The sequence below is a fragment of the Toxorhynchites rutilus genome, chromosome 1, assembly GCF_029784135.1.
Source record: "Toxorhynchites rutilus septentrionalis strain SRP chromosome 1, ASM2978413v1, whole genome shotgun sequence".
Taxonomy (NCBI): Eukaryota; Metazoa; Arthropoda; class Insecta; order Diptera; family Culicidae; genus Toxorhynchites; species Toxorhynchites rutilus.
This window is the reverse complement of record NC_073744.1, coordinates 74,751,609-74,873,504: the sequence shown is the minus strand read 5'-3', so window position 1 is coordinate 74,873,504 and position 121,896 is coordinate 74,751,609. Positions and strand designations below refer to the sequence as shown.

General features: G+C 41.6%; 2 protein-coding genes and 1 long non-coding RNA gene across 5 annotated transcripts; all 3 read right to left on the bottom strand.

The window, feature by feature from the left end:
• Positions 1 to 8,568: 8,568 nt before the first annotated feature.
• On the bottom strand, positions 8,569 to 11,041 carry LOC129775031 (inorganic pyrophosphatase). Of its 2 annotated transcripts, none has more exons than XM_055779207.1 (4): positions 10,748 to 11,027; positions 9,364 to 10,030; positions 9,195 to 9,304; positions 8,569 to 8,721 (listed from the first exon to the last, which is right to left on the bottom strand). In XM_055779207.1, the coding sequence occupies exons 1-4, from the start codon at positions 10,818 to 10,820 to the stop codon at positions 8,690 to 8,692; spliced, it is 882 nt and encodes a 293-aa protein (XP_055635182.1). In that variant the 5' UTR covers positions 10,821 to 11,027; the 3' UTR covers positions 8,569 to 8,689. The 2 variants fall into 2 exon arrangements, with proteins under 2 accessions (XP_055635182.1, XP_055635173.1); XM_055779198.1 differs by lacking the exon at positions 8,569 to 8,721 and adding an exon at positions 8,815 to 9,067 and having other exon boundaries at positions 10,748 to 11,041.
• An 11,843-nt stretch (positions 11,042 to 22,884) lies between these two features.
• On the bottom strand, positions 22,885 to 115,202 carry LOC129761717 (xaa-Pro aminopeptidase ApepP). Of its 2 annotated transcripts, XM_055759454.1 has the most exons (9): positions 114,752 to 115,199; positions 49,422 to 49,513; positions 49,016 to 49,345; positions 48,493 to 48,956; positions 48,168 to 48,435; positions 47,661 to 48,108; positions 47,532 to 47,600; positions 23,455 to 23,627; positions 22,885 to 23,398 (listed from the first exon to the last, which is right to left on the bottom strand). In XM_055759454.1, the coding sequence occupies exons 1-9, from the start codon at positions 114,789 to 114,791 to the stop codon at positions 23,162 to 23,164; spliced, it is 2,121 nt and encodes a 706-aa protein (XP_055615429.1). In that variant the 5' UTR covers positions 114,792 to 115,199; the 3' UTR covers positions 22,885 to 23,161. The 2 variants fall into 2 exon arrangements, with proteins under 2 accessions (XP_055615429.1, XP_055615430.1); XM_055759455.1 differs by lacking the exons at positions 22,885 to 23,398; positions 23,455 to 23,627 and adding an exon at positions 41,009 to 41,136 and having other exon boundaries at positions 114,752 to 115,202.
• On the bottom strand, positions 53,380 to 54,036 carry LOC129761718 (uncharacterized). The gene is made up of 3 exons (XR_008740459.1): positions 53,911 to 54,036; positions 53,774 to 53,847; positions 53,380 to 53,719 (listed from the first exon to the last, which is right to left on the bottom strand). It is a non-coding gene; the product is annotated as an uncharacterized LOC129761718 (long non-coding RNA).
• Positions 115,203 to 121,896: the final 6,694 nt, after the last annotated feature.

Genomic DNA, 121,896 nt, shown 5'->3' with positions numbered 1-121,896 from the left:
AGAGAACGACTGGAACAATTCTTGGGACCTCCCTTAGCCCCCACAGTTCCTTGAGCTCCACGGCCAATGGTCGGTACTTGCAGATTTTGCGACCGTGGGTCTCCTCCAGATTCTGGTTCAGTGGAATAGCGACATCGATGATGGTGACTTTGCGGTCGCTCTTGTCGTAAACCATTATATCTGGGCGGTTGTGGTGGATCGAGAGGTCGGTCAGAACAGTGCGATCCCAGTACAGCTTGAAACGGTCATTTTCCAGGACAGGTGCAGGCAGGTACCGGTAGTTTGGTACGTTGTCTTCCAGTAGAGCACATTGGAGCGCCAGTTGTCGATGAACAATACGGGCCACGTTGTTGTGGCGCTCGGTGTAGGCTGCGTTGGCCAAAACGGGACAGCCTCCCATAATGTGCTCTATGTTTTCACCTGGTTGATGGCACATCCGGCAAATGTCATCAACGTCTTGATGCCAGACGTACCGCCTGCAGTTTCTCGTCGGCATTATCCTGTCCTGGATGGCTATCATGTCGGCTTCTACTACTGAAGAGAGTTCACCACGCGTTAGCCACAGATTAGATGCGGCCTTGTCGACGTGTGGCCGGTCCAGTTGATGGGGGTGGGCACCATGCACTGCCTTCTGCTTCCAAGCTGCAATCTTCTCCTCCACTGTCTGCAGATTGCAGTTGAGTTGGTACTCCGCTTGCGCCAAGTGCAGAGCGCTGTATCCTCTGTCGGCGGCGCAGACAGCCCGGTATAGCGCGTTTTGGTTGGCGCGTTCTGCGAAGTACTCGCGCAGTTGTCGTACCTGGGCAACACACAGTGCAGATATGTCGACTATTCCAAGTCCCCCTTCTTTGCGTGGCAGTGAAACTCTCTCCAGTGCCGATTGAGGATGGTGCATTCCGGCCTCTTTGAATGCTTTCCTCATCCTCCTCTCAAGGTCCTCTAGGTTAGTTTTGCTCCATTTGACTACACCAAAACTGAAGGTCAGTAGGGGAACCGCGAATGTGTTGATCGCGCGTACCTTGTTCCCCGCATTGAGGAAAGTCCTCAGGACACAGTTCACTCGACTCAAGAACTTGTCTCGCAGCTCCGTCTTGATGTCGGAGTGGCGAATCCCGGTGAGCTGTCGGAATCCAAGATATTTATAGGATTCGCCACGAACCATGTCTCTTATGAACTCGCCGTCATAGACCTCGTAACCTCCGGATTCGGTAAGCTGCCCTTTCAGCAGATGGACACAGCGGCACTTGTCGAGGCCGAACTCCATGCAGATGTCCCTGCTTATGTCTTCGACAACCCGGATAGCTACACCTAGACGCTGACGTGAATCAGCGTAGACCTTGAGATCATCCATGTAGAAGGTATGGGTCACTTCTTCGTGGGCGCCGTCGCCATACCTTATTTTATAGCCATGACCGTTTCTATTGAGCGTCCTACTGAGGGGGTTCAGTGCCAGACAAAACCAAGGCGGGCTGAAAGAGTCGCCTTGGAATATCCCCCTCTTTATCTGCAGCGTTCTAGACTGCAACACATTTTCCCCATCACTAAGGTGCAGAGACGTGCTCCACTGCCTCATCGCATGCTGCAGGAACCTAACGACGACGGGATCAATCTTGTATAGCTCCAATACCCGGACGAGAAACGAGTGAGGTATGGAGTCATAAGCCTTCCTGTAATCGATGTAGGCCATACTTAGGTTCCGCTGGTTATATACCGCCTGGCCGACTATGGCTGCGTCGATGATGGCCTGGTCTTTGCAGCCATGCGTATTTTTCCTGCATCCTTTCTGCTCTTCTGCGATGATATGGTGTTGTTCGCAGTGGGCAGAAACTTTGGCGGTTATGATGCTGCTTAATATCTTGTACAGACTCGATAGGCACGTTATCGGCCTGTACTTTGATGGGTTCAATGTGTTGCTGTCTTTCGGGAGGAGGAATGTGACGCCACGGGTGGCGAATTCAGGGAGGTTGTGTGGGTCACGTAGCACCTTGTTGAAGCACTCAGCTATCTTTTGATGTGCGACGGTCAGCTTCTTGTGCCAGAAGTGCTGAACACCATCGGGGCCCGGTGCTGCCCAGTTCCTCAGGTACCGCGAGGCTTCGCGGACATCGTTCTCTTCGACGATGATAGCTGGCATCTCTCCAATTTCACCACAACTCTCCTCCTCCCGTCTTAACCACATTTGCCCGTCACGATGTTGTACTGGGGTCTCCCAAATACCAGCCCAGAAGTTCGTCACATCGCTAATATCTGGCAAACCTTCGCGGTAGTCGGGCTTCTCGTCGCTAATGTGGTCGTAGAACGCTTTTTCGTTATCTCTGAACATCCGATTTTGTTCCTGGCGCTTTGCAGAGTCAGAGTAACGTTTCAGCCGTTTAGTTAGGACGCTCAATTGCTGTACCAGTGTGTCGAGTTTTTCCGTCAGCTGGTGAGCTCCCAGCTGGCGAGGTTCAGTAGGCCGCACGATCACAGCAACTTGGCGACATAATTTCGCCGATCTGTTGCCTCTTTTGTACGCCATCAGTCTTCCAATTGCGGCGCGCTTGTTTAGGATCCGTTGCTCCAATCTCCTTCGCCATGGAGGCTCACGCCTTTCACGGAGATGTTGGAGCAGTCCGCCTCTTGGCCTAATACGGTATCCTAAACTTTTGGCGGTCGCCACAGCAGCACAGTAAACTTTCAGTTGCAGCTCCTCCATGTTCTCAGCATCAACCAAGTGCAGCGGAAGAACGTGCTCGTTCATGAGCTTTACTGCACTTGTCAGCCTGCGGGAATGCTGCAACTTCGGGATCCTGGGGCGCGACAATGGGTCTGTGTCGCGGAACTGTGAGATCGCCTCGTCGTAGTGGAAGACCAGATCGCGTAGTAGTTGTTGATCTGGCTGTGGGTCTTCCGGCTCAGGGGGTTGTAGTACTGTGGCCTCCACTGGTGCTGATTCGCGTGCCCCACTCGCGAATGAATTGCTCAGCCGTACTGAACTTCGTCTCGACACATCGCTTGCTCTGTTGTTCCTGGAGCTTATTTCTCTCTGCACCTGCTGCTTGATCTCGTCGATTTGCGTTTGGGAGAGCATGTTGTTGCGTACTATCGCTCTACGCCTCGCGTTCATCGCGTTCTGATCAAGCCTCCCGACGAACTCTGGATACGCTTCCTCGAACATTGTTAGTATTCGAGGGCGACCGCTCATGTCCGTCTCCAAAGCAGTGCAGATGTAATAGGCGCGGATCACGAATTCATTCATTTCGTGTGTCCACATGATCCGGCGCCTAGTGGTACCCACAAGTGTGGACGACTGTCGTCTGGCAGTCGCAACACGTCTCGTAGGCGCAGCGTTTCTTGGGTGATGTCGATGGCTGCTGTTTCCGTGTGGCGGTAGCTCTTCGGGTTGAACCCGGCTGGTGGCCCGCTCTTGCACATCGCCCTCCAGCCGCTGGCCGCTCGCTCTTACGCCCGTTCCAGGACCAGCTCCAGTTCGGGGACCCTCCTCGGGTGATCGCATTCTAATTACTCTTCGTGAACGTAGCTCCATTTTCTGGGTGTATCTCCTTTGCCCGGGAGACAGCGGGTTGGCAAGGCCTCCATGACCCGGGAGGCCTTCCCCGGGAGAGATATAGCGCTCTGACTCGCTCGCACCCCCTCACTTAGCCACTTTCGACACCCGTTCTCGGAGCCAAGACCAGGTGTGTGTTTCCAGTTCACGCCCGATCTAAAAATGTCGTCATATGATCTTCGTGGAGGCGTGAGATAGGAACATTTGAGACCAACAGGCAGGCTCCTACCCTATGTTGATCCCCATTTGAGAACCTTTTTTTTTTTGGCAGACTTATCTCACTTCTTAACTAGGCGAATCTAGCCAGAATTTTCACCTGCCCCCGGGCTTCTGAATGCCAAAGGGGGACTAGGCTCTGCGGAATGCACGTATCTGCATGCTCGTGCTGTTTCAGTCCTGACCGAGAAATTGTCGGACAATCGCGCAGGTGCTAAGGATGACCGACTTTTGGATGCCGGCCAATTCCTTCTCCATATTCAACACCTTTAGCGCTTCCAGAAGTGTCTTCGGGACAATTCCAGTTCCAGAGAGAACGACTGGAACAATTCTTGGGACCTCCCTTAGCCCCCACAGTTCCTTGAGCTCCACGGCCAATGGTCGGTACTTGCAGATTTTGCGACCGTGGGTCTCCTCCAGATTCTGGTTCAGTGGAATAGCGACATCGATGATGGTGACTTTGCGGTCGCTCTTGTCGTAAACCATTATATCTGGCCGGTTGTGGTGGATCGAGAGGTCGGTCAGAACAGTGCGATCCCAGTACAGCTTGAAACGGTCATTTTCCAGGACAGGTGCAGGCAGGTACCGGTAGTTTGGTACGTTGTCTTCCAGTAGAGCACATTGGAGCGCCAGTTGTCGATGAACAATACGGGCCACGTTGTTGTGGCGCTCGGTGTAGGCTGCGTTGGCCAAAACGGGACAGCCTCCCATAATGTGTTCTATGTTTTCACCTGGTTGATGGCACATCCGGCAAATGTCATCAACGTCTTGATGCCAGACGTACCGCCTGCAGTTTCTCGTCGGCATTATCCTGTCCTGGATGGCTATCATGTCGGCTTCTACTACTGAAGAGAGTTCACCACGCGTTAGCCACAGATTAGATGCGGCCTTGTCGACGTGTGGCCGATCCAGTTGATGGGGGTGGGCACCATGCACTGCCTTCTGCTTCCAAGCTGCAATCTTCTCCTCCACTGTCTGCAGATTGCAGTTGAGTTGGTACTCCGCTTGCGCCAAGTGCAGAGCGCTGTATCCTCTGTCGGCGGCGCAGACAGCCCGGTATAGCGCGTTTTGGTTGGCGCGTTCTGCGAAGTACTCGCGCAGTTGTCGTACCTGGGCAACACACAGTGCAGAAATGTCGACGATTCCAAGTCCCCCTTCTTTGCGTGGTAGTGAAACTCTCTCCAGTGCCGATTGAGGATGGTGCATTCCGGCCTCTTTGAATGCTTTCCTCATCCTCCTCTCAAGGTCCTCTAGGTCAGTTTTGCTCCATTTGACTACACCAAAACTGAAGGTCAGCAGGGGAACCGCGAATGTGTTGATCGCGCGTACCTTGTTCCCCGCGTTGAGGAAAGTCCTCAGGACACAGTTCACTCGACTCAAGAACTTGTCTCGCAGCTCCGTCTTGATGTCGGAGTGGCGAATCCCGGTGAGCTGTCGGAATCCAAGATATTTATAGGATTCGCCACGAACCATGTCTCTTATAAACTCGCCGTCATAGACCTCGTAGCCTCCGGATTCGGTAAGTTGTCCTTTCAGCAGGTGGACACAGCGACACTTGTCGAGGCCGAACTCCATACAGATGTCCCTGCTTATGTCTTCGACAACCCGGATAGCTACACCTAGACGCTGACGTGAATCAGCGTAGACCTTGAGATCGTCCATGTAAAAGGTATGGGTCACTTCTTCGTGGGCGCCGTCGCCATACCTTATTTTATAGCCATGACCGTTTCTATTGAGCGTCCTACTGAGGGGGTTCAGTGCCAGACAAAACCAAAGCGGGCTGAAAGAGTCGCCTTGGAATATCCCCCTCTTTATCTGCAGCGTTCTAGACTGCAACACATTTTCCCCATCACTAAGGTGCAGAGACGTGCTCCACTGCCTCATCGCATGCTGCAGGAACCTAACGACGACGGGATCAATTTTGTAGAGCTCCAATACCCGGACGAGAAACGAGTGAGGTATGGAGTCATAAGCCTTCCTGTAATCGATATAGGCCATGCTTAGGTTCCGCTGATTATAAACCGCCTGGCCGACTATGGTTGCGTCGATGATGGCCTGGTCTTTGCAGCCATGCGTATTTTTTCTGCATCCTTTCTGCTCTTCTGCGATGATATGGTGTTGTTCGCAGTGGGCAGAAACTTTGGCGGTTATGATGCTGCTTAATATCTTGTACAGACTCGATAGGCACGTTATCGGCCTGTACTTTGATGGGTTCAATGTGTTGCTGTCTTTCGGGAGGAGGAATGTGACGCCACGGGTGGCGAATTCAGGGAGGTTGTGTGGGTCACGTAGCACCTTGTTGAAGCACTCAGCTATCTTTTGATGTGCGACGGTCAGCTTCTTGTGCCAGAAGTTCTGAACACCATCGGGGCCCGGTGCTGCCTAGTTCCTCAGGTACCGCGAGGCTTCGCGGACATCGTTCTCTTCGACGATGATAGCTGGCATCTCTCCAATTTCACCACAACTCTCCTCCTCCCGTCTTAACCACATTTGCCCGTCGCGATGTTGTACTGGGGTCTCCCAAATACCAGCCCAGAAGTTCGTCACATCGCTAATATCTGGCAAACCTTCGCGGTAGTCGGGCTTCTCGTCGCTAATGTGGTCGTAGAACGCTTTTTCGTTATCTCTGAACATCCGATTTTGTTCCTGGCGCTTTGCAGAGTCAGAGTAACGTTTCAGCCGTTTAGTTAGGACGCTCAATTGCTGTACCAGTGTGTCGAGTTTTTCCGTCAGCTGGTGAGCTCCCAGCTGGCGAAGTTCAGTAGGCCGCACGATCACAGCAACTTGGCGACATAATTTCGCCGATCTGCTGCCTCTTTTGTACGCCATCAGTCTTCCAATTGCGGCGCGCTTGTTTAGGATCCGTTGCTCCAATCTCCTTCGCCATGGAGGCTCACGCCTTTCACGGAGATGTTGGAGCAGTCCGCCTCTTGGCCTAATACGGTATCCTAAACTTTTGGCGGTCGCCACAGCAGCACAGTAAACTTTCAGTTGCAGCTCCTCCATGTTCTCAGCATCAACCAAGTGCAGCGGAAGAACGTGCTCGTTCATGAGCTTTACTGCACTTGTCAGCCTGCGGGAATGCTGCAACTTCGGGATCCTGGGGCGCGACAATGGGTCTGTGTCGCGGAACTGTGAGATCGCCTCGTCGTAGTGGAAGACCAGATCGCGTAGTAGTTGTTGATCTGGCTGTGGGTCTTCCGGCTCAGGGGGTTGTAGTACTGTGGCCTCCACTGGTGCTGATTCGCGTGCCCCACTCGCGAATGAATTGCTCAGCCGTACTGAACTTCGTCTCGACACATCGCTTGCTCTGTTGTTCCTGGAGCTTATTTCTCTCTGCACCTGCTGCTTGATCTCGTCGATTTGCGTTTGGGAGAGCATGTTGTTGCGTACTATCGCTCTACGCCTCGCGTTCATCGCGTTCTGATCAAGCCTCCCGACGAACTCTGGATACGCTTCCTCGAACATTGTTAGTATTCGAGGGCGACCGCTCATGTCCGTCTCCAAAGCAGTGCAGATGTAATAGGCGCGGATCACGAATTCATTCATTTCGTGTGTCCACATGATCCGGCGCCTAGTGGTACCCACAAGTGTGGACGACTGTCGTCTGGCAGTCGCAACACGTCTCGTAGGCGCAGCGTTTCTTGGGTGATGTCGATGGCTGCTGTTTCCGTGTGGCGGTAGCTCTTCGGGTTGAACCCGGCTGGTGGCCCGCTCTTGCACATCGCCCTCCAGCCGCTGGCCGCTCGCTCTTACGCCCGTTCCAGGACCAGCTCCAGTTCGGGGACCCTCCTCGGGTGATCGCATTCTAATTATTCTTCGTGATCGTAGCTCCATTTTATTGGGTGTATCTCCTTTGCCCGGGAGACAGCGGGTTGGCAAGGCCTCCATGACCCGGGAGGCCTTCCCCGGGAGAGATATAGCGCTCTGACTCGCTCGCACCCCCTCACTTAGCCACTTTCGACACCCGTTCTCGGAGCCAAGACCAGGTGTGTGTTTCCAGTTCACGCCCGATCTAAAAATGTCGTCATATGATCTTCGTGGAGGCGTGAGATAGGAACATTTGAGACCAACAGGCAGGCTCCTACCCTATGTTGATCCCCATTTGAGAACCAAATTTTTTTTTTTTTTTTTTTTTTTTTTTTTTTTTTTCGATCTAGGCAAGCCTTCTTTTTTTTTTTTTTTTTTTTCACTCATTGGTTTTCCATGCTCTTGGCAACAGATTTTGTTTTTCGTTTTTCCTTGCTACTAGCAACGGAGTGTCCTGCATGATGCAGTGGATCTTTTTTTTTTTTTTTTTAACTCAGGCTTTTACGCCTTTCCCTGCTTTTAGCAGCGGAGTGTCCTGCTTAACGCAGTGGATCCTGATCGTATCAGATAATCTTTTCGATTTCTTATGACTTACCAACTTTTCAATCAAGTCCGATTAATCCTCGTCGCCAGATGTGGTACCTCGGTATTCGGATTCTATTTGCTGACCACTGATTAAACACGTGTTGTTCGTTCGATAGTCCAGTATATTCTGATTCTCTATTATTATACATAGCAAGGCCTACTCATATTAGATTGCACAGAAAGTAAAGACTGTATTCATCGAGTTATGAAATTCCCTGAGTATTTCCGGTTTTCCAGGCTTTCATGTGTAGTTGACACCATGGCGAGTAGTCCTAATCGTTTAGTCAACTCAAATGGTTACGCTGGCGCAATATTGGTAAAGTTTATTTTTTGAAAAAATCGGCTTTCTGTTAAAAGACATTTGAAACCCCTACCTTACATTTAAGAAATATTTTAATAAAAAACATGGATTCAATTTTCATCCGAAATTTATTTTTATTTTTTGTTCACAATCGGCTTCTCTATTACTTGCTTGTGTAGACATTAACATTTAGGTGATTGATATTGGATCATACATTGAAACAATAGTCTTTACTTCAACGTAATATAGTGCCATTTGTCAACTGGAAAGAGAAGTGGATCAACGCATCAAAAAAATGTGTGTGAGAAGATGGATTTAGGTTCGGATAGCTAGCGAAGCAACGAAAGAAAAAGTGTACCTAAAGGTTAACAGCATTCCATAGCCTTTTTTTTACTTTCAACACCAGAATACATGCTATTACTATACAAAAAGTTAAGGAATAAATATAATCTACTGCATAGCGCAAAACATAATTGTTATTGGATTTCCCTCGAACGTCATTACTGGACTACGAATTCAGAGCAGTATCGCAGGAAGCGGAAGTTGACGGTATGCTATTGGCTACAGTTTGGAATAGGAATTCTCTTCACGGAAGTGCCATTTGTCAACTAAAGTGAGGATGGTTAAAATTAATAAATTAAAATGTGATTCTAATAACGTAATGGTGAAAACTGAAACAAGTCTATACTGAATCTAACACCTAGAGCAAATATGAAATATTGATTAAGTACTCACTTGCTTCGCTCTGGGGTTCCGATTCACCACCATTAGAACTCTTAGCGAGAATCTCTTCAGCAGCATCCGGTGCCACGAGATAAGGAGATCCCTCAACCGTAGTGTTGATACTACAACATATAGAGTAAATGAATCAAATTCTAAAGCGTCTCATATTACTCCCACTTACCAAGCGATGCCCGTATCGTCTACTTCCTTATTGATCAACGTTTGCCAGAATCTGTGTGTCTCCTCAACAACCTTGGTCGCGAACGCGGCGTCCTTCGCTTCTCCGTTAAAGGCAAATTGGTTCTCCGGCTTTCCATCGGGTATTTTGTAGATTTTGAACCATTCAATGGTAGCCTTCAACAGCCCCGGGAACACCTTCTCCACGTCGTTAACATCATTTACTTGATTAGCCAATGGATCGTTTACATTAATAGAGAGAATCTTCCAGTCGGTTTCACCCTCATCGATCAGCGCGACGGTGCCAAGGATCTTTACCTGCAAAACATCGCCTCGTTTCGCAATGCGAGAACCGATTTCGAGCACATCGATTGGATCGTTGTCACCCTTGCAACCGGTGTTTGGATCCAGATGGTCCGGATTTTCCCACGTCTGAGGGAATGCACCATAATTCCAGATGTAACCATGATGGGGGAAACAGTTGGCAACGAATCGTAACTTTCCCTTCTTAACATCCTGCTTGATCGGATTGAGTCCTTCGCCGAGGCTTATCTCCATTTTAGCGTTGGTCCAACGTGGAACTTCCACAACCATGTTGAGTACCGTCTTCGCATTGTTCGCGTAAAGTGGAATGTCATGGAGTGGCGAGACGGATTGGCCATCAATGGTTTCTGCGGAATATTATGGAAAAGTGAAAAATTCAATAGATTATAATGGATTTTGTTTTCGGTACAGTGTAAAGCAAATTCAACAAATTACACTTGCTCTCATTTATTACACAATATTCGTTGTCAAGTGCATTATTGACATCAATTATCATTTTTCATCATTATTTTATTAGGGACGAAAAAAATGTGACGAAATCGATCACAATCATTCATCAATTTCTCCAGGCATGTAAGTTAACCGCCAATTACAAAAAATGAGACCTATGTTATCTTTCACGTGCAATGATCGGAGATCAACCGGAGGTGATAACAGTGCTTGTAAAGGAAAATAAATGACTCGTGCCGCAACTGATAAGACGAGACTTGTGTAGGACTCTTTTCATAGAAATTTAGATGTTTATCGCTCGGAGAAACACGCAACTAATAATCTGAAATGTGAAAAGTGTCATTTGGAAGTTCAACATAATCAATATCAATGTGACATGAAAACTATTTGGAACAAGCAGAAAGTCAGAAAGTGAAATGAGAAATAGGATACCTAATCAATCATTCCCGTGATAAAATAAAATGAGGTTATGCAACCAACAAAATTGCTATTTCTACACACGTAAACTGGTTTTATCTAATCTACTGGCACTCTCGGATAAACCTTTCACCCAGTTTACCCAAATCAGATCCATCCCCCTCATAGACTAAATTAGCTGGCACAGTGTTACTCACTGAAAAACACTCGGTAATCGGTGGAATTTGGTGCGCCGCGCTCGACAATTTGATACTTCTTGACTCCGGTCATCCTGCTACACGTAGGTCCCGTCGTTTTAGACTGTTCGTAGTTACGGTTGCTTCCAGTACTGTTATGTACGAATCTAAACCACGGTGCTTGCGCTGCGGTGACAAAGATGCAAGAGAAACGTGCTGCCACTGGCTCAACCGTAACAGACCGATGTTGATGAAAACAACGCGTCAAAAGGACTGCCGTCCGACGGCCAACACACGACGAGAGCATTTTTTGCACTGTTTGGTAGTGGTAGTACGCGCGCATCGCGCAGCCTCAGTGCCACTGTGTGGGTGAATGATTGCCGGGTCGATTTGACAGGTGAAGTGTAAACTGAGTAGAAGGTACGCTCACAATGAGCAGCGTAAAAGGGAAATGATAACCCGTTAAAAAATTTTGAAATATAAATCTGGAGCGAAACTGCAATTTCATCGTTCCAACTTATTTCGAACAGTATTGGCGATCTAACGTACAAATCTACACCTAGGCGGCGCTGCGGTGAAAGTGATGATGGTTTTAAATTTTGCCATGTGAGCTTATGGAAGGTTTGTAGTTCTTTCCATAAATTACAATGTTATAATCATAAAAGATTATTTGATTGCGATGAGTTTATAAGAAATTTAATTCTGCGCAATTTTATATATAACATGTTATTTATTTACCTCTTTCAGTAGTGAAAACTATAAAAATGTTGACAATGGTTGAATTAAAGAAGGAAATTCAAGAGCACAATCAAACACAAGTAGAAAAATGCACGATTCCTGCATGTGAGAACTACCTTGGAAAGCCCGGAAGTAAAATATACGTGATTTGTTTTCGAGTTTTAGGTTACCTTTGCATCATTTTATTAGTTCAAAAACAAAATCCAGATGTCTCACCGATCGTTTACGTTGTGCGTTAGATCGCCAATATTCCTAACATGTCCCAATAAAAATAATTTGGGCTCGTAAAATTGTATTTGTATTTGCGAAGTCACAATAATAGATTTTGTCATATTAAATCCCTCAAATTACAAATGGGAAAATGGAAAATGGTGAAAGCAAAGTTATACATCCCTATGCCGGAGATCGATCTGATTAAACATTAGCATAATGTTCCATTCTGTAATCTGATCGGGTTGTGCAATTGTTCCTAGCCACACAATTCGACATTAAATTGTGTGTTGTGTTTATTGAAGCGAAAATGTCAATGGATTTTCGAGTTTGACATCAGGCGAAAAAGACATCTGTCAGGATTGACAGATGTTTTTCCAGGAGGAAATGGAAAAAGGAAATGGAGGAGGAAAGGGGCTGGAGGACAGGGAAGAAGGTGGCTTAGAGGAATAGATTGGGTTGACTCGGCCACTTAGTCCGAAACCAGGGAACAACAAGAACGTTAAAAAGTTGTAAGAAAAATTTATTGATAATTGACCGACAGTGAGTTGAAAAGATAGATAGTAAATAAAAGTAAAAAAAGTCACAGGAGGGTTGTGTCCGAGACACGACCACATAATTGACGTAGGATTCCGTTAGGTTATCTGTTGATTTTGGATAATTACATCGTTAAACTCTTTGATAATGATTAGGTGGACCTGAATAGGGCCGTTTTGTTTGGTTGTTGAGTATTGTTTGTTCATTCCACCAGTGTTTAACGGGTGATGATGACAGAAGGATGATAAACAGTCGTTGGATGGTGCGTATCAGATAAAGGATACCGAAGTGGAATGAGATATGATGAGAACCGCCCTCTATGATCCTAGACGAGATGCCTCTTGTGATATGTATTGATGAAATAAAGAAAAAATATCACCAATGTAATATAAGATCATTATTAATACCGAACACAATTATCAATTTTTCTTATCAGTAAAAACATGTTACTTTAATATAGCGAAAATATATTTGAAATGGGAAAGGTAATTTTTTTTTATAATTTTTACTTTCTGATTGTTTATTCAACCCAATCCGTATTTTGATTGGACTAACGATACCTAATACTATATGTACACCTAATACTATATGTACTATATGTAGTGAGACTCTATGTTGTACGGGAAAGGATTAACACAACGGCTATCGTATACAATTTTACACCTAACCTTGTGCTATATTTTCACAATACACGATCGGACATTGATATAGAATTTCACGAAGCAACCAACATTAAAGTTCCAAATTTAAATTTTATTTGCTAGAATTATTCGTATCACTCTTCTTACTTGCAATATAAAAATGCCCCCGACTTTCATTTGATTTTGATGTCTCTGTTTTGGAACACATCTCGGCGGGAGCAAAAGCTCCCCCTACTTTCATGTATTTGCAATGCTGATTTCCCCTAGGCAGCTTGGTTTTGATGTCTCTGTTAGGGAACCGCCGCATGTGTCGTCAATTTCGACCAATCAGAAGTGGGTATTTCCGTTAGGATAGGGGTTGAGAATTTTCAATTGTTTGATAGTTAGTTTAATGATATATATTATTTTATTCAATGGACTGCCGAAATCGATTGACGCAAAAATTTCATCGATCCATCATGAAATGACTGAGCAATAAGCGTTTGAAATTGGACAATTTTCGCGATGTGCTCGATTCTCGATTTTCAATTTGTACCCCAATATGTTCCCGAAAGACGTAATCCTACGTCAAAAGTGAGTGGTAGAGTGCAGTGCCAGAGATAGAGCGAGAGGATCTCCTGCTAGTCCCATCATTAGGACCCTAAACCACGCTACACCATCCTCGGGCGTCCTGCAGAGCAACTCCGGCCACCTACCACCACGTTTCCAAGCGACGGCATTTTACTATACGGTCCAGAGCATCCCGGACAGAACGCCTTCTTCCTCCCATCAGCAACGATGAACCGCAGCGCGACGACGGTGACCACAAAGGACAGCATAGGGCCCCAACGATTACGGTACCATACTAACCCCATAAACCGAAAAAATACAATTTTAAAGAAAAATCAAATCTAACTACTCTCTATTTTCCTCTATCATCAAAGCTAGTCCATTTGTCCAGACCAAGGCGCCTAGAAGTATATCCTAAGATGGGCCAACTTGCTAAAACCACTCTTCAGCCATCTTGGAAGTCTACTGTGTTTTGTTTGTAAACAAAACACAATACGCTAGTGACCAAGCTCGCTCGTGATCAGTCTGTCTCTTTCATGCTTCAAGCAAATAATTCCCCTTCTGCTTTCTTTCGTACTGTTTTCATATACCGCTCCCCTAACCAACTTAGTGACGAAACGGCCTCACCTAGTACCCAAGACGGGTCTATGGTACTAGGTGAGGCCGTTTCGTCACTAAGTTGATTAGGGGAGCGGTATATGAAAACAGCACGGAAGAAAGTAGAAGGGGAATTATTTGCTTGTAGCGTGAAAGAGACAGACTGATCACGAGCGAGCTTCGGCAATAGCGTATTGTGTTTTGTTTACAAACAAAACACAGTAGACTTCCAAGATGGCTGAAGAGTGGTTTTAGCAAGTTGGCCCACCTTAGTATATACTTCTAGGCGCCTTGCCTAGTACCATAGACCCGTCTTGGTTATATCCAAGGCGCCTAGAAGTATATCCTAAGGTCGCTGACCGCTGTAAGACGCTTCCGGAAACTGCTGCAAGCTTGTTTTGCCATGTCGCGATTTAATGACGTCATTACTTTCATGATTATTGACTTTAGAGTCCAAACATGTCTGTCACGATAGTGTCTTAATACTTAGTGTTTCCTAATAGATGAATATAAGAAACCATTGAAACGCTGCTCATAGAATTACTATTTTCTGTGCACGATGAAGAAGCAATTGTGCTTTTTAATGTCATAATTATCTAAATTTCTGCATTTGAATCTTCAAGTAGATAATGAAACAATCAGATCAGTGGTAACATTAAAATAATATCGGTTCTTAGCATTATAACTCCTCGGATTCAACATTGAATTATTCCACATTCCACAGGAAAACTGGATTAGTGGAATGGTTTCTAAAGTACCAAGCTCTAGAAGCCAAACTAAAAGGTTTGATTAAAGCAAAAAAGCGTGGATATTGGCGGAAGTTCGTCAATGGTTTGTCAAGGGAGACCGCTATGAGCACTCTTTGGAATACGGCTAGGAAATTGCGTGGCTGGAACCATACAAACGAAAGTGAGGAATACTCTGACCGTTGGATTTTTAACTTTGCAAGGAAGGTTTGCCCCGACACCGTTCCTGCACAAAACGTCGTACGCGACATTCCACTTCAAAGCGATTATGAGAATTTTTCGATGGTGGAATTCTCAATTGCCCTTCTCTCATGTAACAATTCACCTCCGGGGTCGGACAAGATTAAATTCAACTTGTTGAAGAATCTTCCCGACTTGGCAAAACAGCGTTTGCTGAACTTGTTCAACAAGTTTCTGGAGCTGAATATTGTCCCGCATGACTGGAGACAAGTGAGAGTGATAGCCATACGGAAACCCAACAAGCCGGCTAGCGATCACAACTCGTATAGGCCGATTTCAATGTTATCCTGTATTCGTAAATTGTTAGAGAAAATGATTCTACTTCGTTTGGACAAGTGGGTCGAAACGAACAATTTGCTGTCAAATACGCAGTTTGGCTTCCGCCGAGGTAAAGGGACAAATGATTGTCTCGCGCTGCTATCTTCTGAAATCCAAATCGCATTTGCTCGCAAAGAACAAATGGCTTCCGTTTTTCTCGATATCAAAGGGGCATTTGATTCAGTTTCCATGGAAATTCTCTCAGAGAAGCTTCATAATCGTGGACTTTCACCAATTCTCAATAATTTCCTGTACAATTTACTGTCAGAAAAGCACATGATTTTCTCTCATGGCAGCTCGAAATCTTCTCGTTACAGTTTTATGGGCCTACCACAAGGCTCCTGCCTAAGCCCCCTCTTGTACAGTTTTTACGTCAATGATATGGATGATTGTCTAACTAGAGACTGCACGTTGAGACAACTTGCAGGCGATGGAGTTATTTCCATCACGGGTACTAATCCCGTCGTTCTGCAAAAGTCGTTGCAAGATACCCTGAACAATCTGTTCACGTGGGCCCTCAAGCTGGGTATCGAATTCTCTACGGAGAAAACTGAAATGGTCGTATTTTCTAGGAAGCACGAACCCGCCCAATTCCAGCTTCACCTATCCGGCAAAACGATCCAACACTCTATGTTTTTCAAATACCTGGTTGTATATTTTGATTCTAAGTGTACCTGGGGGAGACACATTGCGTATTTGAAACAGAAATGCCAGCAAAGAATCAATTTTCTCCAAACAATTACCGGAACATGGTGGGGTGCCCATCCAGGAGACCTCATTCAGTTGTACAAAACAACGATATTATCAGTGTTAGAATATGGCAGTTTTTGCTTCCGATCAGCTGCCAGGATTCATATTCTCAAGCTGGAGAGAATACAATATCGTTGCTTGCGTATAGCCATGGGGTGTTTGCATTCGACACATACGACGAGTCTCGAAGTTTTGGCAGGAGTACCCCCGCTTACTCTTCGGTTCACAAAATTATCCTACAGATTTCTCATCCGTTGCAAGATCATGAATCCATTGGTGATTGATAACTTCGAAAATCTACTCCAACTGAATCCTCAGTCAAGTTTTATGTCTTTATACCATGAGTACCTTACCCACGACGTGCACCCTTCACCAGGCATCTCCAACCAAGTTTGCTTCCCATACTTCTGCAATTCCTCTGTCATTTTTGATCTGTCCATGCGACAAAAAATCCATGGAATACCAGATCACCTACGCTCCGATTCTATTCCGCCGATATTTTCGGCAGAATATGGGAAAGTTAGATCTGATAAAATGTTCTTTACTGACGGTTCATTCATAAACGGGTCCACTGGCTTCGGCATCTTCAATGAAAATTCCAGTGCCTCTTTCAAACTCAAAGATCCTTGTTCCGTGTATGTCGCTGAACTGGGTGCGATATATTACGCATTAGGGATCATTGAAACATTGCCCATCGACCACTATTTTATTTTTTCAGACAGTCTCAGCTCAATAGAGGCAATCCGCTCAATGAAAGTTGATAAATGCTCATCTTATTTCCTAACAAGAATAAGACAACTATTGAGTGTTTTGGTCGAAAAATTATTCAAGATTACCTTAGCATGGGTTCCCTCTCATTGCTCGATACCGGGGAATGAGAAAGCGGACTCGCTAGCTAAGGTGGGCGCTTCAGAAAGCACACTTTTTGAAAGGCAAATTGCTTATAATGAATTTTTCCACATTCCTCGTCAGAATACGCTCGTAAGTTGGCAGCGCATGTGGAGTGAAGATGAGTTCGATCGTTGGTTACACACGATTATCCCTAAGGTCTCGACGAGTGCATGGTTCAAGGGATTGAATGTAGGTCGTGATTTCATTCGCGTGATATCTCGGCTTATGTCCAATCACTACAACCTAAACGCGCATCTCTATCGCATTGGGCTCGCAGCAAACAATCTTTGTGATTGTGGCGATGGCTACCACGACATCGAGCATGTTGTCTGGTCGTGTATCCGGTTCCATGCTGCTCGCTCTCAGCTCTCTAGAGTACTGAGAGCACAAGGCAGACAATCGGATATCCCCGTCCGGGATATCTTAGGTAGCCGTGATCCTGATCTTCTGCTTCATCTATACCTGTTCCTCAGAAACGCCGATGTCAACGTTTAATGATGTTTACTTCGTTGTGTCCCCGTTTCATATCCCTCCTATCCAAACGATAAACTTTTACTTAGTCGCGGCAATACATACACACACTCTTTACAGATACACGGGCCAAAGGTTGTGCAGTCCACTGATCATTCAACAAGAGCCAAAGGTTGTACCGCTTATGACAACTCTACACGAGCTGATGATTGCGCCGGCTAGTGACCATTCTATCCTGGATTCCTCGAGTCGAGAAAGACGCACCACGCTAGATATGGGGTACAGACTAGGGGGGCGTTGCTGATTAATGGTCAGCTGCATCCCAATAGCAGGTATCCCGTGTCGGGCACACGTACAGAGCATCGAAGACTGCAACATACCAATTATGAGAACACTTGTAATACTAACCTCGAGCCAACCGCGAGTAATCGGTTACATATTACTAACATAGTTGTAAGCAAACATTGTAGAAAAATTGAACTCCCGGCCCCGTTAGGCTGACGCCATATGAGCCTTAATAAAAATATATATTTTGGATAAAAAAAAGAGCACCTTTTCCAGACATTTCACTAAATTTCTTCCAAACCTTTTTGATTTTATCCGATAACAACTGAAACTACCGACGGAGATGTTTTGACTATTATCGGAATTTTAAATACTAACGCTACAAACAGAGCAACCTGGTGATTACGTCTAGCTATGCGGACAAATGTTCATTGAAACGATTGATTGTCCGCATAAATAGACGCAAGCGTTTTCCAAATGGAAAACATATTGTAAGTTGCGGCTACCTCAGTGGTACTGGTTTGTATAATTACCTCAGGGTCGGCTCTTACCTAGGAACGTGGTGGACTCACGAATACAACGGAAGCTGTTGGTGATGGATATGATGAGAATATAATCGTAATAAGAACAGAATGGTAAGTATATTTTATTAAATTTATTATATATTTTTTTCCTCTCTTTTCAGGTTAGTAGGTTAGAAAATCGTTGCGGCCGAACAGGAACAGGTTGAATCCAGGTAAGTATGTTGGTTGATAATAGAGAGAGAGGGTTTCTCTGGGTTTTCTAATTCTACTCACGGTGCCCGCACACGGGGATCGGTCTCATCGGTCCAAGTAACGATGAGCGGGGGCTAGGCTCGACCAGACCTCACCGCACTGCAACCTCCGAAACGTTCGACCGACTCACCCGTATACGTGTGGAGCAGCGATAACGTTGGGGGCTCGCTGACCACCGGCGTTTTCTCCGAGGTACCTCTTCCGTCGTTTGAATCCAGCGAGGAGGGTGAATGTCGCCCGGCTTGTGCGGTTCCTAGGACGTGCAACTCCTTCTTCTCTTATTGTCACTCGCACTTCACTCAAAAAGTACAACTTTAATTTTGACGATTTTTCGGTATAATTTCTTCGACGGTCCGTGAGTTAAGACCGATTCGAGCCATTCGAATCTTCCTTTACGGCTCGAATCTCTCTTCTACCTCTCTCTCTCTCTTCTATCCCATCTCTCTATCCCCTTTCTCTCTCTCCTCCTATTAATCTTCTGCTCCTTTTTTTCGTTCTTTAGGACTAAAGATTCCTCATAGGTTGTAAGGAATCATTGTTAAACATTGTTAGTTTTTTTTATAAAGATTCTTTTTTTTTGAATTCGCGTGGCAGCATGCAATGTCTTACAGGTAGGTAGGTGATGATGGGATTTGGGCATGTATTAGTAGGGTGTGTAATTATGGGAGGTACACTCACTCTTCGGTCCGTATTACCATATGGTTTATGGTTATATTTTGTTGCGGTTTTTCTAACCGTAACAATATGTTATAATCCACAAAATCACCTAGGCCCTCTTTTTGTCGATAATATCCTTCAACTGGACAGATCATTTCATCGGAAATTTGCATGGTTATGCTTGTAGGCCTAAAAAAACAAAAATGCGTTTTCCCAACACTAATGGTGTTGTCGATTACGTCTCCTATGCAATCATGGGCATTGTATTTATACCATGATTTTTATGTTGTCCTAATATTGATCATCGTAGGAAAATCCATTCGACTGATGCAAACACAAAATATAATCAAAAAATGATAAGCTCAGCGAGCTCACCTGTTTTTTTTTCTCAGGGTTGGCTCCCGATCTCGGGTGGATTGATACAAAGTCTGGTATGATAGAAAATAGAACATTGATTGAACTAAATAGATTTCTTTTTATTAACTTTTCTTGTCAGTACGCTCAATGTACTCTTCCGTCGTACCCCGTTGATCGTTTATAACTATTTTTGCTGTCAACGGATGTTGCCGTATGAAGAGACACTGTTTTGCATACAAATGGAATTGAAAATTCTCTGAGAATTGGTTTTCAGTAACAAAAAATGGAAACATACCCATTTTCTACACATTTGTTCTGTGAATTACCTGTGCTTTCTATACCGAGGAACGAGTGAAGTCGTGAGGTATAATTTTTGTATACCACTACGAAAAAGGCGTGCGTAAAGCGTTCGCCCGAACTGCAAATGCAGCGTTCGTTCATACAGACACAGTGAAAAGAGAAGGTATTGCAAATTAACCCTGCCCATTTATAATCAATTGGTATAAATAAACTATTCACGATTTCTAATATTCATTCTCGCTTCTACGAGCAAGCAGTCAGCAGTTTCTCTGATGTCACATACATCGGTTTTTCTCGATACAAATTTTGAAAAAAAAAAATCATTTCAGAGGATCGAAAAAAATATTTATTTTGGTTAGCGCTTACGACAAAAAAGCCTATTACAGTAATGATACTATTACAGTAATGATACAATTTTTATTGCATTTACAGCAGAATCTTGATTATCAGTGAAAGCGAGTTTTATAGCAATTCTATAGGCCTTCCTGAAATCAGTGATTGATAGGTCCTTGCTTTTTTGTTTTGTTCGTGGCTTCCACATTATCTGACCACTGGTGTACACAACCTTACATATGGGTAGCTCCTGTTTAAGGATCGTCATTTATCGATTCACGGGTCTCTCTGGACGGCTTGCTATCACCAAATATTGAACAACAACACGTTGCATGTAAAACGACTGTTTTTGCATCTTCTTCAAGTTCCGCTTGGCCCAACATCTCTCTTGGAGGCGAAGCTCTAAGGTGTTGGTAGGGTTGTGATCCTTGGGTATGCCGAGAATAAAGTGATGATGTTATTCTCGGCATATCATTCCATGGCATTGTTTCCATAATGGCAGGTTGCCAGATACAGCCAAAACGCGTTGTTGGGGAAGGCAGCGGACGTTTTCCCAGGCGTTCTTTGTCCTAGTTGATGGTCCCGGTGGCGATGAAAATATCATTTCTCCAGCCATAGGTTGAGGTGGCATACCAAACCAAATATTTTTGGGGAACTTGAATAGTTTTATGGTATTGAAGATGTCTGCCACCATTCCTCATTTCAGTTGCCGCGTGAAACTTCTGTCCCGATTTTACGTACGTTTCATCATCTAGAACGGCACATTCGAACTTCGGGAGCAACTTCATTCAAAACTTCATCCAAAATTGTCACGACTTTCGAATTTACACGGGTTACGTATATTCGATTTTTTTTTGTAACATTATGTTGGTACTCATGTCTCTTACTTATGTTGGCAAGTACGGCTTTAAATATTCAGTTAATTTTTGACAACTGCTTTTCTTACACGTGTTTTGGTTCATCTTCGATTTTTGTCTATTGCCTATCTCTAGAGAAATCCCTTCGTAGTGCTGAAGTAAAATCGGCAATGGCTATGGAAATGCTTAATGAAGTGGACCACTCTATCAACAAGAGCTGTTCTAAAAGTATCGCGATTTTTGTATACCAACTTATATTACTTATATTCGATTTCAGTTGTTGACGTGCTCGGGCTTCCGGCACGCTTTGCGTCGTTTACATCTTTTCGACCCTCCGAGAACATTTTTTCGAACTCCGATAAACGTTGTTTCGCTTCAAGATAAGATGTCACAATCAACATTCGGAATTTGTTCGCGCTAGGATTGGGCGTTCTTTATGGAAAGGTCGATCTTGTCGAATCGATTTTCTGAACGGCGTAGAGATCTATCCACTGGTTATATCGGTACTAAAGAATCGATCTTTGCCGAATCGATCTTAGAAAAATCGAAAATATTTTTTCCAATCTATCTGCTTATTCTATAGGAGTGTCGTCTTTTCTTCAATTCGCCTGGAATGGAACATCTAGTTCAGTGATCCTATGAGCCACTGGTTACAGTACATCCCCTCAGTAACTGCCGCTAGTTCTGTCTTCTGTCAGCATTTGCAAGGAAGTAAATCGTAGAAGATGCGATCCAAATGTTAACATTATGGTTAAAAAAATACGCTAGGTGGTCTTTGGTGAGATTTCAATCGTTGTATACTGAAAAACAAATCTACAAAAAGATCGCAAAAATCGAAAGCAAAAAAATCGATTTTCTCGATTTTCCCGAAGCGATCCAAAAATCGGAAATCGGAATGAAAAAGATCGATCCTTTGAAAATCGATCCGAGATCGCCCAATTCTAGTTCGCGCACTTCATTTTGTTTTTCACACAAAATTGGATACAGATTCTTTGATCCATTTTTGCCATAGGCAAACATCGAAGATGAACCAAAACACGTGTAATAAAAACAGTCTTTTTTGAAACGCGCCTCTTTTCTGAACCGTGGTTCTTTTGTGAACGGTAAATGAACCGTTCGAGCCGCGGCTCATTTTTGAGGATCAAATGAACAATTTAAGAGAAATAATATTTTAAGTGCACTGTTAAAAAATCCTACTCAAAAATCAGAACAACATGACAAAAAACATTAAACGGCTCAGCCCTCCGCGGATTATCTTCTGGGTTTTTCATCAAATTATGGTATTAATTAACGCATCATGGTATGTTTGTTTTGATGGGTTTTACAGGGTCTTTCAGATTAAACACTCACGCAAAAAAAATCCAATAGCTCCTTATACAATTTTTTTTCTCGCTCCGTCGATGGTAACACTACTCTTCGGGACGATAATATTTGGCTACTCGTTCAGTCTGATCGGATAGTTTTAGTGTCAAGATGTACAATTTACAAGAACGTGTGTTTTTAGTGAAATCGTATTACTCGAGCAACCGAAGCCTTAATGAACCTTTGTCCTCTTATGGTATGAATTTCAACATTTCTCGTCGTCGATTACTTCCTCTGGGGGTACGTGAAGGACCGTTGCTATGTTAATAAGCCACAACATTTGGAGGAACTTAAAGACGAAATAACTCGGATTTTCAACAGCATCGAAGTCGTAATGTTAGAGTTGTGCATGAAGAATTTTGTTCACCGTTTGAAACGCGTGATCGAAAAAAGAGGTGGTCACATCGAAAATGTCCTAAAATAAACTTTATTTTGGTTTTTTTTAAATGAAAGTCGGTTCACTTTTGTAGAAGTTATTAAAATTTGTTGCGTGAGCGTTTAATCTGAAAGACCCTGTACATTCACGGAACAATCAGGGTTTTCTAAATGATGAATACTCTTCAATTTTTGGTTTCAGACTAGTATATGTTTAATCTCCAACGAATACATTTTTTAAAATATCACTTGTTTCGCTCTGGTAACTATCAACATCAACATAAATTATTAATAAATAAGTTATATGAACATCTACCGTCTTATTCGCTAGCCTTATTCTACTGAATCTAGAGTTGAATTAGGTGGACTGTGTTCGAGTTATCTGGGGTTAAGACACGAGAAAAATGTAGACAGAGAGACTTCGTCCTTTGGATCAATGTCTAAGTTATCCTAAGATTAACAAATTATTTGCAACGACGGCAGTAAATACAAAACTCAACAGTCGACAGGTCCATGCAGTCGTCCGCGTGGCAGAACCTTGGTAATCCGCATCGGACTTGTACTCGGGAATGTTTCTCGTTTTGTTCATCATCCAGTAGAAGGCGTCCATTTTTTGCTTCCGCTTGAGCTCGTCACCGACCAGCTGACGGATGCGGGCGTTATAGTCGTTGATCCATTTTATCTTAAAATATAATATTTCTTAATTGGAAATTTTGGTTTCTTAAATGAGTAACGTACTTCTGGGCCACTCAGCAGAGAGCGATCAATCATTTTGGGTTCGAACGGAACCAGCGTGATATCTTGGAAGGAGAGGAACTTGAAGCCGGACGGGTGCACTTTGCCAGTGTCCTGGACTTCCAGAACATTCTCAAGCCGAATCCCGTAGTTTCCTTTTTTGTAGTATCCGGGTTCTGGAAAACATATAACAAAACTTTTATTAGCTTTATTAAATCATTTTTACAAGAGTTTCGTAAAATTTACAGTGAAATAAAATATAATTATTGTCAGACACAGTTTTTGATCAATATTGTTTCACCACTTGTATGAAACTGCTTATTTGATGCGGAAAAAAATAATTTCTATTTCAGAAACGTGTTTGTTCTTCTCATACCGTTTTGTCCCATATTCCGAACAGTCTCAAATTCCGAACACTTCAATTTTATATGTAGATTTACATATAAAATTTTACTAAACTTTTATGTTATAATTAATTGAAGAATGAAAACACAGTCATTCTTTGAGGTATAGGCTTCATTTTGACATCATTTACAGGTATCGATACAGCCTATAATTTATAATATTAGATATTTGCAAAAAAGTGACAGTCAAAACCAAGGATAAAATGTTTGCGTTAGAAAATTCCGTAAAAAACAAGCATCGTTCATTTATCAGTTTTTGTAGTGTGGTGGATACCCGCCTGATCGATACATTGTATGCGCGCTATCAGCATAAAGCGCAATCCGATACTCGAAGAATGAGCGATTGTTGCTTATGCTGACGGCAGCGTAAAGGATCGCGTAGCCATCCACTGCGAGCATAGAATAATCACATGAATGTAAAATATGAGTTTGAATAAAAAAGTCTAATCGCGACCGTGCTGGAAGCAAGACGTGCGTTCTCAACTTAGAACAACGGTATCACATCATAACCCCCCAAGTCCCCCAGGGACTTGTCAGTAGTTTATTTCAACTATTTTGTTTGTTGTTTTCATGTTAGAGAATGTATGAACCTACGATGAATGGGTGAAAAAAATATATATAATGCGGAAATCTTCATTAAAATGTATATTGAAGTAGTGTTCGGAATATGAATCAAGTTTCTACGCATGATTCAAATTCCGAACACCTAATTTTCAAATGGGAATTCACTGAACTTGAATGTAAAAATTAATTGAATAATCAAAACACTGAAATTCTTTGGATTATAGCCTGCATTTTAACATCATTTACAGGTATCGATACAGCCAATAATTTATAATATTAATCATTTGCCAAAAAAAAAGGCAGTCAAAACCGATGATAAAATGTTTGCGTTAGCAAATTCTGTAAAAAAAAGCATCGTTAATTTTTCAGATTTCGTAGTTTTTCAACTATTTTGTTTGTTTTAATGTTAAGTGCTAGAAATGGTAAGAATCTACAATAAATGGATGAAATAAAATTATATTTTATGCAGAAATCTACATTAAAATTAGTGTTCGGAATATAAATCAAATTTCTACGCATGATTTAAATTGCGAACACTTCATTTTTAAATGTAAATTTACTGAACTTTAATATTATACATAATTTAATATTCAAAACCCTGACATTCTCTGGGTTATATACTTCATTTGTACATCATTTACAGGAATCGATACTGATATAGCGCCCTTGGTCCCGAAACCATGTAAACTATAAGAAACAAATACAGGTAAACTTCGATATAACGTACATTTCACTTTCAAAATTGTGCGTTGTATCGAATTGCACGTAATATCGAAGCATAATAAAGTACTCACAAACGTAGTCTATAACACATTATTGTGTTGCTGTTTTAGTAAAGTTAATGAACAACTTCAATCAGAAGACGAAGCCAGCCTTTCTCATGATGTTTCCCTTCGTACTATTGATTGAAGCTTGATTCATTTAGAATCCGGAATTACAAAATCAGCTGTATTTCGGGATTTATTGAAGGTACAAAACTTGTTTTAGCATCACAATGCTGATAATTCATTGTTCTATCAGGAAAAAAAATTGATTTTTTTTCCTTTACACTTTAGAAATGTGTACGTTATATCGAGGTAAAATGTACGTTATATCGAGTGACGTTATATCGAGGGTACGTTATATCGAAGTTTCCCTGTACAATCAATAATTACAAAAGCAAAATCCATTTTTTGACGTAGGACTACGTCTTCATTTCTATACCGGGGTGTAAAATCAATGTTTCGAAACCGAAAGCGTTACGCCGGAGACCGAGATTTCGAGCGTTAATAGCTCCTGAACAACTGAACGAATTGGTATGATAAACACTTCATTCGAAAGATAAAATGTCTACGCGTTATATACTTGTTACTTTTTGATCCAAAAACTTGTTTCAATAGCCTTAAAATTGTTCTCGAAACAGGCTATTGAAATCACCAATCGGTATATATGCGAGCGCCGCTCGGAAATCCACTCAAATTTGAACAGAGTTGCGCTCTCTCAACACACAGAATAATACAAAATCTGTATGAGTATGCTACCTGACTTCATAGTCGTTACCTTTCAAGGTAACGGCTTTGGGTTTGGGTAGATATATTTATTTCCAGTTAGATAAGTAGTGTAAGTTGGGATAATGTAAATAATTTGGGGAGGGTTATAAGTTAGATTTAGGTAAAAAAGGTAACAAAAAACTAGAAAAGTTTAGGCATGATTTTACAATTGGAATATGAAACAATCGAATAATGTGTATAATACAAATCATTACAAAACTTGACATTGCAACTTAAAGATGAAGAACCCTAGGTTGATCACTTGATATGTAGTACTTTATTATAATGTAAATCAAATTAAGAAATAAAAAGAATTTAAGTGAAAAAAAAGAAATCCACTCAGTTCTAATTGAACAGCGATTAGAGCATGTTGTCGCTTTTGTGGTGAAGCTCTTCGTTTATCATGAAAGCGCGGATGAACGGTGTCACCAAGAGCCTGTTTGTGCACCTTAGGCCAGAAGGGAATCCATCAGGAGGAGAGTGATGCCACAAACGGTTCCCCGGGAAGACATCGCTACACACACACATACATGCGCAGAATTCTTTCCGTTTGGATGCCATTCAGCATCGAGAAAGTTCCAGAAAGATCTAATCATTTCATGAAAATAATCTGCCAGTTCCTCTGGGAATTTAAAAATACATTCATGTCAAAGAGTTTATTTTAATGTTTTCTAACCATGTAACACAGCGATCAAATTCATTTGACTTTGTAATTTTTCAACCAAGTGTAATTTGCAGGAAAGCTTCTGAAGATTATTCTTCCCCATCAGTAGGAAATTTCCGTATCCAATATTGTATGCGCACGCAATCGATTATTGCTCAGTCGCCGAAAGATTCGAGCTCAGAGAGTTCATTCCCCTCTAGTTTGCCGTCACCCTTGCGGTTATACCATAGATATAACCCACTTCCTGTTTTTTTACGAGCATAACATTTTTCCAAAGAAGACAAGCTTATTGACTTTAATTATCTTTAATATTGACTTTAATTATCTTTAATATAATTAAATACTTTAATATCGATCATATGAATCGGTCCAGTGGTTTAAAAGTTATTTTTTTTAAATTGCATTTGTGCTGTTCGGAATTTGAGACAAAAGTGATTAAACATATTTTTAGTTTTTCATCATGAATATGTGTTTGTAAATCAATTTTATTGTAGTCAAATGAAAAAGAAGGCTCTATTGTATCCAAAAACCAAATTAATTTTGCGAAACAGTACCATTTTGAGTAATGAGACACTGTGTAATAGCCATCAAAGCTTAAGTGTTCGGAATATGAGACAAATGGTACATTAAATATTCCATTGACGCGAATGCTTGGTTATTATGAGCTTCTAAATGGTATTGGTATTGACTACTTCATAAATATGTGACATGTTCTGATCAATCACAGTTCAAAATTGCTTAATTGAACGAAATTTCGTGCAAACGAGTGGGTTGAATTTTTTCGAGCCGTTTGAGCATTGAGACATAAAACTTTGGCCGAGAAGTTGCCCAAAATACATCCTGATATACGATTCGTCCTCCACACGCAAGAATTCTTGTTACTGCGATAGAACCATGCTGTACAACTTCCGACTGTGTGATGTGGTCACAATGTTCTGTTCCGCGTCCGATTTGGTTGCTTATTGGCACGAAAACAAAGATTACCTTCTTGTAGACGGACCATTCGACTTTAGACGGGATTTTTTGGAAATATCGCCCCTTAATCGCAGCAAGCCACGTCCGATGGTTGACGTGGTTTTTTTTCTGCCGGAAAAAATGTCAAGCTCTAAAAAGGAATTTTGAAGAAAATTAAAGTTGGTAATTCAGTGCATTTCTCAGACGATCTCTCGACCTGATCGAGATAATATTGTGAGAAAAATAGTGCATGACAATAGTCTCATTGGCACCTATTGTGCTAAACAAACAATAAGTGAAATCTTTTGAAAACAAAAGAATAGAAATGGAAACCAAAGTTCGAAAGAACACGGTTAAACTGGTGTGCTCATCTGGAAGCAAGACCCCCACGCATCTGGAAGTACTGAAGTTCACGTTACAGCACCTGAAAGTTCCCCCAGCAGACCTTCATTCCATATACCGGGATGAAAATGAAAACAGATTTTATATGAAGTTTATCGATGAAATAAAGTTTTCGGATTTTATGAGAAATATCGAAGAGACATACATGTTCCACTACGACGATGGTACCATAACACGCGTGCACCTGGAAATGGCTAGTAAAATTTTCAGGTATGTTCGAATTTTTAGTCTTCCGCCTGAAATCGAAGACAAAGATATCGCGCATGTTTTGGGCCAGTTCGGCTCAATAAGACAGCACATAAAAGAACGGTATGCAGCAGCACATGGCGTCAACATCTACACGGGAATCCGTGGGGTTTACATGGAAGTGGCTAAGGAAATACCTCCACACATATACATTGGCCATTTTCGGGCCAGAATATTTTATGATGGTCTCAAAAATCGATGTTTCCTTTGTAATGGCGAGGGACACATGAAGGCGGATTGTTCGCAAATGGTTTCTCGCAATGGTGGCAGTGGTAGCAGCAGCGGTAATCACAATGCTAGCAGTGGTTCGTCGTACGCCAATGTGACTGCGTTGGGAGAAGGCGCAAAAAGCTATATTTCTACTGGTTCAGAGCAACAAACTAAGAGCGCAGCAACATATGAACTAGCAGCATCATCCTTCGAATCGACAACGAAGTCATCGAGCATCGAAACAGAATCACCCGATAAAGACACAGTCAATCCAAATCAACGAGGAATCGAATCATCTCAACTGGTAGAACCGGGACAAACCGACGACATGCAAGTCGATGATGAGAAGAAAGCTCAGAAGCGAGCTCTAACCAGTTCATCCGACGACGACATAGGTAAGGAAGCTGCTTTTACTGTAGTACAGCAAAGAAAAATTAAGGCTGACACCAAAAAGAAATAAACTATAGAAGCTCTGCCAACATCAGTTTTGGAAAAAAGATCAGCATCGAAGAGCCAATTACTACCAATCGGAGCTAAAGTTACAGTAAACACAACAAAACGATCAAAGTGAATTTCATAAGAAGAATTGCTACATTGAATATCAATGCAATGAGCATCTCAGCTAAAAAATCATTACTTAAAGATTTCATATGGGACAATGACTTGGATGTTATATTTCTCCAGGAAGTGTCATTTGAATGTTTCGGTTTCATTTCGACGCACCAAGCTTTTGTTAACATTAGTTCGACAAACAAAGGCACAGCCATTCTTCTACGTAAGAATATTGATCCCCGGAACATTCTTCTTAATCCTAATGGGAGAATATCATCTATTATTTTTGATAACGTGAATTTTATAAACATTTACGCGCACTCAGGTTCCCAGCACAAGAAACAAAGAGATATTTTGTTCAATGAAGACATAATACCCCATTTATCTAATGAACATCCAAATATTTTATTAGGAGATTTCAATTGTATTCTAGATTCAAACGATTCTAATTCAGCCGTGGAAAATTTCTGTGCAGGATTGAACAACCTTGTATTGTCAATGGATATGAAAGATATTGAGAAATCAATTAATAATTCAACATCATACACCTTTTTTAGAGCAAATTCGAAGTCTAGACTAGACAGAATGTATTGCCCGAAAGAATTTTTGGAACAAGTAATATCGATAGACATTCTACCAACAGCATTTTCTGATCACCATTCAGTGATCATGAAATATAAATATCTGATTCAAGCTGCATGACTTTTTCCGGAAGGGGATATTGGAAAATTAATTCAACTATAATGGATATTCCAGAAGTCACTAGCCGATATATTCAAATATATGATAGTTTGAAGCATCAACACAGCTTTACTGAAAATTTCAATGTATGGTGGAATGTGAATTTTAAGAATAAAACTAAATATTTTTTCAAATCAGAGACGTTTAAAATGAATGAAGAAATACGAATGGAAAAATCGTTTTTGTACACATGCCTAAAACAAATTTCTGCATCTATGATGAACGGACAATCTCACCCAGATGAAATGATATATGTGAAATCCAAACTAATAGAAATAGAAAACAGACGCATTCAAAGTTACCGTCAAAAATACCAACCAAACACTCTGCTTGAGGATGAAAAGCTAGGGTTTTTTCAAATTTCATCTAGAATAAACCGAGATAGCAAATCCAATTTGTTAAAACTGGAAGTAAATGGTGCAGTAACCACCAACAATGCAATCTTGAAAACTTTTTTAGAAAATCATTTCCAAGAACTGTTTGACAGAAAAGAATTTGATGCAACAGGTGTTGAACAAGTTTTAAGTCACGTTAATAGATCTCTGAATATGGCTGATCAAAATAGATTATCATCCCCAATTTCAGACGACGAGTTTGAAATAGCTCTAAGGCAGGTGACAAAAAAAAGAAGCCCTGGTCCAGACGGGCTAACGTACGAGTTTTACAACACTTACAAAGAACATCTGAAACATGACATGGTAAAAATATTCAACATGTATCTCGTTGAAAGTGTAACACCACCTGCGTCTTTTGCAGAAGGAATAATTACACTTATTCCGAAGAAAGGTGACATACACGATATTTCAAACCGACGTCCAATCTCAATGTTGAATTGTGACTACAAAATATTTACTAAAATATTGACGAACCGTCTACAGCCGTTAATGGGAAAACTGGTTGGTCCAGGCCAAGCAGCTGCTGACCCAAACAAATCTTGTGTTCATAATCTGAAGCTTCTACGTAATATTGTAATACGATCCCAACAAACGAAACGTTTAAAAGGTATGTTAATTTCTATAGACTTAGAAAAAGCCTTTGATCAGGTGAATCACGAATTTCTGTGGATCCTGCTAGAGAAATACAACCTTCCCATACAATTCATAAATTGTATCAAAAACCTCTACCGGGCCGCTTCATCAAAAATCCTATTTAATGGATTCCTCACAAGATCTATAAAAGTCGCTTCATCCGTTCGACAGGGATGCCCATTGAGCATGATTTTATTTGTCCTATATATTGAACCTTTGATTCGCATGATATATGAAAACATTAATGGATGCTTCATAGACAACAATTTCATCAAAATAGTTGCTTTTGCTGACGATATCAATATATTTGTTCTCAATGATATGGAATTTGATACTGTTCTTACTCTCATCAACTATTTCAGTATTTATTCAAAGATTAAATTGAACATGCAAAAATCAAACTTTTTGAGATTTAACAACTGTTTTTCTGGTCCACATCAGTTAAACGAAGTTAACAAAATGAAAATTTTAGGTGTTTCATTCACTTCGAGCTTCAAAACTATGATAACAGAAAATTATGATGACATTATTAATAAACTGAAATACGCCATAAAAATTCACTCTAGAAGAAATTTGAATTTGTTTCAAAAAGTTCATATTCTTAATTGCTATATTTTATCTAAAATTTGGTATGTTGCTCAAATATTCCCGGCTGATAATAAACAAATTGCACAAATTCGAAGAATTTGCCAGAAATTCATTTTCAATACAATGATTTTCAAGGTTCAATTGCAGCAACTATATCTAGATGTAGAAAATGGAGGCTTATCCTTGATCGATGTGGAAAATAAAATGAAAGCTTTGTTCATGCATGTTCATGTTCAGTTTTCATGCAAAATGATCAGCAAGTTGACAAGTACATGATGGCACAAAAATCTAACCAACTACTAACACGCAACACTCGTGAATGGATAAAATTGGCAGAGGAAAAAAGGAAATATACAAGATCTAACACATGTAGTCTTATATATAAAAGCTTGATATATGAACTGAAAATCGTTCCGAGGATAGAATTAGAATTGCCAAGCCTTGAATGGGAGGTTATTTGGAAGAATATGCACCAGAGTTTCTTATCCACAAGTGGAAAAAATGCCCTATTTATAGTTCTTAATGACATTGTACCATGTAAAAATAAATTGTTTCGTCATTCTATACGTGGGACAGTCTCTCAACTTTGTGATATCTGTGGAACCGTAGATTCATCCATGCATCGCATAAAAAAGTGTACAATATCCAAAATTATTTGGAACTGGGTATTATATATAATCAATGAAAAAATGAGGATAAGAATTTGTGACCCAGAAGAAATGATTGTTAAAAAAATTAATGGCAAATCAACTAGCGAAAAGGCAGCTCTATGGCTATGCACAGAAGCTATTGCTTATAATTTGATATATTTTGAATCTGGTTCAATGTACCATTTCCGCAAAACCATAAGAGAAAAAAGATGGAACAGCCAATTATTGTTTAGAAAGCACTTCGAAAATGACTTGAATGTTTGTTAATTTAGTATAAGATAGGTTAAGTTAGTATAATCCCGAGTAGGCCGCGGGTAAACGGCCTCCCATTAAATTTTAAGTTAGGTTAAGATTGTCAGTCCAATAAAGAAATGTGTAAAGGATTTGTGGGTGGTTGTGTGAATAGTAAAGGTGTGAATGGTAAATGTTCGAATGGTTAATGTGTGAATGTTTTGCGAGAACGTGAACTGACCCCCAGTAGGCCACGACTAAACGGTCCCACAGACAAATTTTGAATTAAAATTGATGGAAGCAAAACGAAAATGTAATAGTTATATTGGACACTTGGTATAAAAAAAATAAAAAATACTCATAGGCAAAAAAAAAAAAAAAGTGTACAATATCCACCGAGCGCCACAACAACGTGGCCCGTATTGTTCATCGACAACTGGCGCTCCAATGTGCTCTACTGGAAGACAACGTACCAAACTACCGGTACCTGCCTGCACCTGTCCTGGAAAATGACCGTTTCAAGCTGTACTGGGATCGCACTGTTCTGACCGACCTCTCGATCCACCACAACCGCCCAGATATAATGGTTTACGACAAGAGCGACCGCAAAGTCACCATCATCGATGTCGCTATTCCACTGAACCAGAATCTGGAGGAGACCCACGGTCGCAAAATCTGCAAGTACCGACCATTGGCCGTGGAGCTCAAGGAACTGTGGGGGCTAAGGGAGGTCCCAAGAATTGTTCCAGTCGTTCTCTCTGGAACTGGAATTATCCCGAAGACACTTCTGGAAGCGCTAAAGGTGTTGAACATCGAGAAGGAATTGGCCGGCATCCAAAAGTCGGTCATCCTTAGCACCTGCGCGATTGTCCGACAATTCCTCGGTCAGGACTAAAACAGCACGAGCATGCAGATACGTGCATTCCGCAGAGCCTAGTCCCCCTTTGGCATTCAGAAGCCCGGGGGCAGGTGAAAATTCTGGCTAGGTTCGCCTAGTTAAGAAGTGAGATAAGTCTGCAAAAAAAATAATTAATAATTGGTTCTCAAATGGGGATCAACACTAGGGTAGGAGCCTACCTGTTGGTCTCAAATGTTCCTATCTCACGCCTCCACGAAGATCATATGACGACATTTTTAGATCGTGCGTGAACTGGAAACACACACCTGGTCTTGGCTCCGAGAACGGGTGTCGAAAGTGGCTAAGTGAGGGGGTGCGAGCGAGTCAGAGCGCTATATCTCTCCCGGGGAAGGCCTCCCGGGTCATGGAGGCCTTGCCAACCCGCTGTCTCCCGGGCAAAGGAGATACACCCAGAAAATGGAGCTACGTTCACGAAGAATACTCAGAATGCGATCGCCCGAGGAGGGTCCCCGAACTGGAGCTGGTCCTGGAACGGGCGTAAGAGCGAGCGGCCAGCGGCTGGAGGGCGATGTGCAAGAGCGGGCCACCAGCCGGGTTCAACCCGAAGAGCTACCGCCACACGGAAACAGCAGCCATCGACATCACCAACGAAACGCTGCGCCTACGAGGCGTGTTGCGACTGTCAGACGACAGTCGTCCACACTTGTGGGTACTACTAGGCGACGGATCATGTGGACACATGAAATGAATGAATTCGTGATCCGCGCCTATTACATCTGCACTGCTTTGGAGACGGACATGAGCGGTCGCCCTCGAATACTCGCAATGTTCGAGGAAGCGTATCCAGAGTTCGTCGGGAGGCTTGACCAAAACGCGATGAACGCGAGGCGTAGAGCGATTGTACGCAACAATATGCTCTCCCAAACGCAAGTCGACGAGATCAAGCAGCAGGTGCAGAGAGAACTAAGCTCCAGAACAAGCAGAGCAAGCGATGTGTCGAGACGAAGTTCAGTACGGCTGAGCAATTCATTCGCGAGTGGGGCACGCGAATCAGCACCAGTGGAGGCCACAGTACAACAACCCCCTGAGCCGGAAGATCCACAGCCAGATCAACAACTACTACGCGATCTGGTCTTCCATTACGACGAGGCGATCTCACAGTTCCGCGACACGGACCCTTTGTCGCGCCCCAGGATCCCGAAGTTGCAGCATTCCCGCAGGCTGACAAGTGCAGTAAAGCTCATGAACGAGCACGTTCTTCCGCTGCACTTGGTTGATGCTGAGAACATGGAGGAGCTGTAACTGAAAGTTTACTGTGCTGCTGTGGCGACCGCCAAAAGTTTAGGATACCGTATTAGGCCAAGAGGCGGACTGCTCCAACATCTCCGTGAAAGGCGTGAGCCTCCATGGCGAAGGAGATTGGAGCAACGGATCCTAAACAAGCGCGCCGCAATTGGAAGACTGATGGCGTACAAAAGAGGCAGCAGATCGGCGAAATTATGTCGCCAAGTTGCTGTGATCGTGCGGCCTACTGAACTTCGCCAGCTGGGAGCTCACCAGCTGACGGAAAAACTCGACACACTGGTACAGCAATTGAGCGTCCTAACTAAACGGCTGAAACGTTACTCTGACTCTGCAAAGCGCCAGGAACAAAATCGGATTTTACGAGATAACGAAAAAGCGTTCTACGACCACATTAGCGACGAGAAGCCCGACTACCGCGAAGGTTTGCCAGATATTAGCGATGTGACGAACTTCTGGGCTGGTATTTGGGAGACCCCAGTAGAACATCGCGACGGGCAAATGTGGTTAAGACGGGAGGAGGAGAGTTGTGGTGAAATTGGAGAGATGCCAGCTATCATCGTCGGAGAGAACGATGTCCGCGAAGCCTCGCGGTACCTGAGGAACTGGGCAGCACCGGGCCCCGATGGTGTCCAGAACTTTTGGCACAAGAAGCTGACCGTCGCACATCCAAAGATAGCTGAGTGCTTCAACAAGGTGCTACGTGACCCACACAACCTTCCTGAATTCGCCACCCGTGGCGTCACCTTCCTCCTCCCGAAAGACAGCAACACATTGAACCCATCAAAGTACAGACCGATAACGTGCCTATCGAGTCTGTACAAAATACTGAGCAGCATAATTACCGCCAAAGTTTCTGCTCACTGCGAACAGCATCACATCATCGCAGAAGAGCAGAAAGGATGCAGGAAAAATACGCATGGCTGCAAAGACCAGGCCATCATCGACGCAGCCATAGTCGGCCAGGCGGTATATAACCAGCGGAACCTAAGTATGGCCTACATCGATTACAGGAAGGCTTATGACTTCATACCTCACTCGTTTCTCGTCCGGGTATTGGAGCTCTACAAAATTGATCCCGTCGTCGTTAGGTTCCTGCAGCATGCGATGAGGCAGTGGAGTACGTCTCTGCACCTCAGTGATGGGGAAAATGTGTTGCAGTCTAGAACGCTGCAGATAAAGAGGGGGATATTCCAAGGCGACTCTTTCAGCCCGCTTTGGTTTTGTCTGGCACTGAACCCCCTCAGTAGGACGCTCAATAGAAACGGTCATGGCTATAAAATAAGGTATGGCGACGGCGCCCACGAAGAAGTGACCCATACCTTTTACATGGACGATCTCAAGGTCTACGCTGATTCACGTCAGCGTCTAGGTGTAGCTATCCGGGTTGTCGAAGACATAAGCAGGGACATCTGTATGGAGTTCGGCCTCGACAAGTGTCGCTGTGTCCACCTGCTGAAAGGACAACTTACCGAATCCGGAGGCTACGAGGTCTATGACGGCGAGTTTATAAGAGACATGGTTCGTGGCGAATCCTATAAATATCTTGGATTCCGACAGCTCACCGGGATTCGCCACTCCGACATCAAGACGGAGCTGCGAGACAAGTTCTTGAGTCGAGTGAACTGTGTCCTGAGGACTTTCCTCAACGCGGGGAACAAGGTACGCGCGATCAACACATTCGCGGTTCCCCTGCTGACCTTCAGTTTTGGTGTAGTCAAATGGAGCAAAACTAACCTAGAGGACCTTGAGAGGAGGATGAGGAAAGCATTCAAAGAGGCCGGAATGCACCATCCTCAATCGGCACTGGAGAGAGTTTCACTACCACGCAAAGAAGGGGGACTTGGAATCGTCGACATTTCTGCACTGTGTGTTGCCCAGGTACGACAACTGCGCGAGTACTTCGCAGAACGCGCCAACCAAAACGCGCTATACCGGGCTGTCTGCGCCGCCGACAGAGGATACAGCGCTCTGCACTTGGCGCAAGCGGAGTACCAACTCAACTGCAATCTGCAGACAGTGGAGGAGAAGATTGCAGCTTGGAAGCAGAAGGCAGTGCATGGTGCCCACCCCCATCAACTGGACCGGCCACACGTCGACAAGGCCGCATCTAATCTGTGGCTAACGCGTGGTGAACTCTCTTCAGTAGTAGAAGCCGACATGATAGCCATCCAGGACAGGATAATGCCGACGAGAAACTGCAGGCGGTACGTCTGGCATCAAGACGTTGATGACATTTGCCGGATGTGCCATCAACCAGGTGAAAACATAGAGCACATTATGGGAGGCTGTCCCGTTTTGGCCAACGCAGCCTACACCGAGCGCCACAACAACGTGGCCCGTATTGTTCATCGACAACTGGCGCTCCAATGTGCTCTACTGGAAGACAACGTACCAAACTACCGGTACCTGCCTGCACCTGTCCTGGAAAATGACCGTTTCAAGCTGTACTGGGATCGCACTGTTCTGACCGACCTCTCGATCCACCACAACCGCCCAGATATAATGGTTTACGACAAGAGCGACCGCAAAGTCACCATCATCGATGTCGCTATTCCACTGAACCAGAATCTGGAGGAGACCCACGGTCGCAAAATCTGCAAGTACCGACCATTGGCCGTGGAGCTCAAGGAACTGTGGGGGCTAAGGGAGGTCCCAAGAATTGTTCCAGTCGTTCTCTCTGGAACTGGAATTATCCCGAAGACACTTCTGGAAGCGCTAAAGGTGTTGAACATCGAGAAGGAATTGGCCGGCATCCAAAAGTCGGTCATCCTTAGCACCTGCGCGATTGTCCGACAATTCCTCGGTCAGGACTAAAACAGCACGAGCATGCAGATACGTGCATTCCGCAGAGCCTAGTCCCCCTTTGGCATTCAGAAGCCCGGGGGCAGGTGAAAATTCTGGCTAGGTTCGCCTAGTTAAGAAGTGAGATAAGTCTGCCAAAAAAAAAAAAAAAAAAAGTCCTGGATTGTCACAATTTATAGATTTGTTTATTTGTTTATTTGAAAATGTCTTATCATTACAATGAACCTTCGTTACTTTGAAACGAAGTTACTTGAACAGCCGCTGTAGGTCTTGAACGGCTGAGTTACATCCATAGCTAGTACGACGGAAAGATACTCGAAGGAAGATACACCACGCAAATGTAGAGTACTCTCGCTGCTAGTTTCATCGAGACCCACACTTGTTCGACACTCGACCATGCGTTTTCAACAATCAGCTGTGCTTTAAAATGTCGATGGACAGTTATCAGAACACCACCTCTGGATAACTTATTACTGTTGAATTCTTCCCGGCAGTGCAAGCTTTCATTTTGCTACCATGTTCGTTCAACATGGTAGCAAAATGAAAACTGAGATTCGCCAGGGTGATGTATATGCAATCTTGACTTCGATAGACTTCCAAGCATACTTTAGATTTTTGTGATGGTTAACATTTCTAGATTTTTATTGTTGAACTACAAACGATTTGCATGTTCCACCAGATGGCATGCAAATCGACGCGGTGCCTCCAACGAACAAATTTGCACCACTGTGTCCGACATCTATCTTCCATTCTTCCGTTGTATCGAGCAAATCAGCAGTAGTTGATATCAGCATTCAGAAAGACTGCTGTCTGCTAGTTGGAGTTGGATCAAGGCTTGAATTATAGAGGCGTTAGAACTTTTTTTAAAAGTTCGTTCGCCTTGCCTTGAAAAAGGCCAATTCTGAAAACTTCACTTAACTCTCGGCCTTGAGGAAGCCCATTTGGAAACCTCTCTGCCGTCTGGCCGATAGCTGGATGACTGATGAATCGTGAATACTGTGAATGCTTAGTTCTCTTCATTCATTCTGTACGTACATGTATTCTATACTTATGTAATGAACTACTAAAACTGAACGCAAAAAATACAATTCTGTAACATTGAGTAGAAAAAATCATATACCAAATATTTTAATACATCTTGGAAATCGAAATGTAGAAAAATGTGAAATAGAACACATTCATAGAACGCTACAACTCTGTCATAAATCAGGTAAATAGTTTGTTAAGTTTAGTCAAACGCTTCTTTCAATATTTGCTCTATCTTCATTTTCCGTAGAACGATCGCTGCAATTGATGTTTCTATTTGATAGAAACGTGACATGTTTTCTGATTTGTCACTTACATTGTTTACATACATTTCTAACTGATTTATTAGGTTTTTGTTATTGTTACCAAAAAGACGGGTGGGTAATGTCGGGGACATAACCGGAGTGACGTAGGACTATACAAAGGGGACAGCTTTTGTTAAATATATATTTTAAATATATTGTTTTATTTTCTTCTCCTACCTATCTACCTGAAAAATGGATTAGTTTACTGTTTACTCTTTATAAACATGTTGTGGTTCTGAAAAGAACCTTTGGTGTTGTGTTTTTGTTATCACTCGATATTCCCATCTTGTTCGGTTAAACCTTACTATTTAGCTATTGCGTTTGCCACTCGCCACAGCTTTCACAGTTGGAAAATTTCTTCCCATCCAGCTTGTGACATGTTGTTCAGTAAATTACATTTAATGCGACGTGCCGGAGAAACACTTTGCCACTCACTGAAACTAATTGTTGCCTTGATGAGCGCCGAACCGAAGCTGCTCTGTTCTTGATGCGGGTTTTCTGATTGTCATGAGCAGCTTTGCAAGCCAACTCGAGCACTCCGACGGCCGAAACTCTATAACCGCTGTTAGGTATACTGGTGCTCCGGCACCAATCCGTTCGGCCAAGTTACCCTTGCGAAGCAATCAGTGAATGCGACCAACAGTGAACTGGAGACCTGCACGGTTCGAGTGAGACTTTGCCTTTCCCTTAACTTGTCCTCCTTTGTTACGTCCACGATGCCGATGCCGTACAACCACACGAGTTTACGGTTTGAAAGAAAATAAGATATTTTTTTGGGGTCCGCGTGTTTTATACTCTAGCGGTACACACTCACAGGATAGAGACAAATCGGCAGACTCAGCCAGAGGGGCGAGTCCAACGAGACGAACGAATGAGCGTTAAAAGGGAGCGATGGCAAAAAAATACATTCATTACGATTTGTTCGCTCGTTGGATTCACATGCAGGCTAAAAAGGGTCCTTTTCAGGATCACAAAATTATCTTCAATCAAAAGAGTTTCTTTTGTTATCACTCGATATCCCCATCTTGTTCGGCTAAACCTTCCTGTTTAGCGATTTGTTGCCACTCGCCACAGCTTTCACAGTTGGAAAATTCCAACAAGATGTCTCATCCAGCTTTGTGACATGTTGTACAGTAAATTACATTCAATGCGACGTGCCGAAGCACCACTCAGTGTCGCATTGGAGGCGATTTTAACCTGTAATTGAACATTTGCGATGACAGTGGTACAGTGTCGACTTTAAACTTTCAATCTGGAAACAATTTAAGAATTGGTGAAAATTTAATAATCAGGAAAGTCCCCAACTATCAATAAGCTCAGAACAACTGCCAAATTCACATACTCATCAGACCCTGGCAAACAAATTATGAAAAAATCAATTTGTGTTTTATTATTATTTTGGATAATGTTTTAGAAAGCATTGAACTGTATTTCCTAAACTCTTTTTTGGAAGGTCTAATGGCCCTGAAAAGCGCCTTGTGTTATGGAATGGTTCCAATTTAGAAAACTTAGTACTCGTGGTTTTGAAAAAAACCATTTCGAACGCCCTCGATGCCGCCTTGTTCTGGATTTGCCACCAAAGCAGTTTGTATAAAGAACAAACTTTTTTCTACTGCTACCTGATGCCGTTTTGCGATTGCGTTTGCCACTCGCCACTCTCTGCAACTGCCTGTTGTCTTGATGTCCACCGAACCGAATGTGTTCTGTTCTGAATGCGGGTTTTCTTATCGTCGCGAGCAGCTTTACCAGCCAACTCGATCACTTCGGCGGCCGAAAGTATATAACGCCGGCTAGGTGGACTGGTGCACTGGTACTAACGCGCTCGGCCTAGCGGGGAACTCCAGATCAACACGGTTCGAGCGGGATTTTGCCTTTCCCTTCACTTTTCCTCCTTTACCATGTCCAGACATGGCTGCTTGGGTTGGTTTGTTGATGTGTTGTGATGCGAACCGATGTGGTGTACGGTTTGAATGAGAATGATCGTTACGGCAGCGGAGCGGGGATTTTTAAGCTGACTGGCTGGCTCGAGAATTACGCATGTGTGAGACTGCGACCAATGTTTCGTTCATTTTTTTCTTTTTCCTTTCCAATCGTGCTTCATTCTATTTCGCTGCTGATCTGGTTGCCCGTTTTGATCGGTACGATTTGAGGAGCACAAAATGGACCAATCAAAAATGGGCACATAGAGCATTTTGACAATGCTTGATATTTCACAATTATTCAATTATTTATCTCAAGAAAAATGAAATGTTATTCGTTATGATAGATGCGTAGATATATTTCCCATCAATTGATGCAAAAACCTTTGCGATCTATTGAGAAATGCTCGAGTTATAAGCGTTCCAAATCTTGCATTTTTTCCTACTTGTTCAGTGCCTAGATTTCCATTTCACCCCCTATATATTCCGGTTAGACGTAGTCCTACGTCAAAAAAATTGTTTAAAATGGCAAGATATGCCAAACAAAAGAGCCCGCCGGCCCACATGCGGCCCGTGAGCCGAAGTTTGGGTATGGCTGGTCTAGCTTGATATTCCCAAAATAATTATGTGTCGCACGATTATAACGCCTTCTACGCCATAGTTTCAGTTCTATGCATTGATCAATATTGAAGGCACCAACGCAGCCCTTAGGATAACGGAAAACAAGCGATTTTCACTTTTTGACGTAGAACTACGTCTTTCAGGAAGGGTGCCAAATCAGAAAACAGGTCACGTTTTTGAGAAATAAAGTTAACGTGAATAACTATTTTCACAGCGAACAAATTCTGATAATTTGCAAACCAATGGAATTGGAAATTCTCTAAGATTTGTTTGATATACTATACAGTACAACCCACTAATGCCTAAACAGTTTAAATTAATGAAAACTGGAAGCATTCTCATTTTCCCATACATTTGTTCTGCCGATTTGTGTGCATTCCCGAACAGAGCTATCAATAACGAGCAACCGATACATTCGTTTCTGCCCGTTTTCAACATATTTGGTTTAAATAAGCCATCCGCCATTTGAAGCCACACATTCAAACCATTCTTTGTGAGCCATAGCTAAGTGGTGCGGACTCAACTCACTTCATTTTCAAGCAAATTCATGCATGTTTTCAAGCGATTTCTTGCAATAATATCTCAAACCACCAGGGATGCCAGATTTACAAATATGTTTGTAAATTTACAGACATATCTGTAAAACACTTTTCATTTTTGTTGTAGACTTTTTGGATATAACAATATTTCACAGGTTTTTGAAAAATAAGAGGCTTTATTCATCACATCAAAGATATTCGACTCACCATATGACATTTTTTCATAGTTTTAATACAGAAAAGTTATTATATTTAGTTTATATCAATACACATGACGTTAGACCAGCGATACTCAACCTGCGGCCCAGCAGTCTTTCTGGTTAGCCCATCTGGTGTGTATGAAGTTTGGAACTCGTACTTTTGCCATGACATCATTGCAGACGAAAGAGAGGATACGGTTATTCACAATTAATGAAAAATTGCATTCTATGCATGTAAGGAAAAATCTTGAACGAAAATTGTCTCTGATAATTATTTTCTGTTCTAGATAAGATTGTTTTGCTGAAATGCAAGGAGATTTATTGAAAAATAGTTAAGTTAAGTCAGGACTATGTCTTCTAAGTATTTAAACAACATCGAATAAAAAATTTCATTCTATTTTCAACAACTTACATTCGCTCTCGGGTCTGCTTATGACGAAATATGGGTTACAGTTCGATATTTTTTTTTTCCAAAATATATTTTTTTATTAAGGCACATGTGGCGTTTGCCTGACGGGGCCGGGAGTCCAATATTTTGACATTTTTTGTCTTACAACTATGTTAGTAATATGTAACCGATTACTCGCGGTTGGCTCGAGGTTAGTATTACAAGTGTTCTCATAATTGGTATGTTGCAGTCTTCGATGCTCTATACGTGTGCCCGACACGGGCTACTTCCTATTGGGATGCAGCTGACCATTAATCAGCAACGCTCCCTAGCCTGTACCCCATATCTAGCGTGGTGCGTCTTTCTCGACTCGAGGAATCCAGGATAGAATGGTCACTAGCCGACGCAATCATCAGTTCGTGTAGAGTTGTCATGAGCGGTACAACCTTTGGCTCTTGTTGAATGATCAGTGGACTGCACAACCTTTGGCCCGTGCATCTGTGAAGAGTGTGTGTATGTATTGCCGCGACTAAGTAAAAGTTTATCGATCGGATAGGAGGAATATGAAACGGGGACACAACGAAGGAAACATCATTAAACGTTGACATCGGCGTTTCTGAGAAACAGTTATAGATGAAGCAGAAGATCAGGATCCCGGCTACCTAAGATATCCCGGACGGGGATATCCGATTGTCTGCCTTTTGCTCTCAGTGCTCTAGAGAGCTGAGAGCGAGCAGCATGGAACCGGATACACGACCAGACAACATGCTCGATGTCGTGGTAGCCATCGCCACAATCACAAAGATTGTTTGCTGCGAGTCCAATGCGATAGAGATGCGCGTTTAGGTTGTAGTGATTGGACATAAGCCGAGATATCACGCGAATGAAATCACGACCTACATTCAATCCCTTGAACCATGCACTCGTCGAGACCTTAGGGATAATCGTGTGTAACCAACGACCGAACTCATCTTCACTCCACATGCGCTGCCAACTAACGAGTGTGTCCTGACGAGGAATGTGAAAAAATTCATTATAGGCAATTTGCCTTTCAAAAAGTGTGCCTTCTGAAGCGCCCACCTTAGCTAGCGAGTCCGCTTTCTCATTCCCCGGAATCGAGCAATGAGAGGGAACCCATGCTAAGGTAATCTTGAATAATTTTTCGACCAAAACACTCAATAGATGTCTTATTCTTGTTAGGAAATAAGATGAGCGTTTATCAACTTTCATTGAGCGGATTGCCTCTATTGAGCTGAGACTGTCTGAAAAAATAAAATAATGGTCGATGGACAGTGTTTCAATGATCCCTAGAGCATAGTATATCGCACCCATTTCTGCGACATACACGGAACAAGGAACGATATTGTTACCACAGACATGGTTCATGGCCGTGTAGTGATTTAAAAGTTGTATAGCCTTGCATGGCGGATGGAAAATATACACTGCATTTTCTTATAAATTTCATGAACGACAAGATCGCAAGCCTTATTGGATGTCCAATATATCAACGAAGAAATACTGATTTTTATAAAAATTAACAACGCGTATGTATGTGTATGTATATATGTGTAGATTATTGAAACATTTAAACACACTTACAACACATAAGTTATTAGGTGGCCCGAAAAATCAATTTTTTCCACTTAGTCCCAAAAATGACAAATGAAAATTAATAACTTTTGAATCACTGAACTGATTTAGAAGATCGACATATAAAATTGAAACTAATGACCTAGCCTTTTAGTAAAAAATATTTAACTTGCGAAAAAAATAATTATATTTTAGTAATTTTTGATTGTAGTCGTATTTTTATTTTTTTATGACTTTGGACTAGAGGGCGCTATATTTTTTTAATTTTTTCTTGAAAGCTGAGGTTTTTTAAATAACATATATCGATATCAGAGATGCTATTTTTTCGTTTTTTAGATATGATTTTTCAAAGTTAACCGGTGGTTCGAAAGATCATTTTTCCCCCTTTGTCCAAAAATAACATTCTGCAAAAAATCATAACATTTTAACTACTGAACCGATTTAGATGATCGATATATTAAATGGAAGCCAATAAGCAAAATTTGAAAAAATATCACACTTGCGGGAAGTTTGGATTCTTGTAGCATAGGTCTAGTTTAGTCACATATGAATATTGATCGAAGACTTAAAACATGTTAAATATACAAAGTTATAACTTAAAAACGATAATTATAGCATCTCTGATATCGAGATATGTTAGGTAAATAATCCTCAGCTTTCCATGAAAAATCTAAAAAAATATAGCGCTCCTATCTTTAACCGAGAAAACTATGAAAAACTAACTGAATCAATAATTACAAAAATTAAAATTTAAATTTTTTCGCAAAAGTAAAATTTTTTCATAGAAAAATAACTCGTAAGCTTCAATTTGATATGTCGATGATAGGAATTGGTCCAATAGTTCAAAAGTTATGACTTTTTGTAGTGGGAAAAATGGGGAAAAATTGTTTTCGAACCATCGATTAGTTCTGAAAAATCATATTTCAAAAATAGCATCTCTGAAACGAAAAAAATAGCATCTCTGATATCGAGATATTTTATGTAAAAAATCTCAGCTTTCAAGAAAAAATATAGAAAAAAAGCGCCCCCTAGTCCAAAGCCATGAATACATTAAAAAACGACTACAATCAATAATTGCGAAAATAGGATCCATATTATTTGCAAGTTCAATATTTCTCAATTAAAGCTCATTGGCTTGAATTTGATATGTCGATCATCTAAATCGATTAAGTGGTTCGAAAGTTATAAATTTTTGAAAAAAGTCATTTTGTGAAAAAGTGGAAAAAAATGATTTTTTGGATCACCCTAAAATGGAAATGGGCACCCTAATGAAAAAATAAAAAAAATACGAGTTTAATGTTTTGCGATAAAGAACAAAATTACCACTTTTGGCGAAGATCTGAGAACCACTATATTGGTTTGGCATGGAATGGCTGTATATATATATACAAAATACAATCTTACGTGCATCGCGATGTACAAAGTATTAATGAATATGTGAAAAAGACATTTCTATAGATCTGCACACTTTTACAGACTTTTCCACATTTTTAACAGACATTCACATGTTTTTACAGACTTTTTTCAAAAATCATCTGGCATCTCTTCCTTCCACTTTTTATCGAATATTTTCAAATCGCAGGAGTAAACATTTACGTGACTCTGACTTCGTTTGTTTTTATTTCGTTCGGAAAAACGTTATGTCAAAGAGAGGGGAGATTAAAAATGCGTTGCTCAGTGAAAGGCTGAGATGCTCTTTCAGAGATGCAATGGTTAATTAAACAATTGACGGAAAAATGTAGCTCGTTCATTTGATAATTTTAATTATTTTTGTCCTTGACAACAATACCTCTTTTATAGTGTTGATTATCATAAGATCCTGATCGTTGGATCTCTTTTGTCATTTCAATTGGATCTTTTTTGACAGCCGTTTTGATTCAGTCCGCACTACCTAGAGCCATACCACCTCTCGTTTGGTGGGCATCGAAGCAACATGGTTGCCGCAGAGCGTCGAGAAGTAGAGGATTATTTTCTTGACAGGTGAAGGAAGAATATGAAGTAGAGTTTCTTTCCACAAGGGCCCTTCTCAGGGCTAGAGGCGGAAACCAAAAATAGAATAGAATGAAAACACAGATGCGAGTAAGCTAGTATAACACAACGAGCGGATATTATTCATGCCTAATGTTGATTTCACACACATACATACACCGCTCGATACAAGGAGAGCAAGTCCTCTGTATCGAGGTGTGCTTCGACAAAGTAGAGCAGCATACGAGAATTGTTTGTGCTAGTGCGGATATGGAAGAGTATCCAGAATTATGGAATATAGTTATACACTGCATTTATTTAGATGAACGTATATTTCATGAAAGTATGCTTTCAAATTCCAGCAGGGTAAGCTTACTGGTGGGGTTCGATCACATCTCAAGCGAAATATAGGAGCAAAAGGGTTCATAGTTTGCGATCGATATCTGAGTGGGAAGGAGAAAGTCTGATGCGAGTTGAACCAAATAAACGATAAGTGCTGATAGCTTCCGACTCTACTCGACTCTTTCAAGTTTACTGAAGTAATAAAAAATTAAATAGCTAAAAAGTTATTTCAAAAATTTCGATGCATTCTAAAATAATATTCGAAGTGATAAACAAGTGAATTGAATAATATAATTCCGTAGTTCTACGTCGAAAACTGCGGTCGTGTCCTAGATACAACCCATTACAATTTTTCGAACATAGAAAACGACTAAATATTTGCCTGAGCAGAGATCCATCGCTAAGCACGAGCAATGCAGTCCGAACGCCGAAATAGGAACAGAGGACCAGCGGTGGTTATGAATGTTAATAAAAGCGTCGCATGATATGAGATTCAAGTAGTTGTGGTATCCCTTGTATATCAAATAGTGGTGTTACTCACACTAGTTTACCGTCTGCGTCACTTAAGTATATCGAGTTCAGTTCGGTTCACACTTCTTTTAATGAAAATAAGCTCATTTCACACTTCCTTCATGACGATATTCCGTTTCCGCTAGCTTGCCTCCTTGTTTATAATTTTACGGCGGAATAATTTGCACCACCAAGAAAATGTTCATCAACTGCTCTTGCTCTTCTTAACAGAAGCCTTTTCTTTTAATATTGCAGGTCTCGATCAACGTAACAATCATCCTTGGTGGAGAGAGTTCACTACTGGCATGCGTTTCACACACAAATTCTCAGAACAATAATTTTTTTGGTGAGCCGACGATAGCCTAGCTTGATGTTTCCCTACACAATTGTGTAGTTCAGAACCCTCATGTCATCAGTGAGTGAGTAATTTGATCGCGTCCACAGCTCAAGCTGAAACGAAGACATATGATGACTTAAAACAAGGAAAAAACAGGCGAAGTTCATTGTTCGAGTAATGAACGAGACTGGATGTTTGCCTCAGTAGAGTTTCAATGTTTATACTCCAGAAAATATTCCCCATCGTCGATAAGTTGCTCGTTATTGACGGCACGGGTAGGTAACCACACGAATGAGCATAACAAATGTAAGGGAGAATGGAAATGCTTCTAGTTTTCATCAATTTAAACCATTTACACACCCGGCGATTGTAATATATAGCTTAACAAACTTAGGAAATATTACTATATTAATTGTCAAAATCCGTTCGGGTCAAAAATAGTTATCAACGTCAACTTTATTTCACGCTTTTGACTTCTTTTCTAATTTGGCGTCCTTAATGAAAGACGTAATCCTACGTCAAAAATTTTCTAAGATATCAATATATCGCTTCTAGATTATGTATTTAATATGAAAATTTATTGTGAATAAGTTACTGATGTCTTACCATTTGAGAAGAAATACCCTTCCTTGAAACCATAACGTTGCTTCGTCGTATACGCAACATTGATCGGAGCTGAAATATGAATTGAGTACTTAGTTAATATCAAGATAACATGAAGTTGGTCAAACTCACATTCATGTACGGAAAGATATGAACCAATTCCGTGACCCGTACCGTGTGGATAATCATTCATTTCTCCCCAAACTGGTCCCCTAGCCAGGGCATCCAACTCGGCAGGTTGCAAGTTTTCCGGGAAGATCAGCACCGAGAGTCGAATCATCCCAATCAGAACGTTTGTGTACGCTCGGATCTGCTCTGGTGATGGTTCGCCCAAATGAATCGTCCTGCTCACGTCGGTAGTTCCATCCTGATATTGACCACCGGAATCGATTAGCAGCGTGTTGTGCTCGGTTATTTCGAAGTCGGTTAAATTACTCGGCGTGTAGTGTGGAATTGCGCTATGGGAACCAAAAGCCACGATAGTCTCGAAGGATGTTCCCTCGGAAAGGTTTTGGATTTTTCGACTGCGATCAATTTCACGAGCGAGCAAAAGCTCGGTGAAGGTATCGCCTGCGAGAAACTGAAATAGTGATAATATTTATTGGAGAAGTTCATTGATTTGAAAAACTTGGATTGTACCCGACTTTCCAGAAAACTCAACACTTCACACATCGCGACTCCATCGCGGATGTGTGCCTTCTTCATACCCTCCTTCTCGATCTCATTCTTCTGGGCACGGAGGAAAATAATCGGCGAAGGTTTATCCAAAACAAGGCCCCGTGGAAGAGCGGAATGAATTGCTTCCGACGCTCCCAGGTCAAAAACAACTGCCGATGGAACGAGAATTCGTTTCCAGTGTTGAGACAGCGTTTGAAGGTCTCGCCGCACATCTTCATACTCTTTGATTCTGAAAGAATAAGATACCCATAAATTGAAGATCCACCAAACATTCAAAACCACTCACGAAACACAATATTCGTTATGGCAGTTGTGGGACTTCAAATGGTTAATCAGACCCATACTAATTCGGGTTTTGTTGGTGTAGAGGATGATTTCTCGATTGCTAACTAGCAGATATGCTTTAAACACCGGTGTGTATGGAATGTCGCTACCACGTAGATTCAGAATGTACGCAATTTCAGTCAAGGAGGTTACAATCATGGCATCGCAACGATGTGATGTGAAGTTCGAGCGGAGTTTGTTCACTTTGCTCTCCCATCGTTCTCCAGCGAACCGTAACGGATGAACCTTCAGCGAATTGAGCTTTGGTGCGGGGCGATTCGGGCCCCACACTAAATCGATCAGATTCCTGTTTATTTTAACCAGTTTGATGAACTCCGAGTTGAGCTGACGTTCCAGGGTGATCCAGAAAGAATGTGGAACTAATTGAGGATCGGCACCCACCTTAGACTCTGGTTTCAATTCTCCCTTAAATTAGTTACATTTATTAGTTAGGATACTTTTCATATTAGTAGTTATCTGCGAACCGATATCCACTCCGCCAGATTCGGTCGATCATCGTTACGGAAGATTCTCCAATCGCAGTTAAGTTCATATTCTGCCTGATCGTAGTATCGGGGATCGACCCACAGTGCAGCTGATTTGAGTGTAACGACAGCTTGCGCATTTTTCCCTGTGAAACCACTGATGAACTGTAACCGCTGATCCGACTCCATTAGGTGATCGGACATATGCTCATCGTAGGGAGTCACCAAGTAGGCATCCACCTCTACACTCTGGGTCGATGGCCTTGTACGCATCTCATTGCGCAGCGTCGTTAGCCTCTGATGCAGCATGCTATCATGACCGTCGTAAACCTTTTCAAAAAAAGAACAACAAGTAGTTTATCGAACTTCAAACAAAAACTAATCAACGATTGATCACAATATGCACCTGTATACGATCTCGATTTACACATTTGGCTCTCCTAGCTGGTCTCGGCGAATTGGCAACCGTCCCTGGAATCGCTGCCAAGAGCGTTGAGGCTAAAAATTAGAAAACAGAGGGGGTGGTATTCATCGTTAGTCATCGGAAGATCAGCTGGGTGATAGGAGCTCTGCACAGTATGAACGTGCGCCGCGCCTCATATGCGCTGGCGTTTACCGACAATGTTTACAAACAGCGACTATATTTGATTCGCCGATCCGATCCGCGTTTTGGCATCGCGGGGCTGTCCATGTTAGCCGGGATTGGTGGCAACGCATTCGGAGATCGCACAGCACGTGTCTCGCATCAAAACGATGTACACATACTGCTCTGCCGGCATTTGTGGTGTGAAGTTGACATGGTGCGGCGGAGGTTGGTTGGGAATTTAAAATTAAAGCGCGCACGAGGGGTCCTATTTGTCTGAATGCTTTAAGAACTACATATTTCATTATTGAATATGACATCTTTGTTTTTTATTAACAACATATTTGGTTCTACTAATCTTCTATTCAGAAATGGTACAGATTCAAATGTGTCTATTTCGTTCATGATTCGATGATAGCTGATAAAAAGCAGACCAATTATCAATCGTTATTTCGGAGAAATTGCCTAACTTTTCCGTTAATGTGACTCATAAGCTAGTGCACGCTACTTTGGGTACGGGGAAAGTTCTTACGATAGTTCGAGACCCCTGCCCTCTCTGGAAACACAATTAATCACATATTTTTGCATAAATCAAGAACTAATCAAGCAAATAGAACCAAAATTGGCATGTGGAGGTTTCAGGGGGCATGAAATATTTCTATGGTGGTTCGACACTCCTTCCCCTTCTCTAGGGGGGAGCTGTCATACAAATGAAAAACCAATTTCTGCGTAACTCGAGAACTATTCAAGCAAATGGAACAAAATTTGGCATGTGAGGATTTTTGGGTACGAAAAGTGTTTCTATGATGGTTTGACATATCTCTTTCCTTTGAAAACAAAACACGAATTTTTGCATAACCCGAGAATTAGTAGAGCAAATGGAATCAAAATTAGAATGTAAAAATCCAATTCTTCCGCAAGTGTAATGGGCACCTTACACGATCAACCGGATTGACAGTAAGTGTCTTCAATATCATGACAGCTAGGCTTTCAACATCTGATCTAACCTCAATCAATATTTTTCCACCTTACACGGTCAATATCGCCCTCAACCCGAGACAACGAAAATATCCGCGATGGCTAGTGGCGACATTTGAGTTTGGGATCCAAACTATTCTCTATCAGATTAGAAGGCTAAAAGGCAATTTTCAATTGGTAAAATTTGAATGAATATATCTACTTGGTATTATTTAATTAGTTGAAGCGCGTAGTCCTAACCTTAACTTAACCTATTTCCCCTGAATTTTCAGATATTCCTACTAAAATGTATTATTATAATGTAACGTCAATTTCAGACATAATTTTTGTATGGGATTTTCTCACCACTTGCAGAAAAAAAGTGATTTGCATTCACATAGAATACTAATTTGATTCGTAAAAGTTAATTTTCATTCATAATTTACACTTTAGAATTCGGTTTTTCTTCTCAAAAATACAAGCGATTTTCGTTAATCGCGGTGAGTTTGCCCGACTATTCCGGGGATAATCGGGATTCTACTGTAGCTTGAATTAACACATGATGTTTTTTCATCTGTGATTTTCCCAGATCTTCTCATTCTCCAAATTTTATAGCGGAGCTCACTAGCGCAAAGAATGACCGAGTTCAACATTAAAAAATTCCTAAAACGTTGTTAAGTTTCATCCACTCTCTCACCATCACATTGTCAGTTTACTTTGAAGTTTTGATTTGTATCGTGAAAAGTACCGTATTTTGCTATTCAAAGTATCGGTTTTCCAAACCAAAAGCTTCCATTTATGATTTCTACAATTTCAGTAGTTTATAAATTTTAATTGCAATCGCAAAAAAGACTAACAAAAATTAAATGTAAAATTAAAATCAGAAAATCCGGATTTCTGCGTCGTCGGCCATGTTCAGCTGTCATTATGCTCTCAAATGTCATTATATTGTCAATAAAGTTGACCGTGTAAGGTCCGCTTAATATTTTTTTCATAGATGACTAGCTCATTGGCATTTGACATTTGATATGTCGATTACAGCCGTATGGCACCCGCCATGTTTTTGGTGCCAACATCTCAAACGTCAGAAGTATTTGTTTTCTTCAAAACAGCGATCCGCGTTGACGGTAGTGAACTTCGTTTACTAGTTTAGGGTAGCGTCAAAGAATAGATGATTTTCAGTCGGAATGAACGTTTTCAAAATTAAAATTATGAATGAAAATTATCTTTTCCATATCAAATTAGTATTCTGTTTAAATAAAAACATTTTTGTTTGCAGGTGGGGAAAATGTCTAATACGAAAATTGTTTATGAAGACAATTTTATATTATAAAGAAAAAAATCAGCAACCAATGTTGGAATTGTATGACCATATGGTTGAATGAAAGCCAGAAATACGTGTTTCTAATAATTAAACAACATAATGTGAAAATTTTCATTCAAATTTTAAAATTTGAAAACCGGCTCCGTGTCTTCTAATCTGGTAGAGATTACACTAACGATTTTGGGACCCAAATTATGACTCTAGCTTGAAGTCGCCACCAGACGTCGACGTCATCGCGAATTACCAATTTACCACCATCTGACATATCGTGATGTCGATGATGAACTTTTACAGCAGAGGGATAGTGAGATAGGCGGTGACGGTAGGTAGAGTGAGATAGCGATAATCGTGTCATACACCTGGTCGATTACTTGAATCGGTTCAATGGTACAAAAGTCATGAATTTTTGAAAACAGTAATTTTTGTGAAAAAGGGAAAAAATTCCCCTTCGGACCACTCTGTTCGCTGGACTATGAGGGACTTGACGAAGGGTAAAATCTGTTATTTAAAATTCCCGTTCTGTATGATTCCAAATTTACGGTTCGACACAAAAACTCCGTTTTGCTTGCCGCAACTACCGATAACATGCCAAACCATTTTTTTCGTTACGAGCCCCGACGCAGGCTGTCGACAAACGTAACCCGAACACTTTCATTAAGTTGGTAACAGTTGATTTGATCACTTTTAACTATTTTGTTTGGTTTTTATCGATGAGTGATCAAAATGAACTGAAGAGAAAATTTCAAAATCAAAATAGAGGCATCGTTCTGCACAAGGCGCCTCTATATATACCAGTTGAAACAATCATATGGAATGCACTTTCAGCCATATTGGAATTGCTGTCGGTATTGTTTACAAACAGCATCAGAACGCTGCCGGCGGCTCTCTACAAACTGCTACGACGCTTATTCGAACGATGCCTACTATGTTCGGCTTTTGCGAATTTATGTGAAAAAGAAGGGATGATTTTGTAGAATTTCCTTCCCATCCAGTTCATCCACTACTCTCGCATGTGAAAATGCAAAAATGGCGTATCCTAGCAATAACAAAACAAACAACCCCCGCTCCACAAACCGTAATCCCCTTCTCTTTAAAGTGATGATGTTGCTTCACCTGTTATACATTTATACAAGCGCCTTGGTTCTGCATGCACACATCTAAAAATTTGATGTGTTAAGGGTTTTCAGATGCACATGCGTCAAGTTAGTTCGATTAAATTTTGATCGTAACATAATGTTTGATCTGCACTGAGAGGAATATTTAGTAAATATAACCAATTTTTTAGTACATGTTACCAATTCTCTAGTCATTTTCTACCCTACTAATCATTGGTACATTCTACGAAAAAAAATAGTAGGCGCAAATGTCTCGCTGAACTACGGTTTGTTGGTCCAATGTTGGATCAATATTGACTCAAAAAATCCGATTAATCGGTTCAATAATGCCAGATTTTTTTGCCCCCCGTTGGTACAATATCAGTAAAAATTTTGTTTGGGACACATCAGGGATATGGATTTATTTTTTTATTTTTATTCTATTATATTTTATTATATATGGTATTATTCTACATAATTAGTACATATTACTTATAACTTATTCTACATACAGTAAACGTTGATTTGCATGAGTTAGATAGACTTGAATCCTCTTGTTGCAGCAACAGGAGACGCTTTCGTCGCTGCAGAAGAACAACTTACTCTTTTTCCGCCTGTAGCGACATATACCATTTCACCTTTCGCAACCACGTATATTCCTTTCAGCGATTTTAAATCCATGATCTCCTGGCCTGCCTTGAAAGCAACGTTAAATTTCTCCACAGAACTGATTGGAATTACAACATCTATGGAGAAAATAATTGTTATTCTTGCAATAATATATTTTGAAATATATTTACCGATTGGTAATGCCTTTTATTGTACCATTATTCGTTGTCGTTGCCACTTCGGCTGATTTTTGTAGGGTAAGAAGCTAAAACAGAACCAGAAAAGAGATTATTTACAGGTAAACTTAAAACGAGAGCAAAATACTTACCTCCGTTTCTAAAAAGGAAATGGCGATTGCAAAGTGCGCACATCACAGATGCTAGGTATGACAAAAAACAAGGATACTAATGGAATGAAGTAAAATGTACGAAGCTGTAGTAGTGATGTTCATTACATCTGACATTGATTTTACAAGATTTTGGTAATATATACAAAAACAGGAAGTGGGTTATATCTATGGTATAACCGCAAGGGTGACGTAGGACTATCGTTGATTTAGAGATCATTTGTTTGAAGTTGAATCTAAATCCATCCTGAATGAATGAATAAATAAATATTTGGGTGACTTCAAAAACGAGAGTGTTACGTTGGAGCATCAAGGTTTTAAGCATCCAATATTGGATACAAAAAACCTTGTTCTGAAGAATAATCTTCAGAAGCTTTCCTGCTAACTGCACATGATTGACAAATCACAAAACCAAATGTATGTGGTCGCAGTATTATATGGATAGAAAACATTAAAATAAATTCGCTTGAATGTAATTTTCAATTCCAAGGGGAACTGGCAGATTATTTTTCAGCAACGATCATTTCTTTCCAGGTTTCCTCTCGATAACCAGCAAACGAAAAGAGTTGCGCACGTGTATGTGTGTGTGTGTGGCGGCTGCTTCTATGTCTTCCCGAGGAACCGTATTTCGATGCTGATACTCTCTTGGTCACGAGAGTATCAGCATCGGCTTTTCTGCGCTCCCTCACAGTTAAAACAAACTGATTGCATTTCAGGTTTGGTCAGGCCAGGTAATGAATCCCTCGATCCCTCGCCGTTCAGCTCGTTCAGTAACGATGTTGTCTTGTCGATGTCCTCAGGCGTCGTACACAAATTACGTAACGCTAAAAATCCGAATTTTGAACCACCTCTCCCCGCCCCCCCCTTTCGTAACGCAATTTCCTATCTCTAATAAACAGAAAGTAACGCAACATCTACCCCCTCCCCCCTTATCGCGTTACGTAATTTGTGCACGACGCCTCACGAAGAATGAATCGGTTTCACCACCACAATATCATTTCAGTATGCTTTTCGTGCGTGATTGAATCGAGAGAAGGTGTGGTTTACGATGGCAATTTGGAAGGCAAACTAGAGGAGAATGAACTCTCTGAGTATGAAAATTTCGGCGACTGAGCAATAATCGATTGAAAATTATATAATTTTCGCGATACGAAACATTTTCCGTTTTTCATGTTATGCATCCAATATTGGATACGAAAATATCCTACTGATGGGAAAGAATAATCTTCAGAAGCTTTCCAGCTAATTACACTTGATTGAAAAATTACGAAATCAAATGTATTTGGTCGCTGTGTTCGCCATATAATTAGAAAACATTAAAATAAACTCTTTCGCATGGATGTATTCTTCAATTCCCAGGGAACTGGCAGATTATTTTTCAGCAACGATTAGATCTTTCCGAAATTTTCTCGATGCTGTATGGCATCCACACGAAAATTCTCGTTTCAGTTTGGCCTGTAAAAACTTTTCTAAACTCTAATCCATCAAATTTGGAGCCCTGAAAAGGGCCGTTGATTATATGCTAAGCTAATATAGCACCCTCTCCTTGGATTCGATGGGCCAGCTGAATGTCCTTGGGCATGATGTGACGCGTTTTGCGTGGATAGCACACAAATTGGTATCTTCGAATAAGCCTCCTGCAGCGTCATAACAGCGGAACTTTGGGAGCGCAAGTCGGTTTTGAAGTCCTGAGCAATTCCACGATCCAAAAGCTGCAAAGGTAGCTTGCGGATTAGCAATTCGGTCGACTTCCGAAAGCGATGAATTTCACGCAAAGTTCCCGGTCGATAGCGATGTGGCTTCTTCACGCTTCCTGCGGCTGATGCGCTTATCCGAGCTGCTTTCGTGGTGCCTTACCACCGAAAGACTAACGAGCTGTCTGCTTAGTCCCGATGAAACGAGTCCTCACGGTGCGAGAGTAGAGTAAGAAATGAACGAAAGCAAAGGAAGCGTCATTTTATAAACCATAAAAGTATAGAATCTAAATCCCACCCTTATTATATTCGTGAGTATACAGTAAGCTTATACAATAAAGAGGGTGGGGTTTACATTCGATTCTTTTATGTTTTATAAAATGACACTTCCCTTGCTTTCGTTCATTTCTTACTCTACTCTCGCACCGTGAGGACTCGTTTCATCGGGACTAAGCAGACAGCTCGTCAGTCTTTCGGTGGTAAGGCACCACGAAAGCAGCTCGGATAAGCGCATCAGCCGCAGGAAGCGTGAAGAAGCCACATCGCTATCGACCGTGAACTTCGCATGAAATTCGTCGCTATCAGATATCGACCGAATTGCTGATCCGCAAGCTACCTTTGCAGCATTTGGTTCGTGGAATTGCTCAGGACTTCAAAACCGACTTGCGCTTCCAAAGTTCCGCGGTTATGACGCTGCAGGAGGCTTATTAGAAGATACCAATTTGTGTGCTATCCATGCAAAACGCGTCACATCATGCCCAAGGACACCCAGCTGGCCCATCGTATCCGAGGAGAGCGTGCTATATGCTATATTAGCTTAGCATATAATCAACGGCCCTTTTCAGGGCTCCAAATTTGATGGATTAGAGTACAGAAAAGTTTTTTACAGGCCGAACTGAAAGGAGCATTTAGCGAAAATCGTGGTTTCGATAATAATTCGTTACCGATAGGTGCCATGGATATGGATTTCCTTATGAAGAATATGAAATACATGACATGATGTAGTGAATATATCCGAAGAAATCACTTTGGTGAAACTGCATTATAAAATTATTTGTGTACGAATGCCGCAATCGATAGTCGACTCTAATTTGCGCTGGGTAATTTCCTCGGAGGACTCGATTCCTCCTTTGAGCATTAATAATCTCTTTCTGGCAAAACGATGTGATATGAATCACATTATTTGAATGATAGAATGAAGAAGTTTTCTGCCAATTTCCTTCAACCTCCAAACGTATCTTTCTCCCGTTTGTCGTTTTCGCGTTCGCTAATCCTCTCTCACAACACCCATTTCTAGTTTGAGAAATTGTTGAGTAAACATTGTTTGCCAGTGCGCGTAGAGCGGGAATTCCTAAAGATTCATTGCACCTCTAATAAATTGCTGAAAGACGTGGTCTTACGTTGATCGCACTTGATTGAAAAAATCCAAAACGAAATGTATTTGTTCGCAGCATTATATGAGTAGAAAGCAAATAATCGCTCGAAAATGACTTGATTTTCGCGATGTGAAACATTTTCCGTTTTTCATGTTATGCATCCAATATTGGATACGAAAATTTCCACTGATGGGGAAAAAAATATTCAGAAGCTTTCCTGTTAATTGCGATTGATTGAAAAATAACAAAACCAAATGTATTTGGTTGCAGTGTTATATGGATAGAAAACATTAAAATAAACTATTTCGCATGAATGTATTTTTCAATTCCCAGGGGAACTGGCAGATTATTTTTCAGTAACGATGATAGCAACGAGAATTCCGCGCGTGTATGTGTGTGTGTGTGTGTGTGGCGGCTGCTCCGATGTTTCAAGCGGAACCGTGGCATCACTCTCCTCCTGATGGATTCCCTTTTGGCCTTAGGTGCACAAACAGGCTCTTGGTGACACCGTTCATCAGCGCATTCATGATAAACGAAATTAGTTTCACAACAACAGCGACAACATGCTCCAATCGCTGTTCAATCATAACTGAGTGGGTTTACGAGCGCCGCTCGCTTATATACCGATTTTTGATTTCAATAGCCTGTTTTGAAAACAATTTTAAGACTATTGAAACAAGTTTTTGGATGAAAAAGTAACAAGTATATGACGCGTAGACATTTTATCTTTCAAATGAAGTGTTTATCATACCATTTCGTTCAGTTGTTTAAGAGCTATTAACGCTCAAAATCTCGGTCTCCAGCGTAACGCTTTCGTTCTCGAAACTTTGGTTTTACACCCCGGTATAGAAATGAAAGACGTAGTCCTACGTCAAAAATTTGTATATTTTACCAATATTTTGACTACTAAAGATTTGGTAGCTGCCTTTACTAAACTTTTTCTCCAGTGTGGACAACACCACCTGTGCACATTCATCATAAAACCGGGTGAATGACAAAGATTACAAAACAATGTCTACCTCTTTTTCTTTTCTACTGCAATTGTAATCCATTGATTCTGGAAATACCGTATCTAAATAGGGTAGGTGATGAGATAATTGAGCAAGACCGTCCTGCAGGTGACTGATTCTGTTATTTTGATAGAGGGGTTTGGAAGTTCTCATTATGATAAATGGGGAAGTCTCGCGTAACTTTTGAAAATGTCCTATGTAACAAATGTAAACAAATCGAGGTAATAGATGCACGTTATTAGTCTTCAATCATTGAATGCATTACAAAAACAATCGTTCACGTATCTATTTCCTTCATCTTTTTATCGCCGATACAAAAAATATCCAATGTACAGATTCGGATTTTAAGCACCCGGCTGTTACTTCGGACGCCACTTTCCTCCGATGCCCGAAACGTCCGAAGTAACAAAGCAGTCAAAACAACACGAAGTCGTACTTCGGTCGTTTTGAGTTTTTGTTTCTTACAGTAGTTGTTATCGATTTCAGTTCAATTCAACGGGTGATAACAATAATAATCTGTCTTTAGAACGAAATGCTGATTTTTGGATTGTTGTTTAGTAGTTATTTTCAAATTCTTATCGTGCAACGTAATATGTCCAATGTGCAAACGCGGGCAGTCAAAACGTCCAATGTAACATTTTTCGCTCCTTGGCTTCAACTTTAAACTCAAATCACGGAACAACAGCTACGATTGGTTTTGGAGAGCTATTCTTGATCGCTAGTGGCGAGAGGAGCAATAAAGATCGATAACTTTTAAGACAATTCGCGGAATAATGTTCGGGTCTTCAACTTCGTTTTTCTCGAGTTGACGAAAATGTTACATTGGACCTTTTCAAAAGTTACGCGAGAAGTGTACTTATAATCAGGGCCCGAAATCTTCGAAGGTGATAAATGAAGACCGCTTCTACTCCCAGTAGCTTCGCTTCGACTAGAACTGCTTCGGCAGTCGTCGTCAACAAAAAGTGAATTGACTAGAAAATGAATTGACTAGCGTTGAGAGCTAGGATGTCTGATGAACTAGTCCAGTCAGTGGTTATTCTAACTGACGCGACTAATGAATACAAATCTGCCTCTTCATCCAACTGACTTCAATCCACATTTCTACCCCCCTAGAAATGAAATTGATACCCGCGTACGCAATCTCATTTTTACGTCCATATAAAGAGGAACGAAAACTTGACTTCTGATGCAACAAAGTAGTTACCCCATCAATGGACGGTTTATTGTCTACCCATCGTGAACTCAAACTAACGAACTTAGACAGTTATTAGGCATGCTAGAAAGGTCCTCACGTTAGGATTAGTAAATAGCGTGCAAGATAGCGCACACACACTGCACGCTATTTTATACGTGTGAGTAATTTTCGTATAAAATAAAAAAAATCTAGCTCACCTGTAGCGTATGTCAAACCACGTTGAACTCAAACATCGATGTATGCATACGTGATACATGAGAGAGAGGAACGAATTCGTTTTGGGGGAAGTTTATGCAATGTTGGTCCAGAGTATCATGATATCGAGTATTTGTTTGGTGATGTAAAAATGCAAATAAAGAATTTAACTGGCTGCAGATTTAGATGCATTTCAGATTGTGATAGTTTGAGTAGTCGCGATATTAATATATGTATGTCTTCTTTAGGAGCCCACTTCACTTCCTCGGATGCACTAGCCCATTCTCCTTTCTCTTTCCCATACAAAAGCAGAAATTATCACCAAATGATATCAGTTCACTACAGCAGCTACACGAACTTCCCAAGAGAGCACTAATGACCATAGGATACTTAATATACATCACCTGGCTATAAAGTTATTACAACCCCCTAAAAACAATGTTCCGGACAACGTGGCAACGAAGAAGAAATGGTATTTGTATCTATAATATATTTTTGTAGTCATAGATTTATTTGACTTAAGCTTATATTTATGTAGATCATAACTGTTGAGACTTGTGTTTAAAAATGATAAATGATAACTCCTTGTCTTTCTCTGTATAATTGAATAAACAGAAGAAAAGGGTAGTATTGGCTTTAATGGTATTTTTGTGCACCTTTTTTGAACACAATGTGATTCCGGATTCTATAAGTTCATATAGGAAACAGTTTTTTAGGGCTTCCATGTATTCCATGTAACAAAAGAAATAAAATAAGTAAAAAAAAACTTTTTAAGTTAAACGGTTAAATTGTGATTAAACTTGATAACGTACTGAAAGCTAGAAAATAATTAGGCACGTAGCAGTTAGCAGTTATCACATCTCTCGTTCATTAGTCTAGGGCATTGATAAGACTAAAATCGTAGGACATATGATGAAGTCGCTAATTGTGGATAATGGAAATCCAACGTGCCCCAATATTTCGGTTTGGTATGGAATGGAGGTATATTGGTTCTCAGATTTCGTTGAAATTTTTTAGAATAGTAGAATACTAGAATATTATTTTTGGAAAAAGGGGAGAAAATTGATTTTTCGGACAGACCCTAATGAAAAAAGTGAAAAAATACGGGTCTTATATTTTGGGATAAAGAAGAACACAACTAATTTTCACGAAAATCTGAGAACTACCATATCGCTTTGGTCTGAAATGACTTCATTCATTCAATAAAATTCTCTAAAAAAGGTTTGTTTTGCTAACGTGTCCTGTTTGTAGTCCGGAACGATTTAAGTATGTTTGTATAAACAATATTCATAAATTTAACCGTCATTTGTTTTTCAAACGGAACGAATGAATCCGCTTCATCGAACTTTCATCCACGCATGCGCAAGTAACCTAATGCCAGGTGCATCGCCGGAGGGCTGAAAGCCAAATCGCGCTTACTCGGATTACAAAATAACAATGACGATATTGTCATCAATTCTGATAAAACACCAGCTGCAAAGCATGTGTTTAGATTCAATTCTCAAGCGATACTGGAATCATTTCAGACGATTGCACAATGGCGCGTGAAATTGTGATTCGTAGAAGAAAAATAATCTGGAATTCATGGTTGATACGACTCTCTTCGCGTTCTCCTTCAATGGCACTAACGTTTCTAAAGTTCGCATTCTCAACGTAGTAATTCTTGCGTCATTTTTATTAATACTAAGTTGCGATTTCTATGCTTGAATACAGTCATGCTCTAGAATAAGAGACAAGACGATTATTGCATAAACATTAAACAACGAAACTCCGCCACAGGTACATCATTCATTATCAACATCATTTTTCATTTTAAATTAAATTTATGAACGACAGTTAGGGAAGGCGAAACAAACAAGAAGATGCGCTCCATGCATTTTTATGATGTTAGCTGTGTCAACAATTATTTAACAACATGTACGCGAAGGTAGAAAGCGAATGACTGCGGTTCCTACGACACAATCAACAAAAGCGGTATGAGAAAGAATACATTCCCTTGCGAGACGCTATCATGAACGAAGTCGACACAGCCTTTGCTATTGCCAGGTCAAAAACAATACATTATCATGCATTACAGCGCGTGTGTTCAATCGATATGAAGTTCAATAATGAAGTTCTTAATGAGCTTCATCACAACAATTCACGTCTTCGGACCCACAACGTTGCTGGTTGTATTCCGTTGAGTGACGGAAGCGATTCAATTCATCCTTTTTTACCTTGGTTAGTCAACAAAATACGCCCGAGGAAATAGTTTTCCTCGGAAATTCCAAATATGCCTACTGACCTACTGCTCACCCGTATTCTAAAATCCGATAGAGTCAGAATTACCTGAACGGATCGCAATCTTTCATTCTGTAATCCGCTCAACTCAAGTCCAATCGAGTTGTGCAAATGTGGCAACCTTGCCAGGCAATTTAGCATAGACAACATTGAGCTTCGGGTTCTGTAAAGTGAAAAATTTAATGGATTTTCGGGTGGAATCAGCACGCTTCGAAAACAAAAGTTATCTCTATCATTAGCTCTTAGATCTTCTATGTATAGATCGTTAAAACATCCAAACACGTTTACAATAAATTAATTATTTTCTATATTCAGTAGGAATAATGTATATGGCAGAGCAACGTTTGCCGGGTTAGCCAGTTTCTCTTATAAAGGGCGAACACGAAATTATTGCGACACCGAAAATGTCATGCCAATTTTCTTATGATGTTTAGAATCAAACCAAAATTTTAGGGTAGTTTTATACATATATTTACTTCAAAAATCAAAAGAAAAGTTAATCGATGGAACTTTGAGTGTAAAATTGAACGCATTTTCGCTTGATGCCCTCCATCAAAGTCTTTACAGTGTCATCCGGTACCAGTTTCTCAGTTTTTTTCCATTTTCTTAACATGTCCTTCTCGTCTTTGACTGTCTTCTTGCTCTTCCGAAGTTCCCGCTTCATTATTGCCCAGTACTGCTCCACCGGGCGCAGCTCCGGACAGTTTGGTGGGTTCATGTCCTTTGGAACAAAATGGACAGAATTGGCCTCATACCACTCCAGAACACTTTTAGAATAGTGGTATGATGCCAAATGTGGCCAAAATAGCGGAGCGTCGTCGTGCTGCTGCAAGAACGGCAAAAGGCGGTAGATGCGTTAAGATCGCACTATATCGGTTATTTTTAAAGATTGAAAAAAAAAATTTTTCTGCAAAGATGTCTCAAATAACTGGGACTAAGAATATTGTCGAACTATGTTTATCTGTATCTATAAAGAAAAGAAAGTTATATTTTTTTATTTCATCGAAAATTTTGGTCGCCTTATTTTTGACAACATAAAAATAAGCGCTCTATCATATTTAACAACTTTTTGTCTAGAGAATAACTGTCGAGTTCTGAATGCTAATTTCCACTTAAATGCACCTCCTGGACCATTGTGCAATTAATTCAAATCAGATGCAGGCCATGCAGACGTGCTGATGATACATGTCCAATTTTCCACGTCCAACACTATTTCTGTACCATCCATGCCGTATGCGACTTGCTTTAAGTGCGTTTGGCGTAGAACTACGTCTTTCATTTCTGTATCGGTGTGTATGTTCAAAGTCTCGAAAACGAGAGCATTACACTTGGAGTGCAAGATTTTGAACCTTAATAACTCTTTGCCGGCTGAACGAAGTGGTATGATAATCACTTCATTCGGATGTCCAAGAGTTATCGTTAAATATTGACCCGAAAACTTGTCTCAATAGCTTTAAATTTGCTTTGAAAACAGGTTATTGAAATCACACTAATCTGTATATAAGCTGATGCCGTTAGAAATTCCATCAACAGATCTTCGTGGACACGGTTTGCTGAGGAGCTTCGAACGATAATGAAGTGTCTTTGTCAAGGCAATTGTAGAAGGTGTTTGGTTTGAAGTTGTCCACATTGGCCCTTTTCAGGGCTAGAGATGTATGAATTCTCAGATATAGATTTAGAAAGGGCGCCATTGCACAATGGTCCAAGAGATGCATTTAAGTGGAAATTAGCATTTAGAGTTCGACAGTTATTCTCTAGACAAAAACTGTCTTCGACAAAGTTGTTACACATAATAGTGCGCTCATTTTCATTTTCAAAAATAGGGTGACCATAATTGTCGATGAAATAAAAAACCTAACTTTCTTATCTTTATAGATAGAGTTAAATATAGTTCGACAATATTGTAGTCCCAATTATTAAAAACATCTTTGTAGAACAAAGTTTTTTTTTCTATCTCTTGAAATAACCGATATAGCGCCTTTCTTCTAAGTTGCGTTAGGGTCACCATGAAAAAAACTGTTTTTTGCTCTAACTTTTATATTTCAAATTCTACATACAAACTGTCTTCGAAAGACTTTTAGAACATACTAATACAAATATTTTGCGATGCAAAATTTGTCAATATCTCAACTTCACTTATAGTTTTTGATATTTCTTCCCCAAAAATACGCTCTTTTCAATTGCTCGCCATTCTTTATGGGGTAAACATTAAAATATAACAGTTAGAGTAAAAAACCGGTTTTATCATGGTTATCCTCATACAACTTAGTTAAAAAACAACTATGTGGTAGATATTTATTCTTTAGATAAAAAATGTCGCCAACAAAGTTGTTACATATATAAGAGCGCTCATTTTTATGTTATCAAAAATAGGGTGACCAAAATTGTCCATGAAATAAAAAATGAAACTTTCTTATCTTTATAGACAGAGATGAACATAGTTCGACAATGTTATAGCCCCAATTATTTTAAATAACTTTGTCTAACAAAGCATTTTTCTATCTTTTAATATAATCGATTTAGCGCTTTTTTTCTAACTTGTATTAGGGTGACCATGAAAAAGCGAGGTTTGTTGCTCTAACTTTTATATTTCAAATTCTACTTCGAAACTGTCTTCGCAAGACTTTTAGAACTTATAAAGATCAACAATTTGCGATGCAGAACTTGTCAATATCTTAAACATACTCAAAGCTATTGATGGTTTTTTACCCAAAAACTCATGATTTCAATTTTAATTTACTCAAACACGAAAAATAACATAGTTTTGAAAATCACACATAAGGTAGAGTGAACTATACTCTTCCAAATGCCGCCAATAAACTTTGTTTATGTTTGCCCCAGAAAGAATGAGAAACAATTGCAGAGAGTGTATTTTTTTGGGAAGAAATATCAATAACTTTGAGTGAAATTGCGATATTGACAAGTTCTGCATCGCAAAATGGTTGTATTTGTAAGCTCTAAAAGTTTTTCGAAGACAGTTTTTATGTAGAATTTGAAATAGAAATGTTAGAGCAAAAAAACAGTTTTTTTCTGGGTGACCCTAACGCAACTTAGAAGAAAGGCGCTATATCGGTTATTTCAAGAGATAGAAAAAAACTTTGTTCTACAAAGATGTTCTTAATAACTGGGACTACAATATTGTCGAACTATATTTAACACTATCTATAAAGATAAGAAAGTTTGATTTTTTATTTCATCGATACTTATGGTCGCCCTATTTTTGATAACATAAAAATGAGTACTCTATTACTTGTAACAACTTTGTCGAAGACAGTTTTTGTCTAGAGAATAACTGTCGAACTCTAAATGCTAATTTCCACTCAAATGCATCTCCTGGACCATTGTGCATTGACTATGAATTCAATAGCAGGGAATACGAAATGTACCATATGGAGTAGAGAATATATTTAACCACATCAAGCGGTCTCAATATAATTATAACTAATAATGTACACGAATGCCGCAATCGATCGATGATTCAAATTGTATAGGAGAGGGAAGGATGGGGGCCTTGGTATTTCCGAGGAGGAATCGATTCCTCTTTTGAGCGTTAATAATTCTTTCCCGGCTTATTGAAGTTGCACGATAATCACTTTATTCGAAAGATAAAATATGTAAGATTTATATGTTTGTTACTTATTGATTGCTAAGTCAACGTTAGTCCTACGTCCACCTTGCGGTTATATCCCAGATATAAACTGTATCTAATTTTTTCTTCAAATGAAAAAAAACAAAAGTACCGAATGCCGCAAATGTTCAATTTGTGTGACGTGATATAGCCTGAAAATATCAGTTTTTCAGTGCTTGTTTCTTTCAGAATGTTACATGGTGTTGAGATATTTGAAACAATTTGCATGTTATAACTAGCGATAAATCAGAAAACGTTATACATTTTCCCAAAAAACTTGATTTGAAATTTGATATGGTAGTATACAACCTAATGGAATGAGTTCGAGTTGGGAATACAATATCATACGTGTATTATATGTTACGGAATCAGATAGCTTTGATAAGTTCTACAGCTATTTTTAATTGTCAATCTCATTTTCAGAGTATAGTGCTTTCACAGCAATAACCACATAACATAAATAAGCGACCCACAACACATCTTCACCATTTTCCCCTATTCGTTGCATAACCGATCTCTTTCAAACGTAATTGAGCGCGCGTCATTCTGTTTACGCTTCAACAATCCGTTCGAACAAATCGCGAGCCCCTCGTCATTTACGTATAAATAAATCACGCCGACCGCAAAGCGTCGAAGATGGCAGGAAACCCGATTGCAACCGCGAGAAGTTGTGCACGATCAATGTCAATGTGCAACGTTGGAATGTCGCGTATTTCTGGATATAAATATGTATTCAGCGCGTTATGACTGTTTCCCTCTGATCGACTGCCCCCTTTTGGTCGCTTGCGTTCCTTTTTGCTCCACAACATCTGAACGGTGTGAGAGATTGCACCATGTGGGTGGAGGCGGCTCGGTATTCCCATCGGAACGAAGCATCAGAAGGTGAAAGTCATCTCAACACTGCGAAAATGATCGACTATGTCCTGTCAAAGGAGCAAAAATCGTTAAAGGTGACAACATGCAAACCAGCCATTAGCGTAACAACATAATCACAACCGCTGACAGCCTGGTAATGTGATGAGTGTCAAGTGAAGCTTAGAGGCGAATGAACTGCAAAGTTTAAAGCCTCTTAAAAACAAAGAAAGAAGAAGTGAAGCTCCTCGCAAATGGAATGTACCAAGTCATTCATAGTAAATCGTTGGTTGTTGGTTGGGGCCAAAATGGAAAAAAATATTCTAGGGAGAGCGTCATTCCACCGCCAAATGCCCGAACGGAACGGTTTTTCCGGCGAAAGTAAACAAAAAGCATGATTGTAATCGCTAGTAGATCAAACGGTCTATCTGGCTGGCAAGAACAGCTGTCGAATAGAAATGATGCCCTACTGACACAGATTACTGTTTGTGGCTTTCCCAAAGCATAATCCGCCGACAGTGCAAACAGACGCTATTACTGTTTATATGTATTTGGACGCAGTTGAAGAGCATCTTTCTAGTGGATTCGAATCCATCGCCTGGAACAGGTCCTTGATGGACTTTCGCTTGATGGGATTTGATTGATGAACGATTTCTACTCATCATGGACAGCGAGGGTAATTGGCTCTAAAAAGGAAGGAATCATTTCCAACGGAATGCAGATTTAATAACGGTAATGGATTTTTGGTGGGCGTGCCGAAATGGCATTATTCAATCAAAAATATTCGGTAAGATCCGATACAAGTTCGGAAGTGGGTTAGTCGATAAACGCGTTGGGCGCTAATTTTAGCATATATATGTTTAGCTCTGAAAACAAACTTATAACATTATAAGAATTCGATTGTCCACATGAATCTATTTTCGGTCTGGATTCCAACAGGTGTGTCTCTGATTTGGGATAGGAATTCTTCCAGCGCGCTGAGCAATCCGTTTTCGTTTTGTGTATATTGCATTTCATTCAGCCAGACAGTCGAATTCATGGTTTTTGGCGCCAGTGATTCTCGTCTCGTGAACCGTTTTAGTTTTTGTGTCTGTTCCATCAGTTCCGATTCGCCCACAAGCACCATGACCACGAACGAAACAGTCTTTCTTCTTGGGGTGTTTGCTGATCTAGAAGGGAATGGTTCCGCTCTTCATGTTTGCTACCAACTCTGTAGATATGTCTTTCCACATTGGACGGTTTATTGATTTCATTCCAAATGTGTGACAGGGCTAATTTGGAGTGGATATGGATGTAATTTTCGTGGGAAGATCCATTGACAGAGTTTGCTTGCGTTGGCGGGATATATATATATATATATATATATATATATATATATATATATATATATATATATATATATATATATATACCAACACACAGTCTGCAATGGAGCGGTCCCGAAATTGTCATTGGTAATCATTTTGTTTTATTACGCTGCACTATTGGCTAGGTTGACATAAAACAAATCAGAACAAATAGAAATTGGGTTAAACAAATGTTATATTGCAACGTAAATTTGCACGACAAATATTGCAAATACAATATTCGTTCGATTCGTTCGACACTAAAGTATTTGCAATTGAACAATTCCCAATTGAACTTAGTTTATGTACCTTTTATCTATTACTAGCTGACCCGGCAAATGTTCCTCTGCCATATCAATTATTTCTAGTGATTATTTTGGGTGTCGAATAAAACATAACTAATGTAACACTTACAATACATTAGTTAGGGGAAATGGGGGCATAGTGGTTACCCTAAAGAATATGTCCATTTCAAGCGCCCACATACCGATTTGAATTCAGTTTTTCGTAGAATATTATACTCATTGTTCTCATTGTTCTTCAAGATAGCAAACGACTTTTACTATAAAAATTCAAAATAGTACACTTTTCATCATCATTCATCAAAAAAAGGTGAAAAATCGAACCATTTTTTTTTGCTTGGAAGTTTTTATCGTCCAAATTTGTTTAAATCATATTCGTTACAGTAGGTACATGTATGAAATAAGCCTGGCCTATTCACCTAGAGTCTCGATTGAAATTTTCTCTTGCACACAAAAACGTAGTAAGAAACACATAACGTTCCGCATAATGAGACTTGGTTTAGTTTTTTGACGTAGGACTACGTCTAACCGGAAGATATAGGGGGTGGAATGGAAATCTAGGCACTGAACAAGTAGGAAAAAATGCAAGATTTGGAACGCTTATAACTCGAGCATTTCTCAATAGATCGCAAAGGTTTTTGCATCAATTGATAGAAAATATATCTACGCATCTATCATAACGAATAACATTTCATTTTTCTTGAGATAAATAATTGAATAATTGTGAAATATCAAGCATTGTCAAAATGCACTATGTGCCCATTTTTGATTGGTCCATTTTGTGTTCCTCAAATCGTACCGACCAAAACGGGCAACCAGAGCAGCAGCGAAATAGAATGAAGCACGATTGGAAAGGAAAAAGAAAAAAATGAACGAAACATTGGTCGCAGTCTCACACATGCGTAATTCTCGAGCCAGCCAGTCAGCTTAAAAATCCCCGCTCCGCTGCCGTAACGATCATTCTCATTCAAACCGTACACCACATCGGTTCGCATCACAACACATCAACAAACCAACCCAAGCAGCCATGTCTGGACATGGTAAAGGAGGAAAAGTGAAGGGAAAATCCCGCTCGAACCGTGTTGATCTGGAGTTCCCCGCAAGGGTAGCTAGGCCGAGCGCGTTAGTACCAGGGCACCAGTCCACCTAGCCGGCGTTATATAGTTTCGGCCGCCGAAGTGATCGAGTTAGCTGGCAAAGTTGCTCGCGACGATAAGAAAACCCGCGTTCGGAACAGAACACATTCGGTTCGGTGGACATCAAGACAACAGGCAGTTGCAGCGAGTGGCGAGTGGCAAACGCAATCGCAAAACGGCATCAGGTAGCAGAAGAAAAAAGTTTGTTCTTTATACAAACTGCTTTGGTGGCAAATCCAGAACAAGGCGGCATCGAGGGCGTTCGAAATGGTTTTTTTCAAAACCACGAGTACTAAGTTTTCTAAATTGGAACCATTCCATAAAACAAGGTGCTTTTCAGGGCCATTAAACCTTCCAAAAAAGAGTTTAGGAAATACAGTTCAATGCTTTCTATAACATTATCCAAAATAATAATAAAACACAAATTGATTTTTTCATAATTTGTTTGCCAGGATCTGATGAGTATGTGAATTTGGCAGTTGTTCTGAGCTTAATGATAGTTGGGGACTTTCCTGATTATTCAATTTTCACCAATTCTTAAATTGTTTCCAGATTGAAAGTACAGTAATTTACAATTAGTTCGACATTTAGCTAATTGGACGGACATGTAATGCGACTTATTTAGTTGGACATTTTTATAAACATAGAGATCCAAATTATGACCCCACATTGAAAGTCGACACTGTACCACTGTCATCGCAAATCTTCAATTACAGGTTAAAATCGCCTCCAATGCAACACTGAGTGGCGCTTCGGCACGTCGTATTGAATGTAATTTACTGTACAACATGTCACAAAGCTGGATGGGAAGAAATTTTCCAACTGTGAAAGCTGTGGCGAGTGGCAACAAATCGCTAAACAGGAAGGTTTAGCCGAACAAGATGGGGATATCGAGTGATAACAAAACAATAAACTCTTTAGATTGAAGATAATTTTGTGATCCTGAAAAGGACCCTTTTTAGCCTGCATGTGAATCCAACGAGCGAACAAATCGTAATGAATGTATTTTTTTGCCATCGCTCCGTTTTAACGCTCATTCGTTCGTCTCGTTGGACTCGCCCCTCTGGCTGAGTCTGCCGATTTGTCTCTATCCTGTGAGTGTGTACCGCTAGAGTATGAAACACGCGGACCCCAAAAAAATATCTTATTTTACGGCATCGGCATCGTGGACGTAACAAAGGAGGACAAGTTAAGGTGAAGGTGGAAGCTAGCCACAAATGGCTGCCACAATGGCGCTCATTTCTTTCATCTCCCTCCCTTACCCCTCGCCCGAAAATCAATAATTTTGCGAAACAGTGTGACGAAAATGATCGTTCGCACACACTTCCCACCAAGTAATATTAATCAAAATCTTATCGATTACTCACCAAATATAAAATTTTCATCTGCCGTCGCAATGTATAGTGGAAAACGTCGTAAAACTCGAGCTAGTGCTCTGAAAGTTAACTTTTTATTTGTCAATTTTCCGCAATGGTTTTGTTTGTATTGGTGAAAACATCATTATTTTTTCGACACTGATGCCAGGCAACATCATTTGAAAACCACTCAATAAAATGTTATACCTGAGTCATAGCGTTTCATGTCCTGGAAATCAATGAAATATAATTGTGTTAATATCAATACAATTATTATTTTTACGTTTAATGGGTCTATAATGTAAATTTTGGCAACTTGAACATTGGTTGAGAAAATTGTATTGCAGAGCTCGGAACACTGCCACGGCTGCCTATGCTTCCAAAAATAGTAAACGGAAAAGTATTACATTCAATCAAAATGTCTCGACCAACGAAGAGAAGGGTTAAGGCTCTCCAACGTGAATATGTGAAAACAATACGACCAACGAAGGAAAATATTAAGGAATTACCAGTATAGAGTTACTATGCGGAAGAACTTGTTAATATCAAAAGAACCCCAATTCGCATGTGTTATAAATTTGCTCATGTTACGCTCGCGTTTAATCAGAATTTTACTCCATATGCAAATTCACCTTCACCAATTCACCATATATTTATGTTTGCAATTGTTCATCGGAACATTTTGTTCATACATCTAACTTCAGTATTGAATTATTTTTTTTTTCAAATGTATTCAAAGACTCATGTCAATGAAGCGCCACACAGTCTGATAAGTGAATTGATCTATTTACATGTGCTTTGCTCTTCTCTCACAAACACTATTACCCCATTTTTACACGTGGGTTTACCTATACTACTACAATGGCTAGCTTCCACCTTCACCTTAAGGGAAAGGCAAAGTCTCACTCGAACCGTGCAGGTCTCCAGTTCCCTGTTGGTCGCATTCACTGATTGCTCCGCAAGGGTAACTAGGCCGAACGGATTGGTGCCGAAGCACCAGTATACCTAACAGCGATTATAGAGTTTCGGCCGTCGGAGTGTTCGAGTTGGCTTGCAAAGCTGCTCACGACAATCAGAAAACCCGCATCAAGAACAGAGCAGCTTCGGTTCGGCGCTCATCAAGGTAACAATTAGTTTCAGTGAGTGGCAAAGTGTTTCTCCGGCACGTCGCATTAAATGTAATTTACTGATCAACATGTCACAAGCTGGATGGGAAGAAATTTACCAACTGTGAAAGCTGTGGCGAGTGGCAAACGCAATAGCTAAACAGGAAGGTTTAACCGAACAAGATGGGAATATCGAGTGATAACAAAAACACAACACCAAAGGTTCTTTTCAGAACCATCAACATATTCATAAAGAGTAAACAGTAAACTAATCCATTTTTCAGGTAGATAGGTAGGTATTCACGTAGGAGAAGAAAATAAAACAATATATTTAAAATATATATTTAACAAAAGCTGTCCCCTTTGTATAGTCCTACGTCACTCCGGTTATGTCCCCGACATTACCCACCCGTCTTTTTATTTTATTATTAAAAGATAGATGAACATATAAAGATATAATTGATAGTATAAATACTCTTTGTTTCATTTTTACGGAGCTCAAAAAAATGTCAGAGATTCATGTCTCTACACTAGAATACCTCCTTAATCGCTTAAAACTTAACATCAAAGAGAAAAAGACGGGTGGGTAATGTCAGGGACATAACCGGAGTGACGTAGGACTATACAAAGGGGACAGCTTTTGTTAAATATATATTTTAAATATATTGTTTTATTTTCTTCTACTACGTGAATACCTACCTATCTACCTGAAAAATGGGTTAGTTCACTGTTTACTCTTTATGGATATGTTGATGGTTCTGAAAAGAAACTTTGGTGTTGTGTTTTTGTTATCACTCGATATTCCCATCTTGTTCGGTTAAAACTTCCTGTTTAGCTATTGCGTTTGCCACTCGCCACAGCTTTTACAGTTGGAAAATTTCTTCCCATCCAGCTTGTGACATGTTGTTCAGTAAATTACAATTTAATGCGACGTGCCGGAGAAACACTTTGCCACTCAACTAATTGAAACTAATTGTTGCCTTGATGAGCGCCGAACCGAAGCTGCTCTGTTCTTGATGCGGGTTTTCTGATTGTCGTGAGCAGCTTTGCAAGCCAACTCGAGCACTCCGACGGCCGAAACTCTATAATCACTGTTAGGTATACTGGTGCTCCGGCACCAATCCGTTCGGCCTAGTTACCCTTGCGGAGCAATCAGTGAATGCGACCAACAGTGAACTGGAGACCTGCACGGTTCGAGTGAGACTTTGCCTTTCCCTTGACTTGTCCTCCTTTGTTACGTCCACGATGCCGATGCCGTACAACCACACGGGTTTACGGTTTGAAAGAAAATAAGATATTTTTTGGGTTCCGCGTGTTTTATACTCTAGCGGTACACACTCACAGGATAGAGACAAATCGGCAGACTCAGCCAGAGGGGCGAGTCCAACGAGACGAACGAATGAGCGTTAAAAGGGAGCGATGGCAAAAAACGAACGCCCTCGATGCCGCCTTGTTCTGGATTTGCCGTTGAAGCAGTTTGTATAAAGAACAAACTTTTTTCTTCTGCTACCTGCTGCCGTTTTGCGATTGCGTTTGCGTCTGCCTGTTGTTGTCTTGATGTCCACCGAACAGTTTTGCGAGCAGTTTTGCCAGCCAACTCGATCACTTCGGCAGCCGAAGCTCTATAACGGCGGCTAGGTGGACTGGTGCACTAGTACTAACGCGCTCGGCCTAGCTACCCTTGCGGGGAACTCCAGATCAACACGGTTCGAGCGGGATTTTGCCTTTCCCTTCACTTTTCCTCCTTTACCATGTCCAGACATGGCTGCTTGGGTTGGTTTGTTGATGTGTTGTGATGCGAACCGATGTGGTGTACGGTTTGAATGAGAATGATCTTTACGGCAGCGGAGCGGGGATTTTTAAGCTGACTGGTTGGCTCGAGAATTACGCATGTGTGAGACTGCGACCAATATTTCGTTCATTTTTTTCTTTTTCCTTTCCAATCGTGCTTCATTCTATTTCGCTGCTGCTCTGGTTGCCCGTTTTGGTCGGTACGATTTGAGGAGCACAAAATGGACCAATCAAAAATGGGCACATAGTGCATTTTGACAATGCTTGATATTTCACAATTATTCAATTATTTATCTCAAGAAAAATGAAATGTTATTCGTTTTCAAGATGGACGGCTAAATTTATAACTGCTGGGTCCCGTTCATAAATTGAGAAACCAACAATACGCCAGACAACTTCAATGGAGCTGATGTATCGGCCTATTTGGAACCGCATTATTATGTCTATGTCATTCAATCGAGGAGTATTCACATCGGAATTCTAAATTTGAAACACAGCCATACTGCTTCGTTTATCAACGGACTTACAAATGCATTAATTGCTCTTCACGGATTTGCAGAACTCAACATAATTATGAGCATTGAATGTTTCGCTCAGCTGAGGCGAATATGGCACAACTCAACGATTTCCAATGTCAATGTTTGCGTTGTTAATATTTGTGAATGATTGTTCGCCATTATCAGTATTTCTTCAGAGAAACAAAAAAAATCGGTGAAATCTGTAGGAAACCGCTTTGTACATATTCCATCTGCCATGAAAGGCGATAAAAGATTCAGATCACCGCATGAGCCATCAACCATGCTAGTGGTTAAAGTATCGAACAGTCACTCATATTCCGGAATCTGATTGTTTTGAAACTCGATCGAATTTCACGATTCGATCGAAATTGACTTTTGCATTCTTGAATCCGATCGACTCAATTTACTGTCTGTCATGTCTGACAAGACCCCAAAGCAGTTTTAAATTATTAAAATATAAATGAAAATTGTTACTCGATGTCATTGAACACTTAGAAGCACCAAAGCTTTATCCATAATATAAAATCATCTTGAGGAGTAATTTTCGTTCAAAATTTTTTTAAATAGAACAGTTTTTTAAATAGAACACAAATTTTATACATTAGAGCTAATTTTATGTTTATACCACCCGAAAACAACGCAACTCGATTGGAATTCATTCAAAATATTACAGAATGCAAAATTGACCAGTGGGCGTATTTCGTTCAATAACAAAGGCTGTGTCGGCGTTGTTCATGACAGCGGTCGCAAGTGAATGTATTCTTCCTCACGCCGCTTTTATCGTTTGCGTCGTACGAATCGCAGTCGTTCGCTCCCTACTCTACGTTCGCGATGTCTTGTTTGTTTCGTCTCCTCTAATCACATGTTCATAAATAATAATTCAAAGAGAGAAATGGTGTTTCTAATGAATGAAATATATGTGGCGGGTACTCGTTGTTTAATGTTTATGCAATAGGTTGTCGTCTTGTCCCTTTAAACCGACAGGGAGATTTCTCGTCAAAGAAACCCTTCTAACTTGCCCATCGTAAATAAATTCGTTCCGAAATACGATCGACGGTTAAATAGTTTGAATATTGTTCATACAAACATAACCAAATCACGATTAAAAATAGAAGATGGAGGTAGAAATTTGAGTTGATATATGGTTTGAAGCCAAAGTAAAGTAAAGCACTCAATTCGTTGTATGAGAAAAAATAAAGAACATTCGTGGCAATTTCGCATCTTTTCAGTTTTATTTGCAACGTTGTGTGATTCCAGTTTCCTTGTTCCCACGAATCGTTCAAAAAGGTGTCAGCTGAATTTAGAAAATAAGGATTTTTCCAGCTGATAAGTATAATGAATTCCAAACTCCAAAAAAATATTGAGGCACTGTGGGATTTCAGCCGGACGAAAATCATCTATAGAAAGTAGACACGTTAACTAAGAAAATTTCAAAATTTCAGAACCGTAGCAAGTATTATACCTCAGATATTGAGGAATGAAGATGAAGAATTGTAAAAAAATGCATTTCTTTTTCCGAAAAAAGCGAATTCTGCAGTAAATTTTCTGATACCAGGGCCAGAAATCTTTGCAGATGAAAAATGCTTCGACTAGGACTACTTCGGCATGCGCCTTCAACATGTCTTGAATTGACTAGAAATGAATTGACGAGCGTTAAGAGCGAGGATGACTGATGAACTTTTCTAGCAAATGGTTATTTTAATTGACGTGACTAGTGAATACAAATCTGCCTCTTCATTCAACCATACTACTGCTCCCCCTGACACGAATCTACTTACCCGCGTACACAATCTTATTTTAAAGTCTATATAAAGTGAAACGATTTCTGATGCAACAAAAGTAGTTACACCATTGATGGATGGCTTAATTGTTTACCCACCGTGAACTCAAACCAACAAACTTAGACAGTTACCAGGAATGCTATAAAGGTCTTCGCGTTGTCATTAATAAATAGAGCTGCAGTTTGGGAGGAATTCCAAACAAAATCTTAGTTCACTTCGTCGCCGAGTTCAATTTTGTGATAAAAAAACATACAGAAAAACGGGTTTAGGGGAAATGGGGGTAAGACGGACATGTTAAGAAGACGCGGGACAGTCCCGCATTTCAACAAAATGTCCCGCGTAAGATTACGTCCCGCGAAATGTCCCGCATTTGGCAAAAGAAACGAAATTGTCCCGCGATATCCATATATTTCAATATCTCAATTTGATCATGTTTATTTTCTTAAATGGATGAACCTCAAAAAAACAGGAAGTGGGTTATATCTATGGTATAACCGCAAGGGTGACGTAGGACTATCGTTGATTTAGAGATCATTTGTTTGAAGTTGAATCTAAATCCATTCTGAATGAATGAATAAATGAATATTTGGGAGACTTCGAAAACGAGAGCATTACGTTGGAGGCACAAGGTTTTATGCATCCAATATAGGATACGAATTTTTCGGGGGAATTTTTCGTCAAAGAAATTTCCTCCGACTTGCACTGTGATCACGCGTATTCTAGAGCTTGCCACTCAGAATGCATTCAAGGCGTGTTATTCGGCATAGAAATCTCAACTAAGTACTAATAAAAATGACGCAAGTAATACTACGTTGAGACGGCGAAGTTCCTCTAGGAACGTTAGTGCCATTGAAGAAGAAGAAGACAGGATACGAAAAACCTTGTTCTGAAGAATAATCTTCAGAAGCTAACCTGCTAACTGTACTCGATTGACAAATCACAAACCCAAATGTATTATATGGATATTTTATGGATAGAAAACATTAAAATAAACTCTTTCACTTGAATGTAATTTTCAAACTGGCAGATTATTTTCCAGCAACGATTAGATATTTCCACATTTTCTTCGATACTGGAAGCCCACCAGTGGTTAATACTAACTCGATAACCACCTGTTAATAGTACTTGATTGAAAAATATTTGGTCACAGTGTTACATGGATAGAAAACATTCAAATAAACTCATTCACATGAATGTATTTTTAAATTCCCAGAGGAACTGGCAGATTATTTTCCAGAAATGATTAGATCTTTCCGGAACTTTCTCGATGCTGAATGGCATCCAAACGGAAAGAATTCTGCACGTGTATGTGTCGATCCTTCGCCGTCAACCTCCTCCAGCACGTTAGGCAACGATGTTGTCTTGTCGATGTCCTCACGAAAAATGAATGTGTCTCACCACCAGAATATCGCTTAAGTATGCTTTTTGTGTGTGATTGAATCGAGAGAAGGTGTGGTTTACGATGGCAATTTGGAAGGCAAACTAGAGGGGAATGAACTCTCTGAGCTCGGAACTTTCGGCGACTGAGCAATAATCGATTGCGGGCGCATACAATATTGGATACGGAAATATCCTACGGATGGGGAAGAATAATCTTCAGAAGCTATCCTGTTAATTGCGATTGATTGAAAAACCACAAAACCAAATGTATTTGGTCACAGTGTTACATGGATAGAAAACATTAAAATAAACTCTTTCACATGAATGTATTTTCAAATTCCCAGAGGAACTGGCAGATCATTTTCCAGAAATGATTAGATCTTTCCGGAACTTTCTCGATGCTGAATGGAATCCAAACGGAAAGAATTCCGCGCGTGTATGTGTGTGTAGCGATGTCTTCCCGGGGAACCGTTTGTGGCATCACTCTCCTCCTGATGGATTCCCTTCTGGCCTAAGGTGCACAAACAGGCTCTTGGTGACACCGTTCATCCGCGCTTTCATAATAAATGAAGAGCTTCACCACAACAGCGACAACATGCTCCAATCGCTGTTCAATTAGAATTGAGTGGATTTCCGAGCGGCGCTCGCTTATATACCGATTGGTGATTTCAATAGCCTGTTTTGAAAGCAATTTTAAGACTATTGAAACAAGTTTTTGGATCAAAATGTAACAAGTATAGAACGCGTAGACATTTTATCTTTCGAATGAAGTGTGTATCATACCATTTCGTTCAGTTGTATAGGAGCTATTAACGCTCAAAATCTCGATCTCCGGCGTAACGCTTTCGTTTTCGATATAGAAATTCCGGTATAGAAATGAAAGACGTAGTCCTACGTCAAAACTTTTATTTGGCAGACTGTTCAAGAGCGCTTCTAATGCATCCAAAGATTGATACGTTGAGCTGGTTTCATCGCACCTACAGTGGGCTTTTTGATTAGAGAGTGTCAACTGGAAGCGACAGCAACAAAATTGGAAAATGATTTTTATGAAAGTCCCCTATTGATCCAGCAGGGACCAACGTGAGCCAGACGAAGAGTTCATCTTTGTTCCCCTAGCTCGGTCAGGGCGTAACGTTTTAAATAAGCCGGAAGAACTAGTGTATACTCGACAGGAAGAGGCAGGGTTGTTTGATGAAGTATCATAAATGAAGCGCTGGGCGGTCTTACGGAAGTTGGCCAGAACCTCAACCATGGCCGATGAAAAGATATATGTCGGCATGTTCTTTTACCTTTTCATGGCTCTGGAGGTCGACTGTCTCTCCATTTTGGCCATTCGCCCAAAAATGTTCTATTGGTCGCAGCTGGGGAATGTTGGGAAGGTTGGCGGTCTTCGCGACAATGTTTATCTCCAGCCGATCCATCCTCCAGTGATCTTTGGCATAATGGGTTGATCCCAAGTTCGGCATAAAAACCACATCATCTTCGCAACTCCCAGCAAGTACTTCGTACTATATATCTCCCCGTTCACCATATGACTCGGAAGAAGAGCTGCTTGGACATTCCCTTCACGCCTGTTCGAGAACTTGATGTGGATGATATATTCGACATCATCGCTTACCTGAGGAACGTAAAAAGCCCGGTCCCCTGCCATTCGTTCTGGCATCAAGTACGTCTCGTCTTTCATTATGAGCACGAAAAAAGTTTTTCACTTCATTCGCCGGAAAAAATTTTTTCACCAGCACCTCAAGTTACTCTTTCTGCGGATTGCCTGCTGTTTAGATACGGCCGGTCTCGTCTGACGCTTCCGCATAAAAATGTCCATTTTTGCCAGATTCTCCTTTACCATTTGGTCGGTTGCTTCGATTTCCCGGCTTAAGGAGCGGCAGGGAGATGATGTTGTAAACACCAGATCGGCTATATCTGGCGGACACAAAGTGTCTCAGTATGTCCAACTCCTTCACTGTGTGGGTGGAGCTTGCAGTATGAAAAACTCATGAAGTTGCTTGACAGTGCTACATCTGCGAATCAACACCTTTGAATCATTTTTGTTGTAGGCCTTATAAAATAATGCTGTAAATGCTCAGATTGAGCGAGTGATTTTCAGGCGTAAACTAAATCTAAACCACCGAAAAACCACAACTAAGTGCCGATACTTAGAAAAGAAATAATACAGATCAGTTTAGACTCGCTAAACTATGGTTTATATTAACATAACGTATATACATAACGTTTTGTTTTTTGTGTCCCGCAGGCAGGGCAGGTTCATAATATACGAAGCGTAGAAATTTATCGCTTGGGAGAGGCATAATCTCGCTCTTTCTCAGTGTTTGTGTGTCCAATAACTGAAATAGGACAAAAAGAGAAAGAAATAAAAAAGAGTTTAATATTCTTCCCTTCACTTTCCATCATGCATTGGAGGTGATTATGGATGTGACTGTCCATTCCAACCCCACCAGTGCAATTATTTCAATAATTTAAATTTACCTCTTATGAATGAATTTACTTTTCCGTACATACCTAATATCGCTTCTCTGTCAACTCACAAACCGAAACATAACCATCAGCGAATTCAATATTGCAATTAAGACGGAGCCGAAAAAATTACATCCACACGCGAAATCATGTTTGATTTTCGGTTTTTGCTTTCCCATTCCACTTTTGATCAGTATTCATTATCATATGATGGTTTAAATATTATTGAATAGCATGTAGAAGGGGTTCTCATCAACAGAAATTTGAAATTCATAATGCAACTATACAAATCAACCACCTTTTCATTATACCCACACTGTCCGTCTTACCCGTGGTTCCCCTATATCAGCAGAATTCACTGCACACTATTTTATAAATTTATTATTTTATGTGTGGGTAATTTTCATGTACGATACAAAAATGTAGCTCATTAGTATATGCCATACCACTTTGAACTCAAACATCGATACATGTATACGTGATACATGAGAGAGAAACGATTCTTTTAGGGGAAGTCACTTCAATATGCAATGAAGTCCATGTAACGGGGGAGAATGAAATGAGATAGTCGAGTCGTATAGTGAGATAACAACTAAACGCCCGAATGGCTTTTGAGCCATGTCGACGGAGAAATTGCTGGAAGAAGCCAAAACTCATTTTCAATTGAATACGAAGGCGAATTTCTTCATAGTCCCCTGATTATCCTCAATTGAATATGACTTTGCCGAGCCCTGATAATAACAGAATAATTTATAAGTGTACTATATTCTTTTAAACGTTATAAGCATAAAAAAAAGAGAAAATTAAGAATTAAAATCATAATTTCAACTTTGTTGATCGGCATCTTTTTACACTCAGGAACTCTCGGGTCGGGTCATGTTGTTCTTCTCGAAGTTTCAGGTATATACTACTAAATTCTAGAGAGTATTGCTGCGACGACCAGCGACGACGTGTTTTATAGCGCTTTGAAATTTTTGGTCCCTATAGAAAATATACAAAATCAAATATATTTTCAACAACTATACATGACAATAATGTTTTTTTACCCATTTTTAGGTTTTTTCATTTTTTTTTCCCCAAAATATATTTTTTATTAAGGCACATGTGGCGTTAGCCTGACGGGGCCGGGAGTCCAATATTTTGACAATTTTTGTTTTACAACTATGTTAGTAATATGTAACCGATTACTCGCGGTTGGCTCGAGGTTAGTATTACAAGTGTTCTCATAATTGGTATGTTGCAGTCTTCGATGCTCTGTACGTGTGCCCGACACGGGATACTTCCTATTAGGATGCAGCTGACCATTAATCAGCAACGCCCCCCTAGTCTGTACCCCATATCTAGCGTGGTGCGTCTTTCTCGACTCGAGGAATCCAGGATAGAATGGTCACTAGCCGGCGCAATCATCAGCTCGTGTAGAGTTGTCATGAACGGTACAACCTTTGGCTCTTGTTGAATGATCAGTGGACTGCACAACCTTTGGCCCGTGTATCTGTAAAGAGTGTGTGTATATATTGCCGCGACTAAGTAAAAGTTTATCGTTTGGATAGGAGGGATATGAAACGGGGACACAACGAAGTAAACATCATTAAACGTTGACATCGGCGTTTCTGAGGAACAGGTATAGATGAAGCAGAAGATCAGGATCACGGCTACCTAAGATATCCCGGACGGGGATATCCGATTGTCTGCCTTGTGCTCTCAGTACTCTAGAGAGCTGAGAGCGAGCAGCATGGAACCGGATACACGACCAGACAACATGCTCGATGTCGTGGTAACCATCGCCACAATCACAAAGATTGTTTGCTGCGAGCCCAATGCGATAGAGATGCGCGTTTAGGTTGTAGTGATTGGACATAAGCCGAGATATCACGCGAATGAAATCACGACCTACATTCAATCCCTTGAACCATGCACTCGTCGAGACCTTAGGGATAATCGTGCGTAACCAACGACCGAACTCATCTTCACTCCACATGCGCTGCCAACTAACGAGTGTGTCCTGACGAGGAATGTGAAAAAATTCATTATAGGCAATTTGCCTTTCAAAAAGTGTGCCTTCTGAAGCGCCCACCTTAGCTAGCGAGTCCGCTTTCTCATCCTCCGGAATCGAGCAATGAGAGGGAACCCATGCTAAGGTAATCTTGAATAATTTTTCGACCAAAACACTCAATAGATGTCTTATTCTTGTTAGGAAATAAGATGAGCGTTTATCAACTTTCATTGAGCGGATTGCCTCTATTGAGCTGAGACTGTCTGAAAAAATAAAATAATGGTCGAAGGGCAGTGTTTCAATGATCCCTAGAGCATAGTATATCGCACCCATTTCTGCGACATACACGGAACAAGGATCTTTGAGTTTGAAAGAGGCACTGAAATTTTCATTGAAGATGCCGAAGCCAGTGGACCCGTTTATGTATGAACCGTCAGTAAAGAACATTTTATCAGATCCAACTTTCCCATATTTTTCCGAAAATATCGACGGAATAACATTGGAGCGTAGGTGATCTGGTATTCCATGGATTTTTTGTCGCATGGACAGATCAAAAATGACAGAGGAATTGCAAAAGTATGAGAAGCAAACTTGGTTGGAGATGCCTGGTGAAGGGTGCACGTCGTGGGTAAGGTACTCATGGTATAAAGACATAAAACTTGACTGAGGAGTCAGTTGTAGTAGATTTTCGAAGTTATCAATCACCAATGGATTCATGATCTTGCAACGGATGAGAAATCTGTAGGATAATTATGTGAACCGAGAGTAAGCGGGGGTACTCCTGCCAAAACTTCGAGACTCATCGTATGTGTCGAATGCAAACACCCCATGGCTATACGCAAGCAACGATATTGTATCCTCTCCAGCTTGAGAATATGAATCCTGGCAGCTGATCGGAAGCAAAAACTGCCATATTCTAACACTGACAATATCGTTGTTTTGTACAACTGAATGAGGTCTCCTGGATGGGCACCCCACCATGTTCTGGTTATTGTTTGGAGAAAATTGATTCTTTGCTGGCATTTCTTTTTCAAATACGCAATGTGTCTCCCCCAGGTACACTTAGAATCAAAATATACACCCAGGTATTTGAAAAACATAGAGTGTTGGATCGTTTTGCCGGATAGGTGAAGCTGGAATTGGGCGGGTTCGTGCTTCCTAGAAAATACGACCATTTCAGTTTTCTCCGTAGAGAATTCGATACCCAGCTTGAGGGCCCACGTGAACAGATTGTTCAGGGTATCTTGCAACGACTTTTGCAGAACGACGGGATTAGTACCCGTGATGGAAATAACTCTATCGTCTGCAAGTTGTCTCAGCGTGCAGTCTCTAGTTAGACAATCATCCATATCATTGACGTAAAAACTGTACAAGAGGGGGCTTAGGCAGGAGCCTTGCGGTACTGTAACCCATAAAACTGTAACGAGAAGATTTTGAGTTGCCATGAGAGAAATTCATGTGCTTTTCTGACAGTAAATTGTACAGGAAATTATTCAGAATTGGTGAAAGTCCACGATTATGAAGCTTCTCTGAGAGAATTTCCATGGAAACTGAATCAAATGCCCCTTTGATATCGAGGAAAACGGAAGCCATTTGTTCTTTGCGAGCAAATGCGATTTGGATTTCAGAAGATAGCAGCGCGAGACAATCATTCGTCCCTTTACCTCGGCGGAAGCCAAACTGCGTATTTGACAGCAAATTGTTCGTTTCGACCCACTTGTCCAAACGAAGTAGAATCATTTTCTCTAACAATTTGAGAATACAGGATAACATTGCAATCGGCCTATACGAGTTGTGATCGCAAGCCGGCTTGTTGGGTTTTCGTATGGCTATCACTCTCACTTGTCTCCAGTCATGCGGGACAATATTCAGCTCCAGAAACTTGTTGAACAAGTTCAGCAAACGCTGTTTTGCCAAGTCGGGAAGATTCTTCAACAAGTTGAATTTAATCTTGTCCGACCCCGGAGCTGAATTGTTACATGAGAGGAGGGCAATTGAGAATTCTACCATCGAAAAATTCTCATAATCGCATTGGAGCGGAATATCGCGTACGACGCTTTGTGCAGGAACAGAATCGGGACAAACCTTCCTTGCAAATTTGAAAATCCAACGGTCAGAGTATTCCTCACTTTCATTGGTATGGTTCCAGCCACGCATTCTCCTAGCCGTATTCCAAAGAGTACTCATAACGGTCTCCCTTGACAAACCATTGACGAATTTCCGCCAATATCCACGCTTTTTTGCTTTAATCAGACCTTTTAGTTTGGCTTCTAGAGCTTGGTACTTTCGAAACCATTCCACTAATCCAGTTTTTCTGAATTTTTTGAAAGCGGATGATTTTTCAAGGTAGACCTTCGAACACTCCTTGTCCCACCAAAGTGATGGAGGACGACGTCGGAAAGTGGTAGCCGGTACACGTTTCTTTTGAGTTTCAAGTGCGCTTTCGTAAATCAAACTTGGAATAAAATTATACTCTTCAAGGGGAGGAAGTTCATGCATCGAAATGATTGCTTCAGATATTAATTCTGTAACTTTTCTCCATTCAATATTCTTCGTGAGGTCATACGCAATATCGACTGACTCACTAGATTTTGATTCATTGGCGATCGATAAAATTATTGGTAGGTGATCACTACCGTGGGGATCTTGGATTACCTTCCATGTGCAATCCAGGGATAATGAAGAAGAGCAGAGAGATATGTCTAGCATGCTTGCCCGTGCAGGAGGGTTGGCTATCCTAGTTGCTTCCCCAGTATTTAAAACTGTCATGTTGAAGTTGTCGCACAGATCATAAATCAACGTGGCACGGTTGTCATCGTAGAATGACCCCCATGCTGTTCCATGGGAGTTGAAGTCACCTAAGATTAACCGCGGCTCCGGCAATGCCTCGATAATATCAAAGAACTGATGGCGGCCTACCGTAGTCCTGGGAGGAATATATATCGAAGCAATGCAGAGTTCTTTGCCATTGATTTGTATCTGGCAAGCGACAGCTTCAATGCCTGTCATCGATGGGATAGTGACTCTATAGAAGGAGTGACGTTTTTTGATCCCCAATAGTACGCCACCAAACGAGTCGTTACGATCGAGGCGAATAATGTTGAAATCGTGAAAATTCAGCTCGTCGGCTGAACAAAGCCATGTTTCACAGAGAGAAAATACATCACAGTTAGAACTGTGAACTAAAAATTTAAATTGGTCTAGTTTAGGGATGATGCTTCTGCAATTCCACTGTATGACAGTGGTCAAATCCTTGACCTCTTGCGCTGAATTAGGCATCGAGGGAAATGAACGCTGCTCAAAAGCCACATTTTTCTTTCAAAAATGTTCTCACAACCGGAAGCAAACATGATACTATGCTTTTAAGAGGATCATTTATATTTAAAGCATTTAAAATGTTATCCACAAGGTCTGAAAGCGCAAGCAGGCTAGGTAGTGGCTGTTTCTTCGACCTCGAAAATGGAACAGACGTGTTCGTTGTTGTTCCGGAAAGTGCTGAGGACCCCTGGTTGGTAGCATGACTACGTAAACTGGGAGGTACTTGCTTCGGCCTATTCTCAGCACGTTCAATTCGAGGCTTCATTCCAACTTGGGAAGTTTCGGTATTCTTTCTAGGGAGTGATGGAAAAGAAGTAATTTTTCTTTTCCTGATGGCACCCTGCGATGTACCGGAACATCCGGCATTGGGAGCGTCAGCAACAGGCTCGTCGTTCTGCAGAATGGAGTAGGGATTGTCCTGTGTCGTTGGCACGGAACTCTTAAGCATTTCTGCAAAAGTCCGCTTGAAACGTTCCTTTAAGGAACGCTTGAGTTTTTCCCCTCGTTGTTTGTACACCGGGCATTGAATAAGATCATGAGGAGTCCCGCCGCAATGAAGACACTTGTGCTCTTTCGCGCAAGGATTTTCATCATGGCTCTCTCCACAATCTGCGCAACGTTTTTTATTGCAACAATAGGCGGCCGTGTGACCGAGTTGCATACATTTGTTGCATTTCATTACCCGGGGTACAAACAATCGAACAGGTAAACGAAGTGCCCCTATTGCAACGTAATTTGGAAGGGCGGAACCCTCAAAAGTCACACGAAAAGAGTTTGTCCGATTGAGAATTCTTTTGTCATTTTTATGTGACACAGATTTCAGTCGATCGCATGCAAGAATCTTCACAGTTTTTAGTGTGGAGTTCTTGAAGCGACCGACACCATCGATTATCTCTTTTCGGGTAAAACCCTTTTCGGTTATTACGCCGTCTATTTCGACGTTGCAACAGGGTACGTATACACGATACTCAATCGCAAAGAGGTCGCAGCGCGTTATTTTGTTCGCTTGGGTCCTGCTTGAGACGACAACTCGTAGTTTGTCTGGCCCCATCCGTGTAATTTCGGTAACGTCAGAAAAATGTTGAGTTAGTTCCTTCGAGATGCGAATGACATTGAGAGGTTTGGATTTTCGTCTAAAGTACACAATGAATGGGCCTTTGGAGCCTTCAGGGTATTCTTTAGGACGAAAATCCTGTTTCTCGTCGATTTCCTCATCTTCGGAACTATCAACTTCGTAAACAGAATTTTCTACCTCAATTTCTGCTTCATCCTCCTGCTCTTCAGGAGGAGGTTCGGTATCAGAAATATTCAATTGCGTCAACGGGGGGTCCTTTCCGCCCTCAGTCATATTAGAAAAATCGGTCAACTGTTCGATATGAACAAATATAATAATTATCAAAATGAATAAGTAAAAAAAAATATTATAAGGTTATACTGCGGATAATATTTATATTAATTTATTTTATTTATATAAAATTCTAAAATGAAAAAAAGTTCCAATAAAATTTCAACGGTAATGTAACCAAGAAAAAATAGACACCCCTAATGCCAACGTTTGCCGATTTGGTAAACACACAGATGAACAATGGTGTAAATCGAGCACAGATGGTAGCAAGACGGGTCTATGGTACTAGGTGAGGCCGTTTCGTCACTAAGTTGGTTAGGGGAGCGGTATATGAAAACAGCACGGAAGAAAGTAGAAGGGGAATTATTTGCTTGTAGCGTGAAAGAGACAGACTGATCACGAGCGAGCTTCGACAATAGCGTATTGTGTTTTGTTTACAAACAAAATACAGTAGACTTCCAAGATGGCTGAAGAGTGGTTTTAGCAAGTTGGCCCACCTTAGTATATACTTCTAGGCGCCTTGGATGGTAGAAGGAATGATAGGAGGACAAAAGAAAAATAAACTTATACTTGCCGCTGCTGTGTGGCGTGTGTGATGAATCTGTCTGAATTGTATCCTCTGCGTCTCGGTCGCGCACCACTTTGAGCTTCGCTCTACTCGCAAGCGCAACCGATGAAAAAAAAACACAGTCTGATTCGATGTGGAAAAAAACACCTTTGTTGGATCGTTTCGAAAACCTGTCCGATCTACTTGCGAGTTATCGAACGAATGATTTTTTTTCATTTTGATATGGTCGGAACTTATCATCTATGACAATTTCTGTATATTTCACGGCCAACTTATTAAAAAGACCTATTTTTTTAAAATTTGAATGAAACTATCATTTTCTTCCCCACAGCGCAATCAGCGAGTAAAATCTAAAAAAACATACCGCCCTCATTTGTTAAATTGTTTACTTGTTCTACTTACTTCCCTGTTCGAGTTATAATGAAAAAAAAACTGAATAAATTCCCTATCTAATGATATAAAGAGCCCTATTCCAGAAAACGAGACGAGCAATTCGTCTCGTCTCGTCTCGGTTTCAGTCACTGTCGAGACGAGCAAAATATCCAATTCCAGTACACGAGTTTCATTGAAATGTTTCATTTGGTAGACTGGAGAGACTTCAGTCAATTTTTCTCGCTTTGATCAGTGATGTCAGATGAGAAGACATATTTTCGTTTTGAGAAAAACAACAAACAGTTTTAAAATTGATCAATCGACACTCTTTTCTCAGTGCCAAAATATTTTTAAAAAAAACATAACAAAAAGGAATAAGTTTCATATATCTTTTGGTTCCATTGATATTTTTCCTCTAGCATATGGGTTCATCACTCAGACGTTTTGTTATTATGGATTTATTGGGGGCAATGTTTGTTCATCTAATCAACGATTTATCAAGAAAATTTTTAAATCTATATATATGTATTTCCAATAAAGTAGTTGTTTTGAATTATTCATTTTCATTCAATATGTGAAGACGCTTTTCGTGCCGTGTTAATATATTCAAAACAGTCATCTAGCATCCCTGGATATGAGTTCAATGTTTACATTTGGTTACGTTGTTTGGAAGAGGCCCATTTGAAAATCTGTAAAATCAAGCAATTACTGAACTGAATTTGATGGTTGCAGTTGAAAACATACATTGCTTATGCAATACTAGTTTAGCCGTGAAACAATTTTTGAAGATAAAGGCGGGGCAGAAAAATACCGATGCTTTCAATCTACAAGGTGAACAAACACATCAAACAAACTAGACGATTCGACTGATTCATCGACGAGCGCGGCCAAACGGTCGTCGAGCCAGACGAGCTACTCGTCTGTTTTTAGTCGAGCTCGGCTTCTGGAATATGAAAACAAACGAGACGAGCGGTCGTCTGCTCGTCTCGTTTTCTGGAATAGGGCCCATAATATAACATATACTGGAATAACGATTTTGCGTGATATGCAACTGCGATGCGATTGGTTCGTGAGTTACAGCATTGAGAGTGAAGTAACTTTTGTTATTGTGAAAAAAAATAGAAAAATCACAAATCAATGAAAACAATGGCGAAATGAATTGGGCCAATCGTGCTTCATTGTATTTCGCTGCGGCTCTGGTTGCCCGTTTTGGTAGGTACGATTTGAGGAGCACAAAATGGACCAATCGAAAATGGGCACATAGTGCATTTGGACAATGCTTGATATTTCACAATTATTCAATTATTTATCTCAAGAAAAATGAAATGTTATTCGTTATGATAGATGCGTAGATATATTTTCTATCAATTGATGCAAAAACCTTTGCGATCTATTAAGAAATGCTCGAGTTATAAGCGTTCCAAATCTTGCATTTTTTCCTACTTGTTCAGTGCCTAGATTTTCATTTCACCCCCTATATCTTCCGGTTATACGTGGTCCTACGTCGACAAATTTCCCATCATCCCATCAATATCGACATCTTAAAATTTTGAACCGTCTTTGTTTCAAGTGGAATGTTGAAGAAACCAGATATTAAAAGCAATTCCGCGATGCGTATGTCGAAAAATGCGCATCATTTTCCGTAGCTTTTATGTTGTTTCTCTCGATACTCTTACAGTATTCAATGTCATTGCGGCTGCTAGTGTTGATGCCATTAATTAATAAGCAATCGGCATACAGTTCGTTTGATCATAGAATAGCTTGTGGATCAATCATCACAGCAAATTCCTATCCAATGGAGATGGAGATGAATAAAGACTGTGATCGGTCACCATTGATGAATGAGAGTTATTTCCTGCGGCAACTTCAGTTGTCTACTATCTGGCAGTCCTCGAATCACCCGATTTGGAAAGCGATAATGAAAAGAGCCCACGAGAAATAATGTATAATTAATTTACGCCTTATCAACCCCAGTATATCGTCCACAAAATAATTTGTTTGCATTAATTAGGTTTCAATTACGGTCGCCCATAAGAAACGAGTCACAAAACACTTTACGATTCAATGAACTTGAACTTGGGCTAGTATTTAAAAGGAATATCAGCTCGGCCTGCCGATGCACTTAAGCTTGATCGATAGAGACAATGTGACCTTGCGTTGGGGTTCCCCCACGCGATGCTGCTCTCGAAGTACGGACGCTCGATCGCAGGAAATTGAACCAGAACCCACATCATATAATGATATTAGCTTTGGAACTGCACCCGGCGAACTGTTCTCCTAATGATAACTTGCTGATTTTGATCAGCGCCGATGTTAGATACAATGATCAATTAAAATGGGCTCTTGCGAGAACAATACACATCTAAACTATAAGATGATCTGCAATGAGATTATTTTGCTGCTCTTGAACTCTTGAACATATACTAGATAGAAGGAACCGGTGGATCATCACCGTTCCCTGGAAATATTCACTATCGAGCAGAATTTTTCATTCCTTGCCCAAAATTCTTCAACAGTAACAAACAAAAGGGGTTGGTTATCTGTGGTTTTTTAGTTCTTTGACAATAGGCGCTCCTTTGGGTGGTCGGTTTCGGGCCTCTTTGCTTTTCGTAAATAACGACCTTTCGTGCACCGAATACAATAGCACACAGGTTGATTGAAAAATGTATTTATAAAAATTCAGCATAAACACTAAATATTTTTCTGGAAATATTTGTGTTGCAAACGTTCAAATAAATATCACTTCGTGAAATTAAAAATTCCAACACTCTAACTTCCAGAAAACAACTGGAACATCTTATCCTTATAATTCCCGAAAAAAAATTAAATAACCGCAGAGAATGAAGTGCAATGTAACTAAAACCTACAGCAAATATACGCACCGAGAAAATTGCGGACATAGAATAAAGCACATGGGTTTAAATGCGCAATCGGTTGCTTGCGGGAAGCTGCCGCTTCCGACGGCGGGTCAGTGGCCGATTCGTCACCTCGGCGGCTTGGGGCTGCAGTTGATGTGTAGATAAACTCGAGACTGCGATTTCGGAGACATGGGAAAACATCGTGAGTTCTCTTCTGCAATATTATATATACAGCATACCCAACCGAATGTTATATTCAGTCGCGTGCAGGAAATTGAAGCAATGCTAAAACAAGTCGAAATTGAATCATCATTCACGGAAATCGTTATGGGTGCGACTGGTTTTCTGGAGAAGCGACTGAAGAATGAAACGGCGTGTCTCGTCGTATTCACCCGAGAAGGCAGCCCCGTCGCGAAGCTAGCCATCGCTGCCCTAGTAAGGTAGTATGGTAAAAGATTATCACTATCCATAATCAATAAGAGACTATGGATCAGAGCAATCGGCCTAGGCGGATGAATTAAGTATCACGGTTGGAAACTCGGTACCTAGAACTATAGGTCGCTGCGTTTCCCGGGCGCAATAAGATCCTTTTGGATCAGCTCGGGCCTCACCACCTTGGTATCATTGCACTGCAGGGGTTATGCCCCTTTTCGGCAAAACTCCTAAGCCGCGAAGCCCAATACTACTAGAGCGGAGGTACAACAAACATGCTGGATAACGGCATAATAGTGTAGGGCAAATGTAGAGTCGTGTAATCAACTAGCAGGCTAGCAGCGGTAGGATGTGTGCAATGATGGTGAAGTGCCGGTTCATAAAAATATTGTATCATCACCTTGCACTGCCCGCACGTAGGAGGGTTATATGTCGAGAAGCAGAAGAATCTGGAGGATTTACACGACAGCTGTTCTGAAAGGTACATCAAGATCGTCATCGGGGACATGGATGCGCAAATCGAAAGGGATAATATGACACTCTCACACCGGAACGATCGACAACGGCCAAAGATACGTGAACTTTGCATCTTCCCGAGGACTGGTAATCTGAAGAAGTTTCTTCTTCTCAAGAATATCCACAAGGCACCATGGGGGTCACTCGAACATTGAACGATGAACCCAATTGACCATGTTCTCATCGATGGGCGGTTCATTCCGACGGCACGTGCCGATGTGCGGATATACACTTGGACCACTACTTAGTAGCGGTATGCATGCCCCCAAAAATGTCGATTATGTATCAGTTGCGACAGCGTCGAACCCCGCGGCTGAACATCAAGCAGCCATGGAACGTCCAACGCACCGATCGGTAGAAACGACTGGAAAAGGATAGAGTTGTGGCGGAGAAAAACTGTCACTGGACGATCTACCTGAGCTCTAGGACGGGAAAGAACATGTCCAAGGTAGGAGTCGACATGGCCATGACTCTGAGATGGGTTAAGCGCCAACAGGAGGACCGCGATCATATAGAAATGGAAAAGTTGACCCGTGCCAATTATACGTGAAAGTTCTAGGAGAGGGTTGACCAATCCCTTAGAGACTATGTGCCACAAGTCGACATATACAGGGATGTGGAAGGAACCTCCTTACAAACGAAAGCAAGGTGATTAGCAGATGGCAGCAGCACTTTGATAATCTGAATGGTGATACCGCAAATGGCCGGTGTTCAGTCAGACCGGACTAAGTAACATATTTATGATTTCGAGTAAATCAAACTCATAGTTTGAAGCTGTGTAGTACTAGTAGCTTTGAATCATTCTCCCGAATTATTTTTTAACGTAGAACTACGTATTTCATTAAGGGTGCCAAATCAGAAAACGGGTCACGTTTTTATGAAATAAAGTTAACGTTAATAACTATTTTTGTCGAAACGGATTTTGACGATTTACATTCCATACGAATCGGAAATTCCCTAAGATTTGTTTTTATGCTATATAATACAATTCTCAGGTGGATAAATGATTTAAATTGATGAAAACTTGAAGCAGTTCCATTTTCCCATACATTCGTCATTTATGAGCTTCCCTACCCATGCCGTCAATAACGAGCAACTTCTCGGCGATCAACGAAGGGGAATGACTTGAAGTCTCCGTGAGCAAAGAAGGGAAGAAAAAGAACGAAGGGGAATATTTGCCTAGAGCATAAATATTGAATCTCGCTGAGGCAAACTTTAGACGCGTTCACTGAATATCTTTATTATTTTCCGCCCCTCTTCCGTCAATAGAATACCTTTCGCCATTCTTTTGAATTCTACGTAAATCACTAATCTGACCAACTTCTTACGTTGCACATGTAATATTTATCTTGTAAATTGAACATTCCCAAGTATTTTTGCTATTTTTTCATATGTCTCGGGAAAAAACGACGTTTGAATGTTTATATCCACCGATGCCGCCTTGTGTGTGTGTGATTGTGACGCACGTCCTTTCAATAAAATTTACTTAAATATACTACCACTGTTTTTTTTCAAGTGCGGCTAAACGAATGTCTATCACTGTAGAAAGGGATTTTGTTGAGAAGAGCGCAAAGCGGAGGACTTGAACCAAATAACAGCGTAGTTCTACGTCAAGAATGCGGTCGTGTCTTGGACACAACCTCCTATAATTTTTACAGCTCTTAGTAACTCTTTAACAAAGTTGTGTAGTTATATTATTATAAACAAAAAACCTCTTAACGTCAATCAAGAGGGTTTTGCGGTTGGCTATGTCTTCTTGGTCTACTTTGAGTATATTTTTCAGAGACTTGGTCCACTATGACTGAGAAATTTGATGATTTTAAACTGTCGAATTTATGGCTTGGTAGTTTCATGGCTTGAAACAGTTATTTCAAATACTAACCGATTAGTACTCCACCTAACCCCTCTCCGTTTTTTTGAAACTATGAACTTATTATGGAAACTATCTAAAATCATCAAATTTTCATTATCATATGAACAATTTAAATTACGACTTTCTATGGTAGAGCACAGACGGTAAATGAAGAATTGCTATAGCGTATGAACAAGCCCAGAACCAAGTTGGATGGAGGAGAGTTTTTCAGGAAGAGAATAATGCAAATACAGAATATTTATAAGCAAATAGGTAAAAAACATTGTTTTAGCCCAACACATTTTAAAAAGTTTACATTCATGGTTTCAAATTGTTATTAATGCTAACAGGTTCGTAAAATTTCGTTCTAATTTCTTGATATCAAAAGGTATCCTACATTTGGAAAAATATATTGATCTTCTTCTTCTTAAATGGCAATAACGTTCGTAGAGGAATTTCGCCGTCTCAACGTAGTATTGCTTGCGTCATTTTTATTAGTACTTCGTTGAGATTTCTATGCCAAATAACACGCGTTAAATGCATTCTGAGTGGCAAGCTCTAGAAATACGCGTGACCACAGTGCAAGATGGAGGAAATTTCTTTGACGAAAAATTCCCCCGACCAGAACGGGAATCGAACCCGAACCCCCGACATTTAGGTTTGACGTTAACGTTAACAATTCAGATGGCGCATTCGTGGAATTTGGCGGGCCTGGTAGGACTTCTCATTTGGGTGTTTCAGAGCAGATTTTAACGGGGTTGACAAAATGAAGCCGAGCGTTGTCATGCTGTAGAATCTCTTTTCAGAGCCACTTCTCGTTTGGGACCGTTCGTCGCTCAATGTTTGGCTCGATCGCATCAATTGAATTCGATCCCATTCCCCAGTGATTATTTTGTTTCTTCGGCCTCATCAGCCGATTGACCAAACACTAAGCATAAAGCAAAGTGAATATTTGATCGAGTCTACGACGTTGAGGCATGACCGGGTAGTCCCTAGGACTTTCTTGTCCCTTGGCTTCAAATCATAAGGAACCCAAGTTCTTTGCTTTTCATTCGTTCACAACGCATGCAATCGCTTGGAAATCGATTGACGGACAATTTCTAATATTGAAGCCATGCCTTCAATTCGGCCACATCGAAGGTGTTTAATCTGATTTTGTCGCGGATGGTCGTCAACATCAATATCACCGTCTTTGAGACAACGGAACCATTCACAGCATGCATGATGTGTCACTTAGTGGCACCTTGGGCACCTTTGTAAACTTTGGAACTCTCGATATGTTCAGTCGTCGTTTTCTTCTTTTATATGTCTAAGCTTGGTTCATGACGTTTTGAATATGTTCGAATCAACCAGGACTTACTGCTGGAGTCATCAATGGGCAAACACCGAGAATTTAGTTGCAGACGTAATATAATTCCGAAAATTAAATTTGTGCTTTTTTTTTTGAAGTTGAATAATGATTTTTATTGATTTTTATAAAGTCCTATACATTCCCTGCATAACATTCCGCTACAATTACAAGGATATATAAAAACAAATGAAACACAAATTTCTGCATAATTGCATAACTAATCAAGCAAATGGAGCCAAATTTGACATGTGAAGGTTTTAGGAGACACGAAACGTTTCTAATGTGGTTCAACACTCGTTCCACCTCTCTAAAGGGGGGCTTCCATACAAATGAAACACAATTTTCTGCATCACTCGAGAATGAATCAAGCAAATAGAGTCAAAGGGCCAGGCCGGGTAAGGGAGTAAAAAGTGCCCCCAAACCAAATCACTAGCTGTATGGCAAATATTGTAAAGTATATTAAATAAGAAATTTTGGCGGTTTATTTGAACCCCTATGTGGTTTGACGCAGGATCTATAGTGAAAAACGTACTTTTTCGTTTATTTCACGCCATCCTCCAAAGTTCCGAGGTAAAAATTTGAAAAAATACTGAATGTGCATCTTAATACAGTTGACCAGTAGATTTCATCAGAAGAGGACGCACAATCGAATCACTGGTGATTATTTGCGAATTGTGTGAACAGTAGGCTTTGTTCACTAACAATAAAACGGAACTCTCAATTGTGTATTGAGTTTAAAGAATGGAATCAACAAAGAAGAACACACTGATGTTCGAATTCCCAAAGGATGCCTCGGGACCGTCTTTGTTTGAGATGAGCCGTTTTGGTAAGAAACTGACTGCAGATCGGACGAATATGGACACGTGCTACAGGAATGCCGATGAAAAAAGGGTTTACATCCGTTTCAAAACTGCAGACGCGTTTAACGACGCTGTTTTGTATAATCCAGAAGTACACACTTTCGAATATAACGATGGATCAACGGTACAGGTGAAAATGTCGGTAGCAGGAGGAACATACAAATACGTACGAATTTTCAACCTTCCTCCGGAAGTTAGCGATGACGAAATTGAACGAGTACTGACTCGATATGGGAAAATTGGGAAGCAGGTGAGAGAGAAATTTCCAACTGAATGTGAATTCGATGTCTACTCAGGAATTCGCGGAGTGTACATGGATATCCAGAAGCAGATTCCTGCATCCCTTTACATCCGGAACAGCAAGGCACGAATTTACTATGAAGGATTCAAGAATCGGTGCTTCCACTGTAAGGCAGATGACCACCTGAAAGTCAACTGCCCTCAGCTTCAGGAAGGCAACCACGTAGACAGAGCGGAAATCAGTTCGGTGACACATGAAGGAGATTCTACAGAACAAGGACCACTACTATATGCAAAGGTTGCATCCGGTGCAGGTATTTTGGCGCAACGACTTGAGCAGGCTAGGAAGATTGAAAATATTAAGGAACTTCAGAAACCGGTGATTTCGTCGGTTGGAACCAACCAATCGGTTTTCAGCGAAGGATCTGTGTGTTTTGGAGAAAACATCACTGCAAATGATGAAGGTGAGCAAAGCGACATAATGGTAATCGACGACAGTAAGAACGAGTCTACCATCGGAACAAAACGAGCATTGGTAGCATCACGATCAGCATCGGACGATTCAAATGATGAACAGGTAAAACAGGGTAAGACAAAGAGTTTGCAAAAACGTACAAAGAACAACAGCACTGCATCTGGCGATGAGGAAAGCATACTGGATATTATCCAAACCCTTACGAAGGTGAAAGAGGTGACTAAGAAGGATAGTAGCGGAAAAGGTGGGAGTGCAGTCACTCACAAGAATACGAGTGGAAAACGTGGAGGAAAGCGGTAAGAGTGAGATCATTGTCTAATCCAGCCATGAACTACATCAGGAAAGTAGCTTCTATTAACATAAACGCGATAGAGATTCTTTCGAAAAAACACCTTCTAAAAGATTTTGTTATCGCATCAGATCTTGACGTTTTGTTTATTCAGGAGGTACAATTTGAGAATTTTTCGTTTTTGCCACAATATGTGGCATACGTTAATATCAGCGAATATAACAAAGGCACTGCCATACTAGTGCGAAAGGCGATAGGGGCTTCAGCGCCACTTTTTGATCCCACCGGAAGAATTGTATCAATAGAAATCGGGGATGTTAATTTTATAAATGTTTATGGACATTCGGGCAGTCAATATCGCGCAGAGCGAGATGATCTTTTCCGTAACAAAATTGCTGTACATTTTAATAAAACGACAGCAAAATTTCACGTGTTGGGAGGAGATTTCAATTGTGTTGTAGACGAGAAAGACACAAAGAATCGAGCATACAATATATGTCAAGGACTACGGTCATTAGTAGGATTGTTCGCTTTGAAAGATATTGAATTGGAGTGCAATGGGCCTAACAACAGAAAGTTCACTTTCGTTAGGAATGAATCAGCCTCGCGTCTAGACCGTTTCTACTCTAGTATAGAATTTATAAATCAGGTATCGAAATTTGAAACCATACCAGTACCCTTTTCTGATCACCATGCGATAAGATTCCAATTTAGCATTGAACGTAGTCAATCTCCCACGCCATTCGGGCGTGGTTATTGGAAAATCAATTCTGCTTTTTTGAATGATGATAACATAACAAATGATTTCAAAACAGAATATGAAAAACTGAAACTTCGGAAAAAGTATCAAAATAAATTTTCAGAATGGTGGAGCATTGATTTTAAAGCGAAGGTCAGACAATTTTATAAAACGAAATCAATCAACTTCAACAACAAGATCTCAACACTTAAACGAAGTTTAAATGCAAAGTTATTTCACTGCATTGAAAAACAACAATCAGGGGAGAACGTAGATGTTGAGCTAGGAATTATCAAGTCTAGAATGATGGAAGTTGAGCAAAGCCGACTCAAATATTATGCAAATCGCTGTAATGAAGCGTCACTTCTGGAAGAAGAAAAAGTAAGCATTTTTCAAGTTTCGAAAAGCGCCAAGTTTCAAAATTCAGTATCCTTCAATGCTAAGGATAACGACCTTTTGACACCAACAAAAACAGCATCCGAATTTTTCAAGAAAAATTTCGCTAATAGTGATGATCGAAGCCTTAACTATGATGATTTCCTAGCGTTGAAGTCTGTGCAAAAGTTTTTGAATGAAGACAGCCAAAATGCTTTGGTTGATATTATTGAAGAGGATGAGCTTAAGATGATAATTAGAAATGCAACCAAGAAAAAATCCCCTGGTCCGGATGGAGTAAGTTACGAGTTTTATGCGACCCATTTTGAGATTCTCAAAGGAGATTTACTGAAGTTGTTCAATGGTCTTTTGGCCGGCAGCTTAAAGCCAATGGAAAATTTTTCATCGGGAATAATAACTCTCATTCACAAGAAAGGAGATACAAAAAACCTAGACAATTTCAGACCAATAAGCTTATTGAATACGGACTATAAAATCCTGATGAAAATAATAGCAAACAGATTTGCGAAGGTGATGGATTCGTTACTTGATGTAGGACAAACCGTAGGAAAACAGAACCAATCATGCGTTAACAATCTAGATGCAATTAGAAATCTAATAGTCAAAGCGCAACAATCGAAGAAATATAAATTTGTTCTTATGGCTATTGATTTGGAAAAGGCCTTTGATTCAGTGAGCCACGTGTGTTTGTGGAACATTTTGAATAAGTTTAAAATTCCAGTAAAAATAATAAACTTGCTGAAAATGGTGTACAAAAATGCATCGTCAAGAATTTTGATCAATGGATTTTTATCAGAAGAAGTTTATATTAATCGGTCGGTAAGACAAGGATGTCCTATGTCAATGATTTTATTTTCGTTGTATCTTGAACCTTTGATAAGAACTTTGTACATAAACTTGAATGGTATTCTTATCATGGATAATTTTTACAAGTTATTCGGATACGCGGACGACCTGATATTGGTGATCAGGAATGAACAGGAGCTCGATTTAGCTCTTAGTTCAATTGAAGAGTTTTCTCAATTCGCAAAAATTAGGATGAATTTAAAAAAATCGGGATTTATTCGATTCAATGAATGCAAAATGGGTCCCGCTCGATTAAAAGAGAAAAAAAACCTTAAAATCTTAGGAATGATAGTTGAATCTAATTATAAATCAATGATTAACAGTAACTATGACGATTTGATAAGGAAAATACAGGCGACAATTTTCACAAACTCTGCAAGGAACCTTAACTTAGTGCAAAGAACATGGATATTGAATGTATTTACCCTGTCAAAACTGTGGTACATTTCTCAAATTTTGCCTATGGAAAATAAACATCTGGCTAAAATTAGATTAATAACAGGAAGATTCCTTTGGGCTAGGAACCCTATATATAAAGTAGCCAGAAACCAACTATATAAATGTCCTGAAAGAGGAGGACTTAACCTAGTAGACGTAGAGAGTAAAACCAAAGCATTATTTGTGAATTGTTTGATTAATCTGAACAGACATGTTGCTGGTGAACATTTTCTGATGCAAACTCGCACGCTGAAAAATATAACTCCAAACACAAATCAGCTAATTAAAAAAGCGAACGAGCTGAAAAATGACCCTTTTTTTGATTCATGCCGCAAATTTTACTATTTGTTTTTGAGTAAAACAGATGGAATCAATAAGATTCAAGAAAAGCATCCACATAGAAGATGGAATCAAATCTGGGAGAACATTAGTAAAGAGTATTTATCAACAGCAACCAAATCTGTACTGTATGAAGTCTTTAACGATATAATTCCTAACGATGTAAAAATGTACAACCATAGAATTAATGGTCTAGAAAGTTATGTATGTGAAAAGTGTGGTGAACTTGATAATAACATACATAGGATAAAAAAATGCACGGATGCAAGAAAAATATGGAAATGGATTGAAGAAATAGTTAAAATCAAACTCAAACTAAACTATAGAACACCCGAGCAGGTATTGTCAGATGACATATCAGGGAAAGATAATAGAAAAAAAGCAGCTCTTTTTCTAGTAGGAGAGGCAATTAATTATAATGTAAGACATTTCAAAAACGGGAGTTTGTTTGATTTTCACCGACGTTTACGTAACATACGTTGGAACAACAGAAAAGTATTCGAAAGACACTTTAGTTCGGCTCTCAATGCGTTTTGGTAAAACGTGTGAATGAAGAAAGAGAACAGCTAGGAATGTTATGTATGTTACTTACCAATATTTGTTTGTAAATAGTGTAGTAAGTAGTTATGGATATTGTAATTAGGAAATAACTGGAAATAAATATGTATAATTAAAAAAAAAAAAAAAAAAAAAAAAAAAAAAAAAAAAAAAAAAAATTTGGTTCTCAAATGGGGATCAACATAGGGTAGGAGCCTGCCTGTTGGTCTCAAATGTTCCTATCTCACGCCTCCACGAAGATCATATGACGACATTTTTAGATCGGGCGTGAACTGGAAACACACACCTGGTCTTGGCTCCGAGAACGGGTGTCGAAAGTGGCTAAGTGAGGGGGTGCGAGCGAGTCAGAGCGCTATATCTCTCCCGGGGAAGGCCTCCCGGGTCATGGAGGCCTTGCCAACCCGCTGTCTCCCGGGCAAAGGAGATACACCCAGAAAATGGAGCTACGTTCACGAAGAGTAATTAGAATGCGATCACCCGAGGAGGGTCCCCGAACTGGAGCTGGTCCTGGAACGGGCGTAAGAGCGAGCGGCCAGCGGCTGGAGGGCGATGTGCAAGAGCGGGCCACCAGCCGGGTTCAACCCGAAGAGCTACCGCCACACGGAAACAGCAGCCATCGACATCACCCAAGAAACGCTGCGCCTACGAGACGTGTTGCGACTGCCAGACGACAGTCGTCCACACTTGTGGGTACCACTAGGCGCCGGATCATGTGGACACACGAAATGAATGAATTCGTGATCCGCGCCTATTACATCTGCACTGCTTTGGAGACGGACATGAGCGGTCGCCCTCGAATACTAACAATGTTCGAGGAAGCGTATCCAGAGTTCGTCGGGAGGCTTGATCAGAACGCGATGAACGCGAGGCGTAGAGCGATAGTACGCAACAACATGCTCTCCCAAACGCAAATCGACGAGATCAAGCAGCAGGTGCAGAGAGAAATAAGCTCCAGGAACAACAGAGCAAGCGATGTGTCGAGACGAAGTTCAGTACGGCTGAGCAATTCATTCGCGAGTGGGGCACGCGAATCAGCACCAGTGGAGGCCACAGTACTACAACCCCCTGAGCCGGAAGACCCACAGCCAGATCAACAACTACTACGCGATCTGGTCTTCCACTACGACGAGGCGATCTCACAGTTCCGCGACACAGACCCATTGTCGCGCCCCAGGATCCCGAAGTTGCAGCATTCCCGCAGGCTGACAAGTGCAGTAAAGCTCATGAACGAGCACGTTCTTCCGCTGCACTTGGTTGATGCTGAGAACATGGAGGAGCTGCAACTGAAAGTTTACTGTGCTGCTGTGGCGACCGCCAAAAGTTTAGGATACCGTATTAGGCCAAGAGGCGGACTGCTCCAACATCTCCGTGAAAGGCGTGAGCCTCCATGGCGAAGGAGATTGGAGCAACGGATCCTAAACAAGCGCGCCGCAATTGGAAGACTGATGGCGTACAAAAGAGGCAACAGATCGGCGAAATTATGTCGCCAAGTTGCTGTGATCGTGCGGCCTACTGAACCTCGCCAGCTGGGAGCTCACCAGCTGACGGAAAAACTCGACACACTGGTACAGCAATTGAGCGTCCTAACTAAACGGCTGAAACGTTACTCTGACTCTGCAAAGCGCCAGGAACAAAATCGGATGTTCAGAGATAACGAAAAAGCGTTCTACGACCACATTAGCGACGAGAAGCCCGACTACCGCGAAGGTTTGCCAGATATTAGCGATGTGACGAACTTCTGGGCTGGTATTTGGGAGACCCCAGTACAACATCGTGACGGGCAAATGTGGTTAAGACGGGAGGAGGAGAGTTGTGGTGAAATTGGAGAGATGCCAGCTATCATCGTCGAAGAGAACGATGTCCGCGAAGCCTCGCGGTACCTGAGGAACTGGGCAGCACCGGGCCCCGATGGTGTTCAGAACTTCTGGCACAAGAAGCTGACCGTCGCACATCAAAAGATAGCTGAGTGCTTCAACAAGGTGCTACGTGACCCACACAACCTCCCTGAATTCGCCACCCGTGGCGTCACATTCCTCCTCCCGAAAGACAGCAACACATTGAACCCATCAAAGTACAGGCCGATAACGTGCCTATCGAGTCTGTACAAGATATTAAGCAGCATCATAACCGCCAAAGTTTCTGCCCACTGCGAACAACACCATATCATCGCAGAAGAGCAGAAAGGATGCAGGAAAAATACGCATGGCTGCAAAGACCAGGCCATCATCGACGCAGCCATAGTCGGCCAGGCGGTATATAACCAGCGGAACCTAAGTATGGCCTACATCGATTACAGGAAGGCTTATGACTCCATACCTCACTCGTTTCTCGTCCGGGTATTGGAGCTATACAAGATTGATCCCGTCGTCGTTAGGTTCCTGCAGCATGCGATGAGGCAGTGGAGCACGTCTCTGCACCTCAGTGATGGGGAAAATGTGTTGCAGTCTAGAACGCTGCAGATAAAGAGGGGGATATTCCAAGGCGACTCTTTCAGCCCGCTTTGGTTTTGTCTGGCACTGAACCCCCTCAGTAGGACGCTCAATAGAAACGGTCATGGCTATAAAATAAGGTATGGCGACGGCGCCCACGAAGAAGTGACCCATACCTTCTACATGGATGATCTCAAGGTCTACGCTGATTCACGTCAGCGTCTAGGTGTAGCTATCCGGGTTGTCGAAGACATAAGCAGGGACATCTGCATGGAGTTCGGCCTCGACAAGTGCCGCTGTGTCCATCTGCTGAAAGGGCAGCTTACCGAATCCGGAGGTTACGAGGTCTATGACGGCGAGTTCATAAGAGACATGGTTCGTGGCGAATCCTATAAATATCTTGGATTCCGACAGCTCACCGGGATTCGCCACTCCGACATCAAGACGGAGCTGCGAGACAAGTTCTTGAGTCGAGTGAACTGTGTCCTGAGGACTTTCCTCAATGCGGGGAACAAGGTACGCGCGATCAACACATTCGCGGTTCCCCTACTGACCTTCAGTTTTGGTGTAGTCAAATGGAGCAAAACTAACCTAGAGGACCTTGAGAGGAGGATGAGGAAAGCATTCAAAGAGGCCGGAATGCACCATCCTCAATCGGCACTGGAGAGAGTTTCACTGCCACGCAAAGAAGGGGGACTTGGAATAGTCGACATATCTGCACTGTGTGTTGCCCAGGTACGACAACTGCGCGAGTACTTCGCAGAACGCGCCAACCAAAACGCGCTATACCGGGCTGTCTGCGCCGCCGACAGAGGATACAGCGCTCTGCACTTGGCGCAAGCGGAGTACCAACTCAACTGCAATCTGCAGACAGTGGAGGAGAAGATTGCAGCTTGGAAGCAGAAGGCAGTGCATGGTGCCCACCCCCATCAACTGGACCGGCCACACGTCGACAAGGCCGCATCTAATCTGTGGCTAACGCGTGGTGAACTCTCTTCAGTAGTAGAAGCCGACATGATAGCCATCCAGGACAGGATAATGCCGACGAGAAACTGCAGGCGGTACGTCTGGCATCAAGACGTTGATGACATTTGCCGGATGTGCCATCAACCAGGTGAAAACATAGAGCACATTATGGGAGGCTGTCCCGTTTTGGCCAACGCAGCCTACACCGAGCGCCACAACAACGTGGCCCGTATTGTTCATCGACAACTGGCGCTCCAATGTGCTCTACTGGAAGACAACGTACCAAACTACCGGTACCTGCCTGCACCTGTCCTGGAAAATGACCGTTTCAAGCTGTACTGGGATCGCACTGTTCTGACCGACCTCTCGATCCACCACAACCGCCCAGATATAATGGTTTACGACAAGAGCGACCGCAAAGTCACCATCATCGATGTCGCTATTCCACTGAACCAGAATCTGGAGGAGACCCACGGTCGCAAAATCTGCAAGTACCGACCATTGGCCGTGGAGCTCAAGGAACTGTGGGGGCTAAGGGAGGTCCCAAGAATTGTTCCAGTCGTTCTCTCTGGAACTGGAATTATCCCGAAGACACTTCTGGAAGCGCTAAAGGTGTTGAACATCGAGAAGGAATTGGCCGGCATCCAAAAGTCGGTCATCCTTAGCACCTGCGCGATTGTCCGACAATTCCTCGGTCAGGACTAAAACAGCACGAGCATGCAGATACGTGCATTCCGCAGAGCCTAGTCCCCCTTTGGCATTCAGAAGCCCGGGGGCAGGTGAAAATTCTGGCTAGGTTCGCCTAGTTAAGAAGTGAGATAAGTCTGCCAAAAAAAAAATCCCCCATTGGTTCTCAAATGGGGATCAACATAGGGTAGGAGCCTGCCTGTTGGTCTCAAATGTTCCTATCTCACGCCTCCACGAAGATCATATGACGACATTTTTAGATCGGGCGTGAACTGGAAACACACACCTGGTCTTGGCTCCGAGAACGGGTGTCGAAAGTGGCTAAGTGAGGGGGTGCGAGCGAGTCAGAGCGCTATATCTCTCCCGGGGAAGGCCTCCCGGGTCATGGAGGCCTTGCCAACCCGCTGTCTCCCGGGCAAAGGAGATACACCCAGAAAATGGAGCTACGTTCACGAAGAGTAATTAGAATGCGATCACCCGAGGAGGGTCCCCGAACTGGAGCTGGTCCTGGAACGGGCGTAAGAGCGAGCGGCCAGCGGCTGGAGGGCGATGTGCAAGAGCGGGCCACCAGCCGGGTTCAACCCGAAGAGCTACCGCCACACGGAAACAGCAGCCATCGACATCACCCAAGAAACGCTGCGCCTACGAGACGTGTTGCGACTGCCAGACGACAGTCGTCCACACTTGTGGGTACCACTAGGAGCCGGATCATGTGGACACACGAAATGAATGAATTCGTGATCCGCGCCTATTACATCTGCACTGCTTTGGAGACGGACATGAGCGGTCGCCCTCGAATACTAACAATGTTCGAGGAAACGTATCCAGAGTTCGTCGGGAGGCTTGATCAGAACGCGATGAACGCGAGGCGTAGAGCGATAGTACGCAACAACATGCTCTCCCAAACGCAAATCGACGAGATCAAGCAGCAGGTGCAGAGAGAAATAAGCTCCAGGAACAACAGAGCAAGCGATGTGTCGAGACGAAGTTCAGTACGGCTGAGCAATTCATTCGCGAGTGGGGCACGCGAATCAGCACCAGTGGAGGCCACAGTACTACAACCCCCTGAGCCGGAAGACCCACAGCCAGATCAACAACTACTACGCGATCTGGTCTTCCACTACGACGAGGCGATCTCACAGTTCCGCGACACAGACCCATTGTCGCGCCCCAGGATCCCGAAGTTGCAGCATTCCCGCAGGCTGACAAGTGCAGTAAAGCTCATGAACGAGCACGTTCTTCCGCTGCACTTGGTTGATGCTGAGAACATGGAGGAGCTGCAACTGAAAGTTTACTGTGCTGCTGTGGCGACCGCCAAAAGTTTAGGATACCGTATTAGGCCAAGAGGCGGACTGCTCCAACATCTCCGTGAAAGGCGTGAGCCTCCATGGCGAAGGAGATTGGAGCAACGGATCCTAAACAAGCGCGCCGCAATTGGAAGACTGATGGCGTACAAAAGAGGCAACAGATCGGCGAAATTATGTCGCCAAGTTGCTGTGATCGTGCGGCCTACTGAACCTCGCCAGCTGGGAGCTCACCAGCTGACGGAAAAACTCGACACACTGGTACAGCAATTGAGCGTCCTAACTAAACGGCTGAAACGTTACTCTGACTCTGCAAAGCGCCAGGAACAAAATCGGATGTTCAGAGATAACGAAAAAGCGTTCTACGACCACATTAGCGACGAGAAGCCCGACTACCGCGAAGGTTTGCCAGATATTAGCGATGTGACGAACTTCTGGGCTGGTATTTGGGAGACCCCAGTACAACATCGTGACGGGCAAATGTGGTTAAGACGGGAGGAGGAGAGTTGTGGTGAAATTGGAGAGATGCCAGCTATCATCGTCGAAGAGAACGATGTCCGCGAAGCCTCGCGGTACCTGAGGAACTGGGCAGCACCGGGCCCCGATGGTGTTCAGAACTTCTGGCACAAGAAGCTGACCGTCGCACATCAAAAGATAGCTGAGTGCTTCAACAAGGTGCTACGTGACCCACACAACCTCCCTGAATTCGCCACCCGTGGCGTCACATTCCTCCTCCCGAAAGACAGCAACACATTGAACCCATCAAAGTACAGGCCGATAACGTGCCTATCGAGTCTGTACAAGATATTAAGCAGCATCATAACCGCCAAAGTTTCTGCCCACTGCGAACAACACCATATCATCGCAGAAGAGCAGAAAGGATGCAGGAAAAATACGCATGGCTGCAAAGACCAGGCCATCATCGACGCAGCCATAGTCGGCCAGGCGGTATATAACCAGCGGAACCTAAGTATGGCCTACATCGATTACAGGAAGGCTTATGACTCCATACCTCACTCGTTTCTCGTCCGGGTATTGGAGCTATACAAGATTGATCCCGTCGTCGTTAGGTTCCTGCAGCATGCGATGAGGCAGTGGAGCACGTCTCTGCACCTCAGTGATGGGGAAAATGTGTTGCAGTCTAGAACGCTGCAGATAAAGAGGGGGATATTCCAAGGCGACTCTTTCAGCCCGCTTTGGTTTTGTCTGGCACTGAACCCCCTCAGTAGGACGCTCAATAGAAACGGTCATGGCTATAAAATAAGGTATGGCGACGGCGCCCACGAAGAAGTGACCCATACCTTCTACATGGATGATCTCAAGGTCTACGCTGATTCACGTCAGCGTCTAGGTGTAGCTATCCGGGTTGTCGAAGACATAAGCAGGGACATCTGCATGGAGTTCGGCCTCGACAAGTGCCGCTGTGTCCATCTGCTGAAAGGGCAGCTTACCGAATCCGGAGGTTACGAGGTCTATGACGGCGAGTTCATAAGAGACATGGTTCGTGGCGAATCCTATAAATATCTTGGATTCCGACAGCTCACCGGGATTCGCCACTCCGACATCAAGACGGAGCTGCGAGACAAGTTCTTGAGTCGAGTGAACTGTGTCCTGAGGACTTTCCTCAATGCGGGGAACAAGGTACGCGCGATCAACACATTCGCGGTTCCCCTACTGACCTTCAGTTTTGGTGTAGTCAAATGGAGCAAAACTAACCTAGAGGACCTTGAGAGGAGGATGAGGAAAGCATTCAAAGAGGCCGGAATGCACCATCCTCAATCGGCACTGGAGAGAGTTTCACTGCCACGCAAAGAAGGGGGACTTGGAATAGTCGACATATCTGCACTGTGTGTTGCCCAGGTACGACAACTGCGCGAGTACTTCGCAGAACGCGCCAACCAAAACGCGCTATACCGGGCTGTCTGCGCCGCCGACAGAGGATACAGCGCTCTGCACTTGGCGCAAGCGGAGTACCAACTCAACTGCAATCTGCAGACAGTGGAGGAGAAGATTGCAGCTTGGAAGCAGAAGGCAGTGCATGGTGCCCACCCCCATCAACTGGACCGGCCACACGTCGACAAGGCCGCATCTAATCTGTGGCTAACGCGTGGTGAACTCTCTTCAGTAGTAGAAGCCGACATGATAGCCATCCAGGACAGGATAATGCCGACGAGAAACTGCAGGCGGTACGTCTGGCATCAAGACGTTGATGACATTTGCCGGATGTGCCATCAACCAGGTGAAAACATAGAGCACATTATGGGAGGCTGTCCCGTTTTGGCCAACGCAGCCTACACCGAGCGCCACAACAACGTGGCCCGTATTGTTCATCGACAACTGGCGCTCCAATGTGCTCTACTGGAAGACAACGTACCAAACTACCGGTACCTGCCTGCACCTGTCCTGGAAAATGACCGTTTCAAGCTGTACTGGGATCGCACTGTTCTGACCGACCTCTCGATCCACCACAACCGCCCAGATATAATGGTTTACGACAAGAGCGACCGCAAAGTCACCATCATCGATGTCGCTATTCCACTGAACCAGAATCTGGAGGAGACCCACGGTCGCAAAATCTGCAAGTACCGACCATTGGCCGTGGAGCTCAAGGAACTGTGGGGGCTAAGGGAGGTCCCAAGAATTGTTCCAGTCGTTCTCTCTGGAACTGGAATTATCCCGAAGACACTTCTGGAAGCGCTAAAGGTGTTGAACATCGAGAAGGAATTGGCCGGCATCCAAAAGTCGGTCATCCTTAGCACCTGCGCGATTGTCCGACAATTCCTCGGTCAGGACTAAAACAGCACGAGCATGCAGATACGTGCATTCCGCAGAGCCTAGTCCCCCTTTGGCATTCAGAAGCCCGGGGGCAGGTGAAAATTCTGGCTAGGTTCGCCTAGTTAAGAAGTGAGATAAGTCTGCCAAAAAAAAAATCCCCCATTGGTTCTCAAATGGGGATCAACATAGGGTAGGAGCCTGCCTGTTGGTCTCAAATGTTCCTATCTCACGCCTCCACGAAGATCATATGACGACATTTTTAGATCGGGCGTGAACTGGAAACACACACCTGGTCTTGGCTCCGAGAACGGGTGTCGAAAGTGGCTAAGTGAGGGGGTGCGAGCGAGTCAGAGCGCTATATCTCTCCCGGGGAAGGCCTCCCGGGTCATGGAGGCCTTGCCAACCCGCTGTCTCCCGGGCAAAGGAGATACACCCAATAAAATGGAGCTACGATCACGAAGAATAATTAGAATGCGATCACCCGAGGAGGGTCCCCGAACTGGAGCTGGTCCTGGAACGGGCGTAAGAGCGAGCGGCCAGCGGCTGGAGGGCGATGTGCAAGAGCGGGCCACCAGCCGGGTTCAACCCGAAGAGCTACCGCCACACGGAAACAGCAGCCATCGACATCACCCAAGAAACGCTGCGCCTACGAGGCGTGTTGTGACTGCCAGACGGCAGTCGTCCACACTCGTGGGTACCACTAGGCGCCGGATCATGTGGACACACGAAATGAATGAATTCGTGATCCGCGCCTATTACATCTGCACTGCTTTGGAGACGGACATGAGTGGTCGCCCTCGAATACTAACAATGTTCGAGGAAGCGTATCCAGAGTTCGTTGGGAGGCTTGATCAGAACGCGATGAACGCGAGGCGTAGAGCGATAGTACGCAACAACATGCTCTCCCAAACGCAAATCGACGAGATCAAGCAGCAGGTGCAGAGAGAAATAAGCTCCAGGAACAACAGAGCAAGCGATGTGTCGAGACGAAGTTCAGTACGGCTGAGCAATTCATTCGCGAGTGGGGCACGCGAATCAGCACCAGTGGAGGCCACAGTACAACAACCCCCTGAGCCGGAAGACCCACAGCCAGATCAACAACTACTACGCGATCTGGTCTTCCACTACGACGAGGCGATCTCACAGTTCCGCGACACAGACCCATTGTCGCGCCCCAGGATCCCGAAGTTGCAGCATTCCCGCAGGCTGACAAGTGCAGTAAAGCTCATGAACGAGCACGTTCTTCCGCTGCACTTGGTTGATGCTGAGAACATGGAGGAGCTGCAACTGAAAGTTTACTGCGCTGCTGTGGCGACCGCCAAAAGTTTAGGATACCGTATTAGGCCAAGAGGCGGACTGCTCCAACATCTCCGTGAAAGGCGTGAGCCTCCATGGCGAAGGAGATTGGAGCAACGGATCCTAAACAAGCGCGCCGCAATTGGAAGACTGATGGCGTACAAAAGAGGCAGCAGATCGGTGAAATTATGTCGCCAAGTTGCTGTGATCGTGCGGCCTACTGAACTTCGCCAGCTGGGAGCTCACCAGCTGACGGAAAAACTCGACACACTGGTACAGCAATTGAGCGTCCTTACAAAACGGCTGAAACGTTACTCTGACTCTGCAAAGCGCCAAGAACAAAATCGGATGTTCAGAGATAACGAGAAAGCGTTCTACGACCACATTAGCGACGAGAAGCCCGACTACCGCGAAGGTTTGCCAGATATTAGCGATGTGACGAACTTCTGGGCTGGTATTTGGGAGACCCCAGTAGAACATCGCGACGGGCAAATGTGGTTAAGACGGGAGGAGGAGAGTTGTGGTGAAATTGGAGAGATGCCAGCTATCATCGTCGGAGAGAACGATGTCCGCGAAGCCTCGCGGTACCTGAGGAACTGGGCAGCACCGGGTCCCGATGGTGTTCAGAACTTCTGGCACAAGAAGCTGACCGTCGCACATCCAAAGATAGCTGAGTGCTTCAACAAGGTGCTACGTGACCCACACAACCTTCCTGAATTCGCCACCCGTGGCGTCACCTTCCTCCTCCCGAAAGACAGCAACACATTGAACCCATCAAAGTACAGACCGATAACGTGCCTATCGAGTCTGTACAAAATACTGAGCAGCATAATTACCGCCAAAGTTTCTGCTCACTGCGAACAGCATCACATCATCGCAGAAGAGCAGAAAGGATGCAGGAAAAATACGCATGGCTGCAAAGACCAGGCCATCATCGACGCAGCCATAGTCGGCCAGGCGGTTTATAACCAGCGGAACCTAAGCATGGCCTATATCGATTACAGGAAGGCTTATGACTCCATACCTCACTCGTTTCTCGTCCGGGTATTGGAGCTCTACAAAATTGATCCCTTCGTCGTTAGGTTCCTGCAGCATGCGATGAGGCAGTGGAGTACGTCTCTGCACCTCAGTGATGGGGAAAATGTGTTGCAGTCTAGAACGCTGCAGATAAAGAGGGGGATATTCCAAGGCGACTCTTTCAGCCCGCTTTGGTTTTGTCTGGCATTGAACCCCCTCAGTAGGACGCTCAATAGAAACGGTCATGGCTATAAAATAAGGTATGGCGACGGCGCCCACGAAGAAGTGACCCATACCTTCTACATGGATGATCTCAAGGTCTACGCTGATTCACGTCAGCGTCTAGGTGTAGCTATCCGGGTTGTCGAAGACATAAGCAGGGACATTTGCATGGAGTTCGGCCTCGACAAGTGCCGCTGTGTCCATCTGCTGAAAGGGCAGCTTACCGAATCCGGAGGTTACGAGGTCTATGACGGCGAGTTCATAAGAGACATGGTTCGTGGCGAATCCTATAAATATCTTGGATTCCGACAGCTCACCGGGATTCGCCACTCCGACATCAAGACGGAGCTGCGAGACAAGTTCTTGAGTCGAGTGAACTGTGTCCTGAGGACTTTCCTCAACGCGGGGAACAAGGTACGCGCGATCAACACATTCGCGGTTCCCCTGCTGACCTTCAGTTTTGGTGTAGTCAAATGGAGCAAAACTGACCTAGAGGACCTTGAGAGGAGGATGAGGAAAGCATTTAAAGAGGCCGGAATGCACCATCCTCAATCGGCACTGGAGAGAGTTTCACTGCCACGCAAAGAAGGGGGACTTGGAATAGTCGACATATCTGCACTGTGTGTTGCCCAGGTACGACAACTGCGCGAGTACTTCGCAGAACGCGCCAACCAAAACGCGCTATACCGGGCTGTCTGCGCCGCCGACAGAGGATACAGCGCTCTGCACTTGGCGCAAGCGGAGTACCAACTCAACTGCAATCTGCAGACAGTGGAGGAGAAGATTGCAGCTTGGAAGCAGAAGGCAGTGCATGGTGCCCACCCCCATCAACTGGACCGGCCACACGTCGACAAGGCCGCATCTAATCTGTGGCTAACGCGTGGTGAACTCTCTTCAGTAGTAGAAGCCGACATGATAGCCATCCAGGACAGGATAATGCCGACGAGAAACTGCAGGCGGTACGTCTGGCATCAAGACGTTGATGACATTTGCCGGATGTGTCATCAACCAGGTGAAAACATAGAGCACATTATGGGAGGCTGTCCCGTTTTGGCCAACGCAGCCTACACCGAGCGCCACAACAACGTGGCCCGTATTGTTCATCGACAACTGGCGCTCCAATGTGCTCTACTGGAAGACAACGTACCAAACTACCGGTACCTGCCTGCACCTGTCCTGGAAAATGACCGTTTCAAGCTGTACTGGGATCGCACTGTTCTGACCGACCTCTCGATCCACCACAACCGGCCAGATATAATGGTTTACGACAAGAGCGACCGCAAAGTCACCATCATCGATGTCGCTATTCCACTGAACCAGAATCTGGAGGAGACCCACGGTCGCAAAATCTGCAAGTACCGACCATTGGCCGTGGAGCTCAAGGAACTGTGGGGGCTAAGGGAGGTCCCAAGAATTGTTCCAGTCGTTCTCTCTGGAACTGGAATTGTCCCGAAGACACTTCTGGAAGCGCTAAAGGTGTTGAATATGGAGAAGGAATTGGCCGGCATCCAAAAGTCGGTCATCCTTAGCACCTGCGCGATTGTCCGACAATTTCTCGGTCAGGACTGAAACAGCACGAGCATGCAGATACGTGCATTCCGCAGAGCCTAGTCCCCCTTTGGCATTCAGAAGCCCGGGGGCAGGTGAAAATTCTGGCTAGGTTCGCCTAGTTAAGAAGTGAGATAAGTCTGCCAAAAAAAAAAAAAAAAAAAAAAAAAAAAAATACGGTGTATCAATAAAAATTATCAAAAAAAAAATTTCTAAAAATTTTAGTACCAAAAAAAATATTGAAATTTTGATTTTTTTTTTTAGATTTAGAGATTCAATACTACTCTAATTCATATTGAAATGTGTTTCTACGGCTTTTCTAGATATGTGTGATTTTTTTCAGATTTTTTTCAGTGTTGCGCGGTATAAAAAAATATTTTATTTATATTTCCAAAGAGTGGTTAGGTAAGGGAGTAAAAAGTGCCCCCAAACCAAATCACTAGCTGTATAGCAAATATTGTAAAGGATATTAAATAAGAAATTTTGGCGGTTTATTTGAACCCCTATGTGGTTTGACGTAGGATCTATAGTGAAAAACGTACTTTTTCGTTTATTTCACGCCATCCTCAAAAGATCCGAGATAAAAATTTGAAAAAAATACTGAATGTGCATCTTACTACGGTGTATCAATAAAAATTATCAAAAAAAAAAAATTCTAAAAATTTTAGTACCAAAAAAATTATTGAAATTTTGAATTTTTTTTTTTAGATTTAGAGATTCAATACTACTCTAATTCATATTTAAATGTGTTTCTACGGCTTTTCTAGATATGTGTGATTTTTTTCAAATTTTTTCAGTGTTGCGCGGTATCAAAAAATATTTTTTTTATATTTCCAAAGAGTGGTTAGGTAAGGGAGTAAAAAGTGCCCCCAAACCAAATCACTAGCTGTATGGCAAATATTGTAAAGGATATTAAATAAGAAATTTTGGTGGTTTATTTGATCCCCTATGTGGTTTGACGTAGGATCTATAGTGAAAAACGTACTTTTTCGTTTATTTCACGCCATCCTCAATAGATCCGAGATAAAAATTAAAAAAAAATACTGAATGTACATCTTACCACGGTGTATCAAGAAAAATTATCAAAAATTTTAGTACTAAAAAAAATATTTTAATTCAATAAAAAAAAATTTAAAAAAATCGGATTTGTGGTCTCAAAGTTATATTTTTTTTCAAAATTTCAAAATGCCAGAAAATCTATAACATTTTTTTGTACTGTGTATTATTTTTTTTTATTATTAGATATTTGAAAAAAAAACAGTTTGAACATATTTATCAATCTAGAAAAGCCGTAAGAGCACATTTAAATATGAATTAGAGTAGTAAAAAAAATTTCAAATTTTAAATATTTTTTTTAGTACTAAAATTTTTGATAATTTTTCTTGATACACCGTGGTAAGATGCACATTCAGTATTTTTTTCTCGGATCTTTTGAGGATGGCGTGAAATAATCGAAAAAGTACGCTTTTCACTATAGATCCTACGTCAAACCACATAGGGGTTCAAATAAACCACCAAAATTTCTTATTCAATATCCTTTACAATATTTGCCACACAGCTAGTGATTTGGTTTGGGGGCACTTTTTACTCCTTTACCCGGCCAGGCCCTTTGGCATGTGAAGGTTTTAAGGGGCACGAAACGTTTCTATGGTAAACAGACACTCCTCCCCCCTCTCTAAGGGGGGGGCTGCCATACAAATGAGGTATAAATTTCTGCATAACTCAAGAACTAATCAAGTAAACGGAACCCAATTTGGCATGTGGAGGTTTTAGGTGGCACGAAATGTTTTTATAGTGGTTTTATACTTCTCCTCCCTTTTTAAGGGGGGCTGTTATACAAACGAAACAAAAATTTCTACATAACTCGAGAACTAAACAAGCAAATGGAATCAAACTTGTGAGAATTTTTGGATACGAGAAATGTTTTTTATAATGGTATGACACTTCTCCTTCCTCTGGAATGGAGGGAGGGTCCCATAAAAATATTACATCTATTTCAACCAAATATATTCCAATCAAACATGAAAATTGAACAATTTCAGGAAACTCTGAAGGAAAATGGGAAAAAATTCGGAAAATTCAATTCCATTATGTTCTACAATTACATAGTGACAAGCGTTGTTAGTCCATTTGATGTTTGCGCTAACGAAATTGATCTTTGTTCGGAAGTGGAATTGGATTTTAATGTGATAAAACGCAACCCTATATCTTCTTCCATCTATATAAATAAAAATGTGTTGATAAGAGCTCGAGGAAGGAATTGTCTGGTTTAGGGATGTCTTCATTCTATCATATTTTCATTATCAAACATTCATTCCATGTAACGAAGAAATATGTTATTTGCAAGTGGTTGAAAAATCTTGAACGAGAATTGTGTTTGAAAATAATTTAATATTATAATGACGAGTTTTGGTAGAAGTACTTGGAATTTTATAGTAAAAGCTTATTTTGACGGATCGATCAATCAATGAACAGTTCTGCAATTGGACCCATAAACGTGCGCTTAGTAAGAAAACGTGAATGTTTCAAGGTATTGATAACAAAAAATAAATTGTGGGCGGGACGAAGTTTGCCGGGTCAGACAGTAACTTATAAATGCTCAATAAACAGATTATCATCTGTAGACAATTAGACAAAAATCACGAAGCAATTAATACAAATGAAACATTGATTAAAAGACTCTGCAGAACTCTTTAAATACACTGAGTTTAACTACAAAGTAAGTTTGTAAAACAAATATTCAATCTATATTTCTCAACCAACAAACCACAGAAAATGTTCACAGAAAGTCTTATGGCTCTACTCGAAAAAAGATAAAATGTTGATAATATTTGTATAAATGAAATACATTTTTGAACGGTTGTACAATATACACTCCGCTATATTGTGCATGTTGAAATAGAATCCGAATATTCCAGAACGAATCAAATCAAAACAAAGTTCACTAATCGCTACTACAGTGAATGTTTGCATCAGTAAACCAGCAATTCAGCTTCCGTAGCATTAAGGGTGTATTAAATATTCTTTCAAAACATACGTTCGTAGATATAATTTTGACTCCCAAAAAAAACAGAATACCCATTAACTGCCAACATCGCCTAAACACACTCGGTATAAACATCCAGCAGAGTAAAATCGTTTTCCAATCTTGCCAATTCATAGCTGCGATGACGCATTTTGGAGTGTGTGTGTGTGTGTGTGCATATTCGCCCCCCCCCCTCCCGTCTTTTTGCATCACTAACCCCGAACTGTATGATCGTTAGCCGGAATCGTAGGTTTTATTTCGGATTGATTTTTCCGCGCTCCAATTAAAATTAGCAGTGCCAACTCACGCTCCACCACCCACTGCACATTTTCATCTGTCACGTTCAGCTTACCTATGAGAAAAGTTGATGCTAATTTCCACTCCATCATCATTATCACCGGCTACTGAGCGATCTTCGCTCTGGTTTTGCTTTGCTTCCAAAGTATATCCGAGTCTGTATTAAATCATATTTCACCTCCCTAATTATTTGTATCGAACTGAGCGGTCGCAGCGGTTGATCACTGTGTTTAGATCACGTTTTTCTGCCACAGTTTTATCAACAAAAACTAATCTCGTCACTTACACGGTCGATCACAAGCCGTTGTATAACTTTGTGTATTTGACGAACTACCCGTGTTAACTATGACGGGATGTTTTCTGGATGAAACACCCGCACGACTATTTTATTGGACGGTTGAAGTATCCTGATTCTCGGCGCTTTGTCGTCACACCGCGGGCGGGAACTCTAGCTCGCGTACGTCTTAATCTCAGCAAAATCGGAATTAGACTGAGACTAGGAGTAGGACAAAACAGCGTTTTCAGCAAGTCCGACTAGCGAAGCGTATACTAAACGTCGAGCAAAAATATACCGAAGACTAATATATGTATAATATCAGTTGGCAGAGAAGCATCTCGTTCTTTTTTTCCCTATCTAATGTTGATTTTTCTCTTCTCCGGCTATTAGAAGCTGACTGTTACTTCCCTACGGAAGAGCGGGCGCATGGTTACAACAACGGTTCGATTTCGTGGGTGGGTGGCGCTCCTCGTTGATTGATGATTTATGGCGGCGATGGCGACGAATGGTATTTTACGCAAATTGCAAGATTTGGCAGTTCTTTGTTCGGTGGGTGGTGGTTCAAATTTTTCAAGATTTTTTTACGTGAATGTTGAAGTTTTTTTTGCAAAGAATGGTTAAGTGATGAATACTGCTCTAAGAATAATTGCATTTGAAGCTAACAATAAATGAACAATAAAGTGAATAGTGTATGTAAAAATGCTTTCGTTTGAAGATTGTGATACTAATGTATTCAGTAATTGTTTAACTTTCAATCACGAATACAGCAGGAATAATGGATCGAAATTGTTATGATTGATCAACGAAAATCCCTCATAGCATGCAGTCAGAGCGGACCATGTACCATTTACCATGGCGAAACGTTTAAAACTGCCAAATTTTGACGATTTACATACCAAACGAATCGGAAATTCCCTAAGATTTGTTTTGACGTAGGACTACGTCTAACCTTTCAATATAGGGGTCCATTTCAATATTTCGGTGTGAAAAAGTGTTCAGTTTTTGAACGCTAATACCTCCTCAATTAATGAATGGATTTTGGTTCCAAATATACACATCGATAGGAAATATCCTCAGCAATTTTTTAAATGCTACACATAACGGGTTTTCAGCTCATATAAAGTTCAAATTGATGAAAAATTTGAAGAAAGAATTCCCTACTTTCCCATACATTTTGTCTGCGCTCCCGCAGCAAACAGCAATTCATTACAAGCAACCACGGGTACGAGCGAAACGTATGGACAAGGTGAAGGAGGGAGACAAAAAAAGAGATTATAAATAAATATAGGCGGTCGCTATAACGTTAACTATATGACTATATAAAGTGAGCGATGGTGGGGCTTGGCCACATTCTATCATCAGACGCCAAGCAGGATGGACGATATCTTGAAATTGATTGTCAGCAAAAAAGATATCGCTGCATTTGCCGGGGATGTATGAGAGTGAGATACAGGAGTTTCGATGGGATGTGGAGCAGGAGAGCCTATCGAAGTGTGTTAAAAGCGGTGGAAGCGTCGCGCCGGGTGAATGAGTGGCTAATAACGCTTGATTTGATAGAATGCTGGAGTTTTGAAACGGTTTTGTTTAGCTGTGACATATTTGTATGTTTATATGTAACATCTTTGTCTATGGCGCGGTATCACATTAATTGAAATTTGACCCCTTTCTTGTTGACCGGTTGATCTGAAATTTGGAACAAACCTTTATCTCTGCAGTCATTATAAAACTGCGTATTTAATTATCTTGAAAATCCAAGATGGCGACCGCTACAAAATGACGGATTACATATTTTCTTAAATCCCCATCAATATGGGTATCAAATGAAGGGATTGACCAGTAGAACACAGTTATTTATGAAAAAGCAAATCCAAAATGGCTGCCACCACAAAATGGCGGATTACATATTTTCTCTAAACCCCATCAATATGAGTTACAAATGAAGGATTTGACTAGAAGAATACAATTATTAATGACGAGTGCAAAGCCCAATTATATCACGATACCAGACGGTAAATTCCTTTTACGATATGCTTGACCAGTAGAACACAGTTATTTATGAAAAAAGCAAATCCAAAATGGCTGCCACCACAAAATGGCGGATTACATATTTTCTCTAAACCCCATCAATATGAGTTACAAATGAAGGGTTTGACTAGTAGAATACAATTATTCATGAGGAGTGCAAAGCCCAATTATATCACGATACCAGACGGTAAATTCCTTTTACGATATGCTTGCCATCAACTTTGTGTTCGTTGCCGGCTGAACAATAACTCCTACAACATTTGCACCGCACGACATTTGCACGACATTTTGATTTTTTCGTATTTGAATCTAAACGTATGAGTTTTTGCTGAGTGCTGAGGTTTTATTTTATCCTTTGATTTTTTCTGTAATTTCGTACATGAAAAGTTGCTCATTCTGGGATCTGTGCTCCATGATATTCGAATAATGGACATCCCTTGGTGTAGTCCTAAGTCTCTCCGGTTATGTGCCCGACATTACCCACCCGTCTTTTTTATGCTATATATTGCAATCCCCTGGTGTGTAAATGGTTAAAATTCATGAAAAATATAAGCGTTTCCATTTTTTCATACATTTGATCTGCTCATTTGTTCAATCGCTTGTTCTTCCTTGTTTTGCATCATCACATGTCTTCGTTTCGCATTGAGCTGTGGACACGACCAAATTACTTACTCGCTGATGTCTCTGACATTGCAATCATAACATCAAACTGACGCCATTCCATTAAGGTTCTAAACTACATAATTGTGTGGGGGGAATCATCAAACTAGGCTATCATCGGCTCACCAAGAAAATAATTGTTCAGGAATTTTGTGTGTGATTTGATTTCGCATGACAGTAGCAAAATTATCGTCACGAGGGATGACTGCTAAGCTAATCGAGACCAGAAATATTAGAAAGGGCTGCTGTTGAGAAGAGCGTAAAGTGTGTGTATTTTGAGTTGCTTCAAGCCATCGATATATGGCTTTGTGTGCATACGTGCGTGCTTCATAACCCGTATGTACAAATAGCACGACTTCACTACACTTAAGCCCCATTTGTATCTGCTCCCGTGTGCATTGGCCCTGTTGCGATACTACAATCACATAATATTTTGATGCTATGGTGGACGATTGTTTGGTGGGGCAGATTATGCAGCCGCAAAAATGAATATAAACAAAGAGGGAGGTAGCGGAAGAGCAATATTTGCACTGGGGTATGAATAATGGATCTCTGCTGAGGCAAATCTTCAGATTTTTACTTTATTCGAAGCAGTTAATATCGCTTGTTCTCCGTCATCATAAAGCCTTCGCTGGTGCCTTTAATATTACATCAATGCATCGAACTGACGCTATGGCGAAGGAGGCGCCACATAGTTATTTGGATAATATCAAGCTAAACCATCGTGAATGTCGTGCTTATTTGGGTCCGCGTGCCAATCGCAAAACTGTCTCCAACGAGGATGGCATTTGCGCTAATCTTGATCGTTATGAATAGGGATTGTTAACCGGTTTTACCGTTAACGGCATTTTACATTACCGTGATTTCGATAATTTTTTACGCCATAAATAATATTTGCCTTTATGCCGCTTTGAAATATTATTCGAGTATCAAATAAGATCTATGACATCCGAACTTCAGTTCAAAACACTGCTGCTCGATCTAAAGCTTCAACGATGAAGAACTGACTGCGATAAAGGAATTGGTTGATGTCCTCGAACCAGTTCTGGTCGTTGGTCAACTGCTATTGTTCCCGCATCTGAATTTTCCCGCATTTGTTCCCGCATCTGAATAATCATTTTGCTCGTGATCGTGACACAATTAATTGTGACTTTGGCGTCTTCTATCAAACGTCACGGACTGCATTCATCAAACAAGCATTTCATATTGTTCCTGACTCGATCAAATTTGACGATGATGATATTGATTCAGTAGCTGAACAACAGGAAGAAAAAAATCCACTGGACGATGCGAAACCTGCAGTTTAGTATTAAGGAAAAAACTTGAACGACGATTGCAACAATCGAAGGTATCAACGTCCAGCCCAAGCTCAGCGTCTATAAACGGATTGATCAAAATTCTCGGAGAAGAGTTTTCCTACAGAGGGCACCCGAGGCGAATACATGACAATGGTATTCGGTACTCTTCGGACTTTACGCCCAACATAATGAGATCCGATCTAGATTAGTAGACGACAGAACTAACATTCTTTGTGTCCTTAAGTATTTCTTTAACCAACAAAAACTTTTTCATAAGCTAATCATTCTAAATAATAGCTGTTTCTTAAAAAAATTGGTTATTTCAAAGTATGTTTTTACCGGTAATTCACCGGTTTTACCGGTAATGAAATTTTCATTACCAAATAACCGGTATCTTAAATCGTTTATTTTTACATGCTCAGTTACATAAGTTTAAAGGAGCCAAACTCCTATCTGTATAGTTACAAGTATATATAAACATTTTTCATTAATTTTAACTTTAATGAAGTAGAGAACCGATTACTCGCGGTTTGCTCGAGTTTAGCCTTACACCGGATGAGGAACCGATAAGATAATTAATTGAAGCGATCTTTTAGTGGGAGTACGCCTGCCAAAACCTCGAGACTCATGGTATGCGTTGAGGGCATACATCCCAACGCAATACGGAGACAAAGGTACTGAATTCGCTCGAGTTTAATGAGGTGTGTTTTGGCAGCTGATTGAATACAGAAACTGCCATACTCCATCACTGAAAGAATAGTTGTTCGATACAACATTATAAGATCTTCGGGATGGGCTCCCCACCAGGTGCCGGTAATTGTACGGAGAAAGTTTATTCTTTGTTGGCATTTTTTACTCAGATATCTAATATGGGCCCCCCAAGTACATTTGGAGTCGAACCATACCCCAAGATACTTGAATGACATAGCATGAGAGACCGGTTTACCCAAAAGTTGAAGCTTTGGCTTTGCTGGTCTATGCTTCCTAGAAAAAACCACCATCTCTGTTTTCTCCGTGGAGAATTCGATCACTAGCCCAATGGCCCAGGTTGAAAAATTGTTCAAAGTATCTTGTAAGGGTCCTTGCAGGTCGGATTCGTTTGATCCTACGACAGACACCACTCCATCATCTGCAAGTTGTCTTAAGCTGTAATTTTGTGTAAGGCAATTGTCAATGTCGCTTACATAGAAGTTGTACAAAAGGGGGCTTAAACAGGAGCCCTGAGGGAGGCCCATGTAAGAGAACCGACTTACTGCCGAATCTCCGTGAGAAAAGTTCAAATGTTTCTCACAAAGCAAGTTATATAACATATTATTCAATAGAGGCGGCAGACCCCAAGAGTGTAATTTGTCTGACAAAACCTCTATTGAAACAGAATCAAAGGCCCCCTTTATGTCCAAGAATACTGAAGCCATTTGTTTTTTTTCGGCGTAAGCCATTTGATTTTCTGAAGAAAGCAACGCAAGAAAATCATTCGTCCCCTTGCCCCTGCGGAACCCATATTGTGTATCTGAGAGTAAGCCATTCGTTTCAACCCAACGATCAAGGCGAAACAAGATCATTTTCTCCAACAATTTCCGTATACAAGACAGCATTGCTATTGGGCGGTACGAATTGAAGTCGGACGCGGGTTTTCCGGGTTTTTGAATAGCTATAATTCGCACTTGTCTCCAATCATCTGGAACAATATTATGCTCCAGAAACCGATTGAATAAATTCAACAAGCGATGTTTCGCCACATCAGGGAGGGTTTTCAACAAGTTGAACTTAATTCTATCCGTTCCTGGAGCCGAATTGTTACAAGAAAGAATTCTACCATCGAAAACTCGGAATCAAGATCGCACCTATCTTGTGGTGTATCTCGAACAATTTTTTGCACAGGAGCGGAATCGGGACAAACCTTCCGTGCAAAATTAAAAATCCATCGATGTGAATATTCTTCACTTTCATTCGATGAAGAGCGATTTCTCATGTTTCTAGCCACTTTCCATAATTGTTTCATTGACGTTTCTCGTGACAAACCTCCCTCGAAATTTCGCCAATAAGCACGTTTTTTCCCTTTGATCAAGGTTTTAAATTGATTTTCACGGTCCAAATACGTTTGAAAATTTTCAATGGTCCCAACACTGGAAGCATTGAAATGACAATTGTTCAGATGGTGTCGGAAACGTTAAAACACATGAAGATTTGATTCACAAGTCAGTCAACTTTATAAATCCCGATTGGGAAGTTGAACTGGACGAAAAAACAGGGACAGTTGGGGTTTTTGATGTCCCCATTCGAAGGTGAATTATTCCCACGGAAATCAGGAGGAACCTGATTTTCTTGTCCGCTGCACTCGATTTTTTAGGCATGCTAACAGGGGTTATCACCGGAGGGACTTGTCCTTGAACTTTGGGAGTGGTCACATTTTGACGTAGGACTACGTCTTTCATTTCTATACCGGGGTGTAAAACCAAAGTTTCGAAAACGAAAGCGTTACGCCGAAGACCGAGATTTTGAGCGTTAATAGCTCCTAAACAACTGAACGAAATGGTATGATAAACACTTCATTCGAAAGATAAAATGTCTACGCGTTCTATACTTGTTACTTTTTGATCCAAAAACTTGTTTCAATAGTCTTAAAATTGCTTTCAAAACAGGCTATTGAAATCACCAATCGGTATATAAGCGAGCGCCGCTCGGAAATCCACTCAGTTCTAATTGAACAGCGATTGGAGCATGTTGTCGCTGTTGTGGTGAAGCTAATTTCGTTTATCATGAAAGCGCTGATGAACGGTGTCACCAAGAGCCTATTTGTGCACCTAAGGCCAGAAGGGAATCCATCAGGAGGAGAGTGATGCCACAAACGGTTCCCCGGGATGACATCGCTACACACACATACACGCGCAGAATTCTTTCCGTTTGGATGCCATTCAGCATCGAGAAAGTTCCAGAAAG

What these genes read in the sequence shown, in the direction of transcription:
- LOC129775031 (XM_055779198.1), bottom strand. Translation starts at nt 11,033, where the DNA reads ATGCTCTCGTCGTGTGTTGGCCGTCGGACGGCAGTCCTTTTGACGCGT. An exon ending in CGATTACCGAGTGTTTTTCA is followed by an intron (nt 10,031 to 10,747) that starts GTGAGTAACACT and finishes AATATTCCGCAG; the next exon opens with AAACCATTGATGGCCAATCC. An exon ending in GGAACCCCAGAGCGAAGCAA is followed by an intron (nt 9,068 to 9,194) that starts GTGAGTACTTAA and finishes TCCTCACTTTAG; the next exon opens with TTGACAAATGGCACTTCCGT.
- LOC129761717 (XM_055759454.1), bottom strand. Translation starts at nt 114,791, where the DNA reads ATGATGATGGAGTGGAAATTAGCATCAACTTTTCTCATAG. An exon ending in AGCATCAACTTTTCTCATAG is followed by an intron (nt 49,514 to 114,751) that starts GTAAGCTGAACG and finishes TCTAATTTTTAG; the next exon opens with CCTCAACGCTCTTGGCAGCG. An exon ending in TGAGTTTTCTGGAAAGTCGG is followed by an intron (nt 48,109 to 48,167) that starts GTACAATCCAAG and finishes TCACTATTTCAG; the next exon opens with TTTCTCGCAGGCGATACCTT.